Below are 105854 nucleotides of genomic sequence, written 5' to 3'. Positions count from 1 at the left end.
GCGAGTCCCGGGGCTCTGTGCGCGCCGGCTCTTAAAATCCGCCCCTATGGTTTGAACTAAAAGCTGTGTCCTATCAGTCTGAGTAGGTGCTGCAGTGCCAGGGATATGGGGGCAGGAAATGACATCACGGCCAATCATGCACAGTAAACATTGCTGTGGAACATACGGTGTTAGCCATGTTTTATGATCTGAGAGGAAATGATGTCGTCATTGTGCATGCTCAGTCAATGGCTATTTCTTATTTTTGGTATTAAGTTGGAGCATGTGGAGATAGCCACATTTAATGATTTCACGGGAAATAACATCACAGCCAAACATGCACCCGCATGGATATATATTAATTAAGAGAAGATATTAGTAACATAAAGAAACTTGTGCTCAAAAAATGTAACAAAAGTTTTAAATGTGCAAACACATTCAATTGTTGCATAACGAAAGGTTTACATGTGCGATGATATTAGGAACACAAAGCAATTTGCAATGGTGAGAAAATTGAGATAGACAGGATTCATTTGAACCTATCTCACAACCCCCATCGCCATCAGGAGAGTAATTCACTTATCTCAAGGACAAATAACTATCTCTTTAACTGGATTTGGACGATGGAAAATAAATCCACGTACATTCTATCAAAGTTCAGCAAAAAGGGAAATGCAAGACCTAAAATGGACTAAATAGTAAGAGATGCTGCTTAACACTGTGGAAGCTAAAATCATTCATATCCAGCCAACCTGCCACCAAAGTTTGACATCCTGACAATGATTCAAGAGTTTAAACCAGAGGTGGGTCCATGGGGTACCAGAGGCGGCCCATAGGGAAGACGGGGGGTAATTCACAGCCTCAGCCGCCACAAGCAGCAATGTCTTTCTATCTTTTCTGTCTCCTTTGCATCCCCTGCATGACAGCTTTGCATTAAAATATTCATTAAGAATGACAGCTTGTTTATCAAAAGTTTGTGTAAATTGTCTGAGTTTTCAAAATTTCATACATCTTTTATATTTTATTCTACTATTCACTTTTTTACAGTTTTATATTAATCAGTATATTAGTGTGTAGAATTCTGCTATGACACACTTAGCAAAAAAAGAAATTATACATCATCTTGCTTATAATTTTTATTGGGAATATATGTACCATGCTGTAAACAAACAATTCATGAAGAAGTTTTGTATTAATGCATATTTCAACCCCTGCAATTTCATAATAGGAATGTGCAAGAGTAAAAATGTTTCATCTTTCAGTTCATTTTTGGGAGGGGTTTTTTTTTTTACCAGAAATTTCAATTTGTAGAATATTTGATTCATTTCTTTTGTTTAAAAAATAAAAATAAAACATTAACCCCCCACCAAAAAAAAAAAAAAGGAAACAGGAATCCTGACCCCACCACCCATCTCGCCCATCCAGAAAAATGCTAGGGCAAGGATCCTTCCCATCCCTCACTTATCTGGTCTGCTGGAGATCTGCTGGTGAGGCCTAGGCCTAGGCTGAAGCCTTGGCCAAGGCCGCAGTAGGTCCCTGCAATCTTAGGTAAGGCTCTATACAAGGCCGAGGCAGAGGGAGCCGACGACCGCCGGCTCCCTCTGCCTGGATGACCGCACAGCCCCCGCCGGAATGAATGCCCGTGCGATTTTGGCGCTCATGCCATGAGCGCCAAAATCGCACGGCCATTCATCCAGGCAGAGGGAACCGGTGGCGAAAACGGCCCACGGTTCCCTCTGCCTGGATGAATGCACGGCCACCGGCAGTGAAGGAATGGCCGTGCGATTTCAGCGCTGAAGGCAGTCACATGCCGTGACATCACGGCACAGCATGTGACTGCCTTCAGCGCTGAAATCGCACGGCCATTCATCCAGGCAGAGGGAGCCAGTGGCGAAAAAGGCCTCCGATTCCCTCTGCCTGGATGAATGCACGGCCACCGGCAGTGAAGGAATGGCCGTGCGATTTCAGCGCTGAAGGCAGTCACATGCCGTGACGTCACGGCATGTGACTGCTTTCAGCGCTGAAATCGCACGGCCATTCATCCAGGCAGAGGGAACCGGAGGCGAAAACGGCCTACGGTTCCCTCTGCCTGGATGAATGCGCGCCTGTGCGACCCGGCCCGCGGCCTACCCGCCCGATAGAACACGCGCCTACCCGTCCCCCGGATCCCGCCGCCTACCCGCCCGATCGAACACGCGCCTACCCGTCTGCGGCCCGCGGCCTCGAACACCCGGCTCCCGCCGCCGCCTGCTGGCCGCCTGGACCGGCCAGTATCGCCTGGACCCACGCGGCCCTCCGGCTCCCGCCGCTGCCTGGATGACCGCACGAAAGTGACAGGTATTTAAATTTATTTTTTTTAACACTCTGGTTTTTACATCTTTTTGTTTTTTTGGGTTTTTTTTACACTTCCTGGTGCCTGTCATTTCAAATGACATTTGAAATGACAGGTACCAGTGCACCCAGGTTACTGTATAGGCGCTGTATTAAGCGCCTATAAAGTAAAATGGGTTGCGCGGGCATAACCCTTCCCTAACGCTTCACAGCCGCGGCATGCATTTGCATGCAATTAGAAGAGAGTATCAGGCGCTAGGTCTAGAGAACTGTGCGTGCGGGGAGGAAGGGTGCGCCTGACACTGCCGCACTGTTTCTACCGCGGCCTTACAGTATCGACCCGTTAGTTAGGGATAGTAACCGCCGCTATAAGCAAGCTACACCCATGCTTGTTTACCCCAACTATGTAATTCAGTCCTTGTTGGTTGTTGTCTGTATATAGATCCACTTTTCTTCATTCCCCCCTGCCATTGAAGCAGAGAGCTATGCTGGATATGCATTGAAAGTGAAGTATCAGGCTTTCTCCCTTGCCGTTGAAGCAGAGAGTAATATGCATTGAAAGTGAAATATCAGACTTTCTCCCCTGCCGTAGAAGCATAGAGCTGTACTGGATATGCATGAAGTACCAGTCTTTCTCCCTTGCCGTTGAAGCAGAGAGCTATGCTGGATATGCAGTATCAGACTTTCTCCCCTGCCGTAGAAGCAGAGAGCTATGCTGGATATGCATTGAAAGTGAAGTATCAGGCTTATTTGGTTTGAAGGAGAATCCACTGTAACAAGCAAGCTACTCCCTGCTTTTTTGTGTATGGAAATCCTTTTTTTTCCCCCCCCACATTACCTCTTGCTATTGAAGCTTAGAACAATGTTGGCGTTGCATTAACTGTGTATGTTTATTGAATAAGGGTATTATCTCCGGTAGTAGCCGTCATTCTCGTGAGCCACCCACTCTTCATACACATCCTCTAGACTTTATGGATCCACAGTGTTTATCCCACGCCCCTTTGAAGTCCTTCACAGTTCTGGTCTTCACCACTGTTGCATCCGTCACTGCTCGACGCCCTCACTCCTCCCGCTTTACCTCTGTAGTGACTCCCTCCGGGTCTGATGGACGGTTAGCTGCCGCAGCGTCTTCTTGCCGTCTCTCTCCGGCATCCCCGGACCGGCACGACGCTGCGGATCCACCATGTTCCTGATGACGTAGGGCGCGCAGGCGCGCCAAATGATGTACCAGCAAGGGCGCAAATCTCGGGGGCGTCCCCCTGAGATGACGTCATCCGCTTCCAATATAAAAGGTCTCAGTATTCACTAATGAATCGAGTTAGCAAGGGGATTACTTCGGCTTTACTCCCAAGCTACTCTGCCTCCTCGGACTTACCAGGGGTACCCGCTCCTCGCGGGCCTCGCTCTCTTTTCTTTATTTCAGATTGCAGATGGGAACTGGTACTCGCTCCTCTAGAGCCCATGTTCCTGAACACTCTGAAAATTCTCTACTGCCTGGAAGTTATTGCAGATTCAGACATTTGTGAGTTACCATCGCTCTCTCAGAGCTTTCTCTGGAACCAGGTACTTGCTCCTTGAGGGCCTAACCCTTTCCAGCTACTGAGCTTCCTTAAGACCTTATGTGAGTTTTGTCATATAGTTCTGGCTATGAACACAGCATACCCTGTCTACTCACTATCTATAGTTTCCCTACAGTTCAGCAACCCTGGGATCACTGTTCCAGTACCTGAGGGACTTCAGCCCTGCCGGGCATATCAGCTCACTACTGTCACCTCTGGTGGTTCTACTAACCTATCTAATAAAAGAATTATCTGTGTCTGTCTCAGTACTTAAGCCTAGCCGGTGGTCCCTCTCAGGATATCCTCCTGGGGGCGCAGTCATCTGCCATCAGCCCAAGGATCCACCAATCTACATTCCTCTACAGCTGAGTGCCCTCTCCAAGCACTCCGCTGGTAACAGATTGCTACTCCTTCTCCATCAGGAGTCTTCAGCAACAGATTCATAACAGATTGCTACTCCGCAGTCTAAACCCTAACAGATTGTTTACTACTCCCTCTACAGGAGCTGAGCATATCAGATTGCTAACTCCTCCTTCCATAGGAGCAGATTCATTACAGATTGCTAACTCCTCCCTTCCTCAGGAGCCGATTCATAACAACCACTTCTTCCAGAAGGGCATTCCAGGCGTCCACCACCCTCGCCATGAAGAAACAGTTCCTGATATTGGTTCTGAATCTTCCTCCCTGGAGTTTTAAATTGTGACCCCTGGTTCTGCTGATTTTTTTCCGACGGAAAAGGTTTGTTGTTATCTTTGGATCATTAAAACCTTTCAAGTATCTGAAAGTCTGTATCATATCACCTCTGCTCCTCCTTTCCTCCAGGGTGTACATATTTAGATTCTTCAATCTCTCCTCATAAGACATTCGATGAAGACCCTCCACCTTTTTGGTCGCCCTTCTCTGGACCGCCTCCATCCTGTCTCTGTCCCTTCGTAGATACGGTCTCCAGAACTGAGCACAGTACTCCAGGTGAGGCCTCACCAAGGACCTGTACCAGGGGATAATCACTTCCCTTTTCTTACTCGATATTCCTCTCTCTATGCAGCCAGGCATTCTTCTGGCTTTAGCTATCGCCTTGTCACATTGTTTCGCCGACTTCAGATCATTAGACACTATCACCCCAAGGTCTCTCTCCTGCTCCATGGACATCAGCCCTTCACCCCCCATTGAATACAGTTCTTTCGGATTTCCACACCCCATATGCATGACTTTGCACTTCTTGGCATTGAATCTCAGCTGCCATATCTTCAACCACTCTTCCAGCTTCCTTAAATCCCGTTTCATTCTCTCCACTCCTTCTGGCGTGTCCACTCTGTTGCAGATCTTAGTGTCATCTGCAAACAGACAAACCTTACCTTCTATCTTGTCTGCTATGTTGCTCACATAGATATTGTAAGGTCCACAGCAAACCGAGCACAACTAGCACTCAAATATATATCCAAATCAGAAAGTGAGTGCTAGAATAAAGGGTATACAGTCCCGGAATTCCACATCAATTTTTAATGTCACATATTTTTATTATTTATATTGGCAACAAAAAATTTTTTTCGTTTTGAAAATACCTTCTATCAGCAAATTAAGGGGACAGCAATGGGGGCCACAATGGCCCCCAGTTTAGCTTGTTTATACGTATCACGATTTGAAGAGACTCATATATATCCCTCTTCTTGGCAGAGATTTATACACGCTTGGTATCGATATATTGATGATGTTTTTTTGGTTTGGCTGGGCACTGAAATTCAGTTCTTTTTATTTTTTGATTGGCTTAATACTTGCAATCCACACTTACAGTTTTGTTTTGATTTTCACCATGATCAGATTTCATTTTTGGATATGTTAGTCACGTTAAAAGATGGTCTTTTTTCAACTTCCATTTATAGGAAACAAACCGATCGGAATACCATTCTCAAATATGATATTTGCCACCCCAAAACCCTTAAATCAAACATCCCAACTGGTCAATTCCTTCGACTCCAACGGCTCTGCTCTTCTAGAGCTGAGTACACAATTAAAGCTAAGGAGATGATCTCCCGGTTCCAGCAGAGGGGGTACCCTCTAAGAACTCTCAAACGTGCTTTTAAAAGAGCTCTATATGTTAACAGAGATGTTTTGTTTCTCCCAACACAGAAGGATGGCAGTAACACTTTAAATTGCATTTTACCATTTACACCTTTTAGCCATGATGTCTCCACGATCATCCAGAGACACTGGTCGGCTTTATCTTTTTCAGAGTTATTTCAAGGTTCCTTGCGTTTTACCTATCGCAGAGGTAGGAATTTAAGAGATATTTTAATTCGGTCTGATTTTTCACAAACATCACTGAAACGTATTCCAGGCAGCCACACTCCATGTGGCAATTGCTCTGTTTGTAAACATACATCTGATATGACTCAATTCACTGACCCCAATTCAGGAAAAGTCTACACACTATATAGCTCCTCTGATTGCAGTTCTGCTGGAGTTATTTATGTGATACGCTGCCCATGTGCAAAACTTTATATAGGCAAGACTAAACGTCAGATCAGAACGAGGGTGATTGAGCATCGCTCTAATATCAAACACGCTAGAGCCCTGGCCCCTCTTGTTGACCACTGGATATCCTCATCTCATACAATATCAGACTTATTCTTTTTTGTATTGGAAGTGGTTTCTGCCCTCCCCAGGGGAGGGGATTTTGATTCCCATTTGATTCAATGTGAACAACGCTGGATTCACCGTTTAAACACTGTTACTCCGGCAGGGTTAAACAAAGAAATTGAATGGGTTCATTTCACCTGATTTCTGATTGGATAAGAATTCTAGGTCCTGATTGGTGGGTTATTCTCCTCAACCGATTGGTCTGTGACTGTTTTTGGCGCCTTTTGACAGCTTTAAAGCTCCCTGTCTGATTATAGGTAACGCGTTCCCTGTCATAATTTCTAAAGACTACATCTTGGTAAGTGTTCCTTTTGAAATTTTATACTTATGAAATGTCTGGTATATATGGCACTGGCTGCTTTCTTTAATACAGTCCCATGTTTATGTTTTATTCACAGTACTCATTTAAACTCTTTTGTGCGTCCCTCCCAATGCAGCCCCTGGCGAAACACGGGTCCGTGTCGGGGGACCCTTCTTGTTGAAACAATTGCTGATTTATACAGTGGAGTTGCCAATATAAATAATAAAAATATGTGACATTAAAAATTGATGTGGAATTCCGGGACTGTATACCCTTTATTCTAGCACTCACATAGATATTGAACAGGACCAGTCCCAACACTGATCCTTGCGGCATTCCGCTCAACACCGCTCTCTCTTCAGAATAAGTTCCATTTACCATCACACATTGTCGTCTGTCCGTCAACCAGTTTGCAATCCAGGCCACCACCTCGGCACTCACTCTAAGCTTCTCATTTTATTCACCAGCCTCCTGTGCGGGACCATATCAAAAGCTGAAATCCAAGTAGATGACATCGAGCACTCTTCCTTGATCCAATTCCCTAGTCATCCAGTCGAAAAAGTCAATCAGATTTGTCTGACAGGATCTTCCCCTGCCTTTGGTCCAGCAATTCTTCAGACTGTAGATAATTCACTATTCTCTCTTTCAGCATCAACTCCATCACTTTACCCACCACTGAGGTGAGGCTAACCGGCCTGTAGTTTCCAGCCTCCTCTCTGCTCCCACTCTTGTGAAGCGGGATCACCACCGCTCTTCTCCAATCACTCGGCACCACTCCCGTTTCTAGTGATCTATTGAACAGGTCACGCAGCGGACCCACTAGCACATCTCTGAGCTCCCTCAGTATCCTGGGATGAACCTCGTCAGGCCCCATGGCTTTGTTTACTTTCAGTTTTCCCAGCTCTTCCCACACATTCTCCACTGTAAATGGAGTAACATCTACTCCACGCCACTCCAGTTTCTTGTTAACTAGCGACAGTCCTTCACCTGGGTCCTCTTTAGTGAACACCGAACTGAAGTATTCATTTAGTATTTCTGCCATTTTTTTCATCTCTCTCTACACATTGATCCTTTTCACCTTTCAATTTCACTATACCACTTTGAACTTTTCTCCTTTCTCTGATGTATCTGAAAAACGTTTTGTCACCTCTCCTTACCTCTTTGGCAATCCTTTCTTCCGCTTGACTTTTTGCCTTCTTGATTACTTTCTTCGTCTCCCTCAGTTGTACCAGATATTCTTCTTTGTGCTCTTCCCTTTGGGATCCTTTATATTTCTTGAATGCTGTTCTTTTAGCTTTTGACAGCCACTTCCTTTGAGAACCATATAGGTTTCATTTTTCTTTTGCTTTTCTTTACTTTTCTAACATATAGATTAGTTGCTTTGATAATTGCTCCTTTTAGTTTGGTCCACTGTTGATCCACATCTCTCTTATTCTCCCAGCATTTTAGTTCTTCCTCCAGGTACTTCCCCATTTCCTCAAAGTCCGTGTTTTTGAACTGCAAAACTCGGGTCTTTGTGCTTCTTCTACTTATCCTTTGTGCGATAAGAAGTGTGCACCCCCTTGTGCTTGCCGACCCCTGATTTTATAAGATGCGCGCGGCAGCGCACAGGTTATAAAATCGGGTGTACATTTGTGTGCACTGGGTGGCGCGCACAAACGTACCCTGCGCGCGTAAGATTTAAAATTGGCCCATAAGGTGGGATTTTCTGAGGGCAGATATTAACAGTGATGCCTGGTGGGTATAAAAGTAGAGACCTGCAGTGGGTGTTGGTCTTTATTCTTTTAGTTTGCCCTTCTCTGCTGAGAGTTTTCCAAGACCTGTGTATGCAGCAGTCCAAAGCAATTTTCTCATGGAGGAAGTAAATTCAAAGCTCTACTCTTAGGTCAGTGTTTCCCAACCCTTTTTTGGGGGCATACCTATCCAGTTGGATTTTCAGGATTGCCACAATGAATATGCATGAGATACATTTTCATACATTGGCTCTCCATAATATCCAAATTTATCTCATGCATATTCATTGTGGCAATCCTGAAAACCCGAATGGATAGATGTGCCTTCAGGAAAGAATTGGGAAACACTGTCCTAGATCTTTGGCCTTCTCAGAGGATGATGAGGACAAAGGAAAAACAAAGTGGGTTGTTGGAAGTCACAACTCTTATCTCAACTTCAGAAATTAGTGAGTAATTCATCTGTATTGAGGATGAACTGTACTGGTTTTGCTAGAAAATAATCTCTATATGTGAAGGTTTAATTTGCTGCTATCAGTGTGCTACTGCCTGTGATCTTTTGCTGTGGAGCCTGTGGCATTTGCATTCTGTTGGCATACCCTTTTTTGTGTTAAATACATTGGGAAATTAGAACCACTGTTCCATGCTTGGATTGAACTTAGTTCCAAGGCTTGGGCTTAAGTGAATTGAAAGTTGCCAACCTGGGTTAAGCACTCCAGTCACAGAGTGTGTGAAGGAAATCATCTTGAGCCTGATCCACTACAATAAAGAACCCTGTAACCAATGAAAAGGTTTTAAGCCACCAGTCACCATTAACAGGTTACATTTTATGTGCCCAAGCTGGGAATAGACTTAATTCTATCCCTCCCTAGGATGTCTCTTGCCATTCCATCTTATGTTTCCAGTCTCATGCATGTCTTCTCCTCCACATCTGCCTCTTACCAATGTCTTTTTTTTTTCTCTTGTCTCCTGTTGTTTTCTATATGCTGCTCTATTTTTTACATTTTCCTCTTCACCCTCTTCTCTTTCATCCTCTCATTCCTCCAATCATTTACATACTTCCCCTTATCTCCTCCCAAACATTCACCAGATAATATCCAGATGAAACGGCTGCTTAGAAGAAGCAGAGTACCCAATTCATGCAAGTTCTCACTTTCATTTCCTGCTGCTTCCATGGTCTGAAGTAATGGTTTGACAGCTCCTGCAGTTCCTCATTAAACTTCCTGCTTGAGGGTTAAATACATCCAAGTATAAGCATGGAGGAAACTCTACCTCAATTATTGGCAGCAAGAGCGGTAGGGCAACTGCCTTATCTATCTAAGGTTCCAGCGCTAATTATAGGGAGCATGTCTCATTTTCACAGCCAAAGGGAGTGTTCACAAGCCTAGCATACAATTATGTCAGCTGCACCATGACCTCCTGATATTAGAGCAAGGTTGTTCAACCCTGGTCCTTGAGAGTCCAGAAACAGGTCCTGTTTTCAAGATATTCACAATAACTATTCATCAGATAGACTTGCATATACTTGATCTAAGATCTTGGTTAATTTGCATTATTTGGTCACCCTGAAGACCTTCTTACAACCCTTGAAGACCTCAATCAAATACCTCTGAGCAAGAGGCTGCTGGAGAACATTATTGCATCCAATGCACAGAGTAAAAGCATTTATCATGGTGGCCCAATTTAAATGCAAAGTGAACTGAGAGCATATTGCTACAAATTTATACTGCAACCAGTGTTGCACTGGGAACTGAGAAGTTGTGAATCTAAAAAGAGGTTTTATATTTATTTAGCCAATAAATGATGACAAATATTGGAGCATACTTAAGTGGCATTCAGTTTGAACTGAAACCAAATTATGTGTGTGGGGCTTATATAGGAGGAAGAATAACAGATTAAAGTGAAAACAGGCAAAGATTTCTCCTGTATCTGATTGAACACATCTTTGAAGGCAGCTCTCCAGCTGCCAGGAGAGTAAGCCAAGGATTCAGCTACAAAATCAAAATGCCACAATGGGAAAGAACAGCTATGCCAGAGTCTGGTATTTGAGTCCCAGATGCCACACACACACCCAACGTGACGTTACGTCTGTGGATTCAACAAAGCTTAATGCTCACAATTTATAAAAGAAGTGTAAGGCTGCAGAGCCCTGCCCTCCACCAGAGTTGTCCTTACCACTCCTCACAGGTAGTGCTACTGGCTCTGGGTTTGGTGTGGATCCCTGCTGCAGCTGATGAGGACGTCTGCCCCTTTCATTATTCTTTTCAGTTGTTCCAATTGTGCTTCCATTCTTCTTGTTTCCTGCCAGTAAGAGTATTGAGGGTTGCCGGCTGCCTGGGAAGAAAACTCACAGCGCAAGGCACTCGGGCCAAAATGTATTGGTAAAATTTGTTACTTAGCCTGGAGACCAGCAAACTCTCATAAAATCTAATATCTAAAATAAGTACAGCTATGAGGTTTATTAAAGGCTGTAAAGAAAAAAAAAGTGAACATTTGCTTATTCATCACCAAATAATTAATTAAAATAATTTAGTCCAAAGTGTATGATTCCTTTCCACCGCTAAAGGTCACTAACAGGATATACTCTACCTACTTAGGATCTCTCTATATATAATTTACTACATTTGTGTATTGGTCACTCTATGCATAATTCTTGAAAAACCCTATTTGCGCTGCTTTTTCAGGAGATTTTGTGATTGTATTCAGTGGCTTAGCTGTCCTCTTCATATCTCATCCAAAATCGTCCCTTAAGGAAGAAATACCATTAAAAAGCATTTTATGCTTTACATATTTCCTGCACATGAGAGCATGTACGTGCACATAATCTGCAGTTTGAATATTTTCTGTCCTTTGTGCATGTAAAGTATACGTGCCGTCACACAGCGCATATATTTTTAACCCTCTGCGCCAAGTACCCGTACATTCCATCTGCGCCAGAGACATCGTGCATTCCAGAGAACTGAATCTACACATGCACTTGCCTTTTTTGCTGGTCATTTTTGGCAGACACTTCCACTAGTCAAATAATAAAAAAAAAAACCAGTGTAAAAGTGCATTACACTATTTTGCCACTGGGGGGTGTCACCATTCATCAGTGCCCATTTTTACCAGTACTGAATAAAGAAATGGGGTTGCTGTGTTAGCCCACTTGAATGCAACAAACAAGAAAATATAAGGGTGCTATCATTTTATTGGACTAACTCAGTAGGTTTCTTGATGAGCTTTCCAGCATTAACGCTGTTCCTCAGGTCCAAACAGAATGAGGTCAGAGTAAAAAATTAACAAATAAAACACAAAATAAAAAATCCCCAAGAACTATACATAAGGTGATATTTGTTCATTGGACTAAAAACATTTCTTGACTAGATCTGGCAGCCAATACTCCCTTCCTCAGGTCAGAATAGAATAAGCAAATCACAGTACCATAGAATAGAAAGAAATCACAGATTAGCCATAGTTTGCAGCATGACATATTGCAGAGATTTTGTCTTGAATTTCTGTTAGAAACTTGATTCTTACTAATTTTTGCTCTAGTTTAGGTGGTTTCCGGAAGTTAGCACTAGCAGAGCAGGGACAGGGATGTGCTGTAGTTTGAAACAAAATAGGAAATGTCAAGGGCATATCCTGTTTTGTTTCGTTTTCAAAATGAAAGGAAAAACAAACAATGTTTGTGTTTCATTTCATGGCAGCACTATTAATTAAAAAAAAACCCTTGAAAAAAGCCTACCACCATTTTTACAAAGTCCCTCCCCAGGTCTTTCTCCCTCCCCTCTCCCCCCCTTCCATGGTCACCCCCAGACTCACTCCCATGCCCCCAGCAGGTCCCCCGGATTCCTCCTTAACATGCCTGAGTAAACCCCTCCCCAGGGCGAGTGATCCCCACTCATTCCTGCCCCGCCAATGCCGTTTCTCATAACGGCACTGGCCTTTTGAGATTTTGCTGTAGAAAAATATGGCACCATTAATGCAGCTTGATAAAGTGAGGTCAAGGCAAAAGTGAGGTTTTTGCAACAGAAGCCTTGGAGGAAGATGCTGATAATTTATATGGAGGCACAGTATACGGTTAAAAAAAAAATGTGGCAATTGTTCTAAGTGAAGTGTCCAGACCATTACATGAACACTAGCATCAAACACTAGCATCATGTAATACAAAAAAAAGTCCCCCCCCCCCGAGTCCATTCTAAGTAATAAAAAAAAAAGTCCCCCGAGTCCATTCAGCACCTGCATGTGCTGCAGCAGGCCAGTGCGATTCATGCAACAATCAGCACAGCAGCATTTGCATCTTCTAAGTTCATAATGGTGAGAAGAGCTTTCATTGTCCTCTCAAGAATGAATAAAAAAAATCAGACATAGAACGAGACAATTACTTTGTTTACCTGCCATTTAAATTACTTTTTTTTGCTAGTTTTTGCTTTAATATTATCTTTGTCATCACTTAGCTCCAGGCAGGCAATTTGCTGATTTGTCAGTGCATATTCTATGAGGAAACTTTGCTGCTGGCCTCTAGTCCTCTGCTTCTCTATTTGCAGTTCTGTCATTTTAAATTGCTTTCCCTTTGCCTCTTTAAATCTTCTTCCTTTGCCCTCCTATCATCCCCTGCATCACTCCTTTCTGTGCAGTGCCAGTTTCCTCCCCATGATGGGCTCCATCCTGACAGAAGCAGACTTAGCTGGCGATAACAGCCTGCAGGCCCTTTTGTGTTGCTGAGGGTCTGAAGCTTTGCCTCTGTCATCCTTACATGGTAGGATTTTCACATGACCCCCACGTCAACAGGGGCAGCCAGAGTTGATCCCAATTTTCCTGCATTTTCTTAAGGTAACTGGAGCTGCAAGTACACAGATGTCATGACCCAAAACCTGGACTGGCTCATTCTGTTCCCGATGACCCGAAGCATCTGTTAACCTTACTAGATTAAGGGTCCCTCCCCCCCCCCCCCCTGTTTCCTGCAATTCATCGGCCTCAGCAACAGCTGCCTCCTGCTGTAGAATCTGGGCCATGCAACCGAATCCCAGGAAACAGCCCAAATACCCACCTGGTCCCCCTGTTCTGCTGCTGACCTGACACTGCCATGCATCCAGTTCAACAAGCAATGGCGCAGCTCTGTGCTTCCTGAGCCAAATGTGCGGGTGCCCTACTGTAGAATTCCGGGAAAAATGTCAAGAAAGAGTTAAATGCCATTGCTATGCTGCTCACACAAAATGCAAGCTGAAGAGTGCAGGCTTGATGGTGGGGGGGGGGGGTGCTAGAAGCAAGAGAGGCTCATGATTGAGGGAGAGGGTGGGAACTAGGAGGAAAAAATTGGGAGGGAGGGAGGGAGATAAAAACAGGAGCAAGGAAAGGATGAATGGGAGAGAGGAAGGAGGAAATACATAGGGAAGCAAGGAAAAATGGATGGAGGATCAAGCAGAGAATGGGAAGGAAGGAGGAGAAGGAAGGAGAAAGGGGAAGAAAAAAGAAGCATATTTGTGAGGGGAGAGAGGTTTCAGAGAACAGAAAAAAGGAAAAAAGTAAAACTTTGAAAAGAAATGGAGAAAGAAACATCTTGGTGTTTGGGTACTTGCCAGGTTCTTGTGGCCTGGTTTGGCCTCTGTTGGAAACAGGATGCTGGGCTTGATGGACCCTTGGTCTCTGACCCAGCATGGCCATTTCTTATGTTCTTAAGAATTTAAAAATTGTCAAATACTGTTTAACTGAAAACGTTTAATTGAAAATTTTGCAATACAAATTGTGACTCACACATATGAAATAACAAAACTCCATGTGCAAAAATGCCAAAGTGCCAGTGAATTTACCCCTGAGCTGCTGCAGGAAACCCCATGGGCAGGGGAGGGGGTTGTTGTGGCCGTATTCATAATTTCTCCTTTTCGCTCACCTCCATCCAACAGCTGGAGTCAAACTTACCTTTGACCTGGCTGTCAGCTGCGCTGCCACAGTTACCTTCCAGACTGCCATGCTGTCACCCAAGCAGCAGGGAGCCCCAGATGCCTTTACAGACCACAGTACATTTATAGTGCTGCTGGTAAGGGATTATTCTTTTTGAATTATAATTATTTCTGTTCCTCTCATTTCACTGTTCTTTTTCCCCTCCTCCTTCTCAGTCCCTCTGAACTATGAGCCGAGGACAGTCCCTTTTTGGCATTTTGCCTGAGATTGAAAACATGTCCAATATGAAGTATTAACACCCTGCCGCCTGACCCCACTGGATACTTGATGGTGTTCTGACCATTGCTGCTGCAGGAAGATTAAACCTCTTGGAAAAAAAAAATAGCTTTGTCTAGTGATTTCAGTGCTGGTGAACAGTGCCATTTTGACTACGTGGGAAATCTCCAGAAGAGTCACGACATGGGTAGTGAGAATGCCAGCTTCCATACCCGGCCGACACCTCAGCTCTGTGTCGCTGGGACCACCGCTGAGGGTGAAAAAGTAAACTCAAGTCTCCCCCATGCTTGCCAAGACTGCCAACAAGGTACCGGTTACTGCCAAACTAAGATGGTGGTTTCAGCAATACGGATGCCTGTCCAAGGGGAAGAGGAAGAACACCACCAAGTCCAAATGGCTTCTGATCATGTTTATTTTCAGTGACTGAGCTTGATTCCTTCCGGTCACCTAGCGGCAAAAGGCTCTGTAAAACCATTAAGCCATCCAGTACCCCTGAGAAATGTTTCGTTTACTTTCAAGTCTGCCCCATTCCAGCCTCATGATCCCTTGGTTCTAGATTTTTCTTGCCACTTTACCGATTCTGTGCAATCTCTCTTAAACCGTACAACATCTGTGTTGATTATCAGAGGACGTAACGTAAAATATTCCTGTCACAGTGCAAACCTTAAATTGTCAGTTTCAACAAAGCTCACAGCCTTGATAACTGTTACTGCTCATGAGCTTCAAAACCTGTGCCAATTCAATCATTTTTCTTTGTGTAATTACCATGAGGCTGATATTAAAAAAAAAAAAAAAAATGAGTGCTAAATTTAGACCTCAAGAGCCTGAGGTAAGGTGTGAGTTAAAACTGTGCACTGAAACTCAGTGCAGTGTTTCTTAACGCCAAGGTTAAAACAATGTTGAACTCCCACTGCAATACACTTATGGTACGCTAATGCATCGGGAGTTAAAGTAGTACACGGACAGGAAAATGTGCGCACAAACCCCAGTTAAAATGTGTGCTCAGTATAGGCTGAACCACATTTTAAACTTGGGGGGGGGGGGGGGAAGTCTCTCAGATGTGATTTATGCACACAAAAAACTCAAGTCACACATTAAAAAGTATTTAATGTGCATAAAACGTGACTTGTGCACATAAAATATTATTTCAGTGCAAAGCATAATTTTCTGCTCATAAATCTCAATTACAGGGCCTGACGCCAGAACTCCAGCTTCTGCCCGTAGACTAACATTAGCACCAGAAACTTTTCTCCGTCTCTGACCACGAGTGCAATTCCCAACACTGGGACAGTAGCTTTAAATCAAGCATGCAGGCACCCTGTACAACCCATCATGCCTCTCCTTGCTACAAGGAGGCAAGAGAACAAGTGCTATCTGTAGCTACTGACTTACTGGTGGCCGAGTAGCTCTGTGTGCACTGCTCTTAGGGAAAACGGGTTTATTTTCCATACTCCAGAATAAGGGAAATGTCTCCAAACTGATCCCATTTCTCCACATGCCATGGAGGAATGAACCTCTTTCTTCTCCCACCCTAAACTCGCACATTTCTTGTGCCAAGAACAATTTCTGTACATCATACCAGATCACAATTTGCACTGGCATATCTAGGTGGGCGCTCTCTTGTGTGAGCTCTCTGATGTCTATGAAGAGGTGAGCTCTTGCTAAAGCTTTTTTCCCCTTCTATATATTATAAAGTTCTCTTGCCGGCGTGGGTTCTCCAGTGGTTTTTAAGGTTCGTGTACTGGCTGAAGCTTTTCTCGCATTCCTTACACGCATATGGTTTCTCGCCTGTGTGAGTTCTCTGGTGTTTGACGAGATTTGAACTTTCACTGAAGCTTTTCCCACAGTGCAGGCAAAAAAATGGTTTCTCTCCGGTGTGTATCCTCTGATGAGCGACACGATGGGAGTTCAGAGCGAAGCCTTTCCCACACTCTGTGCACTCATACGGTTTCTCACCGGTGTGAGTTCTCTGATGGGTAACAAGATGTGAATTTTCTGTGAAACTTCTGTCACATTCCGTACACTTATAGGGTTTCTCCCCTGTATGAATTCTCCGGTGTTTAAGGAGGTACGAATTTTCGCTAAAGGTCTTTTCGCATTCATGGCATTTGTAGGGCCTCTCTCCCGTATGGATCCTCTGATGCCTAATATAATCGGAGCTACGACTGAAGCTCTTATCACATTCTGCACACTTGTAGATTTTCTCCCTGGAATGGTTTCTCTGGTGAGATTTCAGACAAGCCCTGCTGATGAAGTTTTTCCCACATTCCGAACAGTCGTAGGTGTTCTCCTCCACGCAGTTGCTCGGGTACGTGACTAGGTTTGGGCAGCCATCAAAGCTTTCGGCGCCGTCAATAATGTGGCGCAGGCTCTTTGCTATATGGCTCCTCTGATGATGTGCAAGATGCGAGTTTGTGCTAAAGCTCTTATCGCACTCGGCACATTTATAGGGCCTTTCGTCAGTGTGAGTTCTCCAGTGGTTGATAAGATTTGAATACTGACTGAAGCTCTTTTCACACTCGTTACATTTATACGGCTTTTCCCCTGTATGAGTTCTCTGGTGCCTGTTGAGTATCGAGTTCTGACTAAAACTCTTCCCGCAATTGGGACACCGGAATGGTTTCTCCCCTGTGTGAATCCTCTGATGCCGGCTAAGGTCCGAGTTCTGGCTGAAACTTTTTTCACAGCAGCTGCATTTGTAGGGTCGCTCTCCTGTGTGGATTCTATGATGTATGATGAGGTGTGAATTTTTTGTGAAGCTTCTCTCACATTCAGTGCACTTAAAGGGTTTTGCTTCTGCCTGGGTCACCTCCTGTGGAAGGGCATTTTTGGACATGGCAATTCCTCTTTCACCTTCGGCAAACTGATCCACGCTGCTTTCTGTGGAATCCTTGTGTCTCTGTGACGTGCTCCCTCCATAGTCTGAAGACCAGATAACCTTTGTAGTTTTTTCTGATAACGTTGCACAGGACTCCATCTCTGCTGCAATTCCTTCCCGATTCTTTTCCTTGGGTATGTTGATACCGTCATCATCTGTTGAATTAAATTGACATTCCAGATATTAGTTCAAATGCTAATGAACAAGGAAGGGGGGAAGGAATTGTTTCTGTATAGTACAGTTTTCATTTAAAAGGTTTTAACTATTAAAAAAAACAAACCCTTCTTACAATATGGCAGGTTCTGAAGGAAACCTAACTCAGCATGTTTGTTTTTGTCGCCGTACATTTTTTTTTTTTTTAAGAGATTGTAAGAAGAGGGAGAGGGACTGCAATCTTACTTGTTTAATAATTGAGAAAAAGAGCCATGTTATAGCAGCTTGAGAGAGAAATCCCACTTTCATGTATGCGGCTAATTCTGCTCCTAGTGCAGTTTTGGGCCGGCTTCACTCTTTGTAAGCATTCACACTGCAGAGTGCGCAGGGAGCAGGTGCACATTAATACCACATTAACCAAATTCCTTCTCTGAGAGGTGGCTCTACTTCTGGATTAAATATTCCAGAAGTTACTAATGCTGGATTAAAATGTAGGCACATGGCATTTTGTACTTCATTCTAGAACCAAGCCTGAAGAGAAACAGAAACTTCTACATTCATTCCTGGAGTAATTCTACAGTGTGAACAGAACAGGGAGTGAAGCCAAACCACCTGATCTAGTATACAGGATTAACTAATCCTAGTGTAGAAGGGAGCGTATGTGAAACCTGTAGTAGACTGGCTGAGACGCAGAGCTAGTTTATAAACATGAATGAATCTTAGTAGCCCCGAGGGCTTGTATTTGTAAACTTCTGTTAGCCTTATAAAACATTCGTTAGCTTTATCATCACCACCCAATGACACTGTTAGCTTTTTTTTTTTTTTTTTTTTTTTTTTTTTTAAACAAACATTGCAGTACTGGCATTTTGGGAGATGCTTCAGCTACTCACTGAAATACATCAATAAATTCATTCAGACCTTTTTTTGGAGGGTGGAGGCCTGGTTCACCTTCTTCCATGCTGAAGTTTCAGCCCAAAACAACATATCTGTGATCGATGGTGATAATTATCCTGGACCAATGATTATAAATGCAATGTAGGCACCATCTCAATTCGCAAGACTTAAGACACCACATCCAATGGCGCAGTCTAGGTGCCTTTGCATGAGGTCCATTAACATAAAAGTGCCTCAATACACATTTAATACACTACTGTGTTGCGTTGCTGATTTGAGTAAAATTTTGTTTTGGGTATCAGTTCTTTTTCACTCTTTGGGTTCCTATTTTCTGCAAAGTTTCAGCCCAGCCAGAACCTCCCCACTCACTGCTGTTTATGACTGGCAGAGGCAGGCATGAAGTTAAGGTGCCATGAGGCTTTCATTCATAACCACCATGGATTTTCCTCCCTGAGGAGGCCCCACCATCTTCTTTCATAACCCAGCTATCACAGCAACAACCCTTAGTAGGGAACCAGAAATCATGGGCCCTCTGCAATCTGGGATGTGTGCCACCAGAATCTCATTTGAAGGAGTTACTCTCCTAATACCCATTTGAAATGTATTCAGTTGGATATTGCTCATTATATTGCACACGTTTAATCTTATAGAAGGTTATGTTCCTGCTAGCCTAAAAACTGTTTCAGTTAATCCAAAACTTAAAAACTTAAAAATCTTGATGCTGGGGATAGGGAAATACCTACAGTACCTGAATGTAATCCACTTTGAAGCGCTGAAAAAAGTGCGAAAAGCGGAATATAAATAAATAAATAAATACAATAAAAATAATGATCTTAATAATTACTGGCCTCTCTCTAACTTGCCTTTCTTGGCTAAAGTTTTTGAGAAAGAATCATTAAAACAGCTTCAATCTGGGGTGCTATACTGCTACTGATGGGAGTGGACTCCTGAGAACTGAGCTCCATCCCCCACATGACTTAATACCATTTATATCAGTGCTTGAACCTCAACGTTTGCACACAAATCAGCACCATCCTGTATACTTCTCAGCATGGCGACGAAACGGAAGACGGCCAACTTAAAGCAATCTTCCTACAGCAAAACAGCCACGGACGCCGGGCCCGAGGATGGTGAGCAGGCCGGATTGACTGGGGAGACACCTGGTCATAAGAGCAACGACTCTGGATCTCCTAACACGATCAGATTGAATAGCACTGTCGACTCACTACCGAAAGATGAAATAAGAAATTGGTTTATGGAACTATGTACCGACCTGCGACAGCACAAAAACGACCTCCTGGCCTCAATGGCGGACATTAAGGAGGACCTTGCAGCTCTCGGCACGCAGGTCGATGAAGTGCATAATCGGGTGGAGGGCCACGGTGACGCCATAAATCAACTAACAACACATCAAACTTACATCAACAATGAAATTTCGACCCTTTCCGAGAAGCCTCTCAGGCTCTTTATTTGAAACCTTCTGTATGAATGCACACAACATGTGAGGCCTAATATCTAAAATATATGCCCTGTTGCTTAGGAGGTCTCTGGGTAAGATCAGACAACAAGGGGTTTGGTCGAGGCCTCTGGGCATACGTTGGATGGAGAAGAATGGGTGCAAATATTCACAATCACACACAAGTACTCTATCTCAGCAAGCATCCAGGAAAACTGACGAACTGAACGAAATCACTGTGAACCTGGAAGATGTAGTAGGCCAGATTGACAATCTAAAGAGTAGCAAATCACCTGGACCGGATGGTATGCATCCTAGGGTACTGAAGGAACTCAAAAATGAAATTTCTGATCTTTTAGTTAAAATTTGTAACCTATCATTAAAATCATCCATTGTACCTGAAGACTGGAGGGTGGCCAATGTAACCCCAATATTTAAAAAAGGCTCCAGGGGCGATCCGGGTAACTATAGACCAGTGAGCCTGACTTCAGTGCCGGGAAAAATAGTGGAAACTATTCTTAAGATCCAAATGGTAGAGCATATAGAAAGACATGGTTTTATGGAACACGGTCAACATGGATTTACCGGCTATTAATCAAGTTTACTTAGGTAATAGCCACTGCTATTAATTGCATCAGTAGTATGGGATCTTCTTAGTGTTTGGGTAATTGCCAGGTTCTTGTGGCCTGGTTTGGCCTCTGTTGGAAACAGGATGCTGGGCTTGATGGACCCTTGGTCTGACCCAGCATGGCAATTTCTTATGTTCTTAAAACTGTTATAAAATGCTGTACCTGTGGCACCTTACTCCAACCGTCCAACATCGTTACATACCCGCCATTTCCACTGCTTGTTGGAGGGAATGTGGGGGTGTTGGCTCTTACTATCATATATGGTGGCAATGTGTGAAGTTACAAAACATCTGGCCGGCAATAATCAACTGGATCACTCTAGTTACTCACCAACCTTTAGCCGTGAAACCTTGGCATGTCCTCTTAACCCTACCTATAGAAACTTTGAATATACTAACACAGCGTTTTTCACAACAGGTATTTATTGCAGCAAGAATTGAGCTGGCAGCCCACTGGAAAAAGTGTTACATACCCAGTTTAGCTAAAGCTTTACATAGACTACACGGTTATTACCAACTAGAACGTATCACAGCGACTCACCATGACCGACTGAAACCCTTTCATGCGACATGGGATCCATATATTAAGTGGCTTGCGGAACAAGAATAGGAGGAACTTTATGAGTGTCCATGTTGTACCTGTCAATATTAGTTGTTAGGAGTTTTCACCTCAGAGCCCGTTATGCAATGTCCCGATGAAGGCTAAGAAGTTGTTGGGTTATGTGCATTATACTGTGTTTCTAAAAACTCGCCCTTACATCTAAACATAATCCCTTGAATTTAATTTAATTTGTTGCCGAGGGGAGGGGAGGGGAGAGGGAAGGGAGACAAAGTTAAAACTCTAAAGCCATAATCTATGCATGTAAACTACAGTGTTGACGCTTTTGTATGCAATCTGTTTTATGGCATTTGATATGCTTGTTTTGTTTTTCTATTCTGAATGGCTCAATAAAAAACGTTTAAATACAAAAAAAACCCCAGCTTCAATCTTTTCTTGATGAATACGCAATTTTGGATTTGCATCGATATGGGTTTCGGGCAAGCCACAGTACCGGGAATCTAGTGACATCTCTTTTTGATTGTTTTCGTAGAGGATTCGATTCTGGGACTGAATTCTTCTTGGTGCTTTTAGATTTAACCATAACCTTTGACACTGTAGACCATGATAAACTTCTAAAAAGACTGAAGGATATTGGAACTGCTAATATTGTTCCGCAGTGGTTTTCTTCATTCTTGGACAGGAGATCTCAGAAAGTCATATATTTCTAAACTCTTAAGTTAGCATTATATGATGTTTCTATTAGAGTTCCTCAGGGATCGGTGCTTTCTGTTTGGCTTTTTAATATTTTTATGATGCCAATTTGTAAAATTCTCGCAGCACTAGATCTTGTCTAGCCTATCTATGCAGATGATGTGCAATTCTATGTCCCTGTCAAAAGTTCCCGGAAAGAGGCTATTGATAAAACCATAGGGGTAGATTTTAAAAGGTGCGCGCGGGCGTACATGTGCGCGCGCTACCCGGCGCGCACACATGTACGCCTGATTTTATAATTTGCGTGCACAGGCGCGCGCAAGTTATAAAATCGGGGGTCGGCGCGCACAAGGGGGTGCACAATTGTGGACACCAATTTATCACTTCACCCTCATATAAATTTACTGGTTAGAAACTTCTTTTATAAGCTTAGGGTGATACGTAGAATTCACACTTATTTGACCAAAAAAACCACCTTAAAACAGTAGTTCATGCCTTAACCCCTTTCAGGATGAGAAAACACAATACAATAGGCTCACTGAAGAATATATTCCGGGGGGGGGGTTAATTACGTCTTCCGGTAAGGGGTTAATTACGTCTTCTTTAGACTACTGTAATGTCCTCTATCTCGGTCTGCCTCAAACTAATGTGCAGGCTCTTCAGTATGTTTAAAACTCTGCGTCTAGAGTAGTATCAGGAACTTCAATGAGACAACACATTTCCCTCTTCTGGATTCAGTATCATTAGCTTCCTCTAGCCTGGAGAGTTAAGTTTAAGATGCTATTAATGGTTTTTAAAGAACTCCATGGCCTGATATTATCGACCTTCACTATGCCTTGAAGCCCTATCAACCAACTTGGAAATGCAGCTCATCATTTACTCTGTTCCTTCTGTTAAACTGATAAGACGATGAATCACATGAGTGACTCTTTTGTATACAGGGCCCATTACTGTGGAACACCCTTCCTATTGAGGCTAAAACTGAATATTCCTTAAATTCAGGAAAATTGTAAAAACTCTCCTTTTTAACCAAGCATATATATTCTGGGAAGTACATGACTGATTTGATCATCGTGTCTTTTACTGTTTCTCGTTGATTCAGGCTATGTTAGGTTTTAGGAGTTTAATTTAAATCTTAGGACTGTTATTTTTTAATGTTTTATATCATCCTATTGAGATGACTTGAGGTAATTGTTTACAATTAAGTTCTCAGGTACTCCTATGATTATTAGGTTATAAAAGCAGATGGATTAGTATTGATAGCATGTAAAGTATATTTTTTTAATAGCAGCATATCAAGCATATTGTCTTATGTTATGTACATGTTTTCAATACATTTTAACTTCATGTAAACTGACTTTATGTTTGGATAAGTTCCTAGAGGAAAAATCCATAAACTGCTCTGATGGTAATTAATAAGCAATAGTAGCTTGAGATCTGTCTAATGTTTGGGATCCTGCCCGTTTCCCCTTGGGCTTCTGTGCAGTATTGTGAAAATCATGTCACTGGAACCAAGGTCTGGGGCAGGGGGAAGAGCAGAAAAGAGAGTTTGGTTTGCCCCGGGAAGGGGGAGGTTGGCATGATGTCAGCACTGAGTGCCTAGGAGCTGACACCATGCCAACACCAGTGATACAAGTGGGCTCAGGAAAAGAGGTTTCTAACAAAACAGGGGTCATGTCCATAAAAAGAGAAAAATGAAAGGTGACCCAGGAATATATCAAAAACAGGACACAATGGAGCCAAGAAACAGCAGGCTGAAATTCTGCTGAATCTAACAAGTATTTGTGCTTTTAACCAGAGGTTTTCAACCTGGGGGATGGGGTGGCCACAAACCCAGGAGAGGAGAAACAAAGAGAGGGCAGGGGTGGATATATCGCAAGAGGACCTGAGACAGTTTCTATCTGATATGGAATTTCCTCCTGCAGAAATAATACATGCTAAACTGCCTGCAGATGGAGCCCTATGCACATATGAAGCTTTCTGAGCTGCCAGGAGCTGATATTGAACAGCTATATCTCCCTGTCTGCCTGACGAAGACAGAAACGAATGGGATTCCTGCCTTCCTGAAGAGACACTGATGAGCCAAGAAAAGCGAAGGGTTCTGCATAGCAGACTTATAGATAAACGTGGGCCCTAAGGCAACCGACTGGGTTAGAAATTGGTTGAGTGAGAGGCAATAAAGGGCAGTGATAAACGGAGTTCACTGTGAGTAGAGGGGCGTTACTAGTGGTGCATGGAATCGGTTCTTGGACCGGTTCTTTTGAACATTTTTGTAAGTGACATTGTGGAACGTCTACTGGGAAAGGTTTATCTTTTGGAAAGAGTGAAAAACATAAGACTGGATCTAGTAAAGCTTGAGGAATGGTCTAGAGTGGCAGCTAAGATTTAATGCTAAAAAATGCAGGTTCATGCATTTGGGTTGTAAAAACCCAAGGGAGCTTATAGTCTAGGGGGTGAAATTTTTCTACGCGTGAAACTAAAGCAGGATCTGGGACTGATTATATCTGATGATTTCAAGGTGGCCAAAGATGACAGCAAAAGCAAGAAAGATACCTGAGTTCATAGGGAGAGGAATGGTAAGCAGAAAATGGAGAAATTACTTTCCTGATAATTTCATTTTCCTTAGTGTAGACAGATGGACTCAGGACCAGCGGGATATACCAAAGCTACTCCCCAACAGGGTGGGAGGCTGCCCGCAGTCCAGTCAACATCGTATGTACAAACGCTGCATCCTCCCGGGCCTGCACATCCAGATGATAAAATCTGGAAAAAGTGAGTAAGGAGGACCATGTCACAGCTCGGCAGATATCAACAGAAGACAACAAACTAACCTCCGCCCATGACACTACCTAAGCCCTAATGGAATGAGCCCTAAGCTGAATAGGCAACAGCTTTTCAGAATCTACATACACGACCGTGACTACTTCCTTAATCCAGTAAGCTACTGTAACCCGTGAAGCTGGTTCACTCTGCTTCCTCCCACCATGGAGGACAAACAGGCGATCCATCTTTTGGAAAGGTTCAGAAACCTCCAGATAACACCCGACAAGTCTCTGGATATCCAAACGATGTAGGAGGCGATACTCCTCAGTGTCCCTGACCTTATCCAGGGACAGCAAGGAAATGGATTGATACAAATGAAATTCTGAGACCATCTTAGTCAAAAAGGATGTAACAGTATGCAGCTGTAATGCCCCTGGAGTCACCTGAAGAAATGGCTCCCAGCAAGACAAGGCCTGCAGCTCAGAATTCGACATGCAGAACATATAGCCACCAGGAGCACTGTCTTCAAGGTCAATAACTGCAAGGAAATGCCACAAAGTGGTTGGAACATATGGCCTGCCAAAAAATCCAGTACCAAATTAAGACTCCACAAGGGAACCAGTAACCTCAAGGGAAGCTGAAGATGCTTCATTACCTTCAAAAAATGGCCACATCAGAATGAGACAACAAGAAAACACCATTCACTGGGTCCCAAAACAGGCAAGAGCCGCAACATGTACCTTCAAGGAATTCAGGGCCAATCCTTTATGCAACCCATCCTGCAAAAAGTCCAAAATGAGCAGAATCTCAGAGTGTGGAAGAATACCGCATTCCTCACACCAGGCCTCAAACACTCACCAAACCCACACCTAGGCCAAGGAAGTGGAGAACTTCTGAGCACGGAGTAAGGTAGTAATCACCACAGAAGAACATCCACACTTCAGTAAGCAAGCCCTCTCAAAGGCCAAACCATAAGACAGCACAGAGTCGGATCCTCGTGCAGAACCAGACCCTGCCACAACAGATTCATGTGCAGCAGAAGACAAATGGGGGGTCTCCACCAGTAGTCTTCATAGATCTGCTTACTATGGTCTCCTGGGCCAGTCCGGCGCTCCCAGAAGTACTAGCCCCCTGTGGCCTTCAATCTTGCGAACTATCCTGCCCAACAAGGGCCATGGAGGAAAAGCATACAGCAACTTGTCTTCCGGCCAGACCTGTATGACAGTCTCTATGCCCAGGGACCACGGATCTCTCCAGCGACTGAAGAATCAAGGAACCTTCACATTGCAAGAAGTCACCAGGAGGTTAAAAAATGGAAGGCCCCAGCAATCCCCTATCAGCTGAAATACCTCATCCGACAACACCCATTCTCCTGGCTCTAGACTCTCTCTGCTGAGAAAGTCTGCTCTTATGTTGTCTTTTCCTGCAACGTGAGCTGCCGAGATCATCTGTAGATGTCCTTCTGCCTACTCCATAAGCAGTCTATTTCCAGCGACACTTGCTGGCTCTTGGTTCCTCCCTGGTAGTTGATAGAGGCCACCATCGTCACATTGTCAGACATCACGCGGAATGCTTGACCCTGCAAATATGCCAACCAGACCACCTAGGCTTCCAGGCAATTGATGTTCCAAAGGGACTCCTTGGCACGCCAATATCCTTGGGCTGACAGCTCTCAACAGTGAGCTCTCCAGCCCTGGAGACTCGCATCTGTTGTGAGCACTAACCACAGCGGGGAGGACAAGGAAACTCCTGTGCTCAGGTGAGCCTCCTGCAACCAGCACCAGAAGAAGAGCAGATTTCCATCGGCAGGAGGAGCTGAACAGAATAGTCCTGAGACTGTGGGTTCCAACGAGACAGCAGTGAGCGCCGAAGAGGACGCATATGCGCCCCGTCCATGGCACCACTTGCAAGGTTGCTGCCATCAAGCCGAGCACCTGAAGATAGCAGCACACTGACATCAATTTCTGAATCCAAACTTCCGGCAGGAAAACCTTGCCCAGCCTCGTGTCGAAACGGACTCCCAGATACTCCAATGACTGGGAGGGCCAAAGACCGCTCTTGGCCAGGTTCACCACCCAACCGAGCTCTTGCAACAAGGAAGATTACATTGTTGGTTACCAGGTGGCTCTCCCCCTGAGGCTTGACTTGAATCAGTCAGTCATCCACGTAGGGGTGCAGAAGGATCCCATCTCTTCTCAATGCTGCCACTACTGCCACCATTGCCTTGGAAAATGTTCTGGGGGCAGTGGCTAGACCAAAGGGCAGCACCCAAAACTGATAATGGTGCCCCAACATCGCAAGACATGGAAAACATTGTTTCAAATGGATGGGAATATGAAGGGATGTCAGAAATTCCCCCGATAACACGGCCATTATGACTGAGAACAAGGTTTCCATGCAAAAATGAATCACCCTCAAACTTGAGATCCAGGATGGGGCAAAAGGAACCCTCCCTTCTTGGGCACAACAAAAGAAATGGAATATCGCCCCGATCTTTCCTGAAACGGAGGCACAGGAACCACACTCCTCAACCTGAGGAGCCTCAGAAGCGCAGACTACACTGCCTGTTTCTTCTGCGGGGAGTGGCAAGGAGACTCCATTAACATGTCCTGAAGGATACTGCGAAATTCCAGCACATATCCCTCTAACACCTCCATGACCCAATGATCTGATGTGATCTTGACCCACCGCTGATAAAAGAGAGAGAGACATCTCCTATCTCTTGTTACCAAAGGTGGATTGGCAAAACTTCATTGAGAAGTTCAAGAAGATCCACCATCCAAGCCCAATCCTCTCCTGAACTGTCTGGGACAAAAGGAGTGAGACCTATCAGAAGGCTGAGTCCTCTGAAAGGTCGCCCCTCTGTAGAGACAAAATTGCTGGAAGCCCCGGAAATGACCCCTCATAGCAGAGGGGTGCTGCAATTGCTTCTTGTCTTCCAGCAACTGGGGAACTGGAAACTCGCCCCACTTCTGGCCAGCTTCTCCAACTCGCTCCTAAACAAGCACGAGCCATTAAAAGGCATTTTCATAAGATTAGCTTTGGAAGCTGCGTCAGCTGACCAATTTTGCAACCATAGTTGACGCCTGGCCGCTACCATAGAAGCCACTCCGCTGGCCAAGGTACAGACCAAATCATAGCCCACATCTACCAAAAAGGCGCCAGCGGGTACCATAACTGCTCTGAAATTCACCTCAGAATCATCAACTTCTTGAGAGAGAAGCAGGCAAGAACGGGCCACAAGAGTGCAAGATGAAGGAATCTGCAAAGTCATCGCTACTGCTTCAAAGGCCCGATTAAGCATAGACTCAATCCGCCTATCAAGGTCACTCTTCAAGGCCGCTGCTCCCGCCACAGGGATAGTAGTCCGTTTACAGATGGCACAGACCAGCGCATCCACTTTGGGAAGACGTTTTTGGGTACTTGCCAGGTTCTTATGGGTACTTGCCAGGTTCTTATGGCCTGGATTGGCCACTGTTGGAAACAGGATGCTGGGCTTGATGGACCCTTGGTCTGACCCAGTATGGCATTTTCTTATGTTCTTAATCTCTCACAGCTGGATCCAGGGGAACAGACCTTCCAATATCCAACCCGCTTTGAAATTTGCCTCTGGGGTGTTTCATTCCAGATCAATCAATTCCTGGATGGCATCCATAACTGGGAAAAAACAAGAGGCTTTACGCAAAGAAACCAAAATGGGATTCTTCTTCGGTTCTGACACAGAATTTGCACAAGGAACACCCAGCTTCTGCAAGGTCTGGAAAATCAGAGCCGGCAGCTCATCTCTATGAAAGAACCGTAACATGGTCCAATACGGTTCCAGTCCCGGAGGAATTTCCCCATCCTCCAGGGATTCAGGACCAGCATCATCATCCGTGCCATCTGGGTTCCTGTCAGGAATACCCGCAGCGAAACGAGGCACACCCTGGCGTTGAACCACAGGAGTGGAAGAGGGAGGGGCCACGGGCTGAGGGTCCGACCTGACCAGATTGGGTAAAGTGAAGGACTGCGCCTGAAAAAAGGATTGTAAATCTCTGGTCCCACGAAAAAATCCTATTATTTAATTGTTTTTTTACCCTGTTTCATGGCTCCAAGTTATTCTTTCCTTGTTAAATGTAAAAGCATTCTTACATGCTAGTTAATAAATAAATAAATAAATAAATAAATAAATAAATAAAATAAAATAAAATAAATGCTGGAAAAAAAAAACTCCACCCAAGAAAATGCAGCTGGATCCAGTCCAAACCCAGAAAAAACTGGAGCAGGGCCAACTGAACTGCCGTTTCCTGCAGAGGAGCCACTCAAGGGATTACCAACGTCTGACGAACCTCCATACAAAGCGGTCACCAAACCTTCATCAAGATGGGAGGACCCAGGCTTAGCAAAATCAGAGGAAGACAACTCTCCCTGAGTGTCCAAACATCACTAACACAGATAAGAAGCCACGTCAGGCTGAGAAGCCTGGATATGACAGAGAAAGGCGCTTAGGCTTCTTGTTCAAAGGTGCCATCGTGGTGATTAATGTGTGTCCAAGCAGCTCGTGCTCAAAAATTTATGCACACAAAAATTAGGCACCCTCCAAAAAACAAGCACCGCTCAATTCGTACGCACACTCTGTGTGCAGGCACTTGCATGTATTAGCAGTGTACAAGGTTGTGCGGTGTTGAAAGCCTGGGAAGAACCACAAGGAAATTTAGTGAGTGATGTATCTGGGATCCCTTCCTCTGTGGGGGATGAACTACCTGTTATTACCCTTGAAACACTTTGGTCAGTTATTAAAATATTGCAATAGACGTTGTCTTCAAGCACTGACAGGGTCAAACCTTCAATGGAACAGGATCATCTCCCTAATTATTTCCCATACTTCTTCTATTCAAGAGCACAATGGAAAGTTTCAAGTTTGGGTTCACAGATTCTTAATTTGCAGAATTTCCCATTAGCCCTTATAAAGGGCAATGAGGTATTACATCGTAAATTTGAAAATGCTAAAAAAAAATTTCTCACATAGAGAATTTTACGTTTTCTAAATTTTCCAAAAGTTTCAAAGGACATGCTCAGGAGATATTATACCGAATGTTTAAATGTTTCCTTTTGATTTAATTCCTTTGATTTCTCAGTTATTTTATCTCCCCATATGAAGCACTGTGAAACCCTCAGTCAGTACCCCGGTTGGAGATGTATTACCAACTGAGAATACTGGTGTGGACATTACATTGCCTAAGTCTCGGCAGGAGAATCTCCTGGGTGCTACTTTGCTTGTAGCCTCAGAATCTGATGATAATTTTTTACAAATGTATTTTAGACTGAATCAGAAAGTTTTCTTGGCTAAATCTATTGCAGTACTTCCAGGTGTATTCAGATCTATCCAGATTAGGCGTAAATAATTTTTGGAAAAGAGACAGCAGGTAATAGCGTTCCTGTTGCGGTTCCTATGTAAGTGTAATATTAGTTTAGGGAATTTCAAGTATGTTTCTATGAGCTTGAGCAATTGGAGAAGCTTCTTCATAACTGGCAGCAAATTTGCCCTAATATCATCTGAAATTTGTATTTAAAGAGAGGGGTCGAGAATGTTACATTTTTCAAATACATTTGTCAGACATGAGAGAAGCAGGAGCTAGACTTTCCTCCCAGGAAAATACGCAGCTCCTTTCTAACCTGAAATGCTCTTGGGAACAGTTTGCTCAGAAGAAAGCCAGCAGGTTTTACAAGAGCAGAGAGGCTGGAGAAAAAGCGCACCTCACAGCACTTGCTGCCTTACGCATGCTGGAAGTGTGTATCGCGGGCCATACCCGTTGCTTCATCAGTTTGCAAGGTAAATTCTGTTCTTAATTTATGGATGAGTTGTTCGTTAGCATGCTCTGCTGTGTCTTTCCAGTTCACAATGACAACAGATCACTGTGTAAAGGCAAGCCAGCGAGGGGAAGAGGAAGACGAGACCAATGGGGGTTCTCTATAGGGAGGTGTCAGAAATGGTGTGAACAGAAAGGCTAAATGTCGTGGAAATCAGGCAAGGCTGCTAACACCAGGCAGATCCCTCCACACTCAAACTCACAAAAGGAGGAATACAGGCAAAACTAAAGGGAATGCAGTTAGAGAAGAAAAAGGCCAAATACAGGAGAAATTGCCCAATCAATAAAAGGTGATAAAATCTTACTTAGATATTTAAGGGAGAAATGAAAACCAAAAGGGGGGTAGGATAGTAAAGATAAGCAGGAGAAACAATCTTTACCTAGTGACATCAGTGCTTCAACATTTTCCCTCATTACATCCTTGTAAAGTTCATTTTGCCATTTTTCTGAGTCAGTCCATTCCTCATCAGAGAAGTACACAGCAAGATCATCGAAGATCAATGGAGCCTGAAACAAGAAGCTGCATTAAGAAGGTCCTTCACTTTTGATCCTTTTTTTTTTTTTTTTTTAACTGAAAAGTCCCTGATCTCTTGATACAAGCAACTATTGAATTTTACCAACATTTGTCTTGATTTCTGAGGGAGTTTCATCAATTCTACTGAAAAATACCTACATTTAATTCTTTATTTACCAATTATCATTATTGATTTACCTACTTCCACACATAGAGTGTTTAATTTACTAAAGCTTTACTCCCATTCTGTGTTTATGGGGAAAACGTCTAGCAAATCAGGCCCAGAAGGGAGAAAGAAATGTCACCAACATCACCGATCCCCAAATCATGTTTCCATGTTCTGCCCCGGTTTTGGCCAGGGAAAAACTGAAAATCATATGCCGATTACTTTCCCTCCATCTAAAGGAACATTTAATTTTTTTTAAGGTTTCCCCAGAAAGTTCAATTAGATTTTACTTGCTAATTTTCTTTCCTTGAGTCCTGACAGATCAGTCCAGACAAGAGGGATCTGTCTCCTCTACCAGCAGATGGAGGCAGAATGCAAACTTTTTGTACTGACGTCCCCCTCTATAGCCTGGGGCAGCAGGGAAAGTGTCAGTAGTCTTTTTGCTCAAGCTGAATGATAAGGCTTCCTCTGAAATTCAACAAAAAAATGTTATGAAAGACATCCAAGTACAAACTAAGGAACAAAAAAAGTGTCTTAGGAATGAGCATATTTTCTGCTCTCCCTCCTCGGCTGCATTTAAATTCATGCCCTTTTAGTGAGAGGAAAAAAAAGAAAGGGAAAAAGAGAGACCTCTTACTTTAATTTTTAGAAGTCTCTTATTTCTGTTTCAATCAAGTAATTTTTTTTTGTTTATCTAGAACCCACATCCAGATGGAACATTATAGGGCTCTCTTTGATTTGCCCCTGAAACAAGATATAGCGGCTAACTGCACCCTTAGGGGTAGATTTTCAGAGCCCTGCTCGCCTAAATCCGCCCAAAACCGGGCGGATTTAGGCGAGCAGGGCCCTGCGCGCCGGGAAGCCTATTTTACATAGGCCTCCCGGCGCGCGCAGAGCCCCGGGACTCGCGTACGTCCCGGGGTTTTCGGAGGGGGGCGTGTCGGGGGCGTGTCGGGGGGCGGGCCCGGTCGACGCGGCGGTTCGGGGGCGTGTCGGCCGCGTTTTGGGGGCGGGTACGGGGCGTGGCTACGGCCCGGGGGCGTGGCCGCGCCCTCCGTACCCGCCCCCAGGTCGCGGCCCGGCGCGCAGCAGGCCCGCTGGCGCGCGGGGATTTACGTCTCCCTCCGGGAGGCGTAAATCCCCCGACAACGGTAAGGGGGGGGTGTAGACAGGGCCGGGTGGGTGGGTTAGGTAGGGGAAGGGGGGGTAAGGTGAGGGGAGGGCAAAGGAAAGTTCCCTCCGAGGCCGCTCCGATTTCGGAGCGGCCTTGGAGGGAACGGGGGGAGGCAGCGCGGCTCGGCGCGCGCAGGCTATACAAAATCGATAGCCTTGCGCGCGCCGATCCCGGATTTTAGTGGATACGCGCGGCTCCGCGCGTATCTACTAAAATCCAGCGTACTTTTGCTTGAGTCTGATGCGCAAGCAAAAGTAGGCTGTTCGCGCGCCTCTTAAAATCTACCCCTTAGTGACTAGATTGCTAGGCCTTTGTCCAGGCCATCCTGGAGGAAATCCAAGACAGGGGCTAACCTGTGCCTTGCTCGGATTCACCCCTCTATTCCTGCACCACATCTCAAAGATCTTCCACACCCTTGAAATAAGATAATGAAGTTTGCTCCTTCCTTACTCTAAGCCACTGGTCCCCATGCATATTCATTGTGGACATCCTGAAAACCCGACTGGCTGCTGGGCCCCCCGGGCAGGGCTTGGGACCAGTCATCCAGAAACGGCTGAACTCTTAATTCCCTTCCTGCACAGGGAGGTTCCTACCACTACCATTACTTTGGTGAATGTCCTGTGGGGGCTGTCGCTAGGCCGAACAGTAAGACCTTGATTGGTAATAGTCCCAGAACACTGTAAAATGCAAATACTGCTGATGTTGTTTGTTATCGGTATGTGAACGTAGGCCTCTAAGAGATCTATCTGTTGTGCTGGAGGTGGACCCTTGGCCTGGCGCAGGATTGGTACGGCCCTCTGAGGGGACCCAGAGGGCGCCTGCCGCCAGGAGGCGAAGCACACAAGGAGACAGAGGCTGGCAGGAGCTTCACCAATAACAGCCCGGGGGCTCCGCAGGTTGAGCCCTTGGATTCCCGGGCTGCCTGGGCTTAGGTGGGCCTCTGAGGGTCTCCCGGAGAGATGATGGAGAGGTGTGCCCACCAAGAGGAGAGGTGCGTGGCTGACGGTGAACCGACGAGCTAGACCGGAACAGAGAGTACCGGGGACCACGGGTACGAGGCAGGAACTGAAGGTCCTCCGGGCAGAGTAAGCAGCGCCTAGTGGTCCAGCTCAAAGGAGGCTGCCGGTGGTGTCGAGGCAGGCGGACCTGGTGGTCATAGGAGAAGCGAAGAGAGTGTCCGAATGGAGCGCAAGGGTCAAAGCCAGGGTATCCATCCAAGGATGGTCAGCCAAAGCAAGGGTCAGTTCCAGGTATCAGTCCAAGCATAGTCAGAGGCAAGCAGGGGGTCAGTACCGGGTATCAGTCCAAGAAAGGTACAACCTGGGTTGCGGAATGTGGAACAAGACTCAGGAACGAAGGAACACAGGAACAGATGCTGGAACACAGGAAGGACCACGGGAACACAGGAACAAACGCAGGAACACTGGAACGAGAACAGGAACACAGGAACAGATGCAGGAACACTGGTACAAGCACAGGAACGCAGGAACAAGGACGGCAACTAGCTCACACAATGGTGACGACCAGTTTGCCAAGGCGAGGAACTGGGGAAAGGGCCTCGTCTTAAGTAGTCGATTCAGCTGACATCATCCTTGTGCGCTGCGGAGTGAGTTCCCGCCGCGGACCCTTTAAAGGGCCATGGGATCCGTGCGTGCGTGCCTCGGGGCGTGGTCCCGAAGAGTGAGGACGCCGAGGGCCTGCAAGACGCCTGCAGGGCGGCCTGGGAGGTCGAGGGCACGGACGGAGCAGGAGACGCTGACGAGGAGCGACTGGCTGCGGAAGAAGCTGAACCAGGGCCTGTTGGAGCGCGAACGAGGTGAGCAGGGCCGTCTGCGGTGGGGCCGCGGACGGAGCGCACAACACTATCGCAGAAATTCCCCTTTTCTTACTGCTATAATCACCAATTTCAATGTCTCCATGCAGAAATAGGGCACCAGCAGCAACTGGTTTAACCCTTTTAAGTCTAGTAGCAGAAGAAAGGTCCCGTCTTTCTTTGGCACCACAAAGTAAACCGAGTACCAGCCTTTCCCTTTTTCCTGTATTGTGATTGGAGAAAATGTAGCAAATTTGCCATGATATGCTCTCTCTTTGCCCGTAGCCACCCACTTTTGGTCTCTCAGTATTCCCCTTTATTACCACCTCTACCCTAAAAAAAAAAAATGTAATTAAACTCTGTAAAAACCAGCCTCTGACCTGGAAGCAGGCACATGAATATTCTAGTTACCTGTTTATTGTTGCCGTATTGCCATCTCTTTGTGTCCGTTGCATGGGGACTGAATGAGTGCTTGTTTTGCTAGGGCCTTCATTTCCAATGCATTGCATACCCCCACCAGACCAGCTCTAGGACCCACCAGTTTTCTGTAATTCAGGCCTCCTCCTCATAATATTGTTATGGACACCCTTCTACCAGCAGGATCATGGAGGTGCACTGGGCACGTCTACTTGTTAAAGGTCCTTGCTGTCCTTGCCTGTGCCTCCTCCCTGCTCCCTTGAAAGGGCTGCACTAGCGCGTCCCTAGCGCCTCCTTTTTGACAGGAGCGGCAGCTGTCAGCGAGTTTGACAGCCGATGCTCAATTTTTCCGGGGTCGGTTCTCGAGCCCGCTGACAGCCACGGGTTTGGAAACCGGACGCTGGCAAAATTGAGAGCTGCGGGCTGATTATACATTTTTTTTTTTTTTTAATTATTTTTTACTTTTGGGACCTCCAACTTAATATCGCCATGATATTAAGTCAGAGGGTGCACAGAAAAGCAGTTTTTACTGCTTTTCTGTACCCTTTCCCGGTGCCGGCAGAAATTAACTCCTACCTTTGGGTAGGCGCTAATTTCTGAAAGTAAAATGTGCGGCTTGGCTGCACATTTTACTTACTGAATCGTGCGGGAATAACTAATAGGGCCGTCAACATGCATTTGCATGTTGCGGGCACTATTAGTTTCGGGGCGGGGGGGGGTTGGCCGTGCGTTTTCCATGCACTATTACCCCTTACTGAATAAGGGGTAAAGCTAGCGTGACGAAAACGCACATCCAAACGCGGGTTAACAGTGCGCTCCGCCGGCGCGCACTGTACACTATCGGCCCGTATGAAGGCTGCTGCTGACTCTAGTTGTGCTGTCTGCGCATTGCTTGACTGCGATGCGTCGGGAATCCTCACTCCCTGGGAACTGCTGTATCCACCTGAGCAATGCCCTTGCTCCGTAACCCCCACAAATAGCTGCCTGAGGATAAAGGCTACCTGAAGGCAGACTCCGCCTCCCTATCCTGAGGATCCTTAAGTGCAGCCCCGCCTTCAACCGGGATTATGGCTCTCTTAGTTACTGCTGCTAGTGCGGCATCCACTTTAGGCAGTCGGAATAATTGTTCCTTTTTTTGGTTGCTGCACAGGATATAAAACTTTTCCATCGCCCTTCCGGATTTGAACGTTGCATCCGGTCGTTCCCAAGCTACTCCTGGTATTTCCATTATTGCCGAGTGTACCGAAAAGGCCTTTCAGGTCTTCTGTACGCCCTTCAGTAGTGGATTCCTCTTTGGGCCTTCCTGTTTAGGCTGCTCTTCCTCCAATTTTAGTGAGTGGGAAACCTTAGCCACCACTGCACTAGTCCTTCACCCCTAAACAGTCTTATCACAGCATCCGCTGTTCTGCCATCCCTTCAAGCTGCACTTGTTGGGAGTCTGTGAGTGACTCAACTTCCTCTTTCTCCAACAGGGAATTTTCTTCCAAGGCCAAAAATTGCTCAAAATGTAACTTTGCTCTCTTTTACTCAACAGCTTCCTGCTCCCTAGACCAAATGCCTCCACATTTCCTCCTGCACTCCATACCTTCAGGAATGCTGGGGAAGTGCACCACTCATTGCTAGCTCTTTAGGGCGAGTCACTGCCACAGGCTGCTCACTGCAAGCGCAGGCTCTCTTTTCCTCCTCATTCCCCTTTTATATTTACAAGTTCAGTTCCTTAAAGGGGCAGTTCCATTGTTTTCTCCCTGATCTAGGGAGATAAGGGAACTTAGTCCTATTTGCCCTGGGGGAGGGGAAGAACAGCCACCCTACTGATAGTCCTGCCACAAGTTTTGACCCCCCCCTGCTCGGCCATGGCCTCACTGGGGAAAACGGCCTAGCCAGGAGACCACTTTGCCCACAGCCACCCACTTTTTAATCTCTCGGTATTACCACCACCACCCTAAAAAAACCAAACCTGTGATTAAACTCTTTATAAAGCAGCCTCTGACCTGGAAGCAGGCAGATGAATATTCTAGTTGAGCAATGAGGAGAGGAGAGTTCCAGGTTGAAATGGAAGCTGTTTCAACAAAATGTTGAAAGAGGGCTTGTGTCTCAAAACTCCCTACCTTAACCTCCTCATTTGATCTCCAGCTCTTCTCTACTGCCCCTACTCACTAGCATGGCCACTGCCTTGACCTAGTCCTTTCTTCCAACTGCTATCTCTCAGACTTCTCCATCGCAGTTCTTCTTTTCACAGACCATCATCTGAAAACTTTCACACTAAACCACCCTCCCCACAGCCTCAATCAATCAGTCACCACCAACACCTTGAGGAATATCCAAACTGTCGACCCTTGTATCCTTTCCACTATTCATCACTCCTCTCCTCCACTACATTGCCAGAGTCAGTAGAAGAGGCAGTTTCTTCTTACAACACTATACTCTCCTCTACTTTAGACACTCTTACCCCCTCCTTACCTGACGTGGAAGACGCATCAAACCCCAGCCTCGGCTCACTCCTATAATTTGCTTCCTATATTCCTGTGGCCACTCTGCAGAATGTCTCTGGCTAGGTTCCTGTGCCCATCTTGACTTCATGCATTTCAAATTCATGCTGATTTCCTTCTTGTCTGTTATTGCACTTGCCTAGCAAGACTACGAAATCGATCTGACAAATCCTCTTGTATCCACTCATCACGATTTCTTTGCAACACTCAATTCCCTACTCAAACCTCCCTCCACCCCTTCACTCAAGACTATGGTTGACTACTTTCATGACAAGGTCACAAAATTAGCCTCAAGGTTTCAATCAGGTCACCTCTGCCTCCCTCTCCCCCACTTCATTTCTCTTTTCTTCCTCTAGCCCCAGTCACCCTCTCCTTCTTTTTTGAAATCACAATGGAGGAAACCCCCATCTTCTCTCCTTGTTCCTCTGATTCCATTCCCACCCAGATCCTCAGTTGTAATACCCCTGCGGTAATTCCTTCTATCTGTCACATCTACAACCTCTCTCTTTCTACCGCTACTGTTCCTGCTACTTTCAAACATACTGTGATCATACCACTACTCAAAATACCTCACTGGACCCTACCTACCTTGCTATCGTCCCCTCCTTCCTTTCGCTTCCAAATTACTTGTTGTGCTGTTGACCTCCGCTGTCTTGACTTTCATCTTGAGCCATTCTCAGTCCACTCAAGTCTGGTTTTTGCCCTCTACATTCCACAGAATCTCTAATGTCCTGTTTATGGCTAAAATCAAAGGTCTTTACTCAATCCTTATCCTCCATGACTATCTGCTGCTTGTTACACTGTTGATCTCAACCTACTCCTTAATGCTCTTTTCTCACATGGATTTCAGGACTCCATCCTCTCTTGGTTCTCTTCTTACCTCTCCCATCACACTTTTAGTGTACCCTCTGGCAGATCCTCCTCTACTGCCCTCCCACTAACAGTGGGTGTGCCTCAGGGCTCTGTCCTGGGTCCTCTTCTCTTTCTATACTAATTCCCATAGTGTTCTGATCTCCTCTCATGGCTTTCAATACCATCTTTATGCTACTGATTCCCAGATTTACCTCTCTCTGTACCAGATATTTCATTAGGAATCCAATCCCAAATATAAGCCTGCTTCTCTGACATTGCTACCTGGATGCCTCACCACCACCATCTTAAATTCAACATGACTAAGACTGAGCTCCTTATCTTTCACCGAACCCATTTCTTCTCTTCCTCCTTTCTTTATTTCTGTGAATAACACTGCAATCCTCCCGGTCCAATCAGCCCATAAACTTGGGGTCATCTTCACTATCGTTCTCTACACACATTCAAAATACTGCTAAAATGTATCATTTCTTTCTATCATCACCATAATCCATCCTGCTCTTTCTGAACACACTACCAGAACCCTTATCCACTCTCTCATCACCTCCTGCTTAGACTATTGCAAACAGCTCCTCACACGTCTCCCGTCTTTCTCCACTACAATCCATCCAAAATTCAGCTGCACATCTCTTGCCAAAATCACTACACCCATATAATCTCTCTTCTCAGGTCACTACATTGGCTCCCCATCTGTTCCCGCATACAGTTCGAGCTACCCTTACTCACCTACAAGGACCTTCACTTTGCAGATTCTCACTATCACTCCTCTCTCATCTTTCCCTCCCTACACCCCTCCTCGTGCAAGTCACTCCTATTTATGCTCTTCTCTTCTACTGCCAATTCTCAACTCTGTGCTTTCTACCTGGCTGTACCATATGCTTGGAATACACTTCCTGAGCTGGGTGCAATATGCTCCCTCTCTTGCCTTATTTAAATCCAGTCTAAAATCCCACATTTTTTAGGCTGCTTTTAAGATTATCCTGATTGCAGCCCTATTAAATATAGAAATGACGGCAGAAAAAGACCAATCGGCCCATCCAGTCTGCCCAGCAAGCTCCCACACTTATTTTCCCATACGTATCTGTTTCACCAACCACCAGTTTCAGGGCCCTTGTTGGTAACTGATTCAAGTTTCCTGCCATCCCCTGCCATTGATGCAGAGAGTAATGTTGGAGTTGCATCAAAGGTGAACATAAGTCTTAATGGTTAAGGGTAGTAACCGCTGCATCAAGCAAGTTACCCCGATGCTTGTTTACCCAGACTGCACAGATCATTGCCTTGTTGGATGTTGTCTGAATGTTTTTTAATAAATAAAATTTCTAAAATCTACTCTCAAAAGATCTTTCTTTGCTCGCTGATCTTATTCAAAATGCTCAATCTAAAGCGTCCATTATTGGAGATTTGAATTTACACCCTCAATGTTCACCAAAGAGGATTTTTGATGGTTTCTTGAACTTATTAGCTACGTTTGAATTGAGTCCGCCAATTCAAACTTCCACACATAAAGCAGGCCATACTTTGGATCAGTTGCTATTCCCATTGCCATATATTGCTAATGTTTCTGTTTCCAATTCATCAGTTTCTCCTGTGCCCTGGTCTGATCATGTTTTAATTACTTTTAATGTAACCTTAAAAAGTGGGAATACTAATACAGAATCATTTATTGAGATAAAGGAGTATTGGGGCCATATGGATATGGAACAATTTAAAGATCTGGGAGAAAGGTTAAAGTAGAAATTGCAAAGTCTCCACCCAAGTTTTATCTTGCTCATTGATTACAACCCTTAGATCTACAATGGATGTAGTTGTACCATTAAAAACTAAGGATAAGGCTTTTCAGCATAAAAGCGTCCAAAGGTTTTCTGATGAGATTAAATGTTAAAAGAGACTTGTGCAGAAAGCTGAATGTAAATGGAGGCATTATCCCTGCAAACTCAATTTATCATTGTTTAAGATTGCTAGGTCAGAGTATAGAAACACCTACATATCAGCTAGAAGATCTTTTTTTTTCCAAAAAACTTCTTAATAATCCCTGTCGTTCGATGGAGTTGTTCAGCATGATTAATAATTTTTTGGAATCTAATCATGTGCAGACTCTGGAAAATATTTCCCCTCAGACCTACACTAATTTTTTGCAGCATAAGGCTAATTCATTGGCTCGCCAAGGAAGTTTTACGTAAGTCGACAATTGTAATACAATATGCTCTAAAACTGAATTTAGCAACCCTAAATGGCAGATGTTTGAGTATGTATCATCTACGGAAGTCGAGGATATGCTTAGTCAATTAAAAAGGTCACACTGTAACCTTGACCGCGTCCATTCTGGGTATTACATAATCTAAAAGATGACATACAGAACCCTTTGTCAGGATTCTTAATTTTTCTCTAGCTGAAGGATCTGTTCCTGACATTTTGCAGGAATCAGTTATCCGTCAAATCTTAAAGAAGAAATCCTTCCCACTTGATCAAGCTGAGAGTTCTAGACAATCTCCAATCTTCTAACATTGGGGAAGTTATTGGAGAAGATTCTTTTTAAACAAATAGATGAGTATATCTCAGATCAAAAAGCACTGCACAACAATCAATGTGGGTTCAAGATGAATCATAGTAATGAGACACTTAGTATCAATAAATAATTACCTCCTTCACACCATGGATGCTGGATCTTCTGTTACTGCCATTTTCTTAGATATCTCTGCTGCATTCCACATCTCATACCACATCTCAAAAAAGATATGGCAGAATTAGAAAAGATATAGAGAAGGACAACCAAAATGATAAAGGGGATGGAACAATTCCCTATGAAGAAAGGCTAAAGAGGTTAGGACTCTTCAGCTTGGAGAAGAGACTGCTGAGGGGAGATATGGTAGAGGTCTATAAAATAATGAGTGAAATGGAGCAAGTAAACGTTAATCAGTTGTTTACTCTTTCAAAAAGTACAAAGACTAGGGGATCCGCAATGAAGTTACTAGGTAATACATTTAAAACTAATAAAAGAAAATATTTTTTTATTCATTGTATAATTAAGCTCTGGAATTCATTGCCAGGGGATGTGGTAAAAGTTATTAGTGTAGCTGCATTCAAAAAGGGTTTGGACAAGTTCCTGGAGAAAAAAGTCCATTAACCATTATTAAAGAAGAGTTGCAGAAATCCACTGTTATTCTTGGGATAAGCAGCTTGGAATCTATCTACCCGATGGGATCCTGCCAGGTATTTGTGACCTGGCTTGGCCACTGTTGGAAAGAGGATACTGGGCTTGATGGACCTTTGGTTTGACCCAGTATAGCAAGTCTTATGTTCTTATTTGATTCAGTCAATCATGAAATTATCCCAGGTGGAGATTGTCAGTAAGGTATTTAGCTGATTTGCTTATTTGTCCCCTGGGGTGCAGTGGGTTAAAATTAATAATTCATAGTCTTCTCAGTTGTCTGTAGGTGTTCTGCACGGATCATCTCTATCTATATTATTTAATCTTTTTATGACTCCTTTATGTGCACTGTAAGAATCATGTAATGCTACTTTTAGATGTTATGCTGATAATTTTCAGGTGTATTTCCCAGTTAATGATAAATGGTTTTTTATACTTTTGATAAGATATGTGAATATTTTAACGCTAGTTATTGAATGGATGACACAGATGCTGTATCCTTCAATGTGTTTAAAACCGAAGCTCCCTGGATTGCAGGACCCAATACTCGTCCCCTCCCTCCCTCAAATTTAATTTTCAAGGGGAAAAGATTAAGTTTTCAGAAAATATGCAGAACCTTGGTTTCTATTTTGATTTAAGGTTAACTTTCTCCTATCATTTGCAGAGGGTTCTTGCTGCCAGCTACTATAAATTTAGAACACTCCGCACCTTCGTCCTTTTTTTTTTTTTTTTACCAGTTTCAGATTTTCACACCCTTGTTCAGACTTTTATATTTACTACTGTTGATTACTATAACTCCCTATTTATTGGCTTGCCACAGTACTGTTTAGGCTCTCTTCAGCTTTTACAAAATTCAGCTGCACAATTAATATTTAAAGCTGCAAAAAAAGATCATATCTCCCCATTATTGGAGATTCATTGCCTTCCTGTGCAGCAACAGATTACATGAGAAATTACTACTTACCTGATAATTTCCTTTTCCTTAACGAAGATAGATGGAATCAGGACTAGTGGATTATACACCTCTATCAGCAGATGGAGACGGAGCAAATTGATGTCACAGTATATATACTCCTGCAGTGAGAATACTGTCAGTATTCTCGTCAAAAGCAACTATGGACAGACTAGCAAAAAACTTGATTAAAATCAGGCAACCATTTCTGTACTCAACCAACAAGAAACACTGAACTCAGGCAAGAATGTATGAATACTAATCGAGGGCCTGGATAAACACTTATCAGTAATCCCTGTAACACGTAGCCACACAGAAGGTCCATAACACAATCATTCAGCAGCCAAGGGCGGGAAGCTGAATCCATCTACCTTAAGGAAAAGGACACTATCAGGTAAGTAGTAATTTCTCATTTCCTAGCATGTAGATAAATGGATTCAGGACCAGTGGGATGTACTCAGGCTACTCCCGAATAGGGTGAGAGGCTGCCCCTGGTTCAGTCAAAACTGCACGTGCAAAGGCTGCATCCTCCTGGGCCTGCTCATCCAGGCAATAATACCTGGAAAAGGTGTGTAAGGAGGACCACATTGTAGCTCGGAAAATGTCGATGGGAGACAACAATCTAACCTCCGCCCATACCTGAGCCATAGTGGAATGAGCCCTAAGCTGAGTAGGCAATGACTTTTCAGCAGACACACAGGCAGCCGTGACTACCTCCTTAATCCAGCGAACTATTGTAGCCCACAACGCTGGCTTGCCCTGTTTCCCTCCACCATGAAGGACAAACAGGCGATCTGTCTTTCGGATAGATTTAGAAACCTCCAGATACCTCATGACATATCTCTTGACATACAAGAACTGCAACAGCATTATTCCTCTGCTTCTCTTCCCTTATCCAAGGACGGAAAAGAAATGGACTCAATCATGTGAAAATCCGAGACCACTTTAGGCAAGAAAGAAGGAACAGTATGCAGCTGTATCATTCCTGGAGACACCTGAAGGAACGGCTCCTGGCAAGACAAGGCTTGCAGCTCGGAAATTCGACGTGTAGAACATATCGCTACCAGAAACACCATTTTCAAGGTCAGTAACTGCAAACAAAGGCTACGCAACGATCAAAACATAGGGCCCGCTAAGAAATCCAAACACCAGATTAAGACTCCACAAGAGAACTGGTAACTGCAAAGGAGGACGAAGATGTTTCACTCCCCTCAAGAAACGGGCCACAACAGGATGAGATGATAAGGATTCACCATTCACCTGGCCCCTGAAACAGGCAAGTGCTGCTATCTGTACCTTCAAGGAATTAAGGGCCAACCCTTTACTTAACCCATCCTGCAAAAATTCCAAAATGAGCGGGATCCTAACTGAATGAGGAAGCACTCCTCGATCTTCACACCAAGCCTCAAGCACTCGCCAAACCTGCACATAGGCTAACGAACTGAAGAACTTTCATGCTTAACAAGATGGCAATCACCGCAATAGAATATCCACGCTTCAACAAGCGAGCCCTCTCAAGGGCCATATCATAAGACAAAACTGAGTCAGATCTTTGTGAAGGACAGGCCCCTGCTGCAATAGATTCCTGTGGATCAGAAGATGGAGGGAGGAGTCTACCAGGAGCCTTCTCAGATCTACATACCATGGTCTCCTGGGCCAATTTGGTCCCACCAAGAGTACCATGCCCCTGTGGCCTTCAACCCTCCAAACTATTCTGCCCAACATGGACCACAGGGGACAGGCATACAGCAGCTTGTCCTCTAGCCAGATCTGCACCAGAGCATCGATACCCAAGGACTTTGGATCTCTCCTGCAACTGAAGAATCAATTAACTTTAGCACTGCGAGAAGTCACCAGCAGGTCTAGAAACGGAAGTTCCTAGCAATCCACTATCAGCTGAAACGCCTCATTCAACAATACTCATTCTCCTGGGTCCAGACTCTCTCTGCTGAGAAAGTCTGCTCTTACATTGTCTTTTTCTGCAAAGCCAAAATCTCCTGAAGATGCATATCCACCCATTTCTGTGACACTTGCTGGCTCTTGGTTCTTCCCTGCCAATTGATGTTAGCCACCGTCATTGCATTGTCCAACATTACTCGGACTGCTCAACCCCACAGCCTGTCGCTGAACTGCAAGCATGCCAACCAGACCACCCGGGCTTCCAGCCAATTGATGTTCCAGACAGACTCCTCTGTATTCCAGTGCCCTTGCGCCTTTAGTTCCTGACAGTGAGCTCCCCAACCCTGAAGGCTCACATCTGTCATGAGGATCAACCAGTCTGGTGATGTCAGGGAAACTCCCTCTCTCAGATGCTCCACTTACAACCACCACTGGAAGTGAGAGCAGACTTCCATCGGCAGGTGGAGCCGAATCGAATAGTCCTGAAACTGTGGGTTCTAATAAGACAGCAGGGAGTGCTGAAGAGGACGCATATGCACTCTTGCCCACAGCACCACTTCCAGGGTCACCGCCATCAGAGTACCTGTAGATAGGACTACACTGTCAGGCATATGGTGTTTACCAAGAGACGCACCTGTGGCATCAACTTCTGAATATGAGCTTATGGCAGAAAAACCTTGCCCTGCTTCGTGTCGAACAGCACGCCCAGATACTCCGACTGGGATAGCTGAAGACTGCTCCTGGCTAGGTTTACCACCCAACTGAGCTCCTGAAACAGGGAGATCACTCTGTGGGTCACCAGACGGCTCTCTTCCAGAGATTTGACCAGAATCAACCAATCGTCTAGATACGGGTGTACGAGGATCCCATTCAGTTCTGCTGCCGCCACCACCACCATAACCTTGGAAAAAGTTCTGGGAGCAGTGGCCAGAACAAAAGGCAGTGCCCCAAACTGATAATGGCACACCAACACCACAAAATGCAAAAAGCGTTGGTGCTCCAATTGAACAGGAATATGGAGGTACGCCTCGGACAGATTCAAGGAAGTCAGAAGTTCCCCCAACTGGATGGCCATTATCACTGAGCGCAATGTTTCCATGCGAAAATGAGTCACGAGGGAACAAGAAGTGATCTGCAATGTCATTGCTACTGCTTCAAACGCTTAAGAATGGCCTTAATCCTTCTATCATGCACATCCTTCAAGGCCGCTCCTCCTTCCACGGGGATAGTCCGTTTAGATACGGCACAGACAAGCGCATCCACTTTCGGAAAACACAAGATCGATCAATCCTTGAATGGCCTCCATAACTGGGAAAAAAAACAAGAGGCTTTATGCAAAGAGACCAAGATGGGATTTTTCTTTGGCTCAGATATGGAATCAGCCCCAGGAACTCCCAGAATCTTCAATGTCTGGGAAGTTAGGGCCAGCAGTTCATCCCTATGAAAGAACCGCAACATAGTTCTATACGGTTCCAGTCCTGGAGGAATTTCCCCATCCTCCAAGAAGTCAGGATCTGCCTCATCATCAGTGCCATCCTGATTCCTATCCGAGACACCTGCCGCTCGAGGTGTACTTCACGCTTAAACAAAGAACCGGAAGATGGAGAGGCCACCGCCTGAGGATCCGACCTAACCGGATTGAAGGGGGCCGAGGACTGTGCCTGAATAAAGGTTTATTTATAATCCTTGAAAAACTTCTACCCAAGAAAAGGCAGAAGGATCCATGACAAACCCAGGAGGCGCTTGTGCGGCGCCCACTGAGCTGCCAGCCCCTGCTGAGGATCCAGTCAAGGGAGTTCCAAGTTCAGGTGTTCCTCCTGAAATATCCTTAACCAGGTCGTCATCAGGCTGGGAGGACCCAGGCTTAGTAAAATCAGATGAAGATAATTCTCCTTGAGCGCATATCCGCTAAAATCCGGGATCGGCGCGCGCAAGGCTATGGATTCTGTATAGCCGGCGCGCGCCGAGCCGCGCAGCCTACCTCCGTTCCCTCCGAGGCCGCTCCGAAATCGGAGCAGCCTCGGAGGGAACTTTCTTTTGCCCTCCCCTCACCTTCCCCTCCCTTCCCCTACCTAACCCACCCGCCCGGCCCTGACTAAACCCCATCCTTACCTTTGTCGGGGGATTTACGCCTCCCTCCGGGAGGCGTAAATCCCCGCGCGCCAGCGGGCCGCTAGTGCGCCGGGACGCGACCTGGGGGCGGGTCCGGAGGGCGCGGCCACGCCCCCGGGCCCGCCCCCGGAACGCTCCCGACACGCCCCGAAAACGCTGCGCAGTTCGGGCCCACCCCCGACACGCCCCCCTCAGAAAACCCCGGGACTTACGCAAGTCCCGGGGCTCTGCGCGCGCCGGTAGGCCTATGTAAAATAGGCTCACCGGTGCGCAGGGCCCTGCTCGCCTAAATCCGCCCGGATTTGGGCGGATTTAGGCGAGCAGGGCTCTTAAAATCCGCCCCTAAGCGCACTGTCACCGCGCTCACACAATGATAAGTAGGACAATGCGCATACAAAACAAACTGGGCGCACAATTTGGATGCACAGCCAGACGTACTTGCGCACACCGACGATCCTATAGAGGGCAGCCACACAGAAAAGAATGCAAAAATACCACTGCGGCCTACCACGTAGTGCACCCAAAGAAGCCTAGCCCCAAGGCCTAGCCCATCTGGGCTGCTCAACCCGCCAGGCTGCCCAGTTCCCCTAACCCCACGGGAGCGGGAACAAACATCGGGATGGCACACCAAGCACAGAGATCGGAGGAAGTACTACACTTCCCTTTTCATTCTGTCTCTGACCGTTTCTCCTTTGCTTTTCGCTGCTTTAAAACAGCTAAGTCCACTCCGGCCTTAACCAGCTACTGGACCAAGGCACTCATCTAAGGGACCACAGAAGTCACCTCAAGAATTCTCAATTGGGGGAGGGACCATTAGGTATCACTGCAGGAAAGCAGGGCAAATCTAATCTCAATTAATTCTCCTCTAAATTTGCAGCAATCCCCAGTAGGGAAATGCACACCACCATCTGCTGGAGACAGAGAATACTGGCAGGCTGATGTCACTGCAGGAGTATATATACTGTGATATCAGTTTGTTCCATCTCCATTTGCTGGCAGAGAAGCATAACCCACTGGTTCTAGATTGATCTGTCTGGATGCTAAGAAATATTTTGTTTGCTTTTTTGACTGCCACAGCACACTGAGTCGACGATTTCAATACATTATCCACTAAGATGCCTAGATCTCTTTCCTGGGTGGTAAATCCTAAGATAGAACCTAACATTGTGTAACTACAGCAAGGGTTATTTTTCCATATATGCATCACTTTGCACTTGTCCACATTAAATTTCATCTGCTATTTGGAAGCACAAACTTCCAGTCTCACAAGGTCCTCCTGCAATTTATCACAATCCGCTTGAGATTTAACTACTCTGAATAATTTAGTGTCATCCTCAAATTTGATCACCTCACTTTTGATACCCCTTTCCAGATCATTTATAAATATATTAAAAAGCACCAGTCCAAGGCACTCCACTGTTTACCTTTTTCCACTGTGAAAACAGACCATTTAATCCTACTCTCTGTTTCCTGTCTTTTAATTAGTTTTCAGTCCACAAAAAGACATCGCCTCCTATCCCATGACGTTTTAGTTTTCTTAGAAGCCTCTCATGTTGAACGCCTTCTGAAAATCCAAATACACCACATCTACAGGTTCACTTTTTATTCACCCCTTCAAAAAAGCTTATGTTTATTGTTTGTGGAGGCTTTTTCCTAAGTAATCCCTTTGGCAGCAGCACCACCATATTTTTAAACCTATTCTTACATTTTCTTTTTATATTTAATTTATGTGTTTATGTGATTTTGTTATTTTTTTCATTTTTATTTGCTGTATTTTATGTAGCAATTGTAATCCGCTGAGCATGACGTTGTTATCAATGGAATATAAATATTGTAATAAGTTAAAGAAATACAATTTTTTGGAATAGACTGTACGCTCTACTAAGAAGGAACTCTCTCTTATATGTTTATTTATTTATTTAGCGTTTTTCTATACCGGCATTCATGATTAGAAACCACATCATGCCGGTTTACATAAAACAAGGGGTGAGAACAAGAAACGAAAAACAGGTGCAAGGAGAACAAAAGTTACATTACAACAGGGTCTTAAAACTGGGAAGATGTGTTTGTACAGAGCTGCATATATCGTTAGTGTTATAGAAGTGATAAGTAGTAGTAGTAATAGTAGTAGACAGTGCAACCCTGATCTTATACAAGCTATGGGAGTGCTCTACCAGAGCCCCTTAATCCCACAGCTCTCCATCTAACTTCAAACTCCTGTTCTAAGGGTGATATTTTGCTTTTTCCTTTTCTTAACTGCATGCTTGAAACAATTCCAGGACTGACAACAAGCCTCACTTCATGCTCAGAGAAAGCCTACTTCAGTGGAGGGAAGGGTGTAAATCACTATCCGTCCCAGTAAAGCATCCTGAGTCTGTACAGTCCATCAAATAAAATGAAGAGAAGGGTCATTCCTTGATTTCCCACTGAAATCCGTTCAGCAATGACAGCTCGTGTATAGATGAGGTGGTGCATTTGCAACACCCAAAATAAATTAAATGATCATAAATGGAAATAGGCAATGGAAGGGAATGGTGGCAGAGGAGGTGAGGGGGTATAGGGTGGGTGAGGACAATAGAAAAGGGAGGGAGAGAGACAAGTGTTGGTCGCACCCAAAACTGCAATCGTTTATTCTGATTTAAAAAAAAAAAATGCTGGCCTGACCATGAAGAAGGCAGCTAGGAACTCTTAATTCTGAATAAAGATGGGTCAATGCAGGACAGACTGAGTTACCCGAAGTCTAACAGAAACCCACAGAACCAATAAAAACTGTCAGACACCAGATTTTTAGACAAAAGACTAATTTCTAACATCCCTGTCCCTCTCTTGGGCCAGAGATTCTCTCCTCTGGGATGATTCCGCCTTCGGATTTGCTACCCAGGTGCATACCAATACGGGAGAAGTTTCCTGCCTTTCTCCTTCCTACCTGAGCAGAAAGTTGCTCCGATCTTTGCCGTCTCTTCCCCGTGTGCATCGTGCAGCTGCAGAAGTGGGGCAGACACAGGCGGATCCTGCCCTGCACTCTGGGCTCGCTTCTTCCGCTCTGACAGCAAAGCCTCGGTCCCTCCCAGCGCCGGGAGCGAAACACGAGCAGACTTCCTGCAGGACCGAGCCAATCCCACAGCCTCACCCCGGCGGGGTTCACCCGGACCCTCCCTCATTGTATCGGGCTGGCTAGCGAGAGGAGATCCACTGCTCCTGCTAGAACACAATAAGCCTTATAAGCGAAACGGTGGCTTATAAGGAAACATGCGCTGGGCAGCCTCCACAGAAAGGGCTCTGTTGTGTTCAGAAAAATCCTGGCCGCGGCTTTAGGGAGACTTTTGCTGCCAGAGATCCAACCCATTTCGGGGAAAGCCAAAGACTTCCCACAAAACAATGAGCAGGAAATAATCCGAGGAGAAACAGAGCTACAGCAGTAAAATACGTGGAATCCTGCCACCAGGCCAGAATCTGACTAGGGACGATAAGGACCAGCACAAAATCTGGGAACTGTGATTGTCCTTCCTATACCCTCGAATTTTATCTTACTATTATTGCTGTTTTGAAATGTTTTTCCATTTTTTATTTTGACCATTTTGTTTGTACATTACTTTGTCAAACGTTGTCATGTCAATAAAGTTATATGTATCTGAGATGCTTTTTTTTCTCTGTAACTGAGCAAGGGAGAAAAATAGTACCACGCTTGGAATCAAAGGAGTCTCTTGGTTTTTGTGTGAAATCTGCAGAATGCACCCTAACAGCACGCGGCAGGCCCCGAGTCCGTGAACCCAAATACGTGCAGCTGAGAGAGATAAAATCCCTACCGGCAGAGGGCAGGAGCGGTGACTTGAGCTACAGACCCACAGCCTGCTTCTCTGTCTTCTCTACAAGTGACGGTAGCTGCCGAGAACTGAAGCAAGTTTTCGGTAGAGATGATGGGTTCCTGTTTTTTTGTTTTTTTATTCTTTCTCCTTTAGAATATTTCGAAACACTTTTGAAAGTGCATGCCTGCCAATCACCATTCTTGCCACATTTGGTAAAAATCTAATACGTGTCACTACATTTTCACTTATTGCACTTGCTTCCTCTTTAGCTAAATATGGTACGTCTCACTTTGAATGTCAAAGTGGCCCCTAACCCCTACACTAAATCCTAAACTTCACCTCGAGTTACTAGGTGGGCCTCTCATAAATACCTATCTAGGGTGAGGGCATTATGGCTAGTCTCTCTCTCTCTCACCAAAACTGAAAAGGGTGTAGCTAAAATCGACGTTAAAGCCATGCGATAGTGGTTCGCAAAATGGTAAACCCAGCCCACTCCTCTTTTTTGGATTTGCATCGCATCATACAGTATGGTGCTATCGCATGCGTTAAAGGTGTTTTCATCGCATGCGTTAACGGCGCTTTTCGCATGCGATAAGCCCTTAACACATGCGAAAACGCCTTATAACATTTTGATAAATGACCCTATTAATCTGAATGTACTCATACACATAGAGAATTATATAAACATTCCAATGTTGTGCAATAATTTTTATTACTCTAACAAACTTGTAAACAATTACACCATTAAAATTCACCAATAACAATCACTCTTCCATTCATACATTAAAATCACAAACTGATGACACAGTATAATTCTTACAATTCATCATATATAAGTACAAATTTGCAAAATATCAAACTTTTAATGAGAAAAACTTTTCTTCATGGAGTTTCCAATGCCTTCCAACTTCTCATTAATGTGCTTATATCCTCCAAAGTTATACATGTGTGTGCTGACTCTGCACACACTCGCCGCTGTTTGCAATATTCCACAGCTTTTTTATTTAACTCGTGCCAAGGGAACTAGCCCTATCAACACTCCATCCACATTTATACAGTCCAACAACGGATCCTTGTTTCACCCACGTTTGGGCTTCATCAGGGACATACTATTAATAATTACCAGGTATTCACCTGTGCTTAATATTTTCAGTACAATTTCAAACGCTGTACAAATGGTAAAATTCTCATGCCGATATTAAATTCCACCTCTTCCGAGGAGTTCAAATGCTTTCCCACAAGTAACGCATCTCACGTGTTGATAGGGCTAGTTCCCTTGGCACGAGTTAAATAAAAAAGCTGTGGAATATTGCAAACAGCGGCGAGTGTGTGCAGAGAGTCAGCACACACACGTATAACTTTGGAGGATATAAGCACATTAATGAGAAGTTGGAAGCCATTGGAAACTCCATGAAGAAAAGTTTTTCTCATTAAAAGTTTGATATTTTGCAAATTTGTACTTATATATGATGAATTGTAAGAATTATACTGTGTCATCAGTTTGTGATTTTAATGTATGAATGGAAGAGTGATTGTTATTGGTGAATTTTAATGGTGTAATTGTTTACAAGTTTGTTAGAGTAATAACAATTATTGCACATCATTGGAATGTTTATATAATTCTCTATGTGTATGAGTACATTTAAGGATTGGAGAATTATTTTTGATCTATTCCCAGTGTGTTTTCTTGCCTATTAATCTGAAGACACACTCCAACAATTAGCATGGTAATGAGTGATTGTGAGATGATTAAGGTTCGTTACTTTTAAAATCAAAATCTAGGAGAGGGCCTGCGGCATATTACCAGGCTCCAGTTCGGCCCCTTTTGAGGAGCTCTAGCAGCTTAAGTTAACAGTAAAAACAGCGGGCAGTACTGTAATATAAGTACCAAACCAGGAGCTATCACCTTATTTATGGGCCGATACAGTGCAGTGCAGTGGAGCGCACTGTTAGCCCGGGTTTGACTGCGCGTTTTCGACACGCTAGCTTTACCCCTTATACAGGAAAGGGTAATAGCGCGTCGGAGGGTGTTAAGAAAAGCAGTTTTTTTCTGCTTTCCTGTACACTTCCCCGGCGCCGGCAGAAATTAACGCCAGCCTTTGGGCAGGTGTTAATTTTTGAAAGTAAAATGTGCGGTTTCGCTGCACATTTTGCTTTCTGGATCGCGCGGGAATAACTAATAGGGCCACCAACATGCATTTGCATGTTGCGGGAGCTATTCGTTTTGGGGGGGGGGGGGGGGGTTGGCCGCTCGTTTTTGACGCACTATAAGGGGTAAAGCTAGCGCACCTGACCGTCCTTGGCTTAATGGCTGCGACTCTGGAGGTCTTCAAGGGGAGGAGGGAGGGCAAAACTCTCCTGCCTGCAGCTATGCTTTTCACCGAATAGTGACGCAAGGGGAATTACATCACCATAGTGCATCTTCTCGAGGGGACACAGAGTGTGGGGGATGCCTGGGGGTTCATGTGGGGTGGTTTTCCCTTTCCCTCAGAAGACTGCACTTTGAAAGCCTGTTTTTATTTGTGTGCTGTTTTGAAATATCAAGTTGTATTCTTTTTTCCTGTGAATCTTAGTATAAATGCAGAATTTGCATTCATAGTAATGCTTGATATTTTTTGAAAATTGTGTACCTGTGTGTGTGTGGGGGGGGGGGGGGGGGGGAATGCAAGGCTGAAGGTTCCTTTAGGGCACCTACTAGTCTTGCATCGGCTCTGTCCTTAGTTTAGGTAAAAAAAAAAAAAAAAAGAGCCTCAAAACAAGGGATGGGAAAATGCAAATGTCTTAAGAATGGGATAAGGTAAATATGAGATCAACTGTTCAGTCTGGAATATTAACATGTCATGTCAATCAGCTGATATTTAGGAGGGAAGGAGGGTTTAGAAATCAAGAAAGAGAGGCAAGTTTGCCAACAGATAAGGGGGGAGATTTTTGGGGTGGGGCAGAGTCCACAGTCCTGGGAGAGGATGTAAACCATCAGTTATCTTTGCCCTCCAGAATATGCAGTAGAGACAGGCATAGTTCGAGGGGGAGAAATGGGAAAAGCTCTCAGCCCCTGCCAGTTCCAAACACAGGCGGCCACTGCTCAGGGACAGAGACTGAAACAGATTTGACAGAAGAAGCCTGCGGTGTCCCCTTTCGGGAACATACAGAGAAACTGTCAGAAGGGGGTTACATCACTGAGGAAGGATGACAAACAGGAGGAGCGCCAGGGCAGCTTGTGATGGCTGTAACTGCCGAAGGAAAGTAAGTTCTGTTTTACCTATGTCATCTGCCAGTCCTTTTGTTTGGGTTCAAGGCTAACCAATCCATTTAAATGTAATACCCACAAATGCCCCCTACCACTTCTGAGATACACCTATCACTTATACTGGTGACCCTACATGGAAACCTGGTACAAAGGAAACCCGCTCTCCTAGTAAATCCCTAGAAGATCCTATGGGCTTATGTGTATAGTGATCTAGTTTGGGTTTGTTTTTTTTGTTTGTATTTAAAGAGACACACGTTTGATATTATGGATTTCTACTACCACTCCACTCCTCTCTCACACAACCACACTATCCTGGCTCATTACATTCTTGCTTTAAGGGTATTTAAAAAAACACTGGAATTGGAAACTTTTGTTAAACAGTTCTTTCACGGAAATGGGTGCCATCACAACAACGAAGAAAGGATTCAAACCCCTTTCGCCCTCCCATTTCCTGAAATACAGAGAAGCAGAAGGCGTGCAATCCCCGGCGCAGAACTCAGCAGACAGCAATCCTCGGGGTGAGGTCAGGGCAGGGCAGAGACCGGAGCGCGAACCTGCAAACATGCCCCCCCCCCCCCCGGGAGGGGGCGCTGCGAGTCCGAGCAGAGCGAGGTGGCTTTAACCTAAGCCCTCCCCCGGCGGAGCAGCTCGTTCACGGCTCGGCTCTGCCCAGCTCGTCATCGCTAGCTCACACGGGCCCGCCGTCCCCACTCCCCTCTGTGCGATCGGTGACAGCCGGGAGGTCAGGGCGCAGCTCGGCGATTGGCCGGGCCCCGGAGGAAGTCCCGGCAGGAGGAACTTTACTGGAGGGCTGCAGGGGAACAAAGGGCTTCCTGTTCCGGGAGGGAAAAAAAAAAAAAAGAGAGACAGGCGAGCCGGAGCAGCAGCCTGGAGGTGCTTCTTTCTGCCTTCAGACTCAGACCGTTGCACAATGCAAAGGGGAACGAGACGGCAAAGGGCGGAGCAGCTGTCTGCTCAGGTAGGAGACGGGCAGGGGAAACTTCTGTCGTGGTGCAGGCGAGCAGCAAATTGGATTCATCCCGGAGAGAGGGCGTCTCTGGTTCTGGAGAGCTTCCTTCCACGGGGATGTGGTACAAAGAGGCTTGCACGGCAGGAACCTGCTGCAGACAAGACTAGAGGCCCCCGCCCTGTAACGAAGTGTTTTGGGGGGGGGGAGTTCCTATCTTGTCTCTTTAAAGGTGCGAAGCTGAAGCTTGCATTACCTGCTGGGTTTAAAGGGTGTTGCAGTGGGATAGCATGGCAGAGGCGTTAAGGGTTAAAGACCATAGCTGTGACATCTAGTATTTAGCACTTGTACGTATTCAGTTGCAGTGTGTAAACGAGCCCTTTGGATTGTGGCGTGTGTGCCTACCTTGTAACTTTTGGGCTGTAGCTGCTCAGGTTACTAGTAAAGATGTATAGTGCCCTTTTGTTTTCTGCAGGCTGAGGATGTGTCTTTCTTGAGCTGACAGAATGAGTGCTGCGTGCTGATGTCAGCTCAGGAAACAACTAGCAGAGCATCCGGTTTTCCGTTTCGGCTTCCTACTAATAAAGTATATACAGTAGGACTGTAGTAGTTACTGTGGAGTTTTTGCAAGGGACATTAAATATTGGTTTCATCCTCCTCTTAGTTTGACCAGGTCCTAATGTGGCAGGGTGTTATCTCCCCTATCGTGTAGGTTCACAATCTTAGTCAAACGGCCAGGATGTGATCAAATTGATAGTTCACGCTCTGCATTATGCTTAACATAAATTGAGCAGAAGTGACTGGCGTGATCAGCGGTTAGTGATCCCTGATTGGTTTGGGTGATTGAGAGATTCCCTGAACTGTGCAATGGCCCAGGGAGTCCTTAAATCCAGATAGAGCTGTGATTGGATAATTTCGGGTCACACTCAGGGTAATGGGTCATTTCAGCTATTTGTATCCAGCTCACAGCCGTATTGACTTTAACTATTTTGTTTTTTTAATAAACGAAATTCTCAATTCTTCCTTGATATGTCTTGATTTAATTTGTACAGCACCACTTACACTGAGTAGCGCTATAGAAGTGGTAAGTAGTAGTGGTAGCTAAAGATGCACCCTCTAGAATAAAGAAAGAAGGGAAAGGGGAAATGTGGTACAAAAAGGCTTCAGTAAAGTACCAGAAGGGATCATTTTCCCCCATCAAATGAAAAGCTCAAGAATAAGGGGTCTTTACATGAAGCTCAGAAGGAATGTGAGGAATTGCTGCTTTTCTGCTGTCATCTTCTTGCTATAAGGATATCCCTTCATAGTAGCCATGTTGACTTTCCCCCCAACATATATTTACCTAGAAAAAAAGGCATCATTAGTCACCTGTTTTATTATAGCAGACACACCACTGGCAGGGGAAGGGCACACAATAACTAGCGCCACAGGAAAGCAGCCTGCTGTTTATTGCTGGCTCCCGGCCTACCCAGCCACCAAAACAGAGGCGTGGGGAACAAGCAGGGCTGTCTACCTCTCCCTTCCCACCCAATGAAATAGAGAAGAAATCAGGACAAAGCAGAACTGTCTGCATTCTCCTTGCCCCCTCCCCCCCCCTCCCCCTCCCTCCTCCAGAAGCTGTGAGGAACTGGACATGAATGAGTCCATCTGCCTCCTCCATCCCTGCCCACCTGATGAAGCTAGGTCGGAGTTGGGAGGGCAAGGAATGCCTGAGCAGTGGCAAATAAAGGCCCATGGCGCCCAGCCTGGGTTCCAACTGAGCTGGCGCAGGAGAAGACTGCTGTGTCAAAAGTGTTGCGGCAATGAAGACACATCAGGCAGGATTTGTGGTCAAGGCTCCCGGGAAGGCTCCTTTTTTTCTCCCCCCGGGGCTCTCCTTTTATTGTACATAATACATAGCATACAGATGTGCCATAACATTATTGGCTCTTGTAAATACATGCCCCTCGTATTATTGGCTGCTGCAGCCTTTATACCATATATGTCTTTCTCCTGGCCTCTTGCTGAGTACGTGCAAGCGAGCATTGTATTCAGGCAGGGAGGGAGGATGTCACAAGCTGGACATGAGGCGGTTGAGATGGGCTAACCTAGCTGCCTAAGTGTGACAGCCGCATAAGAGGAAGCAGGGAAAGAGCAGTTTGGTGGGCTGCTAAAGCTTGTGTGTATGACTCATGCAGGCAGTTGCGTGCATGCAGACAGACATCCTGTCTTTAAGCAATGGGGGCAACTTACAAGCTTAGAGTTCACAGTGGTTAGGTCTTGCTGTGCTCTGCATGTTGGAGATAGGGAAGTCAAGGTATGTGAAAGGGCTGAGTCAGTAGGATTTGCTAACCCACTGCATCAGCTCATAATTCCCTACAGTGTGTGTGTGAGGAAGAGAGACTTGTCAGGGAGATCACTGGTGTGTAAGAGACAAAGAGTGGTTGTGGGGTCTAATTGGTGTGTGTGTTTGTGTGAGACTGGTTGTGGGGCCCTAAGGAAGAGGACCATGAGGACAGAGCTTCAGTAGCCACTGCTGCTTCTAGTATGTGTTTTTGGCCTGCAAGGGTAAGGAGTAGGAAAGCTGCTGGAGAGGGTAAGTAAAGGTGGCTTTTTAAGTTTATTTTTTTTTCTTGATTGACTGCCATTTTAATTGAGTATTATGTGATGTATCTGCTATTTTGAAATATTCTATTGGTGTTTGGAGAATTTTAAATAATTTTTATGTTTTTATTTGTTGGATGTTACTCTGTTCATCGGCTGTTTTGAAATATTTATTCATTTAGTTTTACAATTATTTCTGTGTGGGGGTCTATAGCAACTTTGGCCTGTTCTGTTTTCCTAATAGGAGGTGTATTAGTGTTACCTTTTCATAGATAGGGTTGTTACTGTTTGAGTGCAGATTAGTTTGTGTGCATTATTGCAGATCCTGGGACTATGTTATGTGCTATATTTCTGTTTCCATTTCATCAGGTTTGCACTGCATGCAGAGTGGCTTTTTTGGATTTCCATTCCAGTTTGTCTCCATATTTATAATTTTTGTTTTTTTTGTACTTGGTGAAGGTCAGTTGTGTGTTTGTGACCGAGATACAGTATTTTACTAGCATATTAGACATTTGTATCAATCTTATTTGTTGTGTTTTCTCAATAGGACATGCATTAGTGGTAAATTACTGTCTTTTCATAAGGAAGGCTATTGTACTGGTAGTAGAGGGTAGTAGAGGGAGTTTGTTTTGCGTTAACTGAGGTGTCACCAGAACATCTTTTTTTGTATGATGTGTTGTATGGGAAAATGCCCTAGTTCTGCTCTGCACCCATTGTTGGGGATCGAGGGGGTCCCTGTGGGTGCAGAGTGTATGTTTACATTAGCCCCATGAGTCATGTGTTCAGTGTGTCACACATGTGAGAACCATCTGTTAGGTGTGTCCCGACAGAAAAAAGGTTGAGAACCACTGATCTATAGAACTGGCTGCTCTCCCCTCTTCTTAAAAGGAGGCTTCTTAGAGGGACTATTAAGACCAAATAAACTTGTGCTGCTGAAAATGACTGCAGTCTATTAAAAAAAAAAAAAATCCCAGTGTGGTTATACTTGAGCAGCACCTTATGGATTCCTCAAGTGCTTCCTAGCCCTTATTCATGTTCCCACATGGAAGACCCTCAAGCTGGCCTTGACAATGTTAAGAGTGCTTGGAGCACTCCTCTGGCTGGGACAGCCCTCAGCCCTAGTTAATCGACAGGACAAGAGGAGGAGATAGCTGTGCCTCCTGGAAGGGAGGATAATGCCTCCATGTGGAAGCTGTTCAGGAAAAGGAGCTGGTGATGCTTAATTCCAGGTCGCAGCACTCTGTGAAACACTGGTAGACAGTCTGTAGGGGGATCCTGTTCCTGGGTGCTTTGTAGCTGTTCCCTTAGCCATACACACACACACACTTGCTGCTATATCTGGTAGTTGGAGATGGGCTCTCCTCAGTGTGGGACACCTGATTCCAACCTTAAAGTGGCCAAGCCTATATGGGAAATATGTTACCTTCCCAGGGAAGAGAAGGATGGGCTATTGGATCATGGGGGAGAGGCTAAGACCACAGTTGGTGGAGGAAAGCAAAATGTTCAGGGACCCCCATGATAGAAAGCACAAGATTCTGCTTAAATAGTCTCTCTTTTTTTTTTTTTTTTTTTTTAATGTCTAGTTTCTCTTCCCAGGCTGCTATGTACAATGGCTTTGTGACTCAAATCCTCATGCATTGGGTCCAACATCCCTCATTGGAGGCCATAGTGACCATTTCCACAGTTAATGATATATAGAAGATGGAGGTCTTGAACCTCCCTATACAGGAACTAATAGCTCCTGGATGTGTTTATAGCTGGTGAGGCTTACACTGTGGAGATAAGTGAAGTTGGGAGCTCATTTTAGTCAGATCCCCATCTGACCTGATCAGTGCTAGTTCAAGGAGGGGGGAGGGGGGGGGGGTGTCACACAGTTTATGGCTCTGCCTCTCAGGACGTTCCCTCTAGTTGTACATTTGTATCCTCTAAGAGAACTGTCTTGTAGTATGGATCCTGGAAGTTTAGGGCTCAAAGTTCAGAGCCCAAGACCAGTCATGGTTGGGAGGCATTTCGGAGGCTACAAGCAATCTGCTCAGGCAGCTCTCTCTTCCTTGGGGAAGGATTCCAAGACAATCGATTTATCTGGGGCAGTTTCCTAATCGTGGCAGGGTTCTGGGTATGCTGCTTCATGGAAACACTTGAAGTCTTCTGTACTAGATGGTGGAACATTGCTGGGAGACTTCCTTGTCCCTTCCGTGTAGGCCTCAGGGACAATGATACTAGACTAGTTTAGTTTAGTTTGGTTAATTACGGCTTTGGGGCACTATTGCTTCCTTGAAAAGAGAACACGGGCATAGTATGATTTATTTCAGGTCTCCTACTAGAGGCAATGAAGTATTTTATTCTTGTGGTCCCATGGAAAATGACAGACAATTGTCTTAGGTGATTCCCCTCATAGATACACAGGGGCATTACTGCTTATTCTCTCCAGGGATTATAACGAGGTAGATGATTTATCCTGGATCCCTTACTGGCAGCTATGAGGCTGTTCCCTTGTGCTACCCAGGACTTCAAATACATGTTGGTCAAAGAGTAGTAAAGGCCTCCCTTAATCAGATGTCTAAATATTCAGGACCAAGATGAAACAGGAAAGCCCAGGATTACATAGGGGTGGAAACCCTATGCTGACTGATGCGTATATTGAATAGCAATTAGTCTTTCCCAGTCTCTAATGTATAAGGAAACCCGTATATCTCCAAAGAAGATGGGTAACCTTATGGCTTTGGAAATCATGGGTTCAAGGCCTCGCTCTTGGTGGCCAATTGTCTCATTCCAAAACCACCCCAACCAGGGTCTGTTCAGCAGGTCCTAGGCTCCAGAGCAGTGGAGCTGAACATACAGGGTGGCCTCCAATACCAGCACCATTTATTGGAGGCAGGCTACTTTTCCATGGGCCACCCTGTAGTATCTTAGGTACAAACCCAGGTGCATCTCACTCAATTTACTCTCCTCTCAGGATGATATTCAGTAGCCCAGGGTCACAAGGCTATTTTCCCTCTCTCTAGGGAAGTTGTAAGGAGCCTGAACAGGTGGTTTTTTTCATAGTTACTTCCTGAAGGGAGTAGATCTTGAGTCTCTTTCAGGGTTCTTTTGCGTTGTAGACATGAGCCTTATAGATTAAGAAAGGAGTTATGATCCAGGACAGCTGAAGCAGGGGCAGTAATCCTAATGAAGAACCAATGGGCCTAAGTCTAGGCAGTGGGTCAGAGCCAGTTGTCGAGCACACCAGGAATCCTGGCTTCTAGCTCGGAAGAAGGTAGCCTGGGCGGTAGTGGTCAGTGTAATGCCTTTAGCTGATATGAACAAACTGAGGGAATTAGTAATATAGTAAATGACAGTAGATAAAGAACAAGTGGTCTATCCAGTCTGCCCAGCAAGTTGTTTACAGAGTAACTGCCGCTCCATGCAGGTTATCGTCGTGGAGAAATATTACACACCAAGTTAACATAGGTTACCCCATTTATTTATTTCCATCCCCCTAGCCTTTAGGGATCCACAGTGATTATCCCATGCCCCCTTGAACTCCATTACTGTTCTCATCTTCACCATCTCTTCCAGGTGGGTATTCCACGCATCTGGCATGTGTGTCTGCTGGTGTCCAGTACATTCCCTAGACTGAGTTCTGAAGTTGAAAGTAGGGGTGCTCCTTCACACTAGTCGGAGGATTCTTCCCTAGAAGATCCCTTCAATTCTCTTTTACAACCTTGGCTGCTAAGAAAACCAGACTACATAGTGAGGATACTTAAATGTTGGGGGTTACCGTCGTCGATGGTGCGAAAGCAGACAACGTAGCAGACCTTTCAAGTTTAGAGCCTCTGCAAAGTCAGTTTACGAAGGAGACAATGTTTCCTATTGAGGGATTCATTCCCTTCCTTCAATCTTGTCCTTCAGCCAAAGGAGATTAGGATGAAGACATAACTCACAGAGATTTGATTTTGGCTTGCTGCAAGAGACATAGGCACGGAAGCTTCCTGGCTACCTTTTCAGATAAGATACTTATTTTCTTCCGAGGATTCAAGATCACAAGTCCTCCGCTGTGGGAGGTCTCTTCAGCTTGGAAGTGAGCTTATTTTGAAGGGATCTGGTTCCTTTTTGAGCTTCATAGGGTAACATCTTGGTGAAATAGGACTCCTTGGTGCCTTTGGTAATTTTAAAAGAAAGGGTATCTATGTGCCCAGTATGCCTCCCCTTTTTTGGGGGAGGGAGGGAAGGGTAGAGTTTTACTACTGTCGGAATCAGGCTATTTTCACTTATGAGGTTGACAGGCGATGTAGTTTAGGACAAGGTCAGCCACTTCAAGTCTGTTTTGAGATGTTTATAAGTGACCAGTTTCTTCTCAGATAGATCTTTGGTCTATTAATGTGACCTGTTAAAGCACAGTGGTTTCTAAGGCATCAATTTCAGGAATAATTAAGGAGAAGAGCAAATTGGCCTTGCCAGCAGAGTTTGCAGGCGTCGGTGACCCTGCTTAACAAGAGTGAAAAAATTCTGAATCACAATCTATCTGTTCAGAAGATAATGGCAGGGCAGCACCCTTGCCCCCTTCCCCCATTGCATCCCTGCTCTAATCACCCCAGGATAGGTGGGGAGAGGATACAAGACTCCTGAGACCTATCATGGCTTCCTTCTGCCCAGGCTGGATGGAGCTTTGGTACATCCCACTGGTCTGAACTGGTCAATAAGGAAGGTGAATTTTAAACTTACTTGTTAATTTTCTTTCCTTTACTCCTGCCAGACCAGTCCAGAACCCACCTAAGGAAGCCAAAACATCAAGGGTTCCTAGTCTGATAAGGTCAGAAATCTAACAGTGAGTATACTGCTGCCCACGCAGAAAGCAACTGGCCTATTATGAGCTTGGTGTAGGGATTTTTATTCCTGGGTTGATGATCATAGAGTGAAGTTTCTTGGCTGTATCAGATTTTTGTTATTTGGAAACCAAAACAAATAATTGCCTTCAGTTGAACCAAATCTTTACAGGTGTAGTGAAGTCAGCTTTGAGCTTTTTTTCTCTGTCTTCATTTGCTGGCAGGAGGACATAACACACTTGCCTGGACTGGTCTGGCAGGATTAAAGGAAAGGAAATTTAACAGGTAAGTTTCAATTGCACCTTCCTGCTACAGCCTCTTCCCTCACAAACAGCCTACAAGGAACAGGAGGGGAGGGCTTGGGGTGAGGCTGAGGCTGGAGCAGACAGAGTAAATGAAAGAAGAGGCCTGTTCCCCCAATGCAGCCTCTCTCCCTCTCTTGTCCCCTCCCCCCATTTCCTCCTGCCCTGAAGGTAACAGGAAAAGACAGAGGCGGGCTCACGATGTCGGACCGGCCCGGGTATTCGCCGCCCAGGACACGTCACATGATCTGCCGAGCACAGCTCTGCACGGCTGTGCATGGCAGACCACGTGACTGGAGCGATCGGCCCACCAGGGGATGCCCGATTCCCCGATAGACCAATCCGCCCCTGGGAAAGGATGTGTGAAATTGGAGTGCTCAGAGAAAGCAGTCAGAATGTTTAATCCCTCAAAGATCTTTTAAAATCAAACCAAAGATGATTTTGATATTTGTGGATTGAGTAATGTCCCTTTATAAGAATTTCATCTTTATGCAAATGGATTTTGGACCTGCATGTGGCCAACCAGCTATAAAGACATGGATGTGGTTTTTGAGGTCTAACTGTTTGTGCCCTACAACTAACAGAGAGGGCATTAATGTCTAACACTAATGCCAACAAGTTTCAAACTTGTTAATTTACCAAGTGTCTAATATATAGAAAGTGTAGCAAATACAAAAATCAACAACTTATCAAGATGTCACTTTTTTGTTTTGAATTGTTTTTTATATTTTCATGAAAGTCCTTGTCTTTTGAGTATATTAGCTTACATATGTTAAAAATGCCCTCCACATCAGCAGTTTTTCATGCTGTTAATTACATGAAGGAATGTATGCATTTTATATATAGTTTAAATTGTTTAAAAACATCTTGAATGGATTGTAGTTGAAAAAAAAAGGACTCTTTTTTTTGCATAGTAAGAGGTGTGATTTTTATGCCAAATTATGCAAATATGCCATTTAGCACGGAGGGCAGTGGTGAGAACAAGGAAGGGTGATGACCAGAGTGAGAGTATTTTTTTGCTGATGTACTGCTTTCCTAAAACCTCATAACCATTTTCTGATGTGAAGGGAAAAAGAATCCCTAAAGCAGAGCTTTCCAAACTGTGTGTCGTGACACGGTAGTGTGTCGCACACCGCGCCGTCAACTCCAACGTGAGTTTGGGCTTTTTTTTTTTCTAGCAATTCACTTTTTTTTTTTTTTCAGTTTGTGGGTTGCTTATTATTGGGTGACTTTTGCTGTCAATTGTGGTTTTTTTGGGCTTGGTGGGTGGGACTTAAGCCCAGCTGTCCCTGTCACTGGCTGCTGCTGCCGATGAGGCCTGGCTACGAGGACTACTGACTCCAAGCAACAGAGTCTGGTGATCCTGGAAGGTGTTATGCACCAGGGCAGGCTTGAACCCTGAAGGGAGTGAAGCACTTAACTGGCAACAATCAAAAAGAAGAGGTTCATGAGTGTGGGAGCCAGACGTGCTGGAGGGAGAGAGATGTGTGTGGGGGACAGACATGTGCTTGGGCTTGGGTTTTTTTGGAAAATAGCACTTGGAATATTATATATTTTTAATATAAATGAAAGGTTTTCATGAGAGAGGTTGTGTCATGAAACATTTTTATTTATGTGGAGGCCCTCTAGATTGTAAGCCCTCTGGGGATAGGAAAATACCTACAGTACCTGAATGTAATCCACTTTGAAGCGCTGAAAAAAGTGCAAAAAGCGGAATATAAATAAATAAATAAATGTATATATTTAAGGAAACATACATAAATTGTCTAAATATGTTTAGTTTCTTTAACCTTTAACCTCTGGTTTGCTAGTAGACTGAATTACTGTGTCGTGAAATTATGTTTGTCTAAAAAGTGTGTCACCAACATGAAAAGTTTGGAAAGCTCTGCCCTAAAGGGATGAAACTTGAAAAAAAATAAAAAAGGTTACTCAGTCTGTCAAAAGCTGTTGCATTCAGGTGTATCCAGAGCTTGGTGCTCTTTGCTGCTCGGTCAGTATTTGCAAGCTGTCTGGTTTAGCAGTCAGGTCAGTACTTGTCATCAAGTCCTTGCTGGAGTCGTCCTCATGGTTTATATTCCCAGGGCATGGATGTCATTTCACAAGTCCATCCTGTGCTCTGCTAAACCACATAGAAATGGTCAGGAACAGAGTTACTTATACCCAGGCATTATTGGGTCATTTCAAGCTGATTCACTTACCTGGTCTCTTGGTAAGTGTGTGCCGCCTTGAGCAATATTTGGAAAGGCAGGAAAAAAAAATCCCCAAATTATTATTATTTTTTTTTTTGGCTTATCTGGTACTTTATATGCAATTTCCTGCAGTCTGGCAGTGTGATTACACCAAGAGAGGTAAATTTTGAATTTAGTCTTAAAACTTTCTCAACAGTGTACTTCAATGCATTTCTTGGGTTGTAAACAGGTATTGCACCCTAGTATTTAAATTATCTATGCATGTAACATGCAGTTCCAGGGTTTGGTTACTAATTCTGGCCCATACAGTTCAGTTTTATGCCAAATTTATTTAGGTTTAATCCTGAATAAGTACTCAAATAATTGATAACTCAGTGTGTATTTCGGATATCTTTATTGATTTGTAGAGAAGCAAGCCGTTTGTCTGCTGGAGATGATACTGGGTATTTTGCCAGTGTAGAAACCGTCCTTCAAGTATGTGTCAGAAAGCCAAGGCTTATCTGCCCTTTGCGACCCACTTAAGATGCGCATGTACTGCTGGTTGCCCAGAAGAATAGAAGAACTGCCATGTCATCGGCATTCCATGGCCATTGTAGCTAATTGCTGTTGCGTGTGTAATATTTTTGGCTAACAGCTGTGAGTTACCCCCGGTTGGGACTGAGGAGACAATGAGTGTGTGCTTCCTGTTTCAGGTGCTGCTTACGTCCTATGCTGTTGCAGTCCAGCCTCTGAAGAGGAGTGGGAGCTTTTAGAAAAAACGGTGGAAGACGCTTTAAGAGGGCACAATGAAGGAAGATGATAAAGCCGAAACATCCCTAGGTAAAGACTAGCTTTTAATCTTATTTCATGGTCATTAAGATTTCATTCACCACCTTCATGTGCAAGGTATTGCGCTCCGCGTCTCTTCTGTGGACCTCCACCCTTAGCTTCAAGTCCATCATTCCTTCTATTGTTCATCTCCCTCTGTCAGAGGGACGTCAAATGCTGTACATCAAGGTCCACCAGCAGGTCTGGTTTTCAGGCCATATGCAGTGATTATTTATGAAATGTATTTGTATCCAGAGAAGTGGCGTTCAGTACCTCTGCTCTGTCACCTTAAATCTCCTCTGTTGGATAACTTAAGATCCTCATCATCTTCCCTCTACCGACCATATTGCCAAACGTTTTTGACTCCCTACCTCATAGTGTCTCTCCCTAACACTACTGCAACAAATCCTGCTCAGCCTCTCCTCCCCCACCTAATCTATCCAGAGCTAGACCACCCCCAACGCAAGCCATGCCATTCTCTCTCAAATTTCTTCCTCTCTCTTCCTTCCCATTCTAGGTCCTTGCAATGGTGTCCAGCTCCTGTGTTACATTCAGACTGCTTTGTTTTTTTGTACCTGATCACTCCTCTCACTTTACACTCGCACTTGCACATAGTCCATAGAAGCCCCCTTTCCATGTCTCTCTGCAGCCTTCCCATCTGCCGGCTTTGAAAAATTCCCCCAAGAAAATGCACTTGCCATGTATTCCCCCTTCGTCATGTTTCTCGCTCCATTCTCCCCTGCCCCTCATCCAGATAAAATTAGAGGGATATGGATGGCAGGAGTACATAGTAAGTGTATTCCTTCCCTGGCAAGTGCACACCTGCAGCTCATTCCCATCCAGCCCTCTCTCCTCTCCCTGACCTACCTCAATCATGTGCAATCTTCCACTCTCTCTTTCTTTTTCCCTCCATCCCTCCCACTCTTTCTTCTACCCACTTTCCTCCTGCCTGCCACAACCCTCTCTGAATTCCCAGACCCCAATTGGAGCCAAAGATGCCACCGCCTCCTTGCCTGCTGAAAAAATTCCACTCGTCCCAGGCAAGCAGCAAGTTAATTTTTAAAATCCTGTCTGATTTTCTTTCTCTTCCCTTTTTGGTGGGGCACCAGGTGGCGGAAACGTCTATTGCCAATGCCTCTGTTGTCTCTGCTGTGTGAGGGAGATTTGCACTGCTGATGCCTGTGCAGTATTTAAACTCTTGGGTTGTGAGGTAGTTTGTACTGATACTGCTATGCTGTCCCTATTTGGCAGTGGGGGGCGGTGTGAAGATTGGTAACACCTATTCATTTGTTCGGAAGACGAATCTGAGGGATAACTTGAATATGCTGCTGTCCATGCTGTGTCAGTTAGGTGGATACGTTTCTAATGCTGTCACTCTGGCACCTCTCACCAGCACTGAATTCATTTGGAAAATTTAATTAAAACGTAAACTAAAATATGTTTTTTGTTTCCTTTCCAGGTTTGAGGTGCACAGCTGCTGAGCCTGAAATCCAGTCGGGGCTTAAAGAGGTCGGGGAAGACCCTCTCCAGAATCACTGGGGTTTGCAGGAAAGAGAAAAACCTGAAAGCACTCACAGAGGTGAGGAGCAAAAAGAAGGAGCTGGAAAGCTCAGGAAGGCTGCAGGATATTGAGAGGTTATTTGGGCCGCACACCCAGTTGGCACGTTTCTTGTCAATGTATGTCACTGACATGGGAGGAGCAAATAACTTTTTAACAGCTTAGGGTTTTGGTACATGCTGAAGTGCAGGGCTAGTAGCTGTATTCTTCTTGGAGAACTTAGGTTGTACGGAAAAATGTATTTAAAGTAGGAATATGTTTTTACTTTTATTGGCCCCTTGTGTGCTCATTTTTGCTTCCGCCAACAAATTTCTTTACAATTAGTTAGAAATGAGAATAAAGCCGGGGGCGGGGGGGTAGATTTGACTTTATGTATTTATAGGACGATTTGCTATTGCTCGCCATTCAGGCACCAATTTGGCCTTAAGCATGATTCTTCCCCCAGGTTTGGTATAGGCTTGTATGGCAGTGCCCTTTGAGGGAAGACTAATTTTGTGCCTTCATGTTTTAAATACCTCATAGTAGTAAAGAGTACATGTCTGTCTGGCTTACTAACATGTTAAGGGGTTCATGTGATGTGTTGTCTAGTATAGACAAATAAGCATTGATTTGTCCAAAGGTGGTTGTAATTACTAACTTTTAGCTTTTGTATAAAATGTTTCTGATGCTCATCATCATTTTATGTGTTTCTCTTTTGAACCTGATCAGATTCTACAGCTGCTGAACCTGAGATTATATTGAGGCTTGAAGAAAAAGATGAGCTTGTCGAGGACCACTGGAGCTCGGATGAAATAGAGATTACTGGAGTTGTCCTTAAAGGTAATAACTATTGAAGAGCTCGGGAGGCCTTATAAAGCTGGGAATGCTGGAATCTGTGCATTACCGTTTTTATAGTGAAAATTGTACAATCTCAACTCAAGATACCAAATTTCTGGCAGCAGGACTTTTTTTTTTTTTTTTTAATGCCCAGCACCATCTGTTCAGAGAAAAAATGGTGCTAAAGAAAAATAGAGGAATCAGTATGTTGCTCAAAATGCCTTCCTCATGACGAGGAGCAGCTGCTCAGTAATGCTATTCTCCCAGGACAGTCCTCACATGTGGGTGACATCAGTTGGAGCCCTGTCACAAAATACTTTTGTCAAAGTTTCTAGAACTTTGACTGGCACTGTGAGTGTGCCACAAACCCTGTGGCCACACGGGGTCCCCCTTCAGTCTCTTTTTTTTTTTTTTTTTTTCCGCTCAGCAAGTTGCCTCGCGGTTTAGAAGCTCTGTGAGACATTTCTCACACTTTTTTTTCTTCATGAAAGAAATTGAAGTTTCCCTTCCAAATATCACCCTCACCGGGGTCCCCCATCACGCTCCATTCCCTCAGACGCTCGGTAATTGTTTTCCCCGTAGTTTGCGGTCTGTTCCCGGCAGCAAACCTCTCTGTGCCCAACAGTCACCGACCACGCGCCATATTTTTGGCATGGCGACTGGCTTTAGAAAATGCCCCGAATGTCCGAGAACCATGTCCATAACAGACCCACACAATGTTTGTATTTTGTGCTTAGGACCCTCGCACGACATCCGTCGATACCCCAGTTGTGCACAAATGACCCCCAAAAGGCCGGCACGCTCGACTGGACAAGATGGAGCATTTGTTTGTGTCGAAACGTTCTGCTCCATCGACTCCAGTTCAAGTGACGTTGACCAGATGGGGCCCATCTACTTGGAGATGCCCCGCCAGGAACATCATGGTGCAGGTGACCATCCATCACCAACCCTTTCAAAAGTATCGGAGTCATCATCCTTGGTGCCGGAGAAGGACTGGACCGAGCACAGAGGGGAAACACCAGCAACAACATGCATCCCTGCCTGGTGCCGGCACCGATACTGCAGCGGCATCGACTTCCACCGAGCCGCCTGCGAAGAGGGCCCAGGGAGAGGAGCCCCCATCCTCCTCTGGACCCTAGACCCCGAGGCGTTCCCCCACTGATATCGATGCCGGGTACTGAGCCTCCACAGACCCCTGTGGAGTCTCCAGTTATGCCTAACCTGCCTCCTACCCCAGGCGCAGTGTTGTCTACACCAGTCTTCAGGGAGGAGTTGGACAGATTAGTCCAACAGGCAGTGCTGAATGCCCTTTGGGCCTTCCAATCGCCACTGGTGCCCTTGATGTTCGCACTGCTCCTCGAGCGCTTGGACACCCTCATCGGTGCCCTATTGACTCAGCCCGTGCCATCGGACATGCTGGCACCTAGTCTACCATCGAGGCCTCCACAAATCCCAATTCCCATAACGGATTCTTCGGAGGAGGAGGCGACTTCTGGCCCGATCCCGGCATGGGATTCACCGATGCCGGAGCCCATTCCAGGTCCATCAGGAATGTCTGTGCCTAAGCGCACCTCATCCGCCTCTGTGCCCTCTGCTAGCACCACCTCCTTCAAAGCTGGTGCCACATCAATCGATGCCACCTCAACATACATTGATGCCGTCTCATCCTCTAGGCCAGGGGTGGGCAATTCCGGTCCTCGAGGGCTGCAAACCAGTCGGGTTTTCAGGATATCCTTAATGAATATGCATGAGAGAGACCTGCATACACACTGCCTCAGTTGTATGCAAATCTATTTCATGCATATTCATTAGGAGTATCCTGAAAATCCGACTGGTTTGCAGCCCTCGAGGACCGGACTTGCCCACCCCTGCTCTAGGCTCTAGCATCCTTCCTCCCTCAGGAATACCAGCGGGACAGGAAGAAACTCCCTATGATACATGGGAGGAGGCATCCTCGGACCATTCCTCACAAGCCTCTGATGAATTGCTCTCAGAGCCTTCACCTCCGGAAGAACGGTGTCGTTCTCCCCTAGAGGACCTCTCTTTTGCCAGCTTTGTCAAGGAGATGTCTGACATTGTACCTTTTCCACTTATAACGGAGGAGGATGCTCACCATAAAATGTTGGAGGTCTTACAATTTGTAGATGCTCCAAAAGAGGTAATGGCGATACCAGTGCACAAAGTTCTACTTTACATCTTGCACCACCTGTGGGACCATCCAGGTACTCTCCAGTAAACTGGAAGACAGATGCTACTTACCTGGTCCAACAAGCCCCAGGATTTCAAAAAAGCCAATTGCCCCACCATTCAGTAGTGGTGGAATCGGTACAAAAGAAAGCTAAAATATCCCATCCGCACTCCTCTGCTCCTCCTGGAAAGGAATAGAAGGCAGTGGATGCATTGGGACGTAGAGTCTTTCAAGGGTCCATGTTGATAGTGCGAATAGCATGACCCAATATAACAGAAATCTCTGGAAACAAGTCCAGGACTTTGCAGACACCTTACCACAGCAAAATCAAAAGACATTGTTCTCCATTCTGAAAAAAGGATTGGAAGCAGGTAAACATGAGGTCAGAGCTGCTTATGACTCTTTTGAAACAGCATCAGAGTCTCCGCAGCGGGCATTAGTGATAGGCGCTGGGCCTGGCTCTGGGCATAGGCCTCAGACCTACGCCCGAAGATGCAGAACAAGCTTGCAGATATCCCCTATACAGGAGAAAACCTGTTCGGGGACAAGATCTAAGATGCAGTGGCCCAGTTAAAGGGCCATCATGAGACCCTGTAACAACTGTCACCTCAGTTGCACCCTCCGTAGCCTGCAGGGACACCAGAAAGCAATACTACAGACCATGCAGATATTATTCTCCCACATCCCGTTCTCGACTAGATCGGGCCCCTTGGAGAGGACATGGACACCTAGAGCGCAACCAGCTTCACAAGCTGGGCCTGCGACTGGATTTTGACTCCTTTCCAGAGAGCAGCAGTCATCCCCCCCCCCTTGATCCCACAGCCCAGTTTACCAGTGGGAGGCCGCCTCTGCCACTTTGCAACCAATTGGCACCCAATTACCACGGATCGGTGGGTTCTGTTCATCATAACCCATGGTTATCGTCTACATTTTTCAACTGTACCCCCAGACTTCCCGCCCATTCCATCCTGGAGCTGGGACGATCACACAGGACTTCTCGAATCAGAGTTCTTGACCATTCTGTCGGCCAGGGCCGTAGATTGTGATAAATTGCAGGAAGACCTTGAGAGACTGGAAAATTGGGCATCCAAATGGCAGATGAAATTTAATGTGGATAAGTGCAAGGTGATGCATATAGGGAAAAAGAACCCATGCTATAGTTACACAATGTTAGGTTCCATATTAGGTGCTACAACCCAAGAAAGAGATCTAGGCATCATAGTGGATAACACATTGAAATCGTCAGTTCAGTGTGCTGCGGCAGTCAAAAAAGCAAACAATGTTGGGAATTATTAGAAAGGGAATGGTGAATAAAACGGAAAATGTCATAATGCCTCTGTATCGCTCCATGGTGAGACCACACCTTGAATGCTGTGTACAATTCTGGTCGCCGCATCTAAAAAAAGATCTAATTGCGATGGAGAAGGTACAGAGAAGGGCTACCAAAATAAGGGGAATGGAACAGCTCCCCTATGAGGAAAGACTAAAAGGTTAGGACTTTTCAGCTTGGAGAAGAGACAGCTGAGGGGGGATATGATAGAGGTGTTTAAAATCATGAGAGGTCTAGAACGAGTAGATGTGAACCAGTTATTTATTCTTTCGGATAATAGACTAGGGGGCACTCCATGAAGTTAGCATATGGCACATTTAAAACTAATAGGAGAAAGTTCTTTTTTACTCAACGCACAATTAAACTCTGGAATTTGTTGCCAGAGGATGTGGTTAGTGCAGTTAGTATAGCTGTGTTTAGAAAAGGATTGGATAAGTTCTTGGAGGAGAAGTCCATTACCTGCTATTAATTACGTTGACTTGGAAAATAGCCATTGTTATTACTAGCAACGGTAACATGGAATAGACTTAGTTTTTGGGTACTTGCCAGATTCTTATGGCCTGGATTAGCCACTGTTGGAAACAGGATGCTGGGCTTGATGGACCCTTGGTCTGACCCAGTGTGGCATGTTCTTATGTTAATCCATTGACAACAACTTCACAGATATAGGAGTATTTAACTGATCAACTTGTGAAGACCAACTGCAAACTGCTCGCTTCGAGCAGCAGAAGCAGATTATTCTGAATATAGTTGTTTTATAATATTCTAAAAAAAATTTGTAATGTGTTCCATATCTCTGTCTTTCAGCCTTTTTATAGTTTTCATGTCTGTTATATAATTTTTAGGTTGAGTATTCTTAACTAGTCTAGCCAAAATAATTTGCTAGATTTATTAGCATATCTAAAGCCCTTTAATGCAGTATATGATTTAAATTATTCCTAATTGAGTCAAAATATACTTTATTCTTAGCAGTCATCTTAATATGTTGTTGCTTCTCAAGCATCAATAGTTTGATCAATCTCAGAATTTCTGCATTGCAAATTTTTTCTATTTGCTGTATGCTTTAATTTTGCCTCTCATTACTGTCTTACAGTATATTATGGACTGCTGGTATCTGGAGTAATTTCATGGGTGGTTTTCACCTTTAAATATTCTTGCCTTGTTTATCTGATAAAGATACAAAATGTTGTATCATGATATAAAAAAAACTATTAAAGTGCCATTTAAAAGTTGTAGATGTGACCTTGTCCAACTGCAGCACCAAAGAAAATGGCGTCATGATTAAAAATGGTCATAGTACCATAATACCATAGAACTCATGAAAACATGGAAGTAGAGCTAAGCAAATCTATATGGGAGCAACCATCATAAGGTTTGGAGTAAAATGAAGTCTTAACACATCTGGATTTAATATCCACCAGACATCTAGTAACTGAAGCTCTTTCAAAAGAAAGAGCTAATCCCATCCCTTTCATCTGAATTTTAGCTAGTCATGGTGATATAGCATCAACACATGGATCGATTTAGATTAAAATCTCCCCCTATAGTAAATATATGATCTATAAACTGACTGTAAAGTTACTAATTGTGAAAAATAGAATGACTATATGCATTGGGTGCATAAATAGTTCTAATAAATATTTATTTCTTTTGGAACCAAGACCAATCCAGACAAATAAGCCATCAGGATCTATAATTTATTTATTTATTTATGTTTTCTATTTCAAAGGGCAAATTCTATGTAGCATGGAAATCTCTCCCATTTGTTTGCTAGGATAGACCAATGTGTATATATCATATTCTATCACATTTAAATTTTATGTTCTTCTGTAGTCAAACAGATTTCCAACAAAACACAATGGGGTAGATTTAAAAAATTGCGCGATCAAAAGTACGCTGGATTTTATAAGATACGCGCGTAGCAGCGCGTATCTTATAAAATCCGGGGTCGGCGCGCGCAAGGGGGTGCACATTTGTGCAACCTGCGCACGCCGAGCCCAGTGCGCGCTGCCTGTTCCCTCCAAGGCCGCTCCGATTTCGGAGCGGCCTCTGAGGGAACTTTCCTTTGCCCTCCCCCCCTTACCTTTGTTGGCAGATTTACGCCTGCTAAAAGCAGACGTAAATCTGCGCGCGCCAGCGGGCTGCTGGCGCGCCGTCACCCGACCCTGGAGCTGGTCCGGAGGCCTCGACCACGCCTCCGGGCCGGCACCACGCCCCCGGGCACGCCCCAAAACGCCGCGTCATTTCGGGAATGCCCCCGACATGCCCCCTCCCCGCCCCTTTTAGAAAGCCCCGGGACTTACGCGCGTCCCGGGGCTCTGCGCGCGCCGGCGGCCTATGCAAAATAGGCACGCCGGCGCGCGCAGGCCTTTTAAAATCCGCCCCAATATGCATTTGCAGTTTTCTAAACATAGTAAGAATATTTTCCTTTTAATTGGTGAATGGACTCCATCAGTAGGGGCCAACAGATTAGGGCGCACAATTTTAATGTCCACAGCTTTATGCTGTTCAGAGACGAGCTTTAATTAAAGTTTCATAGAGATGATTCCAATATTATAACAGTAATTTAGCGGTCCCCCGACACAGACCGCATTTAGAAAAACTGCATTGGGAAGGTCCAAAGCTGGGGGAAAAAAAAAAAAAAAGGGTCAGAATGTAGACAGGCAAGGTGATAAAACAACAGATGCTAAAACAGTATATATAATTATGGTCAAAGTATAGAAAGTGAAAGTAATAGCACCATGGGGTCTCACCAGTAATTTGAAAGCAATGGCTTAACAAAACACTCAAGGGCTTTTCTAAAAGAAATAAGTAAAAAAAAAAAAAAAAATTAGGTGAAGCAGTTTAGTATAAATAAAGTAGAACAAAATTAAGGTTACAAAAAGGTAAAAGAAAAGTGACAACAGCAGCTTACTGATTCTAATCAAGAGGCAGATATAACGAATAGCATAGCTGCAGAGGCGGGTAAGAGAAGGATTTAAATAGTGGTGCAAAGGGTGCCATAACGAAAATCATGTGACAGTATCTACCAAGCAGGTCAACGCCAGGAAACATCATGAGGAGCATCAGAGGAGATGTAAAAGGCTGTAAAAAAGGACAAGAAATTACAAAAATTCAAAAAGGAGAGTAGGCAGCAAAGGAAAAGAAGAATTCAAAGGGAAAACAGACCAGTCAGTCTCAGCATTGAGTCCGTGAGGAGACAGACTTCAGAGTATATATCCAGCAAACTTCCTGTTGACTAAGTATACTGGAGAAATCCCCCCCCCCCCCCCTGTTTGAACAGTAAATATTGTCTATAACAAAAAAAACCACAGGTCCTCTGGTATATGGTGTGCCTCTCGCCAGTATTGTATAAGAGGAGCATTTTTCTCAAGAATGGCATAGACATGATAAATGCTCAAAGATCCAAGTTCAAATTATAAGGATGGTTGTACCAATTTATAGAGGAGAGAACAAGGACAGCGTATCTCATAGTTAATGCCAGTGGTGTTACAGTCTGAGGAGAACCTTAAATCTACAAGCTTATAGAGAGAAGGATGTGAAAAGCCAGAAATGGTTAGAGAGAGTGGACATGCTTTGCACTTACCACAGGGGGAACGTCCGGAGTGTAGGGAGGGTGTCTGCACAGGTTCGTGATAATCAGAGGAGACAAGCCTATCGCAAAGTTTGCATCCCCTTCGAAAGGCAAAATGGAGACATTTTAAAAAAATCAGGATGGGACACGTAGTAGAGACTGGTGACATTGTTTAATGATACAAATTTCAAACAAGCAGGGAAAAACAGAAGCACATGGGTAAAAGTGTCAGAATCATTGAGGAAGATTTCAGAAAAAATAAATCTCGATCAGTATATAAAGCGCATTTTAAAAGTGCATTTAACCACTCAATGTGGATAACCATGGGAGAGAAAGTGAACATCGAGGTTGCTTTGTGCAAGGAACTAGTCTCGCTGGTCTCTACTACGTCCCATCTTGATTTTTCAAAAGTCTCCGCCTTGCCTTTCGCAGGGGACACAACCTTCGTGACAAGCTTGTATCTTCTGAGTATCAGGGGGAGTGCCTAAGCTCTGGGCACTCCCCCTGTGGTAAGTGCAAAGCATGTCCACTCTCTCTAACCATTTCTGGCTTTTCACATCCTTCTCTCCATAAACCCGTAGATTTAAGGTTCTCCTCTGACTGTCACACTTCCGGCATTATCTACGTGATACGCTGTCCTTGTTCTCTCCTCTATTTCGATAAAACCACCCATATGATCCGAACACAGATCTTTCAGCTTTTATCATGTCTATGCCATTCTCGAGAAAATGTACCTCTTGTACAACACTGGCAAAAGGCACTCCAAATACCAGAGGACCTGTGGGGTATTTGTTTTGTTATAAACCAAAAGTTTTCTGTTCAAACAGGCAGAATTTCTCCCATATACTACTTCAATGGGAACTTCGCTGGATAAATTGCTGAAGTCTATGTCTCTTCATGGACTCAATGCCGAGATGGATTGGTCTGTGTTTTGTTTTTTTAATGTTTTCCTTTGAATTCTTCTTTTACTTTGCTGCTGTCCCCCCTTTTTAAATCTTTGTTTCTATTACTTTTGCTTTCTATACTTTGACTACACTTACATAAATATTTTAGTATCTGTTTTGTCAATTTGAAATGGGTCAGATTGTGAATAGAAAGGCAAATGTCTCCTGCCTTGTCTTTTTAGCTCATATGTACCAAGCAGAATGCTACAGTTTCAAGCCTCAATGATCCTTATGCTAAGCTATGTGCAATATACATATATTGATCCACATTTATCAATTATTGAGGATTGTTTTGATCTCCTATCAACCCAACTTTGCATACAATAATCTTCTGGGAATCTAATTACTAACTACCTAAAATCTTAACACACAGGGTGATCATACTTAATTATTTCAAGATGGCAAAACAATGTGCCAAAGCAGTGGGAAGAGCTGGATAAATGTTAGGTGCTAACTAGTAGAAAAAAGGAGATGATAATGCCTCTATGTAGGTAATTGATGAGACCTCTTCTAGAATATTGTCCAAAGCTGGAGAGCATATCATCAAAATGATATAGACAGAGGCAGTTCAGTGAAGGGTATCCAAAATAGTTAAGTGTCTGCACTATAAAAAAATATAACCCTACATCAAAGTTATAAGTAATAGAAATAAGGCACAAGAAGCAAGTGTTTTCAATGGAAAGATCATTTTAATGAGGGCCCAGAGGGGATAGACTAAAGGAGTAGCATAAGGATATGTTTCTTCACAGAAAAGGTAGTGGATACATAGAACAGTCTTCCTGTGGATGCCAAAACAGTACCAGAATTCAAGGTATGAGATAAGCACACAGGATATTGGGGGAGGGGAAGGAAGCCTGAGATCAGATGGGCTGTATACCATGATATCTTAGATGGAGCTTGCAGTCCTTTTCTGCCATCATTTTCCATGTTTCTGAATTAGCCACACAAATTAATATGCAAACTTTATTGAATTCAACAGGTGATGATGTCGCTAAAAGACAGAAGCAGCATCAAGATGGGCATTCTGAAAAACAAGATCCACATCCAGCATTGTCAGGAAAGGTCAAAGAGAAGATTCTGCACTGTTCACAGGAGGCTGAAATTTGCAAGAAACAGAAGAAATTACAAAGCGAACAGAGAGATCCCATAGACAACAGTCTAGAGCAGCCTTTGCAGTGGGAGAGGGCTGACAACAATTCATATACCAGTGACAAAGAATTAGAGATGCTTTATGTATGCACTGACTGTGGAAAAAGTTTTGCTGAGCCAATGAATCTTTTGAAACATCAGAAAGTCCATCAAAAAGAGAAATACCACAAATGTATGTACTGTGAGAGAGGCTTCAGCCAGAACTCCAATCTTATAAAACATCAGCGCATCCACACTGGGGAAAAGCCTTTCACATGTACGCATTGTGAGAAAAGCTTCAATAACAAACCTAGTCTTATAAGACATCAGAGAATCCACACGGGGGAGAGACCCTATAAATGTCATGAGTGTGAGAAGTGCTTCATTCAAAGCTCAGATCTCAGCAAACATCAGAGAATTCACACGGGGGAGAGGCCATACAAATGTAATGAGTGCGATAAAACCTTCAGACAGGGCTCCATTCTGATTCAACATCAGAGAATTCATACAGAAGAGCGACCCTACCAGTGCAGTGTATGTCAAAAACGCTTTAATAATAAACCAAGCCTCAATCGGCACTTGCGGACCCACACAGGAGAGAAACCATACCACTGTACAGACTGTGAGAAGAGCTTTAACCAAAAATCAAACCTCATCAAACATCAGAAGATCCATGCAGGAGAGAACTCTGCTTTCTACATGGAATGGGAACAAAGCTTTACAGAGAACTCTGGCTTCAGCTGCTACCACCGAAGGATCAATATGAGAGAGAGACCCTTCAAATGTGTGGAATGTGAGAAAAGCTTCTGTGACAGTTCCAGCCTCAGTAAACATCAGAGAATCCACACTGGGGAGAGACCTTATAAGTGTTCTGAATGTGATAAAAGCTTCATTCAGAGCTCAGATCTCAGTAAACATATGAGGACTCACACAGGAGAGAGACCGTATGCATGTACAGAATGTGATAAAAGCTTCAGTCAGGCCTCCGTCCTGATTCAACATCAGATAATCCACACTCAAGAAAGACCATACAGATGTCTGGAGTGTGAGAAAAGCTTCAATCAGAAATCAAATTTAATTAAGCATCAAAGAATCCACACTGGGGAGAGGCCCTATGAATGTACAGAATGTGGGAAAACGTTCAGTTATCAATCAGTTCTGATCAGACATCATAGTACTCACACGGGGGAAAAGCCTTATAAATGTACTGAATGTGAGAAAAGCTTCAGCCAGAACTCACATCTTATTAGTCATAAGAGAATGCATACCGGGGAAAGACCATTTGTATGTAACGTGTGTGGAAAGAGCTTCAATAACAAGCCAATTCTCGTGCGACACCTGAGAAGTCACATGGATGAGAGACCCTTTAAGTGTACAGAATGTGAGAAAAGCTTCATTCAGAGCTCAGACCTTAGTATCCACTTGAGGTCACATACAGGAGAAAGACCTTACAAATGTACTGAATGCGATAAATGTTTTAGCTACCAGTCAGGTCTCATTAAACACCAGAAACTCCATATCCAGTTTAGAGACACTAACAGTGAAGAGTCCTTTATATGTAATGAATGTGGGATGAGCTTTAGTCACCATTCTGTTCTTATTGAACACCATACTACCCACCTGTCAGCCCAACATGCTCTACCTCAGGCATGAGGTTCACTTGTGTTGTGTTGGTAGACACTAAACGTAACCCCAGGGTGATGGGATGCATGCATCAACGCAATAAAATCTGCAAATGTTTATCTTCCTGAACACCCAAAAACCCCAGTTAGGCTTTCCAAAAATGCTGCCCATAAATGGGGCACTTTTTAAGTATCAGAAGGAAGAATTTTTGGAACAAACATATTAAAAATTGCTGCTGTGGCAAGTTTTAGAAAGTAAGTGAGCATTTAAGATCAGTGTGACTCAAGAAGGAAACTTATTCCTGCCATGCACAAAACAAAACATATAATAACATCAAATGAGAAGGAATGATAGGGTGGGTGCCAAAAAGAGCCTTGATAGCAGAGCGATTTCAGAAGATAGACCTAGGCTTTTCTTTGTCCTCTCTGTAAGGCACATCCTTGCACTGTGAGGGGCTCTGGACAGAGGGCTGCTAATGTCCACATGGAGAGACACTTTTCCCAGTTACTGTAGATGCTGCAAGGCCTGTGAACGGTTTCCTGGCTTGGTTATCCTTACCTCTCTGACAGGTGTTTGAAGGGATTCACGTTGATTGGAAAGATGACATTAATAAATGTGATTAACTGCAGCCAACAGGTTTAATGTGTCTCCTAAAAATTGGGTTGTCCCCTGTGAAGCTCTTCTCATTAAAAACGTAGGCAGTGATGGCAGATAGATACGACCGCATGGCCACTTGGGTCTTTTTTAGTTTCCCTTCCTGCTGCAGTACATGCCCTTCCAGATCTCTGGCTTTACCCCTCATTTCCCCACCAGCCAGGAATTCCCCATTTGTCCCAGGCCCATCTGAATGCTCTTCTTGCTTTTATCTTTAGTGCCTATACTGGCAATCTTGTTCCATGCATCCAGTATTCTTTCTATGAAGAAGTACTTTCTTACATTTTATTTAATGAGTTAGATATGAAACAGTCTCGTATAATATGAAATTATAATGTAATTTAATCCATCTTGCATGCTAAGTCAGAAATGAAAATGAGATGAATAAAGCACTTAAGGTGAAATAATTGGTGAGAAAGAGGTAGGCAGCCTAATGTTAGCTGGATCCTCCAGCAGGGGTCAGTAATACACTGTTTTATTTATCCTACTCCCATCTACCATAAGCCTTAGGCTCTTTCGTATAGCTGGAGGCAGAGAAATCAATGTTTACATGCTCCAATGCAAAGAACATTCACTCCTGCATCCTATTCCAGAAACAAACTATAAAAGCTTGGAAGCTTTCTGTGCCAGAGTGCTCCCAAAGGCTGCTGTGGCACAATTGAAGTAGGGTGGCATTGCTCATCGTGTTTTTTTCCCAGAGGAAGTTCATATTTTTATTATTGCATTTTGAAATACAGCTCTGATGTGGAGCCAGTAACATTTGGACAGCTCACCTTGTTGTGGACGGATGTGGGAGAGAGAAAACTACAGTGCAATATCAAACACTTGCCCCAGGACGTTCATGAGTTCATGGGCCGTTTTAAAGGCAGCAGAATAAAAGGCCTAAGACATGATGTTATGTTCACTAAGGACTGCTGAATATCAGCACCGTGGTATAAGAAAAGTGCATGGCCCAGAACTTCGCCGGTGGCTACAAAGCAGTTTCATTGATATTGGAAATGGGGAGACCTTCTGCCAACATTGGAAATGGGCTGCTGTACCGAAAACAAAAAAACACCACCAGTGAAAGGCATCCGCTGCAAGTTTTGTAAATACTCTGATATTATAGCACTTCAGCAAAGATTCAACTAGTATTACAGAGAATGTGAAAAGTGAAAAATATTTGCAAAAACAAAAGTGCTTAGGAGACCCAAAGAAGGAATGATGGGATTATGCAATGGACAAGCTGGTATCATGAAGTATTGAGTGGTATTGCTGCTATGAGTTGTCAATCAACCAGTACAGTCGCTCTTCCCTTCTTTAAGGTGAAGTAACAGAGTATTAGTTTGCCCAGGAGGTGCAGGTTATAGCCTCAGGCACAGCTGTCATTACTGTTGTATTGTGTTACCATTGTTGGCTATCACGATGGCACATTCTATGACTGACTATAATTCACTGGTGACGCGTCAGTTTAAAGTTACCGTGGAACAAATTTACATTTCAAATGATAAAAAAAAAAAAAAAACCCTCAAAATCCCAGCAAATTAGCTTGCATAACTTTTTAAATTTGTTAATTTTTACCCAAGAATTTTAATTTCCTGCAACTACGGAAAGGGGGGGGGAAACCCCACTGAAACAAAAGAAATCATTAACGCCAAAGCTTCACAATAAAGTGCTGTGATTTTTTTTTTTTTTTTTTTTCCTCCTGATTATTACATTTAAACTTTAAAGCAAAAATCCCTCAGTGCTTTTTATGGAAATGTATGCTTGCATTTTCTTTTCTGGATATTTTTCCCCTTCCTTTCGTTGCAGAAAATTAAGGGGCAGATTTTAAAAGGTACGCACGCGATTCCCGGCACACGGACGGGCGGATTTCATAATCTGCGCGCATGTGCTGGCGGCGCGTACAGGGGGAGGACTTTAGTAAATTTACGTGTGACGAAATCGTGCCTTCCCCCATTTCCTCCCAGTCCGCTCCAATTAACGAGTGGCCGGAGCTGAAGTAAGTTGTGCGCGCGCTGGTCAGCTGCCGATGCGCAAATCATCAGGACAGCGTACAATGCCGCTGTCCCAGCCCGGCACTTGTGCGCATACCGGGGTTTACGCGCATGGCTGGGCCCGTTTTAAAATGCGCGCAGCAGGCATAAGGCGCGGCCACACACATAAACCCCCCGGTTTTACGCGCGCGGACCTTTTAAAATCTGGCCTTTAATGTTTGAGTCAAAAAAAGATGTGTAACCAAGCTGATTTGAGGATTTTCACCTCTCTCCCTCAATTATCCAATTTTCATACCTCCGCACCCTTCCCACACACCTGTGCTAGCATATACCCAGTTAAGAACAGAATCTTCACCAGCCTCAAGGGGTGGAGGGAACGCTCTGTCCAGATCTTCCCTCAACACTGCTTTCTGACTGGCAGGGGTCACCACAGGTACCATGTTCCCTTCCTCACGGGGTGCAAATGTATCTCCTTCACAGCACCTCTGAGCCCCGCCAGTCCTGATGGAGCGGAGATTTAAGCTCAAGCCTGCTGAGCCACGGTGCCGGTTAACTTGCAGACGTTTTGCACTTTTTTTTTGCCCAAACTTAACTGCAGAGGTTACGAGGCTTATGAAAAACTTGATTTGAATTTTCTAGTATTAAATCTTTATAGCTTTGTGTACAGTACATGGAACAAAACAGGATTATTGGGAATGCTGCTCCTTTTCTTGTGATAGAAGAATGGCCAATAAAAAAGAAATCCTGTGTAGGAAGGCTGAGGTGCTGAAGGCTAGAAAACTTGTAATTATATTATTGGCAAAACAAATAAAAGCACTAAAGGAAAAGTGGAGAGCAATTGGTGAGTATTGGAAGGGAACGTGATGAATGGATGGATGGCACGTGGTTGGCGGTTTCTACGTGCAGTCACATTGTGCGAACTGAAATTTGCCTAGAAACTTGATAAACAACTGCCCATGCTGAACTTAACCTTTCCTTCTAGTGGAGGGAGCAGTACCCCATACAGAGAATATGCAGTTGTGCTCTGTGATGGAAACGTTATTTGCACTAACCATGAGTTTCCATATGCAAAACTGTGAGCAGGAGCGCTCTCTCCCACTGGTTGGTGCTGGACGTGAATGTTGTGTTTTTTAAGGCTTTTGCTTTTCCAGTGTGCCTGGGGGAATGTCTTGTCATCAGCCTGTAGGGTGCTTGCTCTGCTAAAGCACTTTTCGGTGACAGATTACTGGAGGTTGGCCAAGTGCACTGTTGTATTTCAATTCCAGAACCGTGCTGAAAGTTCCAACACCAAATAAAGAACTTTACATAATACTTTAACGCACCTTATTTAATGATTGAACTGGGGTTGTTTTGGTGATGATTATGGATATATTGTAAGGGGGTGTGTGTGGTTTTTGTTTTGTTTTGTTTTGTTTTTTTAATTCTGCACGAGTGTCTAACCTTGCACAGTCCACCCTGAGCCATACTTTCAGTCTGAAAATAAAATGAGACACTTTTATAGCTTAAAAAAAAAGTCTATTACTAGAAAGCAGACCCAAAGCAAATAGTTGGCACAATAACTATTGTATATTTCATGAGGGAAGATTTTCAAAGGGATCTGGCTGCCTACAAAATGAGGTGGCTAGATCCAACAAGTTGAACATTTTTCCCTGATGACTAAATGTAGTTCTTTATATTCATTAGGGTAGGGGTTCTTAAGAGGTAAGGAGAAACCTAGTGGTTAGTGCAAGCCATCTATGAACCAGGGAAACCAGGTTGAAATACCACTGATGCTCCTTTTGATTTTAAACCTCTATGGCCTCAGGACCTGATTTTCTGTGTTTATTGGGAAAATGCTTAATAAATGAGACCCTTAGATTGTAAGGCCTCTGGGGATAGGGAAATACCTACAGTACCTGAATGTAATCCACTTTTTATATTCAAAAAGTGGAATATAAATAAAATAAAGAGTCATTCAGGTTTTCAGAACATCCATAATGAATATGACCTAACTGCCTAGTGTTGATTTTTGACACTAACAAGCTATTTAGGAAGAGAAACTCTGACCATACAAATTTTGGCTGGATAGATTTAGGAACAGTTTTGCAGCTGCAAATGTGCTTAAGATGGGCTAAGATTTTTGTTTTTTTTGTTGTTTGTTTTTTTTTGGGGGGGGGGGTTATTGTTTTTTAGCCAGCAGTTTTGGGTTCTCCTGACCCATTTGAAAATGTACCCCATAACCTGCACTATGGATATTTGCATTAGCCAAAGTAGAAGATTAACCATATGTGTAATACAATCCTTGTTTCTTGGCACTAGTGCAGTGGAAGCGAGTCATCTAGTGCCTGCTGTGTAACTGCAGTAACATTTCCAGTTCATGAAGTTTCACGATCATTGCTGAACTCGTCATGTAGACAGGGCTGAATTAAAGGTTGGCACAGTCAGGCAACTGGCCAGCGAGCCAACCTGTAAGCAACGCTAAATATCAGTTTGAAAGGGCACAAAATTAAATATCTGTTTGAAGGCGTGCCCACCTGTCTCAGTTCAGTCCCGGTAATACGGGAATCGGAGAACGATTGTCTCTGTATCCCACGCTTTGAAACGAAATGTTCAAATTTCCTGACACTATTGCATTACTGCAGCTTCAGTTGAGTTCTTGGAGATACTTAAGTGTTCGGCAACCCTGCTTCACAGCTTACTAGTTATTATGCCAGTGTTTCTTAGTTGATACCAGATATTTGCACAAAGAGAATTGTTGCTTTGACAGGATAGCCTGCGCCTAAGAAACTGTTAAACATTTCCATGGCCTTAATAATATATTTTTCCCTCCTTATCCATTTGTGCCTCAACCTCAACAGGTACAGTGCATTCAGAAAGTATTCAGACCCCTTCACTTTTTCCACATTTTGTTACATTACAGCCTTAATGCATAGTATTGATATAAGTGAAATATAAACATTTTTAAATAAATTATTCTAAAATAGGTATGTATTTTTCCCCTTCTCAGTCTATACACCCTACCCCATAATGGCAACACAAAATCAGGTTTGTAGAAATTTGTACAAATTAACTGAAAAAAAAACCCTGAAATATCACATTTATGTAAGTATTCAGATCCTTTGCTATGACACTCAGTGTTGAGCTCAAGTGCATCCTGTCCTGTTTCCATTGATCATCCTTGAGTTGTTTCTCCAATTTAATTGGAGTCCACCTGTGGTAAATTCAATTGAAAAGACATGATTTGGAAAGGCTTAAACCTGTCTACATAAGGTCCCACAGTTGACAGTGCATGTCAAAGCAAACTCGAAGCCATAAAGTTGAAGGAATTAGCTGTAGACCTGTGGGACAAGATTGTGTTGAGGCCCAGATCTGGGGAAGGGTACAAAAAAGTTGCTACAGCATTGAAGATCTGGAGAACAAAGTGGCCTCCATCATTCTTAACTGGAAGAATTTTGGAATCACCAAGACTTATTGTAGTGCTGACCATGAATCCAAACTGAGCAAGGGGGGGAGAAGGGCCTTGGTCAAGAAAGTGATCAAGAGCCCAATGCTCAGTCTGCTAGAGCTCCACAATGTTGCTGTTGAGAGAGGAGAATCTTCAAGAAGGACAACTATCTCTGCAGCACTCCACCAATCAGGCCTTTATTGTAGAGTGGCCAGACGGAAGCCACTCCTCAGTAAAAAGCACATGACAGCCCACTTGGAGTTTGCTAAAAGGCACTTAAAGGAGTCTCATAGCATAAGAAACTAACTTTTAAAAAGGAGAGAGCAGCTTTTAAACTAGAAAAAAGGGGAAAGTCGACAGTCGCTCAGCAGCGCATGGTTCGGAGGGTGGTATCATTAAAGGATACTAATGATGCATTAAAATTAGGGCATCCTGACAGTGAGGTTCCAATAATAAGAAAAGTAGTCCAAGTGCCTGTAAATAAAAATCCACCTGAGCTAAAAAATTCTAACTTATCCCTATCAATTAAAAAGCAGAATGAAAATACAAACAACAAAACAAACTTTGAAATTTTTGTATGCTAATGCCAGAAGTCTAAGAATGTATAGCAGTGAATGATGACATAGACTTAATTGGCATCGGTGGAAGAACGATAACCAATGGGACAAGGCTATACTGGGGTACAAATTATATCGCAATGACAGAGATGAGCACCCAGGAGGCGGTGTGGTGCTTTATGTCCAGGATGGCATAGAGTCCAACAGGATAAACATCCTGCATGACACTAAATGCACAATCGAATCTTTATGGGTAGAAATCCCATGGGTGTTGTGGAAGATTATAGTGATAGGAGTATACAACGGTCCACCTGGTCAAGATGGTGAGACAGACAATGAAATGCTAAGAGAAATTAGGGAAGCTAACCAAATTGGTTGTGCGGTAATAATGGGAGATTTCAATTACCCCAATATTGACTGGGTAAATGTATCATCGGGACATGCTAGAGAGATAGTGTTCCTGGATGGAATAAATGACAGCTTTATGGAGCAATTGGTTCAGGAACCGACGAGAGAGGGAGCCATTTTAGATCTAATTCTCAGTGGAGCACAGGATTTGGTGAGAGAGGTAATGGTGGTGGGGCCGCTTGGCAATAGTGATCATAATATGATCAAATTTGAATTAATGACTGGAAGGGGGACAGAAAGCAAATCCAGGCTCTCGTGCTAAACTTTCAAAAGGTAAACTGATAAAATGAGAAAAATAGAAAAAAACTGAAAGAAGCAGCTACAAGGGTAAAAAGTGTGCAAGAGGTGTGGTCATTGTTAAAAAAAAATACCATCCTAGAAGTACAGTCCAGATGTATTCCATACATTAAAAAAGATGGAAAGAAGGCAAAATGATTACCGGCATGGTTAAAAGGGGAGGTGAAAGAAGCTATTTTAGCCAAAAGATCTTCATTCAAAAATTGGAAGAAGGATCCAACAGAAGAAAATAGGATAATGCATAAGCATTGGCAAGTTAAATGAAAGATATTGATAAGACAGGCTAAGAGAGAATTTGAAAAGAAGTTGGTTGTAGGGGCAAAAAGTCACAGTAAAAACTTTTTTAAATATAGCAGAAAGCCTGAGGGACCGTTAGATGATCGAGGGGTTAAAGGGGAAATTAGAGAAGATAAGGCCATCCCAGAAAGATTAAATAATTTTTTTGCTTCAGTGTTTACTGAAGAGGATGTTGGGGAGATACCCGTCTCAGAGAAGGTTTTCATGGGTAATGATTCAGATGGACTGAACCAAATCACGGTGAACCTAGAAGATGTAGTAGGCCTGATTAACAAACTGAAGAGTAGTAAATCACCTGGATGGTATGGTATACACCCCAGGGTTCTGAAAGAACTCAAAAATTAAATTTCAGACCTATTAGTAAAAATTTGTAAACTATTATTAAAATCATCCATTGTACCTGAAGAGTGGAGGATAGCTAATGTAACCCCAATATTTAAAAAAGGCTCCAGGGGTGATCTGGGAAACTACAGACCAGTTAGCCTGACTTCAGTGCCAGGAAAAATAGTGGAAAGTGTTCTAAATATCAAAATCACAGAACATATAGACAGACATGGTTTAATGGAACAAAGTCAGCATGGCTTTACCAAAGGCAGGTCTTGCCTCACAAATCTGCTTCACCTTTTTGAAGGAGTTAATAAACATGCAGATAAAGGTGAACCGGTAGATGTAGTATATTTGGATTTTCAGAAGGCGTTTGACAAAGTTCCTCATGAGAGGCTTCTAGGAAAAGTAAAAAGTCATGGGACAGGTGGCAATGTCCTTTTGTGGATTACAAACTAGCTAAAAGACAGGAAACAGAGTAGGATTAAATGGACAATTTTCTCAGTGGAAGGGAGTGGGCAGTGGCATGCCACAGGGATCTGTATTGGGACCTGTACTTTTCAGTATATTTATAAATGATCTGGAGAGAAATACGATGAGTGAGGTAATCAAATTTGCAGATGATACAAAATTGTTCAGAGTAATTAAATCACAAGCAGATTGTCATAAATTGCAAGAAGACCTTCTGAGACTGGAAAATTGGGCAGATGAAATTTAATGTGGATAAGTGCAAGGTGATGCATATAGGGAAAAATAGCCCATGCTATAGTTACACAATATTAGGTTCCATATTAGGAGCTACCACCCAAGAAAGAGATCTAGGCATCATCGTGGATAACACATTGAAATTGTCTGTTCAATGTGCTGCGGTAGTCAAAAAAGCAAATAGACTGTTGTGAATTATTAGAAAGGGAATGGTGAATAAAACAGAAAATGTCATAATGCCTCTGTATCGCCCCATGGTGAGACTGCACCTTGAATACTGTGTACAATTCTGGTCGTCGCATCTCAAAAAAGATATAGTTGCGATGGAAAAGGTACAGAGAAGGGTGACCAAAATGATAAAGAGAATGGAACAGCTCCCCTATGAGGAAAGACTAAAGAGATTAGGACTTTTCAGCTTGGAGAAGAGATGGCTATGGGGGGATATGATAGAGGTGTTTAAAATCATGAGAGGTCTAGAATGGGTTAATGTGAATCAGTTATTTACTCTTTTGGATAATAGAAAGACTAGGGGGCACTCCTTGAACTGATCGGAGAAAATTATTTTTCACTCAACGCATAATTAAATTCTGGAATTGGTTGCCAGAGGATGTGGTTAGTGCAGTTAGTGTAGCTGTGTTTAAAAAAGGATTGGATAAGTTCTTGGAGGAGAAGTCCATTACCTGCTATTAATTAAGTTGACTTAGAGAATAGCCGCTGCTAGGGATGTGAATCGGGCTTCGGCCGATTGAAAATATCAGATGATATTTTCAAAATCATCAGAAATTGGGGGCTCCCCCAAAACAATAGGAAAACCCCACGATATTGTTCATGTCGGTTCTCTTATCGTTTTGGGGGAGGGTGGGAAAAACAGCACACAAAAATAACCCCTAACCCCACCCCGAACCTTTAAAACTAATCCCTTAGCTTCCCCCACCCTCTTGACCCCCCAAAAACCTTTTATAGGTACCTGGTGCTCCAGTGGGGGTCCCGGGAGCGATCTCCCGCTCTCGGGCTGTCTGCTGCCACTAATCAAAATGGCGCCGATGGCCCTTTGCCCTTACCATGTGACAGGGTATCTGTGCCATTGGCCAGCCCCTGTCACATGGTAGGAGCACTGGATGGCCCGCGCCGGGACCCCCACTGGACCACCAGGTACCTGAAATAAGTTTTCGGGGGGAAGATAAGGGATTAGTTTTAAAGGGTCAGGTGGGTTTTTTGTTTATCAGCTCAGACTCAGCCGATAAACAAAACTGCGATCGGGCCAGACGAAAAAAAAACATGATGTGAATCAGAACCGGAATCCGAACCAATTCCGGTTCCGATTCACATCTCTAGCCGCTGCTATTATTAGCAGCAGTAGCATGGGATAGACTTAGTTTTTGGGTACTTGCCAGGTTCTTATGGCCTGGATTGGCCACTGTTGGAAACAGGATGCTGGGCTTGATGGACCCTTGGTCTGACTCAGTATGACATTTTCTTATGTTCTTATTCTCTGGTCTGATGAAAGCAAAATTGAACTCTTTTTGGCCTGAAGCCAAGTGTCCTGTCTGGAGGAAACCAGGCACTGCTAATCACCTAGCAAATACCATCCTTACATTGAAGCATGGTGGTGGCAGCATCATTCTGTTGGGATGTTTTTCAGCTGTAGGAACTGGGAGACAAGTCAGGATCAAGGAAAAGATGAACAGAGCAATCTACAGAGAGAGATCCTTAATGAAAATCTGCTCCAGAGCACTCTGGCCCTCAGAGTGGGTGATGAGTAATCTTCCAACACAACAATGACTCTAAGCACACGGCCAAGACAGGATTGGCTTCCACACAAGTCAAGCCGGAGCCTGGACTTGAACCCGATTGAAGAGATCTTAAAATAGAGGTGCATTAACTTTCCACATCAAACCTGACAGAGCTTTACAGGATCTGCAGAGAAGAATGGGAGAAAATCCCCAAATCCAGGTGTGCCAAGATTGTAGTGTCATACCCAAGAAGACTTGAGGCTGTAATCTTTGCAAAGGATGCCTCAACAAAGTACTGAGCAAAGGGTCTGAATACTTATGTAATGAGATATTTCAGTGTTTGGGGGTTTTTTTATTAATTCGTACACATTTCTACAAACTTGATTTGCTTTGTCATTATGAGGTATTGGGTGTAAATTGAGTAGGGGAAAAATGCATATTATTCATTTTAGCATAAGGCTGTACCATAACAAAATGTGGAAAAAGTGAAGGAGTCTGCATACTTTCTGCATGCACTGTAGATTTTCATGCCAGGAGCCTGATCAAACAATGAGATGTGTGAACATTTTATATCTAGGTTCCTTCTTTGTAATTTGCATATGTTTGACTATTTAAACACCCGCAGAAAATCTTTGAAATATTTACTGTCGACTAAGAGCAGGGTAACTTAAAGCATGCTTGAACATATCACAATGGGTGCTGATGTCCTGCGATTTCAATTGATTGAACTATTTCCCTTTAGAAAATAAAAAGAAAAAAAGAATTTGAAGCAGCAAATAATAGAAAATATAAAGAATTCAAAGCAGCATGGGCACAAGAAAAAAAAACTGAGCGTAAGGTGATGGGATGCTCTACTATTGGGCAGAAATATGAATAAAACTGGATTAATGAAGGCAGACAGATATACAGAACTGAATGTTGTAAGTCTAGTTTGCCTGTAGGCAACTAGATTAAAAAAAATAATCTTTTGTTTTTTATGAAAAATAATTGTAGAGGGATACTAGTTTTAATAATTTACCAACAGCAACACTTGCTGTAGTTGATTACATTGAAAGCGTCAGATTTATAGGCTCATCTGTTAGGCCAACACTCAGTCATTTACCATGTTATAATGTAAAATAGGGCTGTTACCACCCTATTCCTTTAGTTATCTGGAAACCGATGTGATATCTCGATCGAATGTCGGTATACAAAAGAAATAAATAAATAAATAAATAAATAAATTTAAGACTTTTTGTCTCCCTTGCTAGGAAATTGATAATAAAATGTATCTACAGAGGAAAGTGTCCATGCAAAACAGATCATAATGTAGCCAAACTGTTCCCTGAACATCCCAATATATAAAGGCAACAACGGTTGTTGCCATACTACACCGTTGCTGTCCCCTTGTGTTTCCTCATAGACATTGCCCTTATGGGAAACTGGAATGTGAGAGGCGATGAAGATTGCACGGCTGGTGACCCTGCTCACTCTCTGGCTTCACTTCTCCACCACAGAGAATCCGTTCTAGTGCTATGGTTTCTTAAATCCTGCTACCATTCCTGCCTTAAAAAGAAAATAGTGGCTCAGTGGTTTTGGGTTGGATAATTAATTTTTAATAAATAATTTATTATATAGTATCTACACATTTTAAATTTGTAGATATATTTTTTTTTAGAACTGAGTTCCTAGGAAAATAGTAATTGCCCACAGCTGACCAGATGAGTTGCCATTTTTAGTCATTCTACAATGTAACAATGCCTTTTTTAGGGTATGCCTTGTCTGTGACTTAATATTTCTGCCTAAAACTAGATGATTTACTTTGCTCTAGTGTCTGGACGGTGGGGCTGTTTCTCCATACAGTCAGACAAACTAAATGGGGGGGGGGGGGGGGGGGGGGGGGTGGGTGGGGGTGCCGGAATGGTGCATCTTGGACAGGACAGGACCCAAGAGGAAAGATCTGTAGTGTCCACTGACAGTTTGAGGAAATCGGCAGCACAGCTCATGGACAAGCAGTGAGGCCAGGAGTCTACAGCATCCCTGCTCCAGGGAGAACTGAAAGAGGGAAATATTATACCCGGTTCTTTTTATTGGTCAGTCTCAATAAGTACTGCCCCATTTAAAGTCTATTATTCGTGTCTGTTCTTCTTAAGTAAATTACCTTATACATCAAGGGGCCAAGGCAATAAGCAATGTGTAAAAATGTGCGTCCAAACTGGGTGCCTGGTTTTTTTGGGGTTTTTTGTTGTTTTTTTTTAACGCACACGTCTCCTAGGCACCCGATGCAGTATGATAATGAGGTGTTGCCCTTAAAAGGACACGCTAGCAATCAAGTGTGCGTCCCTAATGCGTCCTTGGCATCGGGCGCCCAGGGGCCATGGCTGTGTGCACAGCCCCAGGTTAGAAAATGGACACTCAATTACAAGTGTCCAATTTCCTTACCCGCATGCAGCCATGGGTTAGGAAAATGGATGCTGATAAATTGAGCATCCGTTTTCCTACGCTGGCCGCCATCCAGACTTTTTTTTTTTTTCATGTTTCTGCTTGCTGTGGTTCCTCCTACTTAGTATCACAACAATACTAAAAGTAGGCAGAACCCCAGAAAGCAGGGTTTTTTGTGTTTTAGTAAGCCAGCTCCGAGGCTGGTGTTAAATTTGCTGTGTTAAAAAGTGAGCATCTAGTGTACAGCAATTTTCTGAATCGGTGGTAATAGCTAATAGCCTCATCTATATGGCATTTACAAGTGATGAGTGCTATTAGCTACATGTGAGTTTGGATGTGCATTTTGGATGCGCTAATCCCCTTACTGCATCGTGTGTTAGCCTAACGCACCCAAACTGCACATCCAGTCGCTGGCTGTGCACTAGCCTGAGGGCACAATATTGCATCGGCCCCCACTTGTCTGGCTCTGTGCTTGTGGGAGACTTGTGTTTGATGCGGAGCATGGCCTCTGCTTCCTGGGCTGATCAGGCGGGAGCTGCTGCGGAGGCAGCAGTCATGGCCCGCAAGGCGATGGGAGTCTCATCCATCGTACAATGACGCCTAGTACCCAGTCTCAGGCTTATGCTCTGTTATACTTTTATATTGCCATCCTTAAAACAAATTGGGTCCAAAAGAGTTTGCATTTATTAATTAAATACAATATTCAAATTAACATAATGTATTGAAAAAATCAAACCCTAAAGTAAATGCAGCAACCGATACAAAAATACAATAAGCAGGTGCTATAGCTTAACTTGCCCCCATTCTCAGAAGGGAGAAATAAAGTCAAGGTCCCCAGGTTCTGAAGGAACTGTGATCTGTGGCCCCTGACCGGGAACTGTCGCTGAGGTAGCTGGACTAAGAGGGTAGGTTCTAAAATGGAAAAAAAAACGTGAATAGCTGTGAATGAAGACTTATGGTGCATCCCAATAGACACCATCTATAAATCATTTTGTCAGGAAGGTACAGTCCTGGTAAAAGTCTTCATGTTCTTGAACATTTTTCACATTCTGTTGCCTAAACAATACAAATCAAAATGCATTAAAGTAGGAGTTTGTTTCACTGAACTATACACTATGGGGCAGATTTTTAATATTACGCGCGTGGGATACATTTGTGCGCGCTACCCGGCGTGCACAAATGTACACCAGATTTTATAACATGCGCGTGCTGCCGCGCGCATGTTATAAAATCCGGGGTTCGGCGCACAGAAGGGGGGTGCACACTCGTGCACCTTGCGTGCGCCGAGCCCTGGGGGATGCCCGATGGCTTTCCCCGTTCCCTCCAAGGCCGCTCTGAAATCGGAGTGGCCTTGGAGGGAACTTTTTTTTTGTCCCAGCCCTACCTAAATCCCCCCCCCCCCCCCCCGCTACCTTATTTCTGGCAGGTGTAGCTTGCATGCGCCATCTCGCCATCCCCCGGCACAGGCCGCTGTGCAGGAGGATTCTGGCCCACCCCGGAGCGCCTCTGAGCCACCGCCACGCCCCCGGACTGCCCATTTTTTAAAGCCCTGGGATATACGCGTGTCCCGGGGCTTGCGCCCGCCGCCAAGCCTATGCAAAATAGGCTCGGCGCGCGCAGGGGTAGGTTTTCGGGGGGTTATTCGCGTATCCCTTTGAAAATCTATCCCTATGATTTCATCATGAAAGAATAACTATGAAAATATTCTAAAACCTCAAATATTTGAATTTTAAAAGACAAACAAGCGCCAAAACCGGGAGATACGCAAACAAGTCGGGCCAGTGCACACTGAGCGGATATTTTAAAAGCCACTCGAGTACGCCTGATCTCCTGGTATGCGCACAAAAAGTCCAAAAATGGGGCAAGGTTATGGGTGTGATCTGGGTAGGGCATAGGCATTCCTGCATTTTTGGATGAAACCAGCGTGTGAAAACTACGCACACAGGCGCACGCTGGGATCCCCTACCGCATACCTTTACTTCTGCAATGGATGGCGTGTAAGTCCTAAAACAAAAGAACATAGGCATGTCAGTAAGATTTTAAGGGTCGAGGTTAAGAGGAGGAAAAGGAAGGCTAATTAGATAGGTGGAGTTAGGAAGTCCTATCCCTTACCTGGGTGAACTGAGAATGAAGTGGTTTAACTGGTAATTGCATTGGTGTGTGTTTCTAGTAGAGTCCCCCCACCTTCGTGGTAGAGGCGGCATTTGTGCACACATGCGTGCGTCCATATAAAATTGTGCACAACTACGCACGTACAGTCTATTTTGTACCATGTGCGCATGTGTTATAAAATGGCCGCACCTCTGGATGCAAGCTGACATTAGGGCATACGTGTGCACCTGCGTACTGATATTAAAGTTACCATCAAAATGCTTTGCAGGTGTCTTCACACCCCTGGACTTGGTGGAAGCCCTTTTGCAGCAATAACACATGAGTTGTTCAGTAACTTTCAAACGGGCATTCAGGTGCACGTATATGCATGTGTGGCAGTGCACGCCCAGATATGCAGCAATGTTATGATGCGCACATGTGTTTATAAAATAGCTCTAGCATGCATATGTACGTGTGCACTTCATTTTGCAGGTGGGGGCGCACAGCTGCACAAATTCGGGTTTGAGCCACGCAAGTGGGGGGGGGGGGGTTATAACAGGTGCGCGACCATACCATAACCAGCCTCACCAGTTTGTCCACTCGTTCACCCAGTGTTCTAGGCCCTTCCAACTCCTCTGGCTTTTTTAGCCTACGTTCCCCCCTAGATACCCAAAACTCCTCAAATCCCTCACAGATGCCTGCATTTTGTCTTTTTCCAACTTGCATCTCCTCCACAGCAAAAGTAAAGTTACGTGGCACTGGCCCTGGGCGCGTAGGTACTTGCTCCGCCCTAGAATCCCCCATCCACACCACACCACACCACTTTTTCCTCCGATGTGAGATGTGCGTGCATTGGCTCTTGTGTATGCCACTTTAGAAAATCGGATGGACGTGCACTGGTGCTAGATTGTGCACCCATCTCCCATTTCCGGCATGTGTCCAGCTTTTAAAATTCACTTTCTAGTGTCCAGCAGCTTTGCACAGCAGGATGGTGTACTTTTTGCCCATTCTTATAAGAGGCAGAAGAGCTCAAACTCTTTCAAGATGACAGGAAATCAGCTGTGAGCTGCAGTCTTCAAGCCTTGCCACAGATTGCCAATTGGATTCAGGTCTGGGCTTTGACTGGGCCACTCAAGGGCATTCAGTTTCTCCTTGCTGAGTCACTACATTATTGCTTTTGCTTTGTGTTTAGGATCAATGTTCTGCTGAAAGGTGAATCTTCTACCCAGTCCCAATTCTATGGCAGACTGAAACAGGTTTTCCTTCTTGGTTTGGCTATACATTGCCCCATCCATCAAGAACTGCACTTGTTGCTGATATGCTGCAGAATACTCTTCAAGATCCTTTGCTTGACTTCTAAAACTTTGGCAAGTGGTGAACTGGATTATTTAGCTAATATGTTGCTATCCTTCAATCCAATATGAATCCTAAGATCTTTACAAAAGAAATGAGACTGGAAGAAACTTGGGATTGTGCTTTTCAACACCAGGCACCTTTAATGTGGAATTCCCTTCTACTGGATTTTCGAAAAGACACCAATTTTATGAAATTCAGGAAACTAATCAAGTCCTGTCTTTTTAATCAGATCTTCAAAGGTTATTTATAGTTTTACTGGATTATTATTTATTTTTGTGCACGAGGCTCTTATTTACCATTGTTTTTATTTGTTTATCGTGTTATATTTTTACATTATTTTATAATATTGGATTATTGTTATTGTATTTTACTATTTTGTAAACTTTTGAAATTATTTGCTGAAATTCTGTATAAAAAAATAATCATTACCATTGCTATCTTTCCTGCGATCTTTACAAGCCTTCCTGTCCCTGCTGCTGCTGCTGCACAGTATCCTCCTAACATAATGCTGCCACCATCTTGCTTTATAGTAGGGAGGGGGTTAGCAGGGTAATTGTAATGTGCTATGTTTGTTCTATGCCATACAATTACATATCACTTAGCACTAAGAGCAAAATTTCCACTTTGCTCTCAGCAGACCAAAAAAAAACCTTCTCTCAGTGTTCCTGACTGCAAATGTTAAGCAGCACATCATATGGATTTTCTTCAGCAGTGATTTCATTCCTTCCATACAGGCCATGTTTGTGGTGTAATCTTTAAAAAAAACAAAAACAAAAAAAACTGTTGAACAGTCAACATTTTCCCCATGCTCAGCCGGAGCCCTCTACAGTTCTTTTAAAGTAATCTTACACCTCCCAGTGACCTTCAGCAGCAGTTTCCTTCACCCATGGCTACTGTCTTTGGAGGAATGGTTTGATTCTGGCAATAACTTGATCATGCCAAACTGTTTCCACTTTACAACGATGAACCTGACAATGACCTACGGGATATTCAACCCCTTGAAATTTTCTTATGGCCTTTCCCCCGATCTGTAACTTTTGAATAACATCATCTCAGTGTTCTTTTATCAGCTGCTTTTCCAGCATATTTGGATCTCTACTTATTTTAGATTTTTATATTCTGCTTTTTGCCACTTCACAATGTACATCAAAGCGGATTACATTCAGGTACTGTAGGTATTTCCCTATCCCCAGAGGGCTTACAATCTAAGTTTGTATCTGAGGCAATGGAGGGTAAAGTGACTTGCCCAAGGTCACAAGGAGTGACCGTGGCATTTGAACCCGGGTTTCCCTCTCTTGTTGCCCGCTGCTCCAACCACTAGGCTACTCCTCCACTCCCCTTTACTTCCAATTCACAACAGCAACCACTTGATTCTTCATCTAAGAGTATTTCAATCACTTCAATTACTGAGACTGGACACAGATGGGCTCTATTTAATTTATTAAAAGCCTCAGTAAGGCAATTTTTTGAACTGGAGCTAACTTGGGTGTGCTATGACAAAGGATGGGAAGACTTATGCATTCTAGAATTGTTGGTTTTTATTCTTAACTACTTTTGGAACAAGTCTATAATTATTCTTTCACAATGAAAGTAAAGAGTGTGTTGTGTAGAACTCAGTGAAACAGACACCTACTTTAATATATTTTGATTTGCATTGTTTTACATAGCAGAATGTGAAAAACGAGTAAGAGTTTGAAGACTTTTACAAGGCACTGTAGATAAAGGCAGGGCCGGTGGCAGCACTAGGCAAACTAGGCCTGGGCCTAGGGCGGTGGGCATTAGGGGGCGTGAGCAGTGGTGTACTGAGGGGGGGCAATGCCTCCAGGCGCAAGGCCATGGGGGGGCACTGATGGCCAACATGGAGGCTCATGTGGCCACCGGTGGACCTCATCCCACTGGCGGCTGAGCAGGAAGACTGGCGGGGCTGTGGTGGAGCTCATGTCACCACAGCCCGAAGAAAAAGGGTCATAGCCAAACCTGCAGGTGCTCCTCTTCCTTCCTGCCCATGTGACCCCGGAAGAAAAATGTTGCCAGAGCCACACGGGCAGGAAGGAGGAGGAGCAGCAGCCGCGCGCAGATGAAGAGCAGCATTTATGGTCATCTGCGAATCCCAAGTCACAGTGGGCTGAGAAGAGGAGAAGGCCCGTAGCAGGGCCACCAAGGATTCAACATCGCAGGTGGCCCAAGAAGATCAGGGCCGCTGCAGAGCCCTTCCTGCGGTGACCCATGAAGAGGAGGCCAGAGGCAAGAGAGAGGCTGAGGGCATGTAGAGTGTGTGTACATGTATGAGATGAGTTGAGAGATTGTATGTGTGTATGAGATGAGTTGAGAGACTGTGTGTGGGAGTGAGAACCTGAATGTTTCCAGAGACAGCATGTGAGAGCTTCTGTGTATGTGTGTGAGAGAGACAGCATGTGACAGTGAGTGCCTGTGCTTGAGCAAGACAGCATGTGGGAGTGAGAGAGAGCCTGTGTGTGTGAGAGTCAGACAGCATGTGCCAGTGAGAGACTGTGTGTATGAATGATTGTATATGAGAGAGCATGTGAGAGAGTGTGTGTGTGTGTGTGAGAGAGAGAGAGAAAGCATGTGAGAACGAGAACCTGACTTTGTGTTTGAGGGAAGAAGACAGATGGAGAGAAAAGAAATAGAAAAAAAGGCAATATAAAAGGAATTGGCAAAAGAACAAGAAAGGGCAGGTGGGAAAAAAAGCCTGTGACTAACTGATTAGAAAACTAAGAGCAAACAGCAAAGGTAAAAAATAAACTACTTTTTAGTGATTGGCACATGTAATCTTTGGGAATGTGCAAGAGTAGCACTTTCTCTATGCGGATCTCACAATGTACGAGATCAGCATGGAGGAAGTGGAAACCCACGGGGCCTGTACAGAGGAGGCAGCAGAATGGGCTTCAGTGCCAGTAGCAGGAATCAGCGCCTCTCCAATAGCCACGCAGCAGCAGTGACTGTGGCAGCAGAGGAATGAGAGAGGCTCTGAGGTTGCTGGCAAAAGAAAGAGAGGAGGGTCTGCCTTTAGTGTGTGCATGTGTATGAATGAGAGTCTGCCTGAGGGTGCATGTGTGTGAATGCATGGGTGCCTGCCTGAGGGTGTGTCTGTGTATGAGAATGAATGGGTTCTTCCTGGGGTTTCTAAGTGTGAGAATAGGTGCCTGCCTGTGTGTGGGGTATGTGTGTGTGAGAATGAATGTGTGCACTGGGGGATGGGGAGGGAGTGGTGTGAGAATGACTGGGAGCTTGCCTGGATGTGTGTGTTTGTGTGTATGTGAGGGAGCCAGTGACAGTGAGAGTGTGTATGAGAAAATCCAGGGGAGTAAGAGTTTGTGTGTGTGTGTTGGGGGGGGAGGGGGGTGTAGAGAGTGTCTTAGAGCCTGAGAGTGTGTCAGTGTCTGTGAGAGCGAGAGGTTATGGTGGGTATAAGAGCATGAATGTGTATGTATGTGTGAGAGAGAATGGAAATGTGAGTTATGTGTGAGAGAGGACACTATCAGGGTGACTGGAAATCAAGAGCTCCCTCATATGGACAGCAGGGGCTTTTTAAAATCCTCATTTAGTTTAATTATTGGGTGTTATTTGATATATGTGCTGTTTTGAAATATTTTATTGGTGTTTGGGAAATTGTAAAAAATGTATATGATTTTAATTAATAGAAATTCTATTTATCAATAGTTTTAAAATATTCTTTTATTCTTTTATTATTATTATTTGTTTTATGAGGAATGGTGGTTCTGTTTTTCCATTGTTAATACACAGAGTCTGGCTTCTTGGAGTTTCCATTTCAGGTTTTGTCTAATTTGTGCTCCTTTATTTTGTATTCTGTATTTGGTGAGAGTCTGTTTCTGCTCTGTGTGTGTGACTGTGATGAGAGATTCTGCTAGCATGTAGTATCTGTATAGGAATCTATAGCAATCGGGTTTGTTTTGCTTCCTCAGTAGGTGGTGTATTGGTATTCTAGGACCCAGTGTAATATTTACCCTTACTTATTCACAGGTAGGGTTATTGTTGTTTGAGTCCTTGGTGTTATTACTGTTATGTTATGATGGGATTGCAGTATAGATTTTGGGTGTCTCTTTTGCGGTGCTTTATGTTAGTTCACAATGTGCCTGGCAGTAGAAGGTGTTTGTGCTGCTGTTACTGTGAGGTGACACCAGAATTTGAAAATATCTTTTAGTTTGCTGAGCTGTAAGGGAAACATCCAAGCTCCATTGTTTGGGGGAATTTCAGTGGATGCACAGAGTTAGAGAACTGGAGGTGTAGGATTTGTATTGACATTCTGTCCCTTCCTACATAGTCCAGACTTCACTCTCATAGCCATACAGAATTAGTTGAATGAGGCTATCAAATAATTTTATAGTGTGAAACTGGGCAGCTTTTTAAAATTGCGCAGAAGACCCTTTCTGCGCAATTTTAAAAAGCTGCCCAGTTTCACACTATAAAATTATTTGATAGCCTCATTCAACTAATTCTGTATGGCTATGAGAGTGAAGTCTGGACTATGTAGGAAGGGACAGAATGTCAATACAAATCCTACACCTCCAGTTCTCTAACTCTGTGCATCCACTGAAATTCCCCCAAACAATGGAGCTTGGATGTTTCCCTTACAGCTCAGCAAACTAAAAGATATTTTCAAATTCTGGTGTCACCTCACAGTAACAGCAGCACAAACACCTTCTACTGCCAGGCACATTGTGAACTAACATAAAGCACCGCAAAAGAGACACCCAAAATCTATACTGCAATCCCATCATAACATAACAGTAATAACACCAAGGACTCAAACAACAATAACCCTACCTGTGAATAAGTAAGGGTAAATATTACACTGGGTCCTAGAATACCAATACTTTTTTATTAACACTTTTTTTTTGTAACCAATTTTAAAGCAGGATCCATGCTATAGAGGTGGGTGTGATGAAGAAATGTCATTTTGGCTCCCGCTCCCCCCCCCCCCCCCCCAAAAAAAAATTCTTCTGTCTAGAGACGCCACTGATTTTCTGTGACCTTAAGCATTAGTACAAGAAGGATTACGGGGGGAATGCTGGAGAGGCACAGAAATGCATTAGCCCCCGGGTGCCGGAGACCCTTGGTGCGCCACTGGATGCGAGCCATAAGGGGCCGCAAGCGGCGGCAAAGAGGCGTGGAGACTTGGCGGGCCACGAGCAGTGCCCAACCTGCTCGCGACCCAGAAAAACCACACAGTCGGCGGGCGTGATCGAGAACGATGTAGGAGTCAGGGCCGAGACCATGGGGTGGCGTGACCAGAGGGGGAGTGGGGTGGAGGCGCAAGGGAGAAGGCTCGCCTAGGGCCCTGGATAAAGGTAGGGCGGAAAAGAGGCCACGGTGGTTTTCTAAAGATGTGGCTGAAAAAAAGGGTCGGTGTTCTTAAATTACAAGAGATCATACAGCAAGAAAGACAAGCAAAATATATCTGGAGAGAAGCTGAGAAAGTAGTCAGTAGAAATCGTCATGCAATAAAGTTAACTGGATCCATGATCCACAGCCCTACTTTGTGCACTGTCATCCTGCTGGCTGCATGTAAACAACCCCTGCCAGGGAGCAGAGTGGGGACACTCGCACATTTTTTTTTTCTTAATTTTACTTAGTAGCCTCCAATTGGAATTCGTGGGGTTGTGGAGGGAAGGGAGGAAGATGTTTCCTGGCATTTCCTGCATTTTGCTGCTCTATAATAATCGCCACCTAGCTGGGCTCAAAGAGTTTTGAGTCAATGCAGACAGAAGAAGTTTTGCACTGTTAATATCTACTTAACTTAACTGAAGTTATGAATTGGCAGCCATATAATTTTATGTAAGATTTTTATTTTGTATTGTAAACTGCTTTGATTGGCTCTGAGCCAGAAGGTGATATAGAAAAGGTTTTAAATAAATAAACATACTGGGGTAGATTTTCAAAGTTATGCGCGGGCATAGATTTGTTTGCGCAACCCGGCGCGAACAAATCTACGCCCGATTTTATAACATGCGCGCGCTGCCCACCTTTCCTCCTATTCTGGCACTGTTCTTACTCCAGTCGTACAAGTTAGTATTTAGCTAAGCTATACAAGCAGCTGAAGGGCAGAAAGGTGCAGCAACAGCACGGGGATATCTTCCACCCATGTATCAAAGCTTTCCTAGAAACCTCTGGAAGAGTCCTCCAACAGTGTGGTTCACGGTTCAGTCATCAGAAATAATTATAATGCAATTACCTTTTACACACCTCCCTTTTTTTTGTTTTATTTTTTTGTTTAGTGGTAAATCTTTTGTCTAGGTTTATCCTAATCAACAATTTTTGCATTACCTTATTCTCAGTCCTTTTAAAAATATGATGTGTTGTTTTTTTCCTATTGCCATTTCTACATTTATGCTGATCTTAAATGACAGTGTTGTGGTTACTGATCCCCCAAATGTTCTGTGACCTGCAAGTCATTTTCATCCCCCTTCTGATTAGTAAGGACTAGGTCTAAAACTCAATCAGGGCTTTTATCTACCAAGGGGAGGCAGCTATCCTTGAGAATATCCAGAAACCTTGTATACTTTCTTGATTTTCTTTTCTTTCTTATTCATTATCCTTTGTAATGTTGTTGACTAGTTGATAGCATATGGTGCACCAAATATTTGAGTCTTATTGTTTTGGCTCCTAATTTCTATTTATAAAGTTTCTGTTCCTTCATCCATGTCTTCCAATATTATCCCTGGGGGTAGTTTGTAGCTTATGCCTGATAAAGAAGCAGACAACTCTACCTTTCTCTTACAATCTTTAAGAAACAGCTTTGCAGCAACAAAAAATCTTAATGTCAGGAGAGTCGTTAGCATGGGGCCCATATCCTGAGAGTCTTCCTTGATGTTCTGAGTCTCCATGTCTTTAGCCACTAGAAGAGCAGAAGAGGCCCTGCAGGCCATCTGTGTTCCCTCTGCAACCGGTGGCCAAGGAAGAGACGGAGAGGCTGGGAGTGAGCCTATGTTGACAGCTTGTGTGTTTGTGTGAGTGAGAGAGAGTGTGTCTACATTTGAGAGAGACTCTGTCTGTGTAAGAGAGCCTGTTTATGTGAGAGTGAAAGAAAAAGAGTGCTTATGTGTGTGTGTGTGAGAGAGAGAGAGAGAGACAGTGAGAGTGTATGTTTGTGTGTAAGAGTTCCTGAATGTGTAGTTGTGAGAATGCCTGTATGTATGTGCATGCAAATGTGAGAGGATGTGTGTGTGTGTGTGTGTATGTTTGTGTGAAAAAGAGCCTGCGTAAGTGAGAGAAAGAAAGAATATGTGTGTGCGTGTAAGAGATATTGAGTGTGTGAGAAAATCAACATATGTGTGTTAGAAAGTATGTATATGAGAGACAGGATAAAGTTTGTGCACCCTCCTCCAATCTATAACAATCTTGGGGTGACTGGAAATCTAAGGTTCCCAGGTTTGGAAAGTGAGGGATTTTTTTTTTATCCTTATTAGTTTTAATTATTGGAAGTTATTTAATGTGACTGCTGTTTTGAAATATTTTATTGGCGTGTGGTAAATTTATAAAAATGTTTATATGAATAATTATTGGATTTTTATTCTGTTCATCAGATATTTTGAAATCCAATAATTATTCATATAAACATTTTTATAAATTTACCATCCACAGCAGTCTCTGTTACAGCCCACAGTTCCCCTATTAGCTCTCCCTTCTCCTAACTTGAAGTCTGCAAGCTTCAAGATCACAAGCAGATAGATATTGAGTACAAAATGGAGACAAGACTTAAATAAAAGTATAAGAGCATCATTTACTTAAAACCAGCTAGCAGATTAAGAGTTAAAACTTGCCCTTGACTGGCCGCATCAGTCAAGCACAGCACAAGTAATTTTGCAAATGTTGAAGCTGAAAATACCTGGCATATACCTGGATTAGTTTTAGTAAAACTATTCTATTAAGAAGTAGATTAAAGATACATAATATGAATTGCACACAGTATTTGCAGGCCCATTTTATAGTGATTTAACAGTAGTGTTTTGTTTGCTGTCAGGAATATTATATTACATGACACTGATGAGATAATATAAAAGGCTAATATTTACGCAAGTGACAATGATGAACAAAATGGTGAAACAGGGAATATGGATAAGAAATTCACTGTTTTAGAGTAGTCCTGAAACATATGCAGTAAGTTTTTCTTATCAATTATTTTGACAAAACTTCAGGAGTTAGAACAAAGAAAATTATTCTGAGCATGCGCCAGCCAAGGACATAATATATGGATACAAGGTGGGATGAGTGGGACTTCTGATCAGAGCTGAACCAAGAGAAAAGACCCAGAACCTCCAGTATTGTATTATAATCTTTTTGTTTGTTATTTCTTCCCCAGATGTTCTTATAAGCATTTGGTTTGTGTATATATTATACAAAAAAATATAGCTTTTCATACTTTCACATAAGCTGTAGTCAGGTACAATTATTTTTCTTAGTGTGTTTGTGTCATACAGACTGCAAGGCAAATACCTCATTCCAGAATCTATTACAGTCCAATATGCCAACTATTAACAAATTTGGGAGTCTTCTTTAGGTTCTATGCTAATGATATGCAGATAGTATTCCTTATAAAGAGCTCTATGAATGATATAGCAAATAATATAGGGACTTTTATTAATGAAGTAAATCAATGGCTTACAAAAAACGGCCTAATATTAAATATTAGAAAAACAAAAGTCCTACCTGTAGTGGGGTTAGAAGAGGCAATTCAGTTTCCTAAAATGTTTGTGGATGGAATTGTGGTGGGATCTGCAGAGGTTACCTGGAATTTGGGTATTATTTTTGACAGTTCATTCTTATTTCAGAGTAACTTGCAAAGGGTGGTGAGAAATGTTTTTTTTCAAACTACGTAAATTGTGACATTTAAGGTTTGTTTTAAGTCAGGAGGATTTTAAAACCCTGATTCATTCCTTTGTGTTATATTCTCTGGATAACAGGAATGCTTTGTATATTGGTTTACCAAACTGTCATCTGCATTCACTCCAGTTATTGTTAAACTCGGCTGCTCAGTTGGTGACCAGATGCGCATCAAGAGAATCATATTTCACCAGTTCTGTATCAGTTGCACTGATTGCCAATTGAGCAATGGGTGAACTGTTAAGATTCTTGTGTTGGTTCATTGTGTGCTTTATGGCCCTTGTCCTGACTATTTTAAAAAGGTTCTTCCATTGCATCAGTCGCAGTGCTCTTTAAGATCTAGTAATAAGCAACTGCTGTCCATTGCCTGAGGCTAAGTCTGCCAGGCTCCACAGGGCTTTTTCTTTGGTTGCTCCATTTTTATCAACTGCCCTCCCTGATAATCTTCGTTTAACTTCTGATTAGAAATGTTTTTGTAAAATTCTGAAGAGTTTGTTATTTAAGAAAGCTTTTAATATGTAACTTGTATTTTATTTGGTGATTGTATTGATTGTTTTAAATAGGTTGTAATCCACCATGAACAGTCTTTGGTAAAAAGGCAGACTATAAGTATTATAATAAATAAATACATAAAAATAGTCATGGTTTAATGAGGGTCTGTCAGCATTAATTTATACAAGGGAAGTTTTGCCTCGCCAATCTACTATATATTTTTTTATTAACGTGTGGATAATGGTGAGCCAGTGGATAGAGTGTCCTGGATTTTCAGAAGTTGTTTGACAAAGTACCTCATCAGAGGTTCCTGAAAAAAAATAAAAAGTCACAGGATAGGAAGTGCTATCCTATTGTGGATTGTAAAGGAAACAGAGAGTAGGGCTGAATGGTCAGTTTTCTAAGTGGAGAAAAAAGGTAAACAGTGGAGTGCCTCCGTGATCTGTACTGGGACTGATGCTTTTTAATATATTTCTAAATAATCCAGAAAAGGGAATGATGAGTAAGGTGATCAGATTTGCAGACGACAGAAAATGATGCCAAGTGATTAAATGACAAGTGGATTGGTAGAAATTGCAGGAGAATCTTGCGAGACTGGAAGACTGGGCATTGAAATGGTAGATGAGATTTAATGTGGACAAGTGCAAAGTGATGCACATAGGGAAACAACCCACGCTGTAGTTATATGATGTTCGGTTCCATATTAGGAATTACAACCCAAGAAAAGGATTTGGGCATCATTGTGGCCAATATTTTAAAATCCCCGCTCTCCCGGCGCACGCACAGGCCAGTGTCCTGTGTGCGCAATTCAGTAAACCAAAATATTTAAATTAGGGTCCGCGGTAAAAAGAGGCGCTAGGGACACTAGCGCGTCCCTAGCGCCTCTTTTCGGACAGGAGCGGCGGCTGTCAGCGGGTTTGACAGCCGACGCTCAATTTTGCTGGCGTCTGTTCTCGAGCTCACTGACAGCCACGGGTTCGGAAACCAGACGCCGGCAAACTTGAGCTTCCGGTTTTCAACCCCGCGAGCTGATTTTAAATTTTTTTTTTATTATTTTTTACTATTTTTAACTTTTTCTGTGCTTTTCTGTGCACTTCCCCAGCACCGGCAGAAATTAACACCTACCTTTGGGTAGGCCCTAATTTCTTAAAGTAAAATGTGCGGCTTGGCTGCACATTTTACTTACTGTATCCCGCGGGAATAACTAATAGGGCCATCAACATGCATTTGCATGTTGCGGACGCTATTAGTCTCAGGGGGGGGGGTGGACACGCGTTTTCGACGTGCTATTACCCCTTACTGAATAAGGGGTAAAGCTAGCGCGTCAAACGCGCGTCCAAATGCCGGTTAACAATGCACTCCACCGGAGCGCACTGTACTGTATCGGCCTGATAATGTTATAAATTATTAGGAAAGGCATGGAGAATAAAACAGAGAATGTCATGAAACCTTTGTATCACTCCATGCTGAGACGGCATCTTGAGTACTGTGTGCAATTCTGGTTGCCACATCTCAAAAAAGATAGAATTGAACTAGAAAAGGTACAGAGAAGGGCGACCAAAATGATAAAGGGGATGGAATGGCTCCCCTATGAGGAAAGGCTGAAGAGGTTAGGGCTGTTCAGCTTGGAGAAGAGACAGCTGAGGGGAGATATGATAGAGGTCTATAAAATCATGAGTGGAATAGAATGAGTAAATGTGCATCAGTTATTTACTCTTTCAAAAAATACAAAAACTAGGAGAATCACCAAGAAGTTAGTAATTACCATATTTAAAGCAAATCAGAGAGCATTTTTCAATCAACCCATAGTTACACTCTGGAATTCATTGCCAGAGGATGTGATAAATGCAGTTAGCATAATTGGGTTTAAAAAAAAGTTTGGGCAAGTTCCTGGAGGAGTAGGCCATAAAATGTTATTAGTCTAATAAACTTGGGGAAAGCAACTACTTATCCCTGGATGTTAGCAGCATGGTATCTGTCTAGTGTTTGGGATCCTTCCAGGTACTTACAACCTGGATTGGCCAATGTTGGAAACAGGATCAGGGCTTGATGGACCCTTGATATGACCCAGTATGCAAATTCTTATGTTCTAATATTCCCACAATGATGGGAAACGTTCCTGAGGGTGAGGTTGGGAAAGGGCTTGCAAATATATACATACTGTGTTTACTCATGATAAGTTCCTGCACAAATAGCCAATGCAAAGGTGTACAGATATTTTTTCTTAGGAAATTTTCAAAGGGAAGATTTTCCCTTTGAAAATCAGT

General features: G+C 43.9%; 2 protein-coding genes across 5 annotated transcripts; one reads left to right on the top strand and one right to left on the bottom strand.

The window, feature by feature from the left end:
- Positions 1-14227: 14227 nt before the first annotated feature.
- LOC115088114 (zinc finger protein 501-like) lies at positions 14228-49644 on the bottom strand. Of its 3 annotated transcripts, XM_029596092.1 has the most exons (4): positions 49050-49138; positions 40653-40735; positions 30950-31076; positions 14228-17729 (listed from the first exon to the last, which is right to left on the bottom strand). In XM_029596092.1, the coding sequence occupies exons 3-4, from the start codon at positions 30981-30983 to the stop codon at positions 16384-16386; spliced, it is 1380 nt and encodes a 459-aa protein (XP_029451952.1). In that variant the 5' UTR covers positions 30984-31076; positions 40653-40735; positions 49050-49138; the 3' UTR covers positions 14228-16383. The 3 variants fall into 3 exon arrangements, with proteins under 3 accessions (XP_029451952.1, XP_029451942.1, XP_029451960.1); XM_029596082.1 differs by lacking the exon at positions 40653-40735 and having other exon boundaries at positions 49050-49644; XM_029596100.1 differs by lacking the exons at positions 40653-40735; positions 49050-49138 and adding an exon at positions 31887-32003.
- Positions 49645-53755: 4111 nt separating this feature from the next.
- Positions 53756-81931, top strand: LOC115088103 (zinc finger protein 271-like). Of its 2 annotated transcripts, none has more exons than XM_029596061.1 (5): positions 53756-54155; positions 64715-64841; positions 66289-66408; positions 67096-67206; positions 76219-81931. In XM_029596061.1, exons 2-5 carry the CDS (start codon positions 64808-64810, stop codon positions 78018-78020), a joined length of 2067 nt encoding a protein of 688 aa, XP_029451921.1. In that variant the 5' UTR covers positions 53756-54155; positions 64715-64807; the 3' UTR covers positions 78021-81931. The 2 variants fall into 2 exon arrangements, with proteins under 2 accessions (XP_029451921.1, XP_029451930.1); XM_029596070.1 differs by lacking the exon at positions 53756-54155 and adding an exon at positions 56630-56718.
- Positions 81932-105854: the final 23923 nt, after the last annotated feature.

This window comes from Rhinatrema bivittatum, chromosome 1 (genome assembly GCF_901001135.1).
Source record: "Rhinatrema bivittatum chromosome 1, aRhiBiv1.1, whole genome shotgun sequence".
Taxonomy (NCBI): Eukaryota; Metazoa; Chordata; class Amphibia; order Gymnophiona; family Rhinatrematidae; genus Rhinatrema; species Rhinatrema bivittatum.
The sequence above is the reverse complement of the archived record's forward strand: the minus strand, read 5'-3'. Positions and strand labels throughout refer to the sequence as shown.

What these genes read in the sequence shown, in the direction of transcription:
- LOC115088114 (XM_029596082.1), bottom strand. Translation starts at nt 49,097, where the DNA reads ATGCACACGGGGAAGAGACGGCAAAGATCGGAGCAACTTTCTGCTCAG. An exon ending in CGGAGCAACTTTCTGCTCAG is followed by an intron (nt 31,077 to 49,049) that starts GTAGGAAGGAGA and finishes TTCTTGTTTCAG; the next exon opens with GCTCCATTGATCTTCGATGA. An exon ending in TGAAGCACTGATGTCACTAG is followed by an intron (nt 17,730 to 30,949) that starts GTAAAGATTGTT and finishes TTAATTCAACAG; the next exon opens with ATGATGACGGTATCAACATA.
- LOC115088103 (XM_029596061.1), top strand. Translation starts at nt 64,808, where the DNA reads ATGAAGGAAGATGATAAAGCCGAAACATCCCTAG. An exon ending in TAAAGCCGAAACATCCCTAG is followed by an intron (nt 64,842 to 66,288) that starts GTAAAGACTAGC and finishes TTTCCTTTCCAG; the next exon opens with GTTTGAGGTGCACAGCTGCT. An exon ending in ACCTGAAAGCACTCACAGAG is followed by an intron (nt 66,409 to 67,095) that starts GTGAGGAGCAAA and finishes GAACCTGATCAG; the next exon opens with ATTCTACAGCTGCTGAACCT.